We start from the raw sequence: 122,396 nt of genomic DNA on the forward strand, positions 1-122,396 counted from the left end.
AAAAGGAGTTGGGGAGGGTAAGTGAGGACAAAAATTACCTTCTTTAAACCAGCCCTGCTGTAGAATGCCAAACTGCCCTTACAGCAGCAACTGTGGCCCTGTCAACTGTTGTCTAGTGTATAAGACTTGTTGGGAGTAGTTCAATAGTCCAAATGTACTTGTTGACAAAGCAAATGGATTAAAATTGGCTGCTGAACCACAAATTGCTGCTAAAAAGGTTTCATTGGGTTTCTGGAGTTATATTGGCACTCTCACAAACAAATGTATCTTCTAACTATTGGCACTGTAAATTGACCCTTGGCATTCTTTCCCCATGCGATATGGGCAAAGTCAAAGCAGAGCCTAAAAGGACAAGACTTGAAATGACAAATGTTTGCCAAATTATCCATTTGGAACTTCTTCTACGTTCTGCATGTGTTTGGATAAAGTTGCTCACATGTTTACATCTTTGAGAGATCAAGACAACAGAGCTTAAATAGACTGTAAGCTCCTTGGGGCAGGAACCATCTTTTTATTCCATGCTTGTATGGTGCTTAGCATCATAAGGATCTAACCTATGGCTTGGGTTCCTATGATTACAACTAATAGCATGGGTGTAAGCAGACTGGATTGCATGATTTGCCTCATTTGAAAGAGGCAGAGTGAGAAACTGCAAAATTATAAACATGTGGGAAAAGCATGATGTGCATGCCTATTACAGTATGATTGCCTTTTGGAGAAGGTTCATGTTTCTTTTGATTGGGAACTGGGGGTGGGGGGAATGAGCTGAGGACTGGAAGCCAGCTATTCTTAAACTTTGTCACAGGTGGTGACCACAGTCAAATCACTTCACCTATCTCTGCCACAGCTTCCCTGTTGGTAGAGGAGACAATGAAACACTATTGCCACAAACTACAGTTGCTCATGTGTATGCATTTTGTAGGATTTGGGGCCTATGTTTACACATGTATGTGTTGTTGCTTAGAACATGACATATTTGAAGTTTTTACTGGAAACTATAAATATTCAAGGATCATAAGCCAGGCCCCTACAATCATGCAACAGGCCTAAAATTCCTGGGATTATTTTTTAAATGATATGTCATCAGATCCTCGGTGTTTTCTGTTTTAGAGTCACATTTTCAATCTTTCTCTGTGGAGCCATGAAGTCAGAAATATACTTTTTTTTTTTTTAATGAAACCTGCTTCTCACACCTTCAGATGAACCTAAGGAAAAACAAGTATCACAAAATCACATTACAAATGTTGGTTTTCAGAAAAATACCAAATACTGAGAGACATGTGAAAAAGTTGTGAAAGTTTAGTTACCTGAATGGAAAGGAGCAAAGATCCTGAAATATCCCTTAGAACTCACACCAACTCTCAAAGGAAACTTTAGCAAACTGCTACTACACACAAACTTTTCTTTCACGTTGTCCAAAAATGCAAATGAGGGCTGAAATGCTTTCCTTCAAGTTTTTTTATTTCAACCTAGAAGCTTTTTAGTGAAGCTATGTGTAGAGCTAAAAAAGTGCCCAAAATATCAGCTTTATACCTATACTTCACTGAAACAACCTGGTTAAATCCCTCTAGTCCTGCATTCATCCCAGGCAGAAAAATAAGAGTTCCTGCATATTGCTCTGTGGGTACAAAACCTGGATCTGCAAAGGGATGTGTGAGGGTCTGGAAGACACCACAGCACTTAAGGCAAGAGTAGGTGTTTGTCCTGGCACCCTTGTGTCTGGGACCTGTCTGCAATTGGGATATTTTCTCAGCAGTTTTGAACAGGGTTCACAGTGTTGCCAACCTCTGGCAATTTTACCACAGGTCTCACAATATTTGGTGTTTTACTTCAAACCCCTGCTCCTGGAAACAAGTGATGGTGTGAAAAGCTCAGCTTTCATGGAAAAGAAAAATTCCTAGCATTCAGAATTGTGGTGAGGAGGTTGAGAGTATGACCTGACTGTAACCAAAAGGCTCAAGACCAGATGGCAAATAAGAGCTCAGCACTTCTTGTTGTTGTTGGGTTTTTTTGTTGTTTTTAAAAGATCTCGTGATTTTTGGTGCCTGACTCATGATTTGGGAATGCTAGAGGCTGGAGCTACTGGGCTCAAGTTACATTGGCCGCAGCTGTGGTGCAGACCTGGTGCTAAGGTTCTTGGTTGTAGTCAGTGTTGGTAAGGACATAGGCAACAAGGTTCTTTGGATAGATGTGGTATCTTTTATTAGACCAACTAAATAGTTGGGAAAATTGGCAAGCTTTTGGGTACAAACACCCTTCATCAGGCATAGGGAGAGTCTCCCCCCTGCCTCACACCTATTGTCTCCCATTCCCTCAGATCCTCACTGCTACTTATTTGCATTTGCACAGACCTGCATTGTGCATATTGTGCTTCTATTCTACCCAGGAGAGCGCACACAACACCAGCAGACTCGCCCTATGCCTGACAAAGGCTGTTTGTACCCAAAAGCTTGCAAAGAACAATTTTTCCAGCTACTTAGTTAGTCTAACAACAGATATCACATCTAACCACAGAACCTTGTGTGACCTGGGGGTCGGTTTAGGGTCACCTGTCCTATATACACTGAAACCAGTGCACTGTGGGCATGTCAGGAGCCTTAACTTGCCTCGTGCAGGGTACTTACTGCAACTCTAAGCACTGTGAGTGAACCCTTCATGCCAGTTAGAATCATAGAAAATGAGGGTTTGAAGGGACCTCCAGAGGTCATATAGTCCAATGTATTTCATTCTGTGGGTTGCGACCCAAAAGTAGTTCCCAAAAATATATGAAAGGGTTGCGAACAAACTTTAAAAATGGATCAACAAACTTAAAAAATGGATTCTCCTTTAAAGGAGAGAAACGTGGGAAATCATCACTTTTCCCTTGCAAGCTGTCGGCGTTCCAGCCTGCGAGGGGCTCCTCGGGCCTCCTCCTGCCCCACACACTTGGGGGCTGGGACCTGGGGGTAGAGGGCAGCGGGTCTAGAGTGAGGGGCACTGCGTCAGGACTGGCCATCAATGTTTACAAATGGGTCCTGGTACAAAAAAGGTTGAGAATCACTGATCTAATCCAACCCCCTGCTCAAAGCAGGACCATCCTCAACTAAATCATCCCTGCCTGTCTAGGCAGGCCTTAAAAACCTCCAAGGCTGGAGATTGCACCACCTCTCTGGGTAACCTGTTCCAGTGCTTCACCACCCTCCTGGTGAGAGAAGTTTTCCTAATATCCAACTTAAACCTCCCTTGCTGTAACTTGAACAAGGCACCCCTGCAAGCCTCAGACCTCCCCTCTAGCTGCTCCTGGGGTACCACAAAGGTGTGCTTGGAGCTGCATGGGTGGGAGACCCTGAGGGTGGGCAGACACTGTCCGGACCCAGCCCATGAGGCTACCAACAGCAGCCCTGCACTACAGCGGAGGCCACAGCCCTGCCGAGGGCTGACTCCGCCCCTGAAAGCCCGAGCTTGGCGATTCCCTTCCAGCCTAGCGGGTCATCGCAGGCCCGGGAGCTTCCCCCGCCGCGCCTCCAGGGGGCGCTGCGTGGCACCTCCCTCCGTGCCCAATCTCGTGCGACTGCCTCGCCAAATCGGTCCCGAGCGGGCCTCTCTGCGCACGCGCGGCGCTTGCGCATTGCCGGTCGCGGCGTGTGGGCGGAGCCGGCGCTGCCTCACCCTGGTAACCGCCGGCGCGGACAGCGCCCTGCTGCTCGCCCGGGCCTCCGCCCCGCCGGCCGGCCGGCCGCACCATGCAGGGGGAGGACGCCCGATACCTCAAGAGGTGACGCGGCGGGGATGGGGTGGGTGGGGGTCGCGGCAGGGCTGACTCCCCTCGCATCCAGGCCGGGTCCTGCCCTGCGCTTTCACGGGCTTCCCTTGCCCCCCATGTATAAGGATTTGGGGTGGGGGCTGGGGGTATTTTTCTACGTGTGTGGGAGGGTGGAGGCCGGGGGGCAGGTATCCCGCTCCTCTCTTCCACTCCCCACCCCGCGCTCTTGCATCCCCTCTGGCAGCCCCTTGTGTCCTTAGTCCCAGACAGGTGAGTGGGGGCGGGCGCAGGGGATGCCCAGCGCATCCCCGGCTCCCCCATGATTCAGCTGGTGACGCAGGTTGTTGCTGTTGTAGAGGATGGCGTTCTTGCCCGTGTGTGCTTTGTGCTGATTCAGTGAATACAGCCCCCCCACCTCCCTCCACTAATGGATTTAATTCAATGTGCGCCAGTCCCTGAGTTTGGTGTGCGCCAGAGCTCTTCTGTCCCGGCAGGGAGGTTCAGAAGAGAAAGGTTGCACGGGAGCGAGATTCATGTCACTTCCATAACAAAGCAGGTGAACAAAGCACAGAGCGATGTGGGCGTGTGCTGACCACCCAGCATGGCGTTTGTCCTGCAGGCCTGAGCAGCGATCCACATCTGGATGATTTTTAAAGTGGGCGGCTGGCTGCGAAACTTAATCTGCAAGAGGAATTCTTTCCTGGGTGTATTTCCCTTTGCTTCAGTTAATAATTTCCTTTGTGGCACTGGAGGCCCAAATAAGATATTGTTGTAGTGGACGGTGATAATGCTGAGTGCATCTGTAGCCCTGTACAGCTGTCAATTTTGAGTCGCTTTAAAAAGAAAAAAGTTTTTCGAGGCAGGAGCTGAGATGTGAACTGGTGAAAGAGCAAATTCTTTAAACAGGACCTTGCCCTCCTAGCTGGGATAGCATTGGCACTATGCATGGGCGAGGGAAGAAAATGGTTGTCCCAGCCATTAGAGCCTGTAACAGTCCAATAACTAGAGCAGGTTTTGTGACCCATTACATCAGTCCATGGGAGGGGGATAAGGAAGAAAATATAGCATCTCCACAGCAATAATGCCTCCAGTCAAGCTTGCCCACTCTATCCTGTTTGGGGGCAGGGCTCATGGGATGCATAGCACACATTCCTGAGAAGGGAAAAATCTTTGAGGAAGTGCTAGATCTCTGTGCAGAGCAACTCACACTGGCAGATTTCTCCTTCTGTACATTTGTAAATACTTCCTATCCTGTCCCTGAAGAACAGGTGTTGACTCAGCATAGGATGTCAAAGAGAAGTAGTGCTGGGTAGTTTCTCCCATGAGATTAATCCTGAGATAAATGGAAGACAGTGACAGAACTGGTATCTTTTAATTATCTCTCTTTAGGGTCTTGATTCTGGGAACTGTTCCCTTTGGATGAACCCCTCCACCTTGTGGAGACTCCACACAAAAACACATTGCAGAGCCAGGTGCAGACTATCCTATCTGCCCCAAAGAATTCCTAGTGGTGGAAGAAGTTGCTCTACAGAAGAACTACCAAGAGTACTCCTACTTGCTCTATGACAGTGTTTCCGAACCTTTTCCAGCCCAAGCCACGCTTACATTAATAAACACTTTCCATGGCATTTACCTATTAAGGCATTCCCCATCCTCATACCTATTGTAGCTCATTGCCATGACAAAGTTCCGCAGAATGTCTGTTCGTTTCTGATGGTACACTTTTGTGCCACGGTGCACTGGTTGGGAAACACTGCTCTATGAAAAGAAATATCTGAAAGCTTTAGGGCTGGCAACCTTGCTGGATTGCCCATACACCATGCTGACAATGGTCAAAACCGTCTTAAAGGAGACTGATGGGAGAGACAACTTGGAAAAGAACATCATCAGACTGCAGAAGGATCAGAAAGGTTGCTGAGACTTGACACAAATGCTTAATAAGTCTTAGATTAGAGAGAATAAAATTTTCCTCTGTTTGGTGTGGGCTTTATCCCTCGCTAGGCAGGGTTCATCCGTTAGGAAAGGAGATGGTCATGGTATAGATCTAGGCCTGCTGTGAACTGATCTGCGGCTCGCAATCTTTTTCATGCAGCGTTATTTTGTGGTTCTATAGCTTCTTCTGTTGGAGGTTCTCAGTGTCCTCCAACCCCACTTGGGACGCAGCTAAGTTTTATTTGCCCCACTTATAGAATGGGGACATAGAGGCACAGAAGAGAATAAGTAAGTCACCTGATGTGGGTTGATGACAAAACTATGAATTCAGAACCCTGGTAACATACAGCTGTTGCCATCCCTGCAGAGAAGGCCCCTCCTTTACATTGCTGGTCAGTTTTTGTTTATGACCAGTTGGGTTGTGGTTACTACAGTGAGGGGCTATGCGTACTGTTCCAATTTTCCTGCAAGTGTGTCACTCAGTCCTGGGGAAGCTGGATAGCCTTGGGAGAACTTCAGCAGCAAGATGAAGATCAGGGAAAGTGTGGGTCCCTTACTGAATGGAGGAGGCAACCTAGTGACACATGATGGGGAAAAGGCTGAAGTACTCAATGCCTTTTTTACCTTGGTCTTTAAAGGCAAGATCAGCTCCCAGACTACAGTTTGGGGAGGAGGTGAGCAGCCAGCTGTGGCAAAAGAACAGGTTAGGGACTATTTAGAAAAGCTGGGCCTGTAGAAATAATTTGGGCCGGACGCAATGTACCCAAGGGTGCTGAGGGAGTTGGCTAATGTGATTACAGATCAGCTGGCTATTATCTTTGAAAACTTGTGACAATTGGGAGAGGTCCTGGATGATTGGAAGAGGGCAGATCTAATGCCTGTCTTTAAGAAAGGGAAGAAGGAGGATCCAGGAAACTACAGACCAGTCAGCCTCACCTCAGCCTCTGGAAAAATCATGGAGCAGACCCTCAAAGAATCATTCTAAGCACTTAGAGGAGGAGAACGACAGGCAGCATGGATTCAGCAAGGGAAGTCATGCCTGACCAACCTGATTGCCTTCTATGATGAGATGACTGGCTCTGTGGATGTGAGAAAAGAGCGGTAGACATGATATACTTTGACTTTAGCAAGGCTTTTGATATGGTCTCCCATAACGTTCTCGCTAGCAAGCTAAGGAAATATGGGTTGGATGGATGGACTGTAAGGTGGAAAGAAAACTGGCTGTATTGTCTGGCTCAGAGGATAGTAATCAATGGCTCGATGTCTAGCTGGCAGCCAATATCAAGTGGAGTGCCCCAGGGGTTGCTCCTGGGGCCAGTTTTGTTCAGTGTTTTCATCAGTGACTGACCTGGAAGATGGGATGGAGGATACCTTCAGCAAGTTTGCAAATGACACCAAGCTGGGGATGTAGTAGATGCCCTTGAGAGTAGGGCTAGGTTTCAGAGAGATCTTGACAAACTGGAGGATTGGAACATAAGAAATCTCATGAGGTTCAATAAGGAGAAGTGAAAATTCCTACACTTAGGATGGAACAGTCCCATGCACTGGCTGGGGACCAACTGGCTAAACAGCAGCTTTGCAGAAAAGGACCTGGGCATTACAGTGGACAATAAGGGCACGCTGTTGGCTTACATTCAGCTTGTTGCGAAGAAGGCTAATGGCATACTGTGCTGCATTAGTAGAAGCGTTGCCAGTAGATCAAGGGAAGTGATTCTTCCCCTCTGTTCAGTGCTGGTGAGGCCACATATGGAATGCTGTGTCTAGTTTTGGGGCCACTACTATAGAATGGGTGTAGACAGACAAATTGGAGAGAGTCCAGTAGAGGGCAACAAAAATGGTTGGGGGCTGGGGGACATGACTTATGAGGAGAGGCGGAGGGAACTGGATTTATTTAGTCGGGAGAAGAGAAGACCGAGAGGTGATTTAAAAGCAGCCTTCAGCTATCTGAATGGTGGTTCCAAAGAGGATGAAGCTAGACTGTTCTCAGTGGTGGCAGATGACAGAACAAGAAGCAATGTTCTCCAGTTGCAGCAAGGGAAGTTTAGTTTAGATATTAGGAAAAACTGTCTGGAGCAAGTTACCCAGAGAGGTTGTAGAATCTCCATCCTTGGAAGTTTAAGACCCAGCTAAGCAAAGCCTTGGCTGGGATGATATAGTTGGGGATGGTCCTGCTTTGAGCAGGTGGTTGGACTAGATGATGTGAGGTCACTTCTAACCCTTATTTTTATGATTCTGTGATCGTCTGCCCAGAAAAGAGTGAATCACCCTTTATAATAAATGGACCAAAAGAAAATAATTAAAGTAGACATGGGCATCAATTGGAATGTTTACACTGCTTAAATGGCAGAGAATTGGGGGGCGGGGGGGGGGGGGGGAGGAGAGGAACGCTGAGTGCCAGAGGCAGGATACTGAGTGTTGGAAAGTCTTAAGACGCATGGGGTTCTGCTATGGTACAGGCTGTTGTTACCATAGTGGCGACTGCCACCATTTTGATGCCCCCTCTCAATTGGCATTGGGCTGATGCCCTATGTGCCTATCCTTAGTTATGCTACTGATAATACATGTCTTAGAAGCAAGAATCAAAGGCTAAATTCAGATTTGCTAGCACTTGCAGCTCTCTCTGTTGTTAGTGGCTTTCAGTACTGCTCAGTTTCAGGTGAACAGTCTTGACTGATTTGGTATGAAATGTGAATAAATATAAGAATGGAAACAAAGCCATAAGATGCCATTGCATGTATATATAGGTAGGGCATGGAAAATTGTTTAATGTTCTATGTCAGAGTTGTAGAAAGTTGGTCTAGGCCTTTCTACAAATTTTCCCATCCTCCCAACACGGACTCTTGAGCAAAATAGTCCATCAGGTTCCATAAATTGCTCTTCCTCTCCCAAACTCCCTTACATATTAGCCCTAAAACTGTAAAGTGCTGAGCACCCTCAGTTCTCACAGCGTGCAACAGGAGCCAGGTGCGTTTAGCCTGTTGTAATATCAAATCCAGTGCTTTTCTGAAGTATGCTGTACTCCACTTATCAGTGTATTATTTTCTTGATTGTATAACACAATCCCAGTCCTAATTTAAGTGTGCTTACATATAACAAATATTAATTATCTGCATATTGGTTAAGTGATAATTGACGTATGCTTCTAGAAATTCTTTGGCTCTAATATCTACTCTGTGAAGTAATTGTAGTCTGTTTAGTTGAATGATAGGTGAAACTGATTAGGGATGGTCAATGTTGTCACCTAAATCAGCCCTGAATGACTAGGTCCTGTCAATTTCCAGGTTTTTAGAGGCCTGAAGATTATGAGGAACAGGGTAACCAGCCTTAAGGGGGTTTGAAAATCTTAGCACAAGCTGTTTCTGTAGTTGATGAGTTTTGTTTGTGTAAGTACCTAGCCTTTTTTTAGTCCCCAGGCTAGGCATAGGATCCAAGTACAACTGTAATCTCTTGCTACACGTTGCTTAGGGCTGTGCGAAGCTTTGGTAGGCTGATTCAATTTGGCGGAGATTCGGCCTGAATCCTAATCAAATCAGAAGACCCCTTAATCTCTCCAAATCGAATTGGAACCCTCCAAATCAATTCAGAAAGATTAGGAGAAGTTTGATGATTTGGACATAGACACAGCTTTAAAAGTTTTTTCTACATACCTCAAGGTACCAGGTGGCTTGAGTGCTGAGATGCTGGGGCGGATGGAGCATTCCACAGGGGCTGGTGTCCCCAGCGTGTTCAGCAACAGACCTGGAAGTAGACCAGAAGCACTCTGGGTCCATCAGGGAGCATGCGGGTGACCCCCCCCCTCCTCAGTGACTGACCCCTCCTGGGTCTGGGGGGGGAAACCTGGGGTCCCCCTATGGCCAGTCATTGAGCTGGGGGGGGAGGAATGTGAGCGTACTCTTGGCAGCAGACCCAGAAGTGGACCAGAAGTACTTCTGGAGGCAGTACTTCCGGTCCACTTCTGGGTCTGCTTCCGGAAGTACTAGCCGCCCCCCCCCATGCTCCTGTAAGATGCTCCGTCCACCCCACCATTGCAGCATCCATGAACCGTGCCTGGTACCTCAAGGCATGTAGAAAAAACATTTAAAGCTGTGTCTATGGCCGAATCGCTGATTCACCGAATCACGATCAAATCTTCAGATTTGGATTTGTCCGAGTTGAATTGGGACAGCAACCTGAATCAACAAATCAAATCACTATCCCCAATTCGGCCCAAATCCGAATTGAATATGGCCCTTTTTGCACACTCCTAATGTTGCTAAATACAACGAAACAGGTTTGTGACTAGTGAAACATGTTCCCAGTTTCCATTTATTGGTGGTAGTGGTGAATTTTGAAAAAAATGACAAAGCTAACTAAAAAACTTTGAAAATAATCCCAGCATAAAATACGGAAATTTTAGACTCTATTTTCCAGGGTTTTTTTACCAATTTTTTTTCATTTGTACTACAGAGATCTGTGGTCTAACGCAGTGGTTTTCAACTTTTTTTGTACAAGGACCCATTTGTAAACATCAATGGCCAGTCCTGACCTCGTGCCCTTCACTCCTGGCCCCTGCCCCCGCAGTGTGTGGGGCGGGGGGGGGGGGGGGGGGGGGGGGGGGAGGGGCAAAAAGCCCCTTGCAGGCTGGAACTCTGGCAGCCTGCAAGAAAGAAGTCACTGTTTCCCACATTTTTTTTCCTTAAAGGAAAATCCACTTTTAAAGTTTGTTCATGATCCTTTCATAGATTCTTGCGACTCACTTTTGGGTCATGATTTATGGTTTGAGAAATGCTGCCCTAACAAGAGAGATTAGTGAATTCTTACAGGATCATCTTGAAGTTCTTCATTCTCTTATTCTAGTTTGTAGAATTGTGTGAAGTTTTTAATTCCTAAGATGTGGCCAGTCCTACTAACAGGATATCTGGGAAGTGCCTGCGGATACGTACAAAAAGGTAGGTAGCTGGATTAGTCTCAAGTCAAGCAGAAGGCCAGGCAGGGTGGCACTTTCAGCTATGAACAAAGGATGCATTTGTTCTGAGAGCGCGCCTTTTGTCCCAGGATTGCACAGATGTACATGTCCACTGAAGGAAGGTGGGAAGGAACCTCACAGGGTCATATAGTCCAATCCTCTGCTCAAGGCAGGATCATCCCTGACTAAACCACTCCAGCCACGTGTCTTCTATCTAACCTCTTCTGAAAACTCCCCAGGATGGAGATCCCACAACTTCTCTTAGTATCCTTTCCCAATGTTTGGTCTCCCTCATAGTCAGAAAGTTCCTCTTAATTTCCAGCCTAAATTTTCTCTGCTGGAGCTTCAGGCTATTTCTCCTTGTTTCGTCTTATGTCCCCTCTGTGTAGCCACAGAGAAAAATCCATTTCCGTCCTCCCTGTAGAGGAGCAGCTGAATGGGCCTTGGATGTTATAATTCGTGTTGTTTTGTCCAGTGATTTCCTGATCTGTGTTTTATGAGGGGGCACAGCTAGCATCTAGATCTGTAACAAGGTCTGGTGGCTTGGTGAGAATTGGAGCTAGTTAGTCTATTGCTGAAGAAATGTAATTTGAGGTAAGGAGGGCTAGTAAGTCAAAACAGGCTTCTTCCCTAAGGCTACCTTGAGATACATATGAGTAAATTCAGGTTGTTCAATCTCTGGTAAAGCTGGGGATCTAGAAACAAGTCTTTCAAACACAGAGTTACTTAGGATCTTGAACTCATTCTCTGATCTGCTGACTTCTTTGGGGGCATATCTCTCTTTTGTTCAGAGGTCTCCCCTAGCATGCTGTGTCTTTAGTGGAGGCATTCTGTAGGCAGATAGACCTGTAAAACAAAGATAGATCCACCTTCCTAGCCTCTAACACCTATGACTGGGACCTCACAGTCGATTTGGTACATTTGCACATACTAGGTATTATAAACACAAAGGTGCCATTTGTGCTAAGATTCTCTGCAGATAAGATGGAGGAAAGTGCAAATGGAAAAAAAAAGACCCAGGCTGCATTAGTGCACGGTAGGATCAGTGTTTCATAGTGACTTATACACTTGTATGTCTCTTAGGCTTTTGCTTTAACCTTCAATGTGTTTGTTTTTTCTGCCCTTCAGGAAGGTCAAAGGAGGTAACATAGATGTACATCCATCTGAAAAGGCCCTTGTCGTTCATTATGAAGTGGAAGCAACTATTCTTGGTGAGATGGGGGACCCCATGCTGGGGGAACGCAAGGAGTGTCAGAAAATGTAAGTTTCAAGTACATTTTTTTAATTATTTTTGGAAGACAAAAATCTGAGGACTTCTAATTCCGGAGTCTTGAATTATAATATCCTGTTGTTTCTTTTGTGTTACTGGTACTTTATCAGACTTAACACCACCTTAAGGAAGTGTTTGGAATTCTAGAAGTAATCTGTAGATTCATAGATGTTAGGGTTGGAAGGGACCTCAATAGATCATCAAGTCCAACCCCCTGCATAGGCAGGAAAGAGTGCCGGGTCTAGATGACCCCAGCTAGGTGCATATCCAACCTCCTCTTGAAGACGCCCAGGGTAGGGGAGAGTACCACCTCCCTTGGGAGCCCGTTCCAGACCTTGGCCACTCGAACTGTGAAGAAGTTCTTCCTAATGTCCAGTCTAAATATGCTGTCTGCTAGCTTGTGGCCATTATTTCTTGTAACCCCTGGGGGTGCCTTGGTGAATAAAACCTCACCAATTCCCTTCTGTGCCCCCGTGATGAACTTATAGGCAGCCACAAGGTCGCCTCTCAACCTTCTCTTGCGGAGGCTGAAAAGGTCCAGGTTCTCTAGTCTCTCCTTGTAGGGCTTGGTCTGCAAGCCCTTAACCATACGAGTGGCCCTTCTCTGGACCCTCTCCAGGTTATCTGCATCCCTCTTGAAATGCGGTGCCCAGAATTGCACGCAGTACTCCAACTGCGGTCTGACCAGTGCCCGATAGAGGGGAAGTATCACCTCTTTGGATCTATTCGTCATGCATCTGCTGATGCACGATAAAGTGCCATTAGCTTTTCTGATGGCTTCGTCACACTGCCGACTCATGTTCATCTTGGAGTTTACTAGGACTCCAAGATCCCTTTCCACTTCCGTGCCACCCAGCAGGTTATTCCCTAGGCTGTAGGTGTGCTGGACATTTTTCCTCCCTAGGTGCAGCACTTTGCATTTCTCCTTGTTGAACTGCATCCTGTTGTTTTCTGCCCACTTGTCCAACCTATCCAGGTCTGCTTGCAGCTGTTCCCTGCCCTCCGGCGTGTCCACTTCTCCCCATAGCTTTGTGTCATCCGCAAACTTGGACAGAGTACACTTCACTCCCTTGTCTAAGTCGCTGATGAAGACATTAAAGAGTATCGGTCCAAGGACCGAGCCCTACGGGACCCCACTGCCCACACCCTTCCAGGTCGAAACCAACCCATCCACCATGACTCTCTGGGTGCGACCCTCTAGCCAATTCGCCACCCACTGGACTGTGTAGTCATCCAAGTCACAACCTCTTAACATGTTCACCAGTATGGGGTGGGATATCGTAATGAAGGCCTTCCTGAAGTCTAAGTATACGACATCTACTCCTACTCCTGTGTCCAGGCGTTTCGTAACCTGGTCATAAAAAGAGACTAGATTAGTCAGGCATGATCTGCCTGCTATGAACCCGTGCTGGTTTCCCCTCAGCATAATTTGTCCTGCTGGGCTCTCGCAAATGTGAGCCTTGATAATTTTTTCCAAGACTTTGCCAAGGATGGAGGTGAGACTGACTGGCCTATAGTTTCCCGGGTCTTCCTTCCTCCCCTTCTTAAAAATGGGGACCACATTGGCCCTTTTCCAGTCCTCCGGGACTTGGCCCGTGTGCCACGAGCGTTCAAATATTCCCGCCAGTGGCTGTGCAATGACATCGGCCAGTGCCTTCAGTATCCTCGGATGGAGCTCATCCGGGCCTGCTGACTTAAAGGCATCCAGTTCTTCCAAGTGACTCTGCACCATCTCAGGGTCTACGCATGGTAGTCTGGCGCCATGCTGCTGCCTCTCTACAATCCCAATGAGAGCCTTGTCCTGCCCCTCACTTAGGAACACTGAGGCAAAGAACTCGTTGAGGAGTTCAGCCTTGTCCCCCCTGTCCGTCACCAATTGCTTCTGTCCATTTAGTAGGGGTCCTATTCCTCCCTGGGCCTTCCTTTTACTCCCTATATCTCTAAAAAACAATTTCTTGTTGTCCTTTACTTGGGATGCCATCCTCAGCTCTACGGTGACTTTGGCCCGTCTAACTGCCTCCCTACAAGCGCAAGCAGAGGAGGTATACTCCTCTTTGGTGATCTCTCCCTGCTTCCACTTTTTATGTGCCCCCCTTTTGGCCCGTGGGCTGCCCTGGATTTCTCTGGTCAGCCAAGGAAGCCTCCTGGCCCCTTTCCCTCTTTTTCCACGCGTCGGGATTGTCTCCCTTTGTGCGAAGGATCATTTACTTAAGGCACAGCCACCCTACTATGTGCATAGTAATATTAATACTTACCATATTTACTTGAATACAAAATGAGTTTTTCTCTGTCTAATCAGCTGGGGCAGTGGGAATGTCCCTTGTTTTAAATTTGCACACAAGGAATCCTCATTAAGTACATAATCTATCATTAAACTGCTGCCAAAAGCAGCATGTGCTCAGGAATGGAAACTAGCTATGAAGTTGATTTAAATGCAGCCAAAAGTGAGCCTGATGATAAAACACATGGCTCATTATGCAAGGTACTGCAATACCAGGCCATCACTTGGAGAGGCTGAAGCAAGCTCTGACCCCCTCCCCTGGTGCCAAAAATGCTGATTATAACCTTTTTTATTGTCTACCTGCAACAAACCCAAGCTGGCTATCCCTCAGGATGTTGCCTTTGGCCAGTCTGTTAAGAATGACCTCTTTGATAATCTTTTCTAAGACCTTTCCCGGGATAGAGGTCAGGCTGATGGGCCTGTAGTTTGCCGGATCCACTTTCTTGAAGATAGGCACCACGTTGGCCTTTTTCCAGTCTTCGGGCACTTCACCAGAGCGCCAGGAGTTCTCAAAGATCCATGCCAGGGGCTGAGCTATGATGCTTGCCAGCTCCTTGAGTACCCTGGGGTGTAGATTGTCAGGGCCTAGTTTCCCACTGCAGGCTTGGGCTCCCTGCCCTGCTGCCCTCCCCTGGGGGCCTCTGCGACCCAGCAGGTGGGACCTGATGTTGCAGGGCAGAGTGGGGCCAGGCAGGGAAGCTTCTTGCCACTTCTGCGAGCCTCACGACAGCCTGGTGAAGCACTCCCTGCATGCCCAGGAGCAGTGGCATGGAGTTGTGCCCCTCACTGCTGCCAGATGGGTAGGGAGCACCTCATCAAGGCAATGTGGGGCTCGCAGCGGCAGCAAGGAGCTTCTTCACTCAGTCCTGCCACACTGGGTCCCACCGGCTGGGCTGTGGAGACCCCAGGGGCAAGGCAGCAGAGCAGGGAGCCCAAGCCCGCAGTGCGCAGCCTGTCCCTGCTGCCACAGACTTGGCTCTGGCTGTGCCACCCACAGGGGAGGGGCAGCCGGGCTGTGCGCTCTGCTGTGCTGCAGCAGCTACTGCCTCCCATGGGCAGCAGCTTAGGCGATGCTGCGGTGGGGCAGGGGGCTGCAGACCCAGGTCCCTGGCTCTGTAGCCCTGACAGCTGGGGATCCCCTCTAGCAGAGCTGAGGCATAGGGGGCGGGGGGGCAGGGGCGAGGGGCACCAGCAGGGCGGAGGGGCTGTGCATGGGGAATGAGGGGTACCTTGGGGGGGGGGGGGGAGGGCTGTGGGTGGGGAGTGAGGGGCACTGGTGGGCTGGGGGCTGTGGCTTAGGAGTGAGGGGCCTGGGCCTGCGTCCTGTGAACGAAGGGGACAGGGGGATCTCTGATTTTTCCATGATAAAAATCCCAAAATCAAATGCCAAAATTTATAGGTATTTAGAATTTATTTTATTATAGTGATTGAGGCACTGGTAGGCTTCCAAATTGCTTTAAAATTGCAAATATAATTAATAAAACGTGTTCAATTGATACCTCTATATAGTGACATTTCATTTTAATTGTTGATTCTGGGGTTTTTTATCAGAGAATTTGCTAATATATGTTTTATCAGAGAATTTGTGATTTTGAATGGAGAAAACCAGGATCCCTGCTGAGTTTGGAAGGGAAGATACTTGCCCAACAGTAGAGCCACACAGGCTTGAACGCTCAGTCAAATTTGGAACTTGACTATTGGGCTTTGCCCAATTGAATCTGGACCTGATTGGCTGATTTGGCCCTCAGAACGTAATATATTTTTAAAATATTGTACTATATATAGGTGGGTACAAAAGTGCTACTTAAAAGTATATTTATAGAGTACCTGTGCTAAAACTTGCAGCAGTTTTGGAAAAGGTATAATGTGCATTAATTCTGGGTGAACTAAGTCTGCAGATACCATATGCAGATTATTACAGGTTTGTAAAATCACTATTCTCAAATTTGTTCCTTACTTCCTGTGCTCAGGAAGAGCAGGGTCTGAGAATAAGGAGAGGAGGAAGGAACTGCAGGGTGAAGAAGTTGGGGTGGGGAGGGGAAGAGGGCAAAAAACCTGACCCCCAATGGCGAAGGGTTTTGTGGATGTTGAGAGGGATGAAGAGCAGGAATGGCTGAGTGTTGTGTTGAGAATAAGGATCAGGAAAAAACATTTCCCTTATATAAGATAAGTATTATTGCAGAATTTTTGAGTACATTAAACATGTGCCTTTGGTTTACAATGACCTGACTTTATTGCCATCTGAGACTTGGAGTTCCTTCCATTCTACCTTCTCATCTGTCTGCAGATATCTCCTTTGCTCACTGTCTGTTACTCATAAGGTCTATAATTTTGCATGGCTCATAAGGAGAAAAAAAAATCTCTTTAAAGTGGGCAAATACAATGTGAGGACACCTTGAGGCACAGCTGATGCACACTGGAAATTTTATTCATAGGGGTACCTTTTTCTGTGTTGTACTTCGGGAGTGTCGCATTATTAATAGCCATTATGAATGCCATCTCCAGATCACTTGTGATAACTACTATGCCTAAGTTGGATAACAGGCATTTGCTTATATAGCCATATTGCAAAGACTGTGTCTTGGTCAGCTGATAAATACCCCTACCTTATTAAATCAATTTGACAGGCATTTTCTTGTCATTCTGGAGCTCTGAGTGCCACCATTTTTTGACTTTGGTTGTTGCAAACTTCAGTCCAGATATCAGAGGTCTCTGGATTATTTTTGCTTTGAAAAATTAACGAGCATACGAGTTTAAATTGAGTGGTTGAAGTTGGTTTTCTCCCCAGCTGGTGTAAGATTTTTCTGTTTGAACTGTTTTACAGCATTCGGCTGAAGAGTCTCAATGCAAACACAGACATTGCCTCCCTGGCTCGTAAGGTGGTTGAGGAATGTAAGCTCATTCACCCCTCCAGACTAGCCGAGGTAGAACAACTGCTGTACTATCTGCAGAACCGCAGAGATGCCTCATCAGGGAAAGGTAAGTGGTACAAGGATTAGGGTAAAATGTGGAGCTAGTGTATAGTGACACTGGTGATGTTTTGTATTTTGGGTTTTCTAGTTTAGAAACTCCTTTGCTTGCTATGGGGAAATTTGAAGGGTGAAGAGGACAGGAGTAGGGAGGGGTGTTTATAATATACATGAAAAAATTGACAGAAACTTGTGGGAAAAGAGCAGCCATTTTGATGATCCAAGTACATTTTTCTTTTCATTAGTCAAACTTAATGTTGGTGCTTCTCTTTTGCTTTGTCTCTTTCAATTAAAATCTTCTGTTCTAAATTCTGCAATAACTGTTTCAGATGGTGCCAGACAGGTGACCTTAAAGGAATTCTGTCCATTAGACTCTAATATCTTCTCTTTTCCCTTATAGCTGGTTGATAGGATAGATTGTTTCAGATAAGACATGTGAAAGCAGTAGTTCTGTACGTGTTATATTGCAGCGCTAAGAGTTCTTTGTAATACTGAGAACCCTTAATCCATCTACTAAAAGAGAGGTATTATTTCACATTAGCTTTATTTAAGACTCTGCTTAACATTCTATTTAACACTATTCAGCCATGTGCCACATGGAAATGTGGTAATATTAATTAGCCTTTTCAGTTTGGGTGCTCAGTAAGACTTGAGCAAAGAAAAAATTCCTGGGTCAGCTTCCAGGCAAGTCCAGGTTCTCTTTTAAAACTGCTAAGGTGGTGGCCTCTAACACTGGGTTCACAAGCATCATGTTGCCAGTGAGACGACCCTCTGAGGTTGTTTGCAGCCTCAGAAAATTGCAAGGTTAGAACAGAAGTTGACAGGGAGAGAAAAGATTGTCACTGCCTGCAGTCTGTTATTGGCTTGTTATCGTTGCTTGCAGGCCCGTGAAGATTGAGGACCACTGTGTTTAGCCTTTTGAAAACCTTTATGCTAACAAACCCATGATTTGGGGGAGGAAGTATAAATGCCTGTAACCTGAACAATTCCTCTCTGAATTGTATAGATACACTGTTAAGGTTTTATTTAACTGTATTTTCTTCTGTATTCTAAAGTAGATGCTTTCTGTAGTGCTTTGCATAGTTCTTTCTGGAAAAATACAAGTACTGAGCTTGTGCCAATTTACTTGCATTTTTTCCTACGAAGTGTAAGGCAGGTCTGAAATGAAATTGCATCTTTCTGCTTGTTCTGTGTATTAGAAATTTAGCTTTTGCCTCCCTGTTACTTCCAGATCTGTGGGTGGAGATGTAGTATTTTTGTAATTCAGACATGCAAATGAGGTGAGATCTGACAGAGAGGAATTAATTTCTATTCAGATGATTTCAAAATGGTTTTTTCTTTCTTTCTGGTGTCAAGCCCTATGTAACTCATATGTCTAGCAAACAAGAAGAAAAGTTTTCTTTGATAAATATCCAATGCTTCATCTTTTCAACTAACTGTTGAGAGAATGCCCAGTCCTTTTCTCTGGGTCTTCTGACATAGTGCTCCAACGAGAACAACCACTCAAAATTACAGATATTTCTGAAGTAGAAATAAAAGATCAACTCCTTGAAACAAGAAAACTGACCATTCAGGATCTTTTATTTTAAAGAAAGCCAAAACAGTAAGAAGTCCAATATTATATACCCTTTTCAGGTCGTATTTATTGCATTGCTTTTTTTGTAGTTTTCAGAACTTTCCTATAGGTGTTTCCTACTGTAGTAGAATTTCAAGCAAAAGATGGTATTTAAAAAGTGCTTTCTTTGTCCCAAGGATGTCTGTTTTGAACCAGCATGTGACATGTTTGGATGCAATTGGGTCAGTCCATTGAAATGGGTATTCAGCTTTTATACCCTGAGCTTGATGAGAACAAAGTGTTAAACTCAAGGCTTTCCCCACAGGAAATCAGAAGTTCTGATTATTATATTAATAACCGGTGTTTCTGGTCTGTGACTGAAAAACTGGGACTGACATCCCTCTTACTGCATGACAGTCCTAAGTCTCCCTTTTACTGTTACCCTTTTACTGTTATACTCCACAGGTAATAGCTATGGGCTCAGTTCAGCCACTTACTTAAGCAGGGGTATTAAGCCTCAATGAAATTATAAGGACTTCAGTATCTTGGTGAATCAAGGCTTATTTTACAAATTCCTGATTAGCCAAATAACCTAATTAAAGCAGTCATTTCCTACCCCTACATAAAATTTAAGGCCCTCACATCTCTTACTGACCTTCTTCACAAGTGAACATTATACAAGGGGTTGAGTCCTGTTTCACACTGAGGCTACCTAAGATCTTGTGATATTGTAGTATAGACTATATTCCAAAGTGCACGCATATGTGGAACTTGCCTCTCAAATTCCTGACTCCTGTGTTAAAATAGTAGACTTCTAAAGATGCATTAACAGTTTTAGTTTTGAAAAAGTTATATGCAACACCTTAACACCAATGTAACTTAGATTAATTTTGTACACCAGTATAAGTTTCATTAGTGTCTAGAATGGACAGGTGACCAGATCTCCTGAGGTTGCTTCCTGAGTAGGTGCCAGTTTAGGACCTTGCCACTGTGAGTGGAACCAATAGCTACCCAGGGATAGAAGTGGACACATGACACCTGCAATGATGATGTAACTTTAGACCAGTGTAGTTTTACTCCTGATTTTTTCGTTGTGTACCTCTACACTGGATTCTGGTAAGTGACACTCATGTAGATCTATAATTTGTCTGTTCCCTTTTTACACCAGTATATTAGTGAGTTACACCGGTGTCCAGGCCTTGAAAATAAAAATGTCATAGCAGAATTTTTTTTGTCATTCTTCCTCTTCATGGCTACAGAATTGAGCTAAAACAAAGCTTGAACGTTTAGACTTGTACCTCTTTGGGCCAAGAAACCTCTGTTTATTCTGGGTTGGGAGACCTATTCTATCACAGAATCTCCTTGATGCTACCATAGTACAAATTATAATAATATTGAGCATGCTATTGCCTATGAATATTTATAATGTTAATTATAACCATGTCTTTTCTCACTACAGAAAAGAAAGAGAAATCCAATAAACCAAAAGATCCACCCCCCTTTGAAGGAATGGAGGTAGGAATTGGGCGTAGAATTTAAAAGATTTCAAGTATAGACACGTTTCCCTAATGGAAGTATTTTTATTTTAAAAGGAAAATAAAAATGGATGCAATAAGATGAGTGAGATATTGAAGAATTGTTGTTTTTCTTTTTTCTAACCAAAGAGCTTGTTTTAAAAACTCTATAACAATAGAGTGTTAAACATCTCCTTGAAGGCTAAAGTATTTAAGTTGTATGCCTGACTGTAAGTGTAGCATCATGCAGTATAAATAGGAGAAGGGTCTGGAGTATGAGGTTGGAAGCCCCAAACCACTTCTAAGTACCTTTTTATTTTTTGTGATTTAAATTTTCTGTTTTCCTGCCTGCAGTTGCAATGATTCGGTTCATGTTTTTTTACATCCTAAGGCATAGTTATGAAGTCTTTTCTGCTTTGTCTGCAAAGTAACCCAACTCAGTATGAAGCTGAAGTGGTTCCTTCTGTGTGTTTAAAGTCCAAATATGCCTGTGCTTTCAGATTGATGAAGTAGCTAATATTAATGACATGGATGAATACATCGAGTTGTTGTACGAGGATATTCCTGACAAGGTGCGCGGCTCTGCCCTTATCCTACAGCTGGCCCGGAACCCTGATAACCTGGAAGAATTGCTCCTCAATGGTAACTTCCAAATCTTCTCAAAGTTGCATTGTTCTTTTCCATCTCTGTACAGTTCTTTCTTCCTTTGGGAAACATGCATACTGTGTGGGCGTAATGTTAGCTTGTTTCGGAGTAAGATAAAGCCAGCTGTCACAGAGCTGGTAGAACTTCCTGTGAAGAATTCTTACCAGGCTGCTGCATGTTTCCCACTGTGCTGGTCCCATGCTGAATCTCTGTCGTCTTAGGCGCTGCCCACTGGTTTCAGCTCTGGTTTCTCAAATGTACTTCCATGGCACATGCACTGTCTGCTACTTCTCTGTGAAAATTAGTCCTCAGCCCATCTTTCTTAGGCCTCCTTGTTCTGACCCCTGTCCTTTCAGTGCCCCCCCACCCCCCTAGAATCTCCATGCTTTCCCAAAGTTCCTGTCTTGTGCATACTCAGAGTTTACCATGCATCTCTTCAGGGACACACATTTGCAAGGGTTCAAAAAAACTCTATTATTCTTACTTCATCTAGGACATGTAGTATACTGATTTAGACAAAATAATAAATGCTTTCACATATTCCCCTGCTTTCATTGCCTTTATTAATCTTTGGGCATGGGTGAAAATTCTCTAAGGAGTCTAGATTCCTTTTGCCCTCTCTTCAGCATCCAGTTTCCTTCTTCATGCACTCTCTCTCATTAAAAATGACTTGTGAAAAACCCTCTTATAACCTGCAAGCCTTTTTGGCAGTTGACTTCTGATCAGGAGAGGGAAGGGAAGGAAAACAAAGAGAAAAAGAAGAGGGCTTGAAATAGGGTGATGTACATTGTTTGAGGTTACTGAACATGTAGAAAATTGTGGTGTGACACAAGGCCTGAGACCCTGAGAGGTTAGGAGACAGTGGGAGAACACAGTCATAAAGGTGGTAAATTTGTCAGAGTTACCTTAGAGCTTTGACAGAGTCAGCCACTGTCCTTTTTCACCCCTTCTCTGGATTTGTGACTTTTAAAACCAATTGAAATGAAACACTATAGTATTTTAACATAAACCATAGACAGACAGAGACTCTATGAAGAATGTGACATATTAGTATGACAGAGGGCTCTGAAAAATCCCATTACAATAAATAGGCAGGGTATAATGAAAGGTGTGCATTAAGCCCTTTATGGTTTAAGCCGGTGTGAGAGAGAGAGAGAGTGAGAAATTGGTTATAAACCTTATTTAAATCATGTTTAACTTTAGAAACTGCACTGGGTGCATTGGCAAGAGTGCTGAGAGAAGACTGGAAACAAAGTGTGGAACTTGCTACTAACATAATTTATATTTTCTTCTGCTTTTCAAGGTAAGTGAAAGTCATTGTGCACAAATGAGCAGCTTCCTCTTACCAGTTGCCTTGCATTTTCTATTTTCTGTTCTAGTGCTCTTCTGAAATATATATTGAAACACTTTTACTGAAAACCATCAATAGAGGTGCGGAAACTGAGGCACTGATAGTAAACTCACGGTTACACAGTTTTCAGCTGAGCCAGGAATAGCCCTTGTTTTTGAGTTGCAGTTCTGTACTCTGTCCATTGGACTATGCTGACTCCTTTATAATCTCCCAAGTACATTTGCTGACTGAAGAAAACAATATTCAAAACACAGGCAGTTGATTGTAATCTATTAGCGTAGATAATAGTAAAATATCACCATAGCTAGACTACTGATGGAAGGGGAGATGTTAGGTAAGTGGATGGTGACTGATTTATTTGTGTAGAGTCTTTGAACCATTTTATAATGTGACAATTTAGAGCTGGTTAGAAAATGGACTTTCCATTCGAGAGGAAGCTACAACAGTTTGCAGAATATTTTTGTTTCAGTTCTGAAACAAAAAAAAAAATTGACACTTCCTATGAAATGAAAATCCTGAAAAAAATCTATTTGAGACCATTTTGTCAAGGTAGTGTTGAAATGAAATATTCTTATACATTTTAATTCATTTTGCTTAGACTATTAATATAATTAATTGTCAAAATGAATTGAAGTGGAAGGGTCATGTTAAAATGAAATGTCTCTACTTAAAGTTGACTTCTCTGACTCAACAGGAACAGATTCCTATGAAACATTTTAATTTCAGTGAAATGGCATTTGCTGACAAAAGATTTCCATTGAATTGTTTTTGACCAGCTCTAATAAAAACATTTCATATTGTACAGCATTGTAAGATCTTAACGTTTCAGTTGAAAGCACTTTTTTATTATTTATCTTTTTTTCTCCTGTGCAGTTCTTACATGTATATGTATTTTTATGTCTAGTTTTTCTCAGTTTCATGGGCTAATCACGCACTACAAAATTGGAGCTCTGTGTATGAACATAATAGATCATGAGCTGAAGAGACATGAGCTCTGGCAGGAGGAACTCGCCAAAAAGAAGAAAGCTGATATCCTTTTAGTGTATCTGGAAAACTTTGCAGCTTTTGCCTGGTCTTTAGTACTGTTATTAGTTGAAGTGAGATCTATATGCAGCAACTCATGTCAATGCAACAGATTGTAAAAATGTGTGTAACATCTTACTTACAGGATGAAAACAGGTGAAAACAAAAAGCGAGAGAAATGGGCAGGGAAATACTTTGTTGAATGGTTTCAAGTTTAATTTTTATTTGTGATGTCTTGCAGGATGTATTTTATTACTAATAGAATACCTTTCACCAGGTCTTTGTAAATGTCTTTGGAGTGTGGGCCACATTTTATTAAGAAGATAAGCAATTTCATACCTGGTGAGACCACAGTTCTGTTTAACCTAGTATCCTGTCTCTGTCAGTAGCAGAGAGAAGATGCTAAGGGAAATATAGAAGGTAGGGAAGAGTGGCACGTTAGGGCACCTATACACATGCCCAACACCTGCTCAGGCACATTTGAATACATTCTAATTGGAACATTCCAGGAGCCTCGGTGTCATGTGCATTCAGTGTCTCCGTGTTTCAAAATGGCAGTGGGGGCACTTTAAGTAAAGTTCATCAAAAGAATTTTAGTTAAAGCACGCCCACAGCTATTTTGAAGCGCGGGACACTGAATACACACAAGACGCTGCGGGAGTTTTTAATTAGAGCAGCTCCAGAGACCCGCTCTAATTAAAATGCTGTTCCTCCCTCTCCCCCGCCACCCTGGAGCACTTGTAAAGATACCCTTAGAGACTTAACTGGCTCAGAGGCATGAGGCAACAGCCTATAGAGTATTTTTGTAGGTCGTATGCAGTGATCTGTCCAGTGACCCAGTTCCCCCACATCTTCCATGGACAACTTCACCATTTGTTATCATACAGATAGTACCAGTATAATTTCCCACTAGTGATCAAAATATAGAGTATTGATTTCTCTGTGTCCTTTGTATTACAGTCATCCTTAACTCTAGCTATTTACTTGATGAAGATCCTGAGAATCAAACACTGAAAAAGGAGTATGACAAAACCTATAAAAAATACCAGGGGCTGGTTGTCAAACAGGAACAGTTACTGCGAGGTAAGATCTCCTAAAAGATGAACAATAAGCAGGAGAGTACCTGACCTGTGGGTAAGGGGATTGTATTAAATACTTGTTGTAAGATTTAGAGCTAGATTCTGCTGATAATTTTAACTAATAGGAAGAACTTTTATGAATAATTGGGGGGAAAAAAAAGAAAACCCAGTAGACTTAATCTGTATTCTTCAGATTTTGCAATGTGGTAAAGATTGTTTTTGAAGTGATTAGTCAGTCTTGAAGAAAATCCATCAACATGTATGCTCCTGCAGGTGAGCATGTACTGCTGATGGCACTGTTCCTGCCACTGATTGGTGCTTGTGTTTTGCAAGAACCAGATCATCTGGTGTGTGTGTTAGTTCCACTGAAATTGGTGGAGATGCCAATTGATAGCTGAAATCTATCAATACTAGACATGCTAATTGACTGCTTTATTCACTTTCTTAGTATAGAGGCCCAGGATTGAATAAGCCAGGGAGACTGCCTGTCCTCCCCACACCAGCCCCACCATGGGTGAATCCTTTAAATCAAGGCTAAGGATAGCAGAAGGAGCCTGCATTTTACTGTGTATACTGCGTGTGTGTGAATAGTTGCATTTCTAAGGAAGTCAGTCCAAGACTACTGATTTTAATTTACTTTTTAAAAAGTGATTTAATGTCTTTTGTAATACACTTACTGTTAATACAGTTTGAAAAAACAGGCCTGCAGCACTGAGAGGGAAAGCTTGCTTTGGATACTAAGTGTCTGTCAAAACAGGAAGACTCATGCTGAGGAGTTATACCATGCAGCAGCCAGCAACCATGGCAAGTTCTGGCAGGTGCAACTCTGCAAAAATATAGTTGGGGTTAAAAGGAAAAGTAAAATAAAAGGACACTGCCAGAGGAAAAATCCAAAACATTCAGTATGCATTACTACTGATAGTAGTAAAACCTGGAGAAATTTTGCATTGCATGTGAAAGTACTGCCTGATCAGAACGGTAACATTTTATACCCACTGGACATAGGTATGGATGATCATCAGTCATGGGGAAAGTTTATGAAAAATGTAACTAGTTAAAGTGAAAAGTTAGCAGCCTTTAAAACTAACTTGAGTTAAGGTAAATGTTAAGTATTTCCACTTTCAACTAGTTTAAAGGTAAGTTAAAAAGAGAGTAACTAGTTTCAAGTTGTTGATTCATGAGAAATGCGTGAAACACGGTGAATTGTCTCTTAGCATCATTTTTCATTTTCAAATGCAATGAGTGGATTTCTTTTCCATAAACCCACAGAAGCACACTAATTTACCTAGAACTCACCCTGCTTTACCTGAAAACAATGTTATACTTGTCATACAGTTCTCAGAATAACGATTTACCAATACCTATGTAATGTTAAATCCTTCTCACCCTCTCCATGCGAAGTACTTTGTAAAAGTTAATGCATCATACAGGTATACCAGAATAATAGAAAGGAGATATTCATACCCAGGTGACAAATGAAAGCTGTTTCCACAGAAAACCTCTGTTGTTACAATTTTTATTGCTCAAAAGGTATCAAAGGGGTATGAAATACATCTGAATTAGAAAGAATTAAGGTGTCTGAAAATCAAAATTAGACTGAAATGAGAAAATCAGTCTAAATGAGAAAAAAAATGTTCAGTTGCATAGCAGAAACTATTTAAACATGCTTATTGAACTTCAGCAAAAGCTGCATTTCCAAATTTACATCTGACCATTTTCTTCCTCTGTCTTGCAAAACTAAGCCCTCACTCCTGAACAATTGCTCTACATGGGCAGATGAGGGAACGCTTGTTCCCTGTCCTGCAGCCAACTTGCTGCCCTGTTGACTTCTGCAAATGCACAGAAAATGCCAGCATGGATTAAGGCAGACAAGGTTCCTTGGGTGAATTTGATATCTTTTATTAGACCAACCCAAATGGTTGGAGAATAGTTATTAAGCAAGCTTTCGGGTTCAAAAACCCTTCGTCAGGCTAAGGAAGCTTCAGCAGTTGGTGTGCGTTCTTCCTGGATGGACCAACTGCTGAAGCTTCCTTAGCCTGACGAAGGGTTTTTGAACCTGAAAGCTTGCTTAATAACTATTCTCCAACCATTTGGGTTGGTCTAATAAAAGATATCAAATTCACCCAAGGAACCTTGTCTGCCTATGTCCTTAGACCAACAGGGCTACAACCCAAACCCCTGCAGCATGAATTAAGGAACTCTGGGACTTGTAGTTCTTAAGAGACCATATCTCATAGGAAGGCATGCTACTCTCTGTCTCTCAAACAAGAAGTCCTAGAGTTTCAATAAAGAAATATCATTTCAGGTAAGTCCTAGAGAGTGGCTGTGTCAGGAAAAACTCTGGGAAAGCTGTATTTCAGGTTTTTTAAACTTTTAACTTAAACTTTAAAAACAGTTAACCTTTTTTTAAAACTAGTTTTAAAGTTAAAAGTTGACACCTAAAAAAATTAACTAGTTAAAGTTAAAAGTTAGCCATTTCCTTAACTTTTTAGCTAGTTAATTAACTAGTTAATTCCCATAACTGATGATCATACAAGGTACAAAACAGGAGAGAGTTAGATCCTTAACTTCAGCTCACCTTTTATGTTGTTCTTTGGGTGGGGGGCTTTTTACCCTCTTCCCCTGCTGCTCCTCCCCCAAACAATAAGGTGTAATTAATATACATCAGTCTCTAGTCAACTTTAGCATCAGTTCACCACTATGCTGAAATGTTTTCAGTGCAATCACTACAGAGTAATTGTTCTTCCCTCCCCTCCTGCCCTAAATTGTTCCTTTAGAATTTGAAAAAAAAATCACATCAATGTGGTTGTAAATTTTATAGAAGTAGTTTTTGACCACCTATTTTTAATGGAAAATTGCTCTTTTTTATTTTATTATTTTATAGTTCTTCCTATTAGTTAAAATTATCAGATGGGCCAGCTCAGAATTTTTTTTGCAAATCCTATTTTCAGCCATTAATGTACTTGTGAATTGATGCAGTTCCACTGCCTTTAACCTGTTGATATAATTTTATGTTGATGCGTTAGTTGCTCTCTATCTGCTGCTGAACCTTGCTGAGGACACACGCACTGAGCTGAAGATGAGGAACAAGAATATTGTCCATATGCTAGTGAAAGCACTGGATCGAGACAATTTTGAGCTGCTTATTCTGGTTGTGTCTTTCTTGAAGAAACTCAGCATTTTTATGGAGAACAAAAATGACATGGTATGTCTCATAGTAATCCAGTGAAATATGTTGGTTTCTTCACACAAGGGTCCTAGAAACGTCAATGCAAGTGAAATAGAGATGTAGTAACTATTTAAAAAACAAAATCCAAACCGCAGCAGGAATATACAACAAAACATGTATGCAACAAAATATACAATAAAACATTCTACATGTATTAACATGTAGAACCACAGAGTAAGATGTCCTCAACAGAGCAAAATTACCTGTAAATACAATGAAAGGAAGAAATGTAATGATTCAACTTTCCAAGCACTCTTGTTTGGCACTGGCGAGGCCTCACCTGGAGTACTGTGTCCAGTTTTGGGCCCCACACTTAAAGAAAGATGTGCAGAGACACATTTATGAGGAAAGTCTGAAAGGATTAGGATTATTTAATTTGGAGAAGAGAAAACAGAGGGTGGATTTGATAACGATCTTTAAATATCTGAAGGGTGATTATAAAGAAGACGGAGAAAGACTCTTTTCTATGGCTGTAGGGGACAAGACTAGGAGCAATGGCCACAAACTGCTGCAGAGAAAATTTAGGTTGGAGATTAAGAAGAACTTTCTGACTATGTACATGGTTAAGAATTGGAACAGGCTAGGTTAGGCAGTCACTTGACTGGGATGGTTTATGCCAGGGATGATCTCTTCTTGAGCAAGGGGATTCCCTAGGTGACCTCATGAGGTCCCTTCTAGCCCTGCGATCCTATGAGTTTACATGTGTCCTTTCCCAGAAGCAGACAGATCTCCATTTGACAACTTGTTTCAGGGAAACAATTTAAATTAAATTGCACTTGAATTCACTTCGCCACACTCAATTGACAGCACACACCAACTGCTAAAACTTCCTTAGCCTGATGAAGGGTTTTTGAACTCAAAAGCTTGCTTAATAACTATTCTCCAACTATTTGGGTTGGTCTAATAAAAGATATCAAATTCACCCAAGGAACCTTGTCTTTAAAATGCACTTAAATTCAAATGCACAGAAAATGGCCATTACTGAGAGCATAAAGAAAATCCTGTCCAGGGACTTGCTGGAAAGTCAGGGAAAGGTCTCAAATACCTTCTGTATGTTTCTTGTCCTATTTTGGTACCTACCTTTCTTTCTTCTAATGTAGATTGTCTGTATTTCACTTAAAGCCTTTTGATCCTGCAAGTCACTCTTCAGGCAGAACCCTTCTCTAAGCCCCACTTCAGTTTTTACTCTCCTTCTTCCATCAGTTCTTCAGATGCAGCCAAAGTTTAATTCAGACTTTCTTTAGACAAAGTCCGTTTTTGTTGAGAGGAAAATTTAGCTACAAATCTGAAATGTTTGGGAAGTGTAGCTGCTTAGAATGGAAACGTATTGACACGAATAACTCTGGACATTGCTTTCATTTAAAAGTATAGCTTTAAAAAAAAAAAAAAGGCAAAGAAAAGCTGAGTTTGGGCTGATGTATAGACGTGGTAATTTCTCATGCTTTTCACACAGGTTGAAATGGACATTGTAGAAAAACTGGTGAAAATGGTGCCATGTGAACATGAAGACCTGCTGAATATCACCCTCCGGCTTTTGCTAAACCTGTCATTCGACACCGGCTTAAGGAATAAGATGGTACAAGTGGGGCTACTTCCGAAACTCACTGCACTCCTGGGTAATGTTCCCTTTTACCCCACTGCAAGCCTTTCAGTTGTTTTAATGTGGTTGTTTAGCCTTTGACATCACTTTCCCAGGGAAAGATAAAATGTTGGCTATTCCCAAAGAAGCAGTTGTTAGATTTGTCTTTTATCAGAAAATCTTTGCTTGCTACAGGAAATCTTCAACTATTGCTATGCCTCAATCTTTTTGAGTAAAGATTATTTCATAGGCGTAGGGCTCGAAGGGACCTCAGAAGATCTTCAAGTCCAGCCCCCTGCCCCAGGGGCAGGAAGTCAGCAGGGGTCATAGGATCCCAGCAAGATAAACATCCAAATGTCTCTTAAAGGCTTTCAAAGCAGGTGCTTGACCCACCTCCAGCAGCAGTCTATTCCAAACCTTGGGGGCTCAGACAGTAAAGAAGTTCTTCCTTATGTCCAGCCTGAAATGATCATGGGCGGAGTTTGTGACCATTTGATCTTGTCATCCCTTGGGGCACTCTGGTGAACAGACGTTCCCCCAGATTCTGGTGAACACCCCTAATAAACTTATAGGTGACCACCAGATCACCCCTGAGCCTGCACTTTTCCAGGCTAAAGAGTCCCATAGCTCTCAGCCTGTCATCATAAGCTCTGTTTTCCTGACCTTTGATCATGCGTGTGGCTCTCCTCTGGACTCTCTCAAGCTTCTCCACATCCTTTTTGAATTGTGGAGCCCAAAACTGGATGCAGTACAGTAAGTTCTAGCTTATTGAGAAGGTTCTAGCAATTCAGTTCCAATGCAGTCATTTTCTAGGTTCTCTTGAACTCTAGTTGATTTGATTTTATGTCTTGGTGTAATATGGAAGGTGTACTGGTAAGAGGTCATCAATCAAGTATTGATGATCAATAACCAGGTATCTATACTGTCTCTCTTGAATCTATCAGATGTTTTTTAATAGCACTTCCTTTGCTTCTGATTTGCCTGCGGATCTTAGAACCATAGACTGAGTTGTTTTTTAATGATTCTGGGGTTTTTTCCCCTCTAAGTGAATACCACAAGATAATACTGGCAATGACTTCATTGTTCTGATAATTACCTCATGCAGTGTTGAAAGTTTTAAATTAATGGCTGTAGAGGATGCATGGACTGTTATATTAGTTAGTGCCCTGAGTTCATTCAGTTCCTTCAGTCAGTACTGCTTATGTAGTTACAACTTTCTGGTGCCTTAACAGAGGTACATGGAAGAGGATTGATAGCCTGAGAATCAGCTGAGATGACCCTTGGATAATGTGTGTGTAGTACAGTACAGGAATCCCAGATTTGGCCAGCTCCATACATGTCCCTTGTCAGTGGATATACCAACCATCTGTTGCTAAGGCCTGTAGCAGATATGCCTAAAATACCCCAGAATGCTCCCATCTATTGATTTATCAGCTGACCTTTCACTGGCTCCAGGGACTGCATGAGAACTTGAACCAACTCCGTGATCCCTGGAGTCAGCCAGTAATCAGCTGATTGTCAGGCACTTTGCCAGTGCAGGGGGTGCCTGGGAACATGATCCTGGGCTCCTCTTACACTGGCAAGTATGGTGCGATTGGGATCTGATCCCCGATCCCAAAATCACATCTTCTGCCTTGTACATCTGGCATTGGTAGGAGGTATAATTGTTGGGATCACAGATTAGATCCCATGGCGTCTTCAGAAGAATCTTTGTCAGAAGCCCAAGCCTTGCAACTTGGGGTCTTCTTGGATACTAAGCATCAGTGGTTGCCAGGAATGTATTGTATTGTTCACTTTTGAGATGGTTATGCCTATTTGGCTGGGATTATTTAGTTACCTTGCAGGGGATGGTCCTGCTTTGAGCAGGGGGTTGGACTAGATGAACTCCCGAAGTCCCTTCCAATCCTAACTTTCTGTGATTTCTTGTGGTAAGGCTAAACAAGACCACTTACAGAAAACCACACAACTTAGATCAGTTCCACCTCAGGAATGTCTGGACCTCTAGCCATAAATCTGAAATAATTTCCTTGCAGCAATGACAGGTTCAAATCTAGGCAGGGCTGGATTTGACTGTCATCCTCAAGATGGGCTGGTTTGCACCCTATATAAGTGAGGTTTGTTTTTTTTTTACAGAACCTTCAAAGGTGAACTTCTGTTATCGGTGTGTAAAGTATATGGATTGGTTCATTTTCTCAGTGTAGAGACTTGTCTGACTGTCATTTTATGAAATTTCTTATCCAAGCCCTGCCACGTGTCTTTGGGGATGCTGCCATCCAGGGGCTGCTACATTTGCTTTCGGTGGGAGTTGAGCATGTTGGAAAATTTGGGCCACAATTCATTAAATACTCTGGCAGAAAAAGGGCTCTGTGAAATGCTGTTACTTTTAATTGCAACGTCCACATAAGTTGTTTTATGGGGATGTGGTCCAGAAAATGGAACTTGACATTTGATGGATGAACTTTCAGTCCCAACTGTGTTAGGAACACTTCATTTGTTTTTCTCCACTCTCCCACTTCCTGCCTTACCATTGTGTTTAATATTAGTTGATTTTGAAAATGTATACTGGGAGAGTAGTCATGAGCGTAAAATCTACTCCTGTATACCTTGATCCTGGCAGTGAACAACTTTACTGATGCCTAAAAATAATTTCTTTCAAACTTTTTTCCACTTCCCACACCCCAGCTGTGTGTGTTAAATATCACTTTTCTCCAGCTGCGAAACAAAACTAGGAGAGGAAAGTAGGCAGGTTCCATTTAAAGGGTCATGTGACATTTAACAATAAGCCAGGCTGAGGGGTATGATCTGAACAGAAATCGTTTTTAAAAAATCTGATTAAAATCCTGTTGCTTCACATGATATGAACTGTAAGCACTTTGGGGCAAGGACTATCGTTTTGTTTGGTGTTAGTGCAGCATCTTATCTGTGATTGGGGCTCCTATGTGCCACCAGAACCACAAGTAACTATCATGCTTTAAGTCATGAATGCTCAGCCCCCATGCTGCAGGGAAATTTTTAATATGCCCACCTCTCCCCAATGCCAAGTTACGCCAAGCCCTGTGTGGCTCGATTGGGCTTGGGACCCTGCCCTTCTCCCCCAAGCCTACTGAGTTGTTGCCACATGGCCAGATTGGGCCTGGGACACCTTCATGCCCCTGCAGCCAGGTAAGGGCTGGGCTGGGAGAGGTCATTGCTAGATGTGCAGATTTGGTCTGGGCCACCCCTCTGCCCCTGTGTGGCCACATCTGGCCTTGGCCTGCTGGGCCATTGCCTTGTGGCTGTATTGCATTCTCCCTCGCTCCCCCCGATGACCTGATTCGGGTTGGGCCGCTCCCCCCACCCCGCTTGTGGCCAGATCAAAGCTGGAGTGGGCCCAGGCCCTGCCTACCCCATGCACTGGATCGGGCCTACACACCAAATCCAGCCTGAGCACCACCCACTCAGCCTCTTGGGGAAAAAGGGTTGGACCACTGCTCTCAATTATTCTGCAATATCACAAACTGACCCCAGTATCCTGTTGGAGCATGAAGCCTGCCGATGGCCATCGAGTGTGTATCTGCTTTTCACCGTTTTATGTGATGTAGTTATCAAGTTCCTCTTTAACATTATTTTTTATATACGCTTTGAAACCATTAAATGAAATACTATCTCTTATTTTATCTGCTCTTTCAGGATTCAGTAGGATTTCTTTGATACAGTAGCTACAGCTCCTAAATGCAATTTGTGAGTAAGAACTCTGTGAAGCCTATATCTTTAGTGTTAAATACTTACATGCCAAATGTCCCTGTTTATCCCAGTTACTTTGCACATTCAACACACATTGCTCATGTCAGAGCACTTTCAGGTGAGCTGCAAATGTAAACCAAAGTGCTAATGTACCTTAACAGTTGCTGACAAGTTACCAAATAGTTCCTACTGCCATGGGGTCAAACTTGTCAGCTTGGGTTGCTGAACTTTAGCATTTGTGCCTACCATGCCTTTGAGTCTTTAGCACAGGGTTTGAAAGATTAGCACAAATTAAATATAGAAAGTATTTAAGAAAGAAGATGCGATTGTAAATAAATTAAAAGCAAGGCTTTTAGATGCTTGGCTGACAAGAGTTAGGTCTCTCAGGGTAGAGAACCAGCACAGTTTGACCTTGTAAAATAGCAAGTCAGTAGGACTCGGTGTTCTCCAGAGCCGTTTAGCAGCTTGAGAGCAGGAGTGGAGGGATCTCAGTTTAGGTTATGGGAGCTGGGAGATCTACTCATTACCTGCCTCTTACAGCACAGTCCAAAAGCTCCGTCTACACCTGGGATAGCAGCTAGATTAGATATTGATGGAGAAAGGTCATGTTTTCTTTCTCCCCGCTCATTTGCCCCAGATCTTTCTAGCTGCTGCTAGGAAGAGGTTGGGAATCGGGAGAAAGTAAAGGAAATCTTGTTCTTTCTCATCTTCCATTTATGTTTTCCTTCCATTTTTTAATGGCTCCAGTGCCTTCTTCCATTTACAGTTCTGCCAACCAACAGCACAGTCAAACTGAATTTGTCTGTTTTTCACTGGCATGTACATGTTACAAAGCACAATGGTGAAAGTAACAAGACTCTTTGGGCATTTTTACACATGCATGCGCTGCAGTGCCCGGCGCTGTGGCGCATGCATTTGTATAAACGGTGAAATGCACGACAGCACGCAGAAAATGGCAGCAGTTTGCTTTTGAACTAAAACGTATCAAAAGTGTTTTAGTACAAAAGTGCACTGGCTTCCGTTTTTTGCACGTCGGTGCACATTTTGATGTTTGTCAAATGCATGCGAGACAGCGCTGTACGCGTCAGCTTGCATGCTTAATAGAGTCTGCTGTGATGTACTGGATCTCTGGTGTGTCACAGCATGAAAAGGTATGTGTATAAATATCCTTTGAGCCTTTTCTGGTTACTGAAGTTAATCAGCCTTAACTATGCTAAGAATGTTGAATTCTGGATTCTTTGCACATGTAAAGCCTATCACATAGCTTTATATGTTTCCATCCTGAAAGAAATTGAAATGCTCATAATCTTGTGCTAGCATCTCCAAACATGTATCCGTGTGAATAAGAGAATGTTCACTCACTGGGTCTAAAGTTCCACTGCAGCCAGAGATGATTTTAATGGATACAGTGAGCTGATCAGTTCAAATTGGCAGTAAGGTTTGTTTTGCATGTAAATAATGCGATCCTTTGGTTACATACCTGTGTTCTAGAAATGAAAGTTCTGGACACCTTGCATGAACATTAAGTATGAACATTCACATTACTTTTGGAGGTACTCCCAAAAGTACATTAAAGGCATGACCTCTTTCATAGGTCATAATCTGTTTTGTTTTGTTTTTTACTTAATGAGCTGGAGATGGCCTAAGCTGTTCACATAAGGCTACAACTTTCATACCAGTCAAGTTTTTCATCCTTTGCCCATCCTCATTGGTTTTCTTGGCAACATTTGGCAAGTATCTTGCTTTATCCAACCTTTCCTGAAACTTGCACTGCAAAACAAAGAACAAGAAGTCCTGTTTTGTCTCTCTGGTGATCAGCTCTCGGTACCATACACAACTCTGCTGAGTTGTACACTAAGCTTGTTCTCTAATTAACAGAGGGGGAAGGGTTCTTTAAGCATTCTGTTGTTTTTATGAAGGTCTCTTTTAAAAGAGGCTTAACATATTTTTTCCCTTTATTGGTTGGCTTGGCCTATTTGTAATGAACCTTAGTATGGAGCTTCAAACATCTGTTTGAGAAAGGAGCTTCCTATAGGCTACTGCAGTGTTTTTCCAATGTTAATAGGCTTCATTTATCCTATAAAGAAACATATATTTTCCTACCTGATCAAGTGAGCAAACAATAGGGGTCAGATGTGGTAAAGACCCTAACAAAAAGCACATGTCCAGCTGTCAGGGTGAGGTAAAGTCATATCAGGATTGCTTGAAGTTATTAATGGCAGTAAAATTTATGCTTCCTCCTGTTTTCCCAATTAAGTTGAGAAACCTTTTTTCTACGGTGGCTCAGCAGCAGCTGGTTCCAATACTCAGTGTGTGAATATTGCCTGGGGTGTCTCTCTTTCTTTATGGTAGAAGCTGACTGAACCACATTAAGTAATCATTCAAGTAAAGGGACCAGTCTGTTGGAAAACAGTAATTATTAAAGGATTTATTTCAGTTGTGGGTGTTTTATCATTTGGAGTGAGAATAGGCACTTAGCTTTGCAAGCCTGGCCAAAGTTAAACTTTCCACTTGTTAGTTAGACATCTAAATAACTAGCCTAACTTTCAATACTTCTGAGAGGCCAGCATCTCCAGCAGACTTTAGTAGGGTATTGGGTGCTAAGCACATCTAAAATTAGGTTGTTTAATTGGATATGTAAATATGGATCCGCATATGGACCCATAAATATAAATATGCCACAGTCCAGCATCAATTTTTAATATGTTTCTGATTGTATTTGTGTATAAATGATCAAAACGGAGGCTTTGAAATCAAATGAATAATTTATGGCATTGGAGGAAGGAATTTTAAATCCCCCGAGTTCATTTAAACCCCCCCCCCCCCCCCCGATAAAGCTCTTCACCAAGCCCTCACTTCTTGTTTATTATAAATGTAATGAATTGTCAGGAAAGCGTTAATTCAGCTCTTTTCATAGCACAGTCATCTCTTTTTTGTGCTTGTTTACAGTAATCAAAACCAGTTCCTCTTTGGAGCCTATACTGTCTGTCACTTTATATGATTCTTTTAAGTTAATGCTGTCAGAAGTAGTATGTCCAGGGTCAGATTCTATTCCACCTATTAGATAGCTACATGGAATTAGGTGCCTAATTGTAATTCTGTTCCAAACTTTTAAAGTCCTTGAAAATCCATGAATGCATTGACTTTTATGACACACTGGCATCTTACCCTAATGATTAAGTTATAAAAAGCAGCTGGGAGGAGGCAGACTCACCCACTTTTTGCATTATCTGTTTTTCAGGGACTCTACTAGAGAGGAACAGAATTGCTCTAGGCACCTAACTCCATTTACATGCCTAATACATGGAACAGAATATGACCAAAGGTGTTCTTCCAACCTGTACCTATTAGTAATATTTCTAGCATGGAAGTTATAACATTTTATTATTGCATGGGTAATTGAATTATTTTGTAAGTATTGCTACATGTGTCACAAAAGCAAGTTAAAAATATCCATGATGAATCATGAGTGGTGCTGCATGAAATGGTGACATTTTAAACTTTAGATGAAATAACTTGGATGCCAAAACACATTACAAAGGGGGAACATTAAATTTCAGTCTTGATGGAGAAAAGGCAAGGGAACTTTTTGCTGCTAATGCTTCTCCTAACCTAAAGAAGTTCCCAGAGGGAGGGTCTGCATGAGAGGCATGCCTTTTCCAAATTATAGTACAGAGAAGCACTTCCTTGAGCTCAGCTGTGCTTTTCCACAGTGTAACCACTTCAGTTTAGACATACCTTATAAGACATGTGGATGCAGCAATTGCCTCCTAGTAACCTCATACAACCAAATGGAGAAAAGATATCCAAAAGAAAAAAGTGTGGAGGAGAAAGAAGAAAGCCCTGAACTGGAAAGGCCAAGGGTGGGTGGGCTGGGAAACTCTCATGCATTCAAATTTTTAAGGATATTTTGGAAGAAAGCATCTAAAATCTAGACTAGAGAGAGGTCTATGATTTTCGGTGGCAGATGACAGAACAAGGAGCAATGGTCTCAGGTTGCAGCAAGGGAAGTTTAGGTTAGATATTAGGAAAAACTTTCTTGCTAGGAGGATAGTAAAACACTGTAACATGTTACCCAAAGAAATGGTAGAATCTCATTCCTTGGAGGTTTTTAAGACCTGGCTAAACAAATTTTCTCTGATTTCTCCTACAGAGTTCCTCATTCCCCTTGCTCAAGTGTAGGGATGGGGACAGACATTTAGGAAGGTTTAGGGGAGGTTAGACTGCGTTAAAAATGGCCACCTGATCTAACTTAGTGTGCCCACATATGGACCCTTACACTTAGATCCCTAGTTGGGGCAATCTAAGTGCGAGCTATACAGAAGTTCCAGGGAGGTTAGATCAGTCAAAAAATGGCTAACCCGATCTAATTTAACTGTACTTCTTAGGTTCACTGAGTTAGATTGGGTACAGTCAGACTGATCTAACTGAACTTCTGTCTACTTTACAAGTACAGCCTTAGGACTGGGAAAGCCCAGCTGCTGGCCCCAGTCCTGGGGCTGAGCTTTTCTTACCCTGCCCTCCCACCCACAGGCAGACCAGCCAGCCTTCCCATACCTGCAAGCTGTTCTCGATACAAGGAGATAACCTGCACCGAGTGCAAGGTTACACAATAACCTCGGTGCAAGGAGACAACCCCCAAAATAAGTTGGGGTGGGGGAAGTACAAGCAGGACTGATGGGGTATTGGTTTGCTGGGAGGGGGTGTTTGGGGGTGGGAAGAGTCAGGGAGCTAAAATAGCCCCTGGCTGGGGAGAGAATTCCCACCAAACCCCACTTCTCACACAATGCTGCTAGCTCCCCTTGATCCTGCCAGTCCCCCCCCCCCCCCCCCCCCGCAAGTCACTAGCCCCTGCCCCTTGCTCCACCTTTACTTCAGTTGGGCTCCCAGCACAGGTGAATGCTAGTAGAACTGACACAAGCAGTGGTTTGCAGGATCAGGGGCAGTTCAGTGGCATTTGGGGGAGGGGAGCACAGTGGGGGTGCTGGAAAAGTCAATGGGGGTTTGTTGGAATCGGAGAAGGTCTCTAATCCTGCCAGTCCCCCCAAGTCCTCCCTGTGGATCCCACCTGCCCTTTGCCTTCCCCTGATTTACTTTAGCTCAGGCTCCCAACTCTTATCTAATAACTAGGGATCCTAGTTTTCTCTAATGAAAAAAAATCCAAAATTTTCTGATTAAAAAACAAACCCCAAAATCCACATTTTTCCATGATTTAAAACGAAACCTCCTCTGTCTCGTACGTATATGCATAGAGAGAGAGAGTGGCATTTTGTTTTAATCACGGAAAATTGTGGATTTTGTTGAGTTTTATTTTAAATCAGAAAAATATGGATTTTTAAATTAAAAATAAAACAAAACAGGATCCCTGCTAATCACTGAGTTAGGATGGGGTGGGGGACACATTTTTAACCCCATATAACCACTCAAAATTCTCAGAATAACATCTGTATGAAGCCTAGAAGAGCAGCTGCAGTGTCTTCCTTCTCCAGAGCAGTTCTGATGAACAATCCCACCTTCTATATCCCTTCCGTTTCTTCTTTGGAGACTTTGAACTGATCCAGAGGGGAAAAAAATCATGCCAACATCTGAAATAATTAGTATGCTGGTATAGTTTTTGGGTAAGACCTGATGTTAAAGTAGAAGTTTAGTATCTGTTTAGTCTTATAATTTCATAGGATGGGGGCTAAAGCACTTGTATAATTTTATAAGGGAAAAAATCTTTATTTCCTGGGGCTTTGCTTCTTAGCCCCATATTCTGTGAGCACACACGATTTTAGATTCATGTGCAGGAGTAGTCCCACAGAGGTCTTTGGAACTATCCATCTGAAGGATTGAAGCCTTAATAAGTGTTTTGTATTTTAGAAATTATCTTTTCATGATCTGGTAGCCATCTCCCTGTCTCCGTTCACAAGTGATCTTTTCTATTAACAGAATGCCCCATGCTGTTATTTCCTTTGAAATATTATCACGTGGTTTTCTCTTCCAACTTTTTGCCATCAAGGCAGCGAGCACCTTAAAGCTATCAGAAGGAACGTTTGTCGTTTAGCATTACGGTTGGCTACGTTTCTTTGGGAGACCGAAAGACTGTCAGTAGATCCCTTGGCTATTTCACTTTTGGTCTATTCATTAGGTGATTTAAATTTCTTGAGCAGTAATTTTCTGCACAGGTTTCCATTAACTATGTTAAAAGTCCACACTCCGATAGTTTTGTTCCCCATCTTTACTTCCTTCTTCTTTAAACCTTCAAGCTATAATGCTGCAAAAAGTGAGGAAGGTGGTGGAGTGACTCTTTACTGCATCACTTGTGTGGAACTTAGAAGTTCAGCAGCAGAATTTTCTTTCTATGTACTATGAAAATCAGATGCCACAGAAAACTTTGAGCCATTGGAGTCCAAGAAATGCAGTCCCAAAGGGCATTAAATAATGTCAGAAAGGTCTGTAAACTGTCTCAGTAATGGGATACATTGTTGGAGTATAAGAATGAAAAGAATCCAAATGACCAGTATCACAAATCATAGTGTAGACATGTTGAAGTGGATTTATGTAAGTGTGTACTTTCACAAATTTGTATTTTCAATTATATCGTACCTGTGTAGAGATTAACTTGGAATATGTTTTTAGTTTTATAAGATTCGTAATGGATCCCTTGAATAGGAAATGGATTTCCATATAATGTTCTAGTCACCTTTTTGTGAATAAGGCTTTTTAAGAAAGCCCTGCATCCTAATTTTAAAGGCATGTTTATCTTTACAAAATTTCTCCACTCATGTCAAGGCCCGGATTTTCTTTAACTGGGTCTAAGCAAAGAGGGAAACCATTTTTGGCTTACAAAGTTATTCATAAGTGGCGGTAGTCTATTTCACAGATCTTGTTTTGGTTTGTCATCTTGGTCTTGCCCAGAGGACTTTTTGATCCTGTTTATTCTGTGGGTGGGGAAAAAATGTAATGGTATCTTCTACTTCATCTTGCATTTTGTCTCCTTTTAGTCTCTAATGAGCCACTTCCCTGCTCAGTGTTGTGTATTGTGTGCTATAATGATTTGAGAAATCTGAATGGCCAGTAACTGTCTTTTTCCTGCACAGTCTGATTCAATTTATATGGATGAGAAATTCTGAATGGTAAAGATATGATTGTTGCATAGGAAGGGCAAACCTCGGATTAGGGGAAAGGCTGGAGAATCAGAAGTGCTAGGCACATCACTCCCTTGTGTGCTGTTGGCTTCAGAAATAGGTATCCCAATGGGCTGCTAGGCTAGAGAACATCTTTGACCTTTTTTCTATCAAGAGGCATTGCTGACACAGTGACTTTAATTACATCTCCTTTCTTTTGAGTTTTAATAATGTTTGCAATATATTTTTCAGACACTAGATGACTGTGCTTTCTGTGTAATTTAGGGTGGTGTGTTTCATGGTAAACAACGGAGCCAAAGCCAGAATTCCCTTTGTGCTGACACCCACTTTTGTCTGTGGTTGAAGCTGTCAATTTAATAAGTAACTGAAAATTAATGTTTCTGTGAAAAAATTCTACCCAGAGACAAACATGTAGCATATGAAATATCAAGGGATTGACTTTTTTGGATTAAAGTTAGGAGAGTGGGCTTTAAAATTAGTTATGTTGGAAGCTAGCTTCCCATTATAAATCTAAAGTGACATAAGAGCTCGAACTGACTTGTAATTCATAAACAATTTAACATATTGTTGTCTTAGTCTAATCCTTTTTCAGGAAGAACAGGTGCAAACTCTTAGGATTTCTTTTCTTTAAAAAGTTTAATCAGATTAGTACATACTGGATGCATCTACATACGGATTTTAATGTGCAGTAGACTTTTACTGCACATTAGTGTCATGTAAAAAATTGTGACATTACATTAATGTGTGCAGTAAAATAATCTACTGTGCATTAAGCGTTACTAAAAAAGCATGCAAATGCATTACTGTGCATAGCCTAATGTGCATTAATTTAGTACCTCATATTGGAGGTACTAAATTTTAATGTGCATTAGAAAAGGCACATTAATGCAGGTGTAGACATGCTCACTCTATGTAAATTGAGTTGTCATGCATTTAAACCATATACTGATTAACCTGCATCAGAGTTGGTAAAATAACATAACTTCTTACTAGGATTTTTTTACTTTTTATCTAGCCCCTTTTTGTATAATTCTAGGATCATTGCTAATTATGACACAGGGATGGGCTTTAATAGAATAACCTCAAATATGTTGCAGTCTTAAATAAGGGATACCAGTTTAGTCGTACAAGATAATGCATGGATAGGTGGCCACCTTTAAATTTTTGCCCTACTAGAATCCTTATTTTAATTTCCCTAATGTTACTGTATTACTTAAATCTTTGGGCTTTTGATAGTTTTGGGCTTGAAGCTTTAATTTAGAATTGTTATGTCATTTAATATGTATTTGAGAGTTTGCTTTGAGTTGTTCATTTTTTTTCATCATAGAGCATTTAATCTTTTGCACATGGGGTGTGCTGAATATATTTCACTTTAAGTGGTGACATTGTTGATTGCATTAGAGACGAGGGCTACTTGAATTACTGATGCCATTCCATTTGGATAATTCAGTCCATAACTTTTTATTCGTGCTCTGTATTACATTTTATAAAGCTGAATCTGCTGCTGAAATTCATGTTCACTTTCTAGCTCTACTCTGGGCACAATTTTTTTTCTTCATTGCAGAGCTAATGGAGAACCTTAATCATAAGGTCACAAACTTGGCTAAAGTACAGGGCCAGATCCTGAAATTACTTCACTGTTTTAGCATGATCCTTGTTTAGGAACAGTTGCCACTGAAGTCAATGGGTACTTAGCTTTCATAAGAACTTCTTAAGGAATTCAGGCTTTAGTCCGTAAGTACCAGGGCATGAATTCTTGCTTATGCTTGAAGCCTAAAAGTCTGAAGCCATTTTCGAACACAGATCCCATCATGCATTTATTTCCCATTCTAATTTGCAGAAAACTGGTTGTGAAAACAGCCCAAGGGACTTGATATTTTTCCACGCCAGCTGTTCCAGCTAAACTACAGCTGCAAATTAAAAAAAAAATAAAAAAGATTTGTTTCTATAAACTGTTGAGTATATTTTATAACGGCAATAATTCCCACAAAATCAGTTACTGTAGTTAATGACTGGTTTGTTAAGGCATTAACTGCCCTCAGCTGGGAATGACCAATTTCTCTGGAATGGTTGTATAAGTACTAAGGATAATTTAGTAATGCTTTCAAATAATGATTTGGTTAATTAATGGTAAATTCTTGTGGAAATCCTATCAAAGTACTTATGACCTCCACATTTAATATCCAATGAGTTCATCATGATTCATGTTTATTGCCATAAATACTGAAGAAATCCACAATAACTAGGCCATTATTTTCCATGCCTGCCTTTACTGCTTTAGGCAATTTGGCTAATCCACCTTCAGTCATTAAGTGCCCGATTCTCAAAACTACCAGTCTTTGCAAGGCATAACATTGGCACATTACCAAACTTTGGTGATTTTTTTTAATGCACAAATTGTTGGCAGATTTTTTTTCCTAGCTAGGGGAATAATTGATGCCTACTGTACAACTCATAAGGAAGTCTTTAGCAGTGACTGGATTTGCATATGTAGCCTCAGGCTGTGGTCTAAAATAGTAGAAAAGGTACCGCACCCTATTCCTTTATGGCTCCCATACTTAAGAATAGAGCTCTTCTTTGCCTAGGTTCATTGTGGGTTTGGGACTTTTTGCAGCCAAGGTCTGAAATAATGGTTGACTCAGGGTTTAATTTGGCAACAATCAAATGAAAATAATACAACACAGGATGCCCTTGCTCAGCTCAGTCTTTTAAGGTCCTAATAAGACCTTAAGATCCACTACTCACAGTATCCATTTTAAAGAGTCAAAGCCATTCAGACCAGACAGCTGGCTTATCTGTGCATCAAGCATTAGACTAAAGTATAGCATTGAACCTATGCTGGTTGTGTTAATGGATGGACCCCATCCAGTCAAGTTGTTATTCTTAATCCTATTTTCCTGCAGTATTTGACTATTTGAATAATGCACTGTTATTATTCTGCCCTGACATTAGTTGGGGTTCATGATAACCTGGTTAGATGGTCCTGTTTCTTTTTAGCAGCCTACCTCTAGAGTATTGTGACCTCAACACAGCTTTAAAGCCATGGAAACTGAAATATTTTCTTTATTTTTATTTCCCTTCTTTACAAATATAAAGACAGAAATAAAAGGGAAAGTGAATCCAGGAAATTAATTAGAAGGCAAGGTAGAGATGCATCTTTGATTCAGTTAGTATAAAGGTACACTTTTACCTTGCTGTCTGCCTGAATTCAGACTGTCAGGATTTACTACCTCTCTGCCCAGGAAACTAAAGGCATTGTTCTATTCCATGTGCCACATTGCTCTATTAGGACTTCACAAGCCAGGGGATGGAATTGAAATGGCATGATTCTTTCCCTAGTATTTTTATACAGAAAAACACCGTTTCCAAGATGAAAGTGAGGTTATGGTTTGAACTTTGGCTTTTGCAAATGGGTAATCTCTCAGTAGTATGGGAGAGATCAGTTGTGATTATGTTCAGCATGGGAAAGAGCACTTAATTGTCCTTTAGCAAATTGTGAGTTTGTAATGCCAATCCCTGAAAGTGTTCCATGTTCTTTAGGTAAATGAACATTGGGAAGCAACAGCAAAAATAAGTATGTCTGCTTAGGGCTTATATTAAACTGAGGCACAATAGTCTGATTTCATAGAGAAACTGCCACTTTCTGTGATCTTTATGAGGAGGAATAGATCAGTGATGGCTGCCTCAAAGTGTTAGTGTTTTGCCAGCATCTCACTATTTCCAATTTAAATATGGGTGCAAACTATGGTATCACTAGTATTGTGTGGAGTAACTGTGAGTAAGTGTTGATTTGGTGACCTCTATCCTGATCTGGCGCATAACAGTGTCCAGAGAAGTGCATTAATCTCACCTATTGTCAAAAAGCAAAGAACTATGGAAATATAGGGCTGGAAGGAACCTCAGGAGAATATTCTGCCCCGGTAGACTCTTCAATATTATTTTTGTTAAACTAGTTAATTATATTAGCCAGATGTCTATTTATAACCAACAGTGCAATAGACACTAGTGATTTCCTAGCTGGCAATTTCTACAAAGGGTAAGTTTTGGAGTGAGACTGAATTCCCTTTTCAGTACTAGAGAGTAGAACCCTGCAACGGATGGGGAAGCATTAATTTCCAGATGGTTGCTTTGGGGAAACTGGAACTGCCTGTGCCCAGTCTGTCAATGTTCTGGGGATAAAGTCTTTGATTCTCAGAATGATAGTCCAGAACCTTTTGCTAAAATCTCTCACTCTTTTCTTGTTTAAGAAAAACTGTTTTAGTGATGTAGAATTTAAAAGCTATGTTTCTTATAATCTTAAAGAATTGGATTTGAAATCCTGAATTAACAGGAATATACAGTAACTAAAAAGTTAAGTTTTTGTTGCTAACACTGAGTTTTATGTCTTTTTTTCTAGCAAATGAGAGCTACAAGCAAGTAGCAATGTGTATTCTGTATCACATAAGTATGGATGATCGCTTTAAATCAATGTTTGCATACACAGACTGTATACCACAGGTATGTGTTTTTCTTGGTGATGCATTTACAGATGCATTCTCCCCCTCTTTTCCACTCCTTCCCCCTCAACTAAACATAACATTTGTTCCCTTCCCTCTAGCTTGTGGTGACACCTGCAGGTGGTAATGGGAACAAGTGATTCTACCTAAGCAAATTAACAGCTCTTAATTAATAAGATGACTTCACTATACTTGCTAACTTTAAGCAATCCTCCATAAAAGGAAAAGGTCAGCAGATCTTTTTCTACCAGTGTCTGACAAATGAGACGCATCACTTTCTTGGTGGTATGACAACCAGATGAATGCCCAGCAGAAGACTGCAATGGTGAAAGGAGATTAAAATGGGTTCCCTGTATATTTCTGGCATGTCTCTTGGAGAATTTCGCTTCTGTAGGTATAACAGGTGTTCCTTTCCAATTCCATTTAGAATCAAAATGTCAGTGTCTACTGCATTATAGGATATGAAATGGATATCAGCCAAGCAAATGCTGCACCACTACATGGACTGACAATTCCTATTCTGATTGAAGTCATGCAGCATAAGGAAAAGGCAAAAATTGTATAGTAGGGAAATAAACCCTCATTTACTGATCTTTATAGGCTAAAGACTAGTCTTACACCTCTTGCTGTCTCGCCTTGCAGCTCAACTTGGGCACAATAATCAATAAAAACAATTTTTTGTTTAAAAATAAGTTATTGGTGCTCTTAAACAGCTATATAAACTGTTTATTCTGGGCAGTTATTGAGGCTAGAGTTGAGACCAGAGCCTATAATACACAAGTATAGGAAGCCCTCCAGTAGCTTTTTCAGAATTGCACCACAGCATTTTCATTCCTGCCAAACATGTTTTTAACATCAAACGTATCCAGGATGGGAAGTTGCCACGGAAAGTTTTAAGAACATTTCTGGTCATTATTGCATAACAAAAATTGTTATGTTTTTCCAAATTGGGAAGGAGGAGAACAGGGGATGGAGAGGAAGAGTAAGATCTAATGGGAATAGCTAGTGTATATTACAAAATACTCTTGTCGACATCCTGCTGATTGTTTTTGCCACAAGATAGAATTTTATGTTAGGAAGCCTGGGTGATAAAAGGGACCTCTTTCTTTCTGAATTTTTGCCTGCCAAGCCAGAGGTCTTGCTTTGTGGTTTGGGGCTCAGTTGTTATGTACTTACAGGAAGTATTGGCATTGTTCTAGAGTCTCCAGTGCCAAATGTAAAGCATCATGGAAATTCAATAATGTCACACTCTGAGCATTTAAATGATATCCTTGTTCTGATAGGCATTGGCTGTTCAAAGTAATGCTTATAAGGTTTGATCCAAAGCCCAGTGAAGTAAATAGTAAGACGCCCATTGACTTCATTGGGCATCAGATCAGGCCTGTGATGCCTACTAATTTTAAGGAAGTCTGAGACCATTATGAATGTTTACCTCTCTTATTTAAGTATTTCATCAGACTGTCTGGAGACCCTGGTCATCAAAACATATATTTTGATTAGCCAGTTAGTTATTTTAGATGCACATGCATGTACATATTGACAGCAGGTCACAAGTAAAGTTAATAAGCAATACAAAGGTCAGAGACAGAGCTCTGGGGTGATGATGATGAGGGAATGTCCTTTCAAAAGCCTTCGTGACCTTCTGTGAAGAGGTTTATAGGCCTTGCACACCAAAGAAGGAGTTAGACATATTAAGATCCAGCAGCAACCCACATGGCTCAAATAGTCAATTGGGGTCCAAGCCCAGGTGCAGTCAAACAATAAAAGGAGAATGCACGCAGTTAGAAAAGGGGCTGAGAGAAGCTCCAAATATCTAGGCTGGAGGCAACTACCCAAAAAGGGGCATGTGGAATGTTTACACAGAAGAGGTCTAATGGCACTTCCCTTTCCTCACTTTTCTATTTGAGAAAAATCATAAAGTTGAAAATGTCCAAGGGTCCAAATATGAGTATTGTGGAAAGTGAACTGTAACTGGCTCAAACTCCATCTTAGACTGCTACTAGAAGGAACATCCAAGCATTTGGGGAAGAGGAGGAAAGAGAAAGCTGCTAAACAGTTGTGGGAATTAAAATGTTAGAAAATAATAGTAATAGTTATTTATCCTACTAATAAATACTTTTTTTTCCTAATGGAAATCCATGTCCTCTACCCCTCTCCTGTCCCCTCTTCCGCACTAAATTGTTTTTAACTGTGGTTTTTATACAAAATGAAAGCGCGATTCTTCACTAATAATTGGGCATTTTCCATTGTGTTGGAGGGCTGTTGGCATGCTTCTTGGATAGCTATTTCATAAACAGAAGGATGGTACCACAACAGCATTCACCCTGCTGTAGTTTATTGCTGCATTAATATTCCACCTCATTTCCATAAGGATTTGAAATAGATCTGGATCATTCTTCACCTATGCTTCCATTAAAAAAATGTGCTGCCTTTCATTGCAGTTAAACTGCAGCCACTTGGAAAATGCTTGTGTTGAATTGCCCTTTGCAGAAGGGTTGCAGTATTGTGCAGCTGTAATGGTCCAGGGAATATTCAAGAAGCAAGTTCTGTTTGGTAATTTTTATTAGCTTAACTATATAAGTGAGAGAGAAGTTAGACAAGTTTTTGGGGACAATGTGCTATTCCATAGGTCTGGGTAAGAAGCAGAAGCAATGTAAGCTAAATACCAGGTAAAATGGACTGCTGTAGTGACCCATAGGGACAGTGGGTAGGGAAGGTTGGTGACTGAATAGAAAAGGTGTTGCCAGTCTCTTCTGTCCTCAGCCAGACAAATTCCATGTCTGCAGTCCTGGCTGGTACATCTGGCATGTGCAGTGAGTTGGGAACCTGGCTATGTCGTGCTTGCAGACCAATTGCATGAGTCAGTATCCTTCCTTTGAACATGATCTGAAAGGGGCTGCATTATCCCAGGTAAACATCCTTGTGTATTCCAGGAGTTAATGGGTGCTACTCTAGTAACAGTTAAAAGCAAGTATTAACAGTTCATTCTTGTTTAGACCTCAGCAATGCGTGTTTTGTTTAAATAGGTGCAAATGCCATCCAGATGCTTATAAAAGCATTTATTGGTAATAACCTGGCCAATCAAAAGGCATGGTTAGGCAGTGATGTCATGGTGATATTTAATATTTTACCACAAAGCAGTGTATAAGGATCTCTGCAGCGACCCACATGTTTTCCACCACAGTTGTTCCGTTTGGCTCGTCTTTGATCTGCAGGCTTCTTTTTAGCTTAATGCTGGTAAACGTCCTCTCTTGACAGCACCTTTTGCTCCTGTCCGCCATTATCTGCTGAAGTTCAGAAACCAGAGCATCACTTCAAACAGCAGAGTTAGGGAGTAGTGGCTCAGAAGAGATTCCTGAGGCATGCAGCTCTGGCATAATCATTCAAAGATGTTTGAGCTGAGGTTGGGGAGGGGGTTGGACAGAGGTGTATGTGAACAGAGAGCTGTGGGGGTTGGCCTCTGGTCACTGGTAAATAAGTGAAGTCAGGTGCCAGAGAGTCTAGACACAGTGATTTCAGTCCTGGGTCTGTGGTATCTGATACTCAATATGGGACTTGTCTGATTGAACACTACTGCCTCTTCATGGCACATGCTGCAGCCTTTTTACTGCCTTCCTGTTAAATCAGTAAAAGATGACAATGGACATAGTAAAAGCAGAACAAATTTAATTTTAATATTTCCTATTTGGCAGCAATTACTCTTCCTTTTGAAGTGGCACGAGGAGCAATCAAATTAAATGAAGACATAATGGGAAACATGGAACTCATACAAAACTATTAGTTTAAAATTTGAACTGGTTTAATTGAAACTGGAAGGGGTTTTTTCCTTTTTAAAGAAAAGTTGCTTGGTAATGAACAATGTAATCCTGTTATATAAAGCACTCAGTTTACATAGATTTTTGCATCAAGTGTGCTATGCAAATATTTATTTTTAACACACAAATAATTTGAAGAACTTTTTAATTTAAAGTTTCCTGTAATGAGAATTTCTAGGTGAGAATTTCACCCATTTGTTCTATTGCCAGTCTTATGCTGATTAATTTATGTTCATAATAAATAACAGGCTTATACATTTAATAAAGATTTTTATAAGAAGCTCTTAAAACTAACTAGGGAAATATGATTAGGAGGAAATCAGTGTTAGCTTTTAAATCAACCTGTGAAAGTTCCCTGCAAAAAAAAAAAAAAATCATTGCTCTATGACCTAGATATGTTTTTATTTATTTGGCAGTCCCTTTGCAATGACAACCTGATATCTGGCAATGGGTAAACATTTTAAATCACTGCATGAAAATAATACTTTTGGCAAACTTCCTCACATGTCTATGGCACAGTTGCCTCTCAGATGTTGTTCTTTCTCTGAATATATGTAGGTAGCTCCCCATTCCATCTTATGCTTAATTCATAATCATTCAATATGCCATATATATGCTTGTAAGGAGTACTCAGCAAAGATACAGCTAGTTGGCTTGTTACAATGGTTAGTGTTTTCTTTTGTTGTCCCATCCCTGTCATAGTGATGTCCTGTTATTATATTCTGTCTCTTTCCTATTGAAGATCAACATTTTTAAGGTAATTCCAGCCTTGTAGTTGAGCTACTTTGTGTTATGATCCTAACAGGCCTCACAAACTAAGTAGCTTGATTTTTCTCAGGACTCAATTGAATAATCAACCAGTGCACTACAAGCCTGGGCTTGATTTGACGCTCCCTTATGTGGTGCTCTAAGGGTATTGGCAGAGATGAAAACACAGACTGGTATTTTGATATGGATGGTTTTCATGTACTAGATTGTTTGCTGTAATTGTTTTAATCAGAGTGGGTATGTGAGCTATGATGGAGTAGTGAAGACAGGAACAGATTATTTAGATTAGTGGCAAGCTGTAGGCATTTGGGGGGAATTCAGTAGCAGGTACTACAGGTGTCATCGATTTTTCTATCTCTAGCAGCAATGGGAAGATGTATTTTCGGTGGTAAAGGTTAGCGGATGCTGTCTAAGGTAAATGCAGCCTGTGAGTTGCTGCAGAAGGGATCAGTGCCATATAGCAGAGGAATAACGGCTCAGGGCTTAGGTGTCCCTTCCACTAAGTGCCACTGCAGTCTGGTTCCAGTATCTTGTAGGCCAGATTTGGCCTGAGGACCATAAGGTTGTTGTCCCTTATCTTAGAAAGTGCAAAGAACTCATCACAGCCAGTAGACTGGTGTTAATTTATGGATAAGTACTGAGTACACTCAGTCTACTAAAGCAGCAAAAGTGGAATATAGTAAACCAATTATTTGTAGCACCTTTTATAGTCTCTTCCCCACCAAGAATAATACATTTAATACATAAGGACCATATTAAAATACTTGTGGCAGTTTAACCACTCACAATCAATATGTCTTCTCTCACTCACATTTTACCAAACCAAATCCAATTCTTTTAGAAAAAGTGACAGATGATTGCAGTTCTTTAACAAATTTTAACCCTCGCTATCTTCAAATGCTATCTTAGTATTCATGATGATTTATAATGGAGATTAATTTGTAAACAAATGTAAAGAGTATAACTATCTTCAGCTCTTCTCTTTTTCTTATGCTTTGGAAAACGTAATGACTCGTGTGTGTTTGTGTGTCTTTAGTTAATGAAGATGCTCTTTGAGTGCCCTGATGAACGTGTTGACCTGGAGCTCATTTCCTTCTGCATTAACCTTGCTGCTAATAAGAGAAATGTGCAGCTAATCTGTGAAGGTAAGTATCTTGGATTAGAAATTCCCCAGTGCTACTTTTACACAATACCTTTTCAGAGTTAGACCCATTCTTAAAAGATCTTATGTTTTTTCTCCAGCCTGTGGCTTTGTTACACATTACTCTGTGCTAGCTTGAGTTTAGAGCAGTCATGTGTAGGTCAGCAGTGTCCTGGAAGACTGAAAGGTAAGAATTCCCCTGTCCCTGGGACTCCCCCATACCCAGCTTATTGTGGCTGCCCGCACTGTCTTCTTGAGAGAACAGGCAGGGAAGAGTTAATCTGACTTCCCAGTCCCTGCCGCTGCCAACCTGCTGCTCTTCTCCAGGCTGAGCCCAGCCTAGAGAGCAGCCGTGGCTGTGGTTGAGCAGGTAGGGTAACACTTCTCTGCCTGCCCCCCCCCCCCCCCCCAACACAGACAATGGTGGCAGGCCCAAGTAAGTATGGGAGGGGACAGGGAGCGGGAACTTGAGATATTGGTGAGGGCAGGTGAAGGCAGTGTGCCCAATCTGGGACAGCGGAGGAGGGGTGGGTGGGGTGTTTACACTAACATGTAGCCTAGAGTGGCAACACATTAGTATAATATAAGATGGGTAACCAATCAGAGAGAAATCTTGGCTTCAGTGTCATAACTTTAAGCTGCCTAAAGAGTGCTTGAAACTAGTTTCAGATGTTAATGTGTGGACAATCCAGCAGTTAAGAGCTCCAGGAGCTGCCTAAAATTGATGTGTAGCAAGACCCTTAGATTCCACTTTATCTTTGTCATGTTTTTCTTTCTTACTTGGATCATTTTTGTGAAAACAGGATTTCTTATACTTCACCACTTTACCTGGTCTTCAGTGTTGGAGCTAATTTTGTCTTGTACATTTTGTAGAGTTGTTTATACATTGTGTAACCTGAGGCCTGATTCCTTTGTTGGTGCTTTCAGCTACATAAAGTACTCGCTACACACACACACACACACACACACACACACACACACACACAGACTATACGAAGCGTGATTCCTGTGTTGGTACTCCCTATATATATATATATAGGGAGTACCAACACAGGACTCACGCTTCGTATAGTTTGTGTGTGTATACTATAAGAATAAAACTGTTAACATTATTAGAGAGCCCAGGCAGTCTGCAGGATTTGGCCTTTGCTCTCAGATGTTTGAGTCTAGTGGCAAGAACATTATTTCTTTAGTGTCCAAAGCTTGTTAGGCACATGGTAGCCCCTGGCATGCATTCATTTTAATGGCAGGATAGGATCTGCTCCCTGATCTCAAAAACTGCACATTCTGCCATGCCATGTGCATGATACAATGTGTGATTTTTTTTTTTTTTTGTGTGAGGGGGGGATCCAGGAGTCGAATCCAACTGGTACCATTACTACTTGCCAATGCAGGGGGGAGTCTGAGATTGTGTGCTTCCCCTCCACTGGCAAGTTGAAAGCCGTGTGCTTGTAGCCCGGCTGAACCTGAGCGATCCCAAGGCCATGACGGGCAAACATTTGATTGTTGTTCCCAGTCCTGGGACTGCACCAGAGCCAGTTCCAGATTCCCATGTAGTCTCAAGGCTGGGGCTGACAGTCAGCTGGTTGTTGGTCCCAGCCCCAGGATGCCACTGGATTGGGTTTCAAATTCCTGTATACTCCTGTGGCTAGAACCAACAGTCGCACTAAATTTAAACTGCAATGGAAACCAGCCACAAAAAATGTTACATACTGTATTTACCCAAATATAAAACAAGGGGTTTTTTTCCCCCAATCAGCATTGGGGGAGGGGGAAGCTCATATCTTATATTTGCATACGAAGCAGAGTGGGGAGCAGGTGGCTGCTGCATCTCTGACACTCCCTCAGCCGAGGTTGGGGCCAGAGTCAGACCCAATGCAGTCTCCTGCCCCTCCCCCCCCCTTCCCCTTCCCCTCTGCAGCTTCTGCCCACTGCCTGCCCTCCCCTCCCCCTTAATATCAGGAACAACTTGGCTCCAGATAAAACTGGAGTTTCTCCCAGGCACAGAGAACATGGAAACTCTTTTTCCTGCCGAGGCAATTAGAAGTGTTGACACTGCTGTATTGTCTGCCTGGTCAATCAGTAGCACTGACAGTGCTGCATGGACAGGCAAGGGCTGAGTTGCCATGTGCTGTGCTCTGTGACAGCAGCCTGAGCAGCATCTGACAGGGAGGGGGGAGGGAAGAGGCAGAGACTAGGGCAAGTTGGGGGGCAGAGGCTGTTGGGAGCTGGGGACTGGGGAGGCGGGTGCGGGGGGGGGGCAGGAAGGTTGCAGAGGGAAGAAGTAGGCAGGGCACAGGGCAAGAGGGCTATCTGAAGCCCCCTCCCCCCACCACTACTTTCCTTGCTGTAGCAGTTGGGGATGGGGGGGGGTTCAAAACAACCCTCTAGTACTTGGATTCTATACCTGGAAGTTTATGTATTTTCCATATCTAGAATCTAATAATTGGAGGGTTGTCTTATATTGAGGTAATTGCAGTATCTTTTGTGGCACGTTTTTTTTTGTGGTGGACTTCCCATTTTGTTGCACCATTCATTCCTTGAACATGTAGCAGGGTTATTATTTATGGTGCAATTAACAGGTTAATAGCGTCTTAATTGTAACGCCTGCTGGGAGCCTAAGAGTACATTGTGCCTATTAGGTTCTCTTGAGCAGCATGGTTACAAGTGTTTGATGTTTATAAATACCACTGCAAGAAATGTATTAACATATATGTTTCTTCTTCGCCAATATGAGGATGAGGAGAGATAGGTAAGGTTTGGGAAATGTACATGAAATAGTGGTAATTAGGCAAAAATAGAGTCTATGGTTATTGAATTCTTCTTTCAGCCTTAGGGTTGATAACTGAAGGATTCGGCCGTTTATCTAGCTTTCTGTGTTGATAGGTCCAAATATCTCTTAAAATTGGCTATTATGCATCTGTCTTGTATTCTCTTGGAGCTTATGCAGGTGAAGCTTGTCCCATTTAATTAAGACCTGGACCAAAAAAATATTTTCTGCTTTTTATTTATCTTTGTTGTTTAATCATTATTAATTGTTTCTTGTTGTCCCATTAAAACTAGAATTGGGGATTTTAATTTAATTTGATCTGGGAGACTTGACATGCTCTTTTCCATTTCAGGAAATGGATTGAAGATGTTAATGAAGAGGGCTCTGAAGTTCAAGGATCCGCTGCTGATGAAAATGATCAGGAACATTTCACAACATGATGGGCCAACCAAAAATCTGTTTATTGTAAGTTGCATTTATATCTTATTAGTGACCTCCATGCCTTCACATTGGAAAGGGCTTTAGTTTTAGGCTAGTGCTGCATTTTAAAGGATAAATTTGCTTCTGCTTTAACAAATAGTCTGTTTCATTCTCTTGAGTTTTCTGGATTATTTTTTCACACACTTTTTTTTTTTTTTTTTTTTTTTTTTAAAGTAAGGTTAGTATTTTAATTGCCTACTTTTTAGGTCAGTAGTTCAAAAACAAGGAATCACACATTTATAATCATTGCCAAAGTTAGTCGTAATCTTTAAACCCTGTTCTCAGCAGAGAAAAAGACAACAAAATAAAGTATCTTCTCAGTATTGCAGATGGTTCCTGTAGGGCAGGGGTTGGCAACCCCTGGAACACGTTCCAAGCATGGCACACGAGGCCATTTTGCTCGGCACACCACAGCCAGCCCTGGCTCTGGGTAGCTGCTGCCAGCGACAGCCCGGGCTGCTCTCAGCAGGGCTGGCAGCATCCCAGCTGCCTGCTGGCAGCAGCCTGGGCCTCCTGACTGGCAGGAGCTACCCAGATCGGGGGCCGGCTGTAGCCAAGAGGCTCCAAATGACTGTTCCAGGCTCCGGCATTAGCTCCCTACTGGCGCATACACCCATGCGTCGGAGTGGGTGGTGGGGGAGGGGCCTGAGGCAATGCAGCCCCGGTCTCTCCCCGGCTCCCGGCACAGAGCTGGTGACTGGGTTCTGGAGCCCGGCTCAGCTGTTTGCAGCCAGCCTGGGCTCTGGGCAGCTGCAGCAAGCAGCAGGCAGGCTGCAAACAGCTGTGCCGGGCTCCACAGCTCTGGCATCAGCTCCATGCTGGTGGTGACTGCATGGGCACCTCGAGGCGGGCTGTGCTGCCCCGCTGTCCGCCCTGAGGTGCCCATGCAGTTGCTGCCAGCACAGAGCTGATGATGGAGCTGTGGAGCCCGGTGTAGCTGTTTGCAGTCTGTCCACTGCTTGCTGCAGCTCCCCAGAGCCCAGACTGGCTGCAAACAGCTGCGCCAAGCTCCAGAACCCTGTCATCTCGCCAGAAGCGGGGGAGAGACTGGGGCTGCACTGCCTCAGGCGCCTCCCCCACCGCCCGCTCCAATGCATGGGTGCACTCACTGGTAGGGAGCTGATGCTGGAGCCCAGCACAGCTGTTTGGAGCCTCCCAGGTGCAGCCAGCCCCTGCTCTGGGTAGCTGCTGCCAGCTGAGAGCCTGGGCTGCTCCCAGAAGGCAGCTGGGATGCTGCAAGCCTGGCTGGGAGCAGCCTAGGCTCCAGCAACTACCCAGAGCCAGGGTAGCTGCTGGCAGCCACAGAGCCTAGGGCGGGGGGCACGGGGCAGCAGGGCTAGGGGGAAGGGGCTTTGGGTGGGGGACATGGGGGACAAGCAGGGCATCCTGCCATATACCCCTTTCCCTCATTTTGTTTTTCTGGCATGCCAGCACTCCAGCACCTTCCAAGGTAGGCATTGTGGTGTTTTTCAGCACTCCGGCCAAAAAACCTTGCCTACCCCTGCTGTAGGGAAAGATCCAAGTATAAGGAATGTCTCTTGCTGTTGCTTCTTACACTGCGTTTGTTCTGTAAGTTGAGGGCTGTGATCCTCTGGGACTGCCTGTCCAATACTCTCATTAGCATTGAATTCACAGACAGAAAAGAGTTGGTGTTTGGTTATATTAAAAAATGTGGTAAATAATGAGAGAATTTGATTTGCAGATCTCTTAATAAAGTTGATACTGAATAGTATTAAGTCTTTTAACACCACTATACAGCTAGTAAGTAGAATTAATGGAAATTTCATGTTCGTTCATAAGGCTCTGGGAGAGTGACAGCTTTGGTAACTATGGCTGTATAACATTTTCCATCCTAATCTCCTTTTTTTTTAGTCTTTTGGTAGCTTTCTAAAACTTCTACCCTTTGGGACTGAATTTCTGTGCATGCATTTTCTGTCCATAATAAAGTTTAGGAAAGTTTGAATAAAATGTTTTATGTTATTTTGAGAATTAAAGGAGTGGGGAAATTTGATACTTAAAAATTGTAGTGTAGTTTAGTTTATAGGGTCTCAATTAAAATATTGAAAGTTTTAAATTTGACTTAAAAATAGCCTTCATTTCAGAGACAAACCCTGTTCAGCATTCGGGTGTGAGCTGTTTTGGATTTGACCAAGTTACGAATCTTTTAGCATCATAAGCTGTACATGGACAGTACTTTTACTAATTAGCTCTGATATATTTTGTTTAGGATTATGTTGGTGATTTAGCAGCTCAAATTTCAAATGACGAAGAAGAGGAATTTGCGATAGAATGTCTGGGAACATTGGCAAATCTGACCTTACCTGACCTGGACTGGGAACTTGTGCTGAAAGAATACAAACTAGTTCCATACCTCAAAGATAAACTAAAGCCAGGTCTGTATTAAAAGTGGTTAGTCTTCCAAAATGGTCTGTTTTCCTCTAGTGTCTTTTGGATGTATGAATTAACATAAATCCTGAAAACCAAAAGAACAAACACAGCCAAAGATTCAGCAAAGGGCGTTCTTACACACACACAGCTATCTGCTGTTTAATTTACCAGGTTCTGCAGAGGATGACCTTGTTTTAGAAGTAGTAATAATGATTGGAACTGTGTCCATGGATGACTCCTGTGCTGCTCTTCTAGCCAAATCTGGAATCATTCCAGCACTCATTGAACTTCTAAATGGTATGTTATCCAGTTCCTTCTGGGACTATTTTTTTCAAAGGTACTTCCCAGTTGACCTAGATGCCACCTCCAAGTGTAACTTAGGAGAAGCTACAGATGTCCTTTATGTGAGTGTGGTGATGCAATTCTATCACTGGCAGAGACTGTGCTGAACAAAGGTCCAGGAGCATAACTATGGATGGGCAACAGGGACATGACTGGGTGTCAGTGTGGTGGGGGTCGAAGAACTGTGCTGCCACTAGTGCCAACCTAACTGCTACTGCCTTTGCTGCTGCTGCTGCCCAGGATTCAGAACCTTGTTTATGCCTCTGCAAAGGTCTAGTCAGCTTGCTTTTTCCACACCATTCCAGTTCTTACCAAAGTCAATTGGAGTCTTGAGGCTGACTGGAAGTTGGGTGAAGCTCTGAAAGCTTTGTGTTTGTGGGTGGGAATGATTATTAAAAATTGCAATCAATATGTTGTCTGCACCCTCCAGTTTACCTAAGAGCTTGACACAGCGCTTGTTAATATATAGTAGTAGCCTACTCTGTTTCAGTGACTTGAAGAAATGCTTTTCTCTTTTCTTCAAGCTCAACAGGAAGATGATGAGTTTGTCTGCCAAATCATTTATGTCTTTTACCAGATGGTCTTTCACCAGGCCACTAGAGATGTCATCATCAAGGAGACTCGTATCCTTTTTAAATGTGAAACCTTTAGAATTACAGTGCTTTTAATCTGCTGCTGTTTCTACATATGCTTCTCATGTGATGGAAATCATTCACTGTAATTTTGTAAACTAAAGGTAAGATTGATTTGGTATCATTTCAATCAAAATAATGTCCAAATATTTTAGGTATAAGATACAAGGATCTTTAGAAGATATTATGCAGATGGCTTGCATATGGTAGTTAAAATGAGCATTGATAACTTTTTGTATCACACCATGTTATCAATGTTGTATGTATGTTGTGTACTCTACAGAAAGAGTAATATGAAATATTTGGGTATGACCGTTTCTTATACCCTTTTCCTTGTAAAGCCATGTACGTTAGAGATCATAATTTCAGCTTTAACAGGCTCAGAGGGAAAAGTAAAATTGAGTCAACTTTTAACACTCCTGCCATTTCTCATCTCTCCTCCTGCTCCTCTCTTTTCTTCAAAGCAACTGTCATCTAGGTTTTTGGGTTTTTTTTTTTACTTCCTACCCCAAGAGTTCCTGTTGTGTGTATTGCTCTCACAAACCATTCCTATCCTTCTGCTCTCTCTTTGATTTCAGTTCCTTGCTTTCTTTCTTTTAGTCTGTTTCTGTGCTAATGGCCATTCTGTTTCTGTTCATTTTTGCTTCAGTTCGTTGACTTGCTCAATTTGAAAGAACTTAAGTAGAACTCCAGTTCTCCATTTATCACTTCCTCTTGCTATCTTTCCTGTTTTGAAATATGATTTAAATTGGGGCCCAGTCTAGACCCACTGAAGTCAGTTGAAGGGCACGTTTACTACAGTGGGCTTTTTGAATCGGGTCTCAGATTTGTATGCTTTTCATGTCAAATCATGTTTGCCTTGCATTCTGTGAAATGTCTAGCACACTGTAGGTAGTACATAAGCAATGAGTAATAGTAATGATTCCAAAGCCACCTAAAATATCTTCCAGATACAAGAATATAATGCAGTCTATGGTCTGATATTTTTGGTCTTTACTGAACTAAGAATATATTCTGTGTGGAAACCTGGGAGATCTTGGGTATAATATTGTAGAATACCTTCTAGTTCTAAAAGGTCACAAGATATCAAATCTCAAGTCTGGTCACTTAATAGCCAAATGTGCCCATCATGTCCCTCTCCCACTCTTATAATAAGTAAGTAGTAGTTCTTAAGAGTGCTTTTTTTCTTTAAGCCCAGATTCTCTTGCTCTTTTCCCCATAGGAGCTTGCTTACAATCTTTGTTTAATCAGGCTAGAAGGTTTTGAGAGATCCTGGGACTTACTGGAAGGAGTTGCATGTTTTAGTAGTGTTGCACCAATTCTGCTATAGATTTACCATATTTAGTCAAATATAAGACAAGTTGTGTCTGTCCCCCCAGTCAACATCAGGGGGAGCCCCTTGTCTTAGATTAATATACAAAGGGGTGAGGGGCAGGCAGCTGCTGTGGCTCTGACTTTGGCCCTGACCTTGGTCAGGGCCAGTGTCAGACAGACAGCAGTCTCCTGTCTATAGTAGTCAGCAGTCTCTGTATATTTTTTTTATATATAGCAGTCTATATATATAAAATTTACCTGTGCTCACTGCAATTATCATCATGTGAAACTGTTAGGTCCCTGGCACATGTTACAATTAAGGTGTGATTAACATGTAAATTCTGTCATAAATAGTAGCAATGCTACATGTACAGCTGATTTATGGAGCCATAAAGTGACAGACAAGCCACAAAGATGTTCCATAAAATATGTGGACCATCCTTTTGGCCATAATTTGCACAAATAACATGCCCATGCTGATGCTGACCATCAGCTGATTGTTGGTATTGGGATGGGAGTCAGCAATGGGATGGGGACAGTTCCAGTCTTGATGCCAAAAATGGGCTGCCAGGGGAACAGGTTGTAAGGTTTCCTGGCAGGGCAGACAGTCAAGGGATTTCCTTCTATGGGAACTTAGCAGCCCCTGTGCCTGGCAGCCTCCCCTGCCTTGTTCTACACCCCCTGTAGGGATGTGGGGCAGGGCACTTTAAAACAATGGATCTTGGGGAGCTAACAGTAGTATACAACTCTTCTTGACTGCCTTTACTCCTCAGGTCCCAGAGCAGCTGAGCTTCACACATGCTTTGTAAAAGTCTCAGCAAACAGGGACTTAGGGACTGGGGAGATGCTTCTTGATCCTGGGGTCCCAGCAGGGAGTCTGTGTTTGAGTGCCAGGCATGAGGAGTCAGTCAGTTGATTTCCACCTCACCCCCCTGCACCCTTCCCATCCTGCACTTGCAAACCCATGCCTTGGGCTCCCTGCTGGCAGTGGCCCCAACCCCAACAATAGTACCTCCTGCCATGCACGTGGCATGATTGTGCCATTAAGTGAATGTCTGCTCACCCTCTAATTCCAGGTAATGAATGCACTCTCCAGATCTAACAGTAGCCAATCTTTCCTTTGTTTTCTCCAGCAAGGCCTTGAAGGTACTATATGATTTATACTGAAGTACTTCAGTATCTTGCACCAACATCCATTTCTTCCATTTCCTATAGTCTTCCTGACTATAATACCTCCATTCTTGGTTGTTTTTAATTGCGGGGAGGGGCATCTGTTTTTACTTCTGTATAGTCACATAGTCAACAACAGCAACAAAAATGCAGTTTGAGTAACATCTCACTCATCTAGCCAAGATCAGACCTGTAGAAGTATATTCCAGGTTTCCCTACACGTATGCTTTAAATGTTATTGTTATGTGGGACAAATAATTTGGAAATCAGTCTTTAACTTTTTTTTTTTATTGCCTTTAAGGTTTAAAAAGAGCCTAATCTATTTCACAGAAATGCTAAATATTGAATAAAATGTAAACCCTGTAGCACAGTGTTCATATGTAGACTTCTCAGTAAGAGGAATGTATATCTCCTTCAGGAGTTTTATATGACTATTTAGCTGACTTAGCACATGAAGCTCATGACTCTCATGTGTTGCAGAATGTTCCCCAGTGTGATTCCTAATAAATCCTTCCAGTTAGAAGAATCCATGACTGTGGTAAAATCAACTTTACATCCTTAACCATTGCTTCCCAGAGGCTCCAGCATATCTTATAGACCTGATGCATGATAAGAATGCTGAGATCCGCAAAGTCTGTGACAACACTCTGGATATTATAGCAGTAGGTTGATTTCCTTTGTCTAGCTAAAGAATCTATGTGATTAGAACCTGCCCATTTTCTGGAAGAGGAACAATATGCATTAGCACATTGTCTGAAAATATTTTCAACATAATCTTGACTTTTTTTCCTGTAAAATGAGTTGCAGAGTTGCATTTTTGTTGAAAAAAAATACATACACTTTTAAAAATCCAGTAATAGTTAAATTACATATTGTAAACATTTTGAAATGCTTTACTTCTCTTACTTTTCACAATTTGGAATGTCTGAACCACATTTGATGAGGACTGTAAGCTTTCTGTGTTTTTTGTGGTTACCTAACAGCTTTTTTCATTCACTTGGATCTGTTTTGTTCAGTGATCTTTTCTCTAATGTTTAATGTGAATATTATTTATTTAAAAAGGAAAGTGCATGGGATAATATTAGAAAACCAATGTTCTGTACCATTCAATGATCAGAACAGTGTCTTTGGATAACTAACTTGTCCGTCCTATGGTTTTAACTTGGTTCCCGGTGCAATGGTCTGCTCTTAAATGCATAGTGCAGAGGCCTGCAGTCCTACTGCCTTGTCTAATATCACAAGCTGAGCTATACTGCATCTGGTTAGTGTTGAAATGGGGCACTTTACCCCCAGTACAACATTATTGGACACTATGCTATTGGAAGTTCTGTTTCTCTGGTGAAATATTCCATAGAAATCCTTGCTACTCTTGACCATGAAAATTTGCACAACACTTCTTAGAGATTATATTCTTATTTAGGCAATCTCATATCACTTTCCTAAATTCCTGTTGGTGAATTCTGGTAGATGCACTTCTCTGGTAAATTAAGGAGTTAAGGCAGATAGTATAGGTATAGCTTTGGGGATCCATTGGATCAACAGTATTTGAACATATGCCAGCTGAAGCACTGTAGCCAAACAGAACCTTGTCATAAATTTGGAGATTACTGAAACATTGCTATAACTTTATTCTTGTGGCTTTGTGTGTGTCGTACTTCTTTCTCTGTTTCTTCCCTGTCTTCATTTAAACTGTTAAGTTTTTGTAGAGCTATGGTTTTAGCTCCCAGTGTATGCCATAGTAGTATTGTATTTCTTGGCTTATTTTACGTTTACAATTAGTTATAAAAGTACATTACATTACAGTTAGTAATGGCAAATGGCTAAAATTTGCCTAAAAGTACAAAATATTAATATAGGCAATTTTGTACTTCCTTGTGATGTTTTATCTATCAGTCAAGCTTTACTCGCACTTTATGTAGAGGTGTGGCATGAAACCCAAGTCAGTGGGAGTTTTGCCATTGACTTCAGTGAAGCCAGTGTTTCACTTGGGATGAATTCACACTTACTGCCAGAATTCTGATGTGTGTCCTGCTCATGAGTCAGTCCACCAAGAGGAAAAAATAGTCTTGGGGGGCAGAACCCATTCCTGTTTTGTGGGGGAAGATGGTTTTGTCTGGTAAGGAGGGTCCTATAGTATTAAAGTAATATTTCTAGTCTTGCATATCTGAAGACTGTCTAACTGAAAAGAGTGGAGGAAATGTGAGAAATCTGCATGTAAGTTGTTTAAAGTAAGACTGTTAGAATTCTGTTGCTTGTGCTTGTTAATCAGTCTACATGGCTTGGAATATATAATTACCTTGGAATTCCAGGCCATTTGTTAGTATCCCAGGCCAATCTGATAAAAGCCTTATTGATACAAATGAAGCCATGAGAAATCATTCCTGGGGAAGAACTATTGGGGTAAATTAATCAGGGATGAAGAGTAAAAAATGTTCTTTGGGAACAGTGCAACTTTGAAAGTGACGATAGTCTGATCCCAAAAACAAAGTTATCACACTGGAAAAGTCATATGGGTACATTTGTAGCCATTCTTGTGCTTTCTGTTTACTTGTACAATACAAGTTGCACTTTCAAAACTCTGGTGAAGATGTGAAGGCTTCCATGTCAACCCCCCAATCCCCCCCCCCCCCCCCCCAAGCAAAAGAGTCTGAGTTCAATTTGCACCCTGTGTCAATTACTAGGTTATTTCCATCTCTGACCTCCTGCAAGTCCCTTGTGTAGTATAAATCCCTTGTCCCTTTTCAGGCCACTGCTCACGTGAATCCTGTACTCTTAAACTGGACCCTGAGTTTCAGTCTCCTATGAATCAGTTATGATTACCTAAGCAAGTGTGACTTAAGCTAAAAACCTCCAGGAGCAATGATAAGGATACCCAGTGACAAGATGTCCTTTTTTTAAAGCAACAGGTTATTTACTGGAAGTAAAGGATTTTAGAGGAAAAAAAAGATTTAAAGGAACAAAACACGTATGTAGCTTGCTGGATATTTAACCATAAATCTACATGGGTCTACCTATCCTAGACACCCTGTCCATGAGATCTCTGTAGCTTGGCTGGCATAGTTTGTTCCCTTTACTGCAAACCATTTCTCTTCCAGCTTTGGGTTGAGAGAGGGGGGAAAAGGAAGAGGTTTTTCTCAAAGCTCTTCATCCATTTGATCAGCTCTTCCTATCCCCTTTTTTTTTTTTGAGGCCAAGTTATTTTTTCACCATTTATAGTCCTGTGATCTGTTAGTTTCCAGCGTTGGGAGCATGAGGTTTGCAGCTTATTGGAGGCTGTATACAAGACTCTGCAAACTGGAAGTTTTATCCATTTTCTTTCAAGTGTGTGTTTAGCTGTCATTATCTGGGGCTGTTCTCTCTTCTTCTCTCCGCTCCCTCATGCTTCGATTGTTATTTCTCCCACTCCCTATTAAATTAGATTTATGCATTCATGTAGATAAAACATATATTCAGTATACAGTAACTTCTGTCATTGACAGGTCCTTATGCAGTGTTCATGACATGGGCAGATCCTGGTACACTCTATTTTACTATGTAGCAGCCCACTCTATATTAATATTCTGGGGCTATGGACAAACATGAATTTTAATCATTTTAAAAGGGGAGAGAGGGAGCTTTCACTCAGCAGTATGCATCAGCTATTTCACTATAACTCTTAAGTCTGCATGCTCCTGTAATGATAAAGGTGTGCTAAGTCATAGTAACTTTACCCTGAATTGAAACAGGGTTAAAATTGCAAAGGGTTTGCTGTACTTGTATTGGTACAGGAGCATACAGATGGAACTGTTACATTGTAACACCTTATATTAGTATAATTTGATATTGATTAAGGCTGTGTGAAGCTTCAGTAACTGATTTGGTTTGGAGGAGATTCAGGGATCGGATCTCTGAATCTGAATTGAATCGGGAGACCAAGTAAAAGCTCCGAATTGATTTGAAGCATCCGAATTGATTCAGAAAAGTTTTAGCCGATTCAGCCATAGACTAAACAGGCAGCTGACAGCTGCCTCCAGCTGGTAAGTCTGTTGGGGTTGGGAGAGGGGGGAAGGAAGAAGCATGGGGGAGGGAGGGATTGGGACAAGCTGTCCAACCAGGGAGGGGTGCAGGGGGGCATGGGGAAAAAAGTCCCACACTCACAGGCTCTGGCAGCAGGGATTGGGGACTCATTGCAGAGTCCTCCCACGCAGCGCAGGGCAGTGGAGGGCAGCGGGGATTGCCCCCCTGCCTGGCATCCGCACAGCAGCTGCACCGTGGCGCAGGTGCAGCATGACTTGGCAAGGCACCGTGTGCTGTCTGGGAGCTGGGACAGGTCCACGGGTCAGCCGGCCCCCAGCACCACTCAGCCCCAGTGGCCCCAGCTCCCAGGCAGCATGTGGTGCCCTGCTGAGTTGTGCTGCACTCGCGCCATGAGGCAGCTTCTGCACAGGTGCCAGGCAGAGGGAGGGGTAATCCCTGCTGCCCCACACTGTGTGGGGGGAGGCAGGGGAGGGGGCTCTGCCATGAGCCCTCAGTCCCTGATCCCCATTGCTGCAGCTGGTGAGTGCAGGGCTTTTTTTTTAAAAAAATTGCCAGACTGCTGGGACCAGGGGAGCAGGGATCGGGGAGCAGGAGACCACAGAGCCCCCAAAGCTCCTGCTACAGCCAGTGAGTGCGAGGCTTTTTGAAGTGCCAGGACTAGGCTTGGGCCAGGCAGGGGATGGGGCCATGCAGGCCAGCCATAGGAGCTTCTCCTACTACAGCTGCCCCTGCCCAGGGAGAGGCAAGCACAGCCAGAGGAACCACCTGGCTGTGCCTGCCTCTCCTTGGCTGATCCAAATCGCTCCTAATCGGCGCCAAATCTTCTGAAGTTGATTCGGCTGAATCGATTCAGGACAGTGATCTGAATCAAATTACTGTCCTCTGAATCAGCTGAATCCGAATCGAATACTTCCCTATTTGCACAGGCCTAATATTGATACAGTGTTACTACATTTGCCTGTATTCCGACTCAGCAAAGCTCATTTGATATATTTAGGGACCTACTGAATTAGCGGTGGAAGTGGGCTGTGCGGCAGCTCCTTTAATCTTACAGGTTCCCCTGTGCACACACCCCCCCCCCCCCCGATTGGCAGAGGGGCCATGCCACTTGCTCCTGATTTGGCAGGGAGGCAAAGTTTACGTTTTAAATATGATGCCACTTTTACCTCCCAGCTGCTCAGAACCAAGCAGCAAGGCTGTCGGGGCCCCTTGGCTAATCAACAGCAGGGGGGGCATGCAGGGGAACCTGCAAGATTAAAGGAGCCACCACACATCCCATTTCCACCACAAATTTGGTAGGTCCCTAGATATATTTTAGAAGTCTTGGCACTGACTGTCCACTAAACTATTTCAGTTAGTTCAAGTTGAGATATTATTTCTAGACAACTAGTCTGATTTGTTTATTCATCAACCAGTAGACAGGACCAGAATGTTCTGCAGGCACATTTGTATTTTGTCTTCTGCCAAATAATGTTGTCAACATTTCCAGAATCTTTTCCTAAGTATCAGTGCCTATATCATGACTCCCTATGTCAAGGAATTGCTTAAAGCAGTACAGGAAAGGATAATTTAAAATAGTGGCTTAAAATTAAGAAAAACCAAGGCTGACTGAAAAAGGGAAATTTTCCACTGATAAGATTTTTCCTCAGTCTAAAAGATCTCCCAGTGGAAGCAAAAGGAGCCATGTCACCTGAGACATTCAGAATGAAACTAAGAATATGGACAAAAGATACTTTTTAATTGTTTTAAAAGGGGAGGTAGGGCTGCCTCTCAGGAGTATGCATCAGCCCATTATAATACAACTGTTACCTCTACAAAAAGTACAATACAAGTGAGCTGTATGTGGAGAGGAAACATGTTGAGAGAATAGGTGGTAGTGTGCCTCATTGTGCATGCTAGCAGGTCTGAATGAGGCTTTGGAGCTGGAGAACAAGCAACAATGGGAAGATATATTGGTACTCATGTTGTTTGGGGGACCACTGTAGCCCAGGAAGTGTTTGGGCGCTGCAGAGTTTTTCACTAGCTCTCCTTTCTGGCTGGTCTCAGAAGTTTGCTGTTATGGGAGTGAATTGATCTGACTGTTCTAATACAAAGGCTCCCTAACCCCCTTCTCAAACAGTTGGTACTTTCCCATTTAAATGTAATGTTAGATCTCTCACTGATAGAATTCTGTATGGAGAAAATGAAAAAAAAATCCTATTTTCTTTAATAAATCTGCTGAAGAGAAGACTGAAAGGAGATCTGATAGCAGCCCTTAACTATCTGAAGGGTGGTTCCAGTGAGGATGGAGCTGGACTGTTCTCAGTGGTGACAGATGACAGAACAAGGAGCAATGGGCTCAAGTTGCAGCAAGGGAGGTTTAGGTTGGATGTTAGGAAAAAAAAAATCACTAGGAGGGTGGTGAAACACTGGAATAGGTTACCTAGAGAGGTGGTACAATCTCCATCCTCAGAGGTTTTTAAGGCCCAGCTAGACAAAGCCCTGACTGGGATGATCTAGTTGGGGATGGTCTGCTTTGAGCAGGGGGTGGGACTAGCTGGACCTCCTTAGGGCCTTTCCAACTCTGTTTTTTATGATTCTGTGATCTAAATGCTACTTGCAGGTTTAAATGTAGATCTGTAAGAGGTCCTTTGTTTTTCTGGCATGGATTTTAGATCCTATTTTGACCTGCATGACTAGAGTTGTTCTGAAGGGATTGGTTAGGGCCACTTACGTTCTGTGTTGACCCTGTTTCACCTTTTGAGGCTATGTACCAGTAATTCTGTGCAAGTCTATGGAGTAATATCATAATGAAGTGTATGTGGCCTACAGAGTATTTGAGCCTTTTTAGGATGAGTCTAATCATACAAGTGGAAATAGGATCTGAAATCTATGTAAGTGGCACAAAATACCATTTATACATCCACATTTTGATATTTAGGTAGCGCTTTTATACATCATAGGTCAGGGGTGCTCAACCTCTGGACCACAGGCTAAATGCAGACCACAGAGCCATAGGTATTGGCGGAGAAATTATTCGCTTAAGGTCCCAACCTGGTAAGGGAACACTTGCGAATACTTCCGACCCCAACGGGGCTCATTTCCCAGCTGAGACTCAAATAAGCAGGAGACGAGGGTGTGGTCTTTCCAGTTTATTTGGCCGAAGGTCCCTTGACCTTAGGAAGGCAGAGGGGCCCCAGTTGTACTCTCACACACGTATTTATATTCTCTGGTTACATGAGATTTTCACATGCGCAAAGCTTTAGCAGAAAATTACTAGTATTGCATGACTCTTCTTCAGCCTGCGGGGTAAGCTCCAGTCACAATACAATTTTAAATAATTTTACCAAATAAGGCACAAGCCTGCCGTTAAGCTTGTTTATCATGCTTAGTTACTATGGGGGAAGTTGTGGGCACCTGAAGGTGCAGGCTGTGCTTCCTGTGTTGCTAGAGAAGGAAACCCCCTTCTCTGCGCACAATTACTAACAGTATCCAGCCTGTGGGGCTCCCCACAGATTGGAAATGTGGTGGCAGGAGAGCAATGGCAATAAATATGGCCACCCTCCCATGCTGCCAAATTCCCAAGTCCCACTCAGCAGGTTAGAACCCTGTCACACCCTCAGTCCCCACCCTTGTGGCTGGATGAGGTTGGGTCACACTCCCCGCCTACCTGCTGCTGGGCTGAGGCAAGCCCCCTCCCACCCCAATGGGGCTGGGTTGAGGCTGGCCCCTGCCCCTTCCCTCCCCCCCCATGCCCCTTTCTTGCACAGGGCTGGGCCACATCCCCTCTTTCCTCCCCCTGCTCCCCCCTCACAGGGACAGGTTGGAGCCAGGATGCCCCGTGGCCCCCTTGGTGCAGCTGGATTGTGCCCTGCTGTGACCTTCCCTGCTCCCCCACCCCCCATGCCAAATCAGGGCCACCAGCTGGATCCAACCCAAAGAAGGCCTGGGCATTGCCCATCCAGCCTGCTGGCCAAAAGAGGTTGAGCCACCACTATTTTAGGTAAAATAGGATCTGGGTCAGTATGCTCTTATCTTAATTAGGAGGTTACCCAAGGGATAGGAGGAAACCACAGAGCACTTGCTTCATGGTTGTATTGTAATCTGGGACTACTCTCTATTCCAAACTAGAGATTTCTCCCGAAGCCAAAAGTCCTGATCATCCAAGTGAGATCGAACTACATCTTAGATTGGTGAGGGAAGACTGGCTGTAATGAGGATGAAAGTGCTACAACCTAAGAGGTCCGCATGAGGGATGTATTTCCCAGATCAGAGACCCTCATGGCACAGTCCATAAGGTTATTCTGGTTCTGACAGTTGCTTGACTTGCTAATGTCTTTGCTGCGTCTGTGTAGTGGATAATAGAGGATTTCAGTCTCTAGGACTGTCGGGACTGATCGTCAGCAGTAAATTCACAGGGGAAAAAAAATGAATGAAAAGAAAAGTCAAGTTGTAGTCTTGTTGCCAACATGTATGGAACCTTACTAGTTGCTATGACAATGGAAGTCAAAAAATAATTGTGGGGAAAGATTTCTAACACTTTAAACCTAATTTCTTTTTAAGGAGACACACACCTTTTTCACTCATCAAGAAGCAGCACATAGGGTGATTGAAATAACACTGAGGAAAATTAGATGCCTTGCAGGCCTTGGGGGAAGTATGCTTTTTGCAGTAAAGTAATTGTCACAGAAATTATGGAAATGTTATACTAGTGATGATTTGTTTAATATAACTTGGCTGGTTTCCGCCATTGATGAATTGAAACAGATGTGTTGCTTCAGTACAGTATGTACTGTGGAGTCATGCATACAGTATGCACTGGTGGATGCGAGGGACCTCTTTCATCAACAGCAAATGTGGTCGCTGGATGTTCTTGCATGCTCCAATTTTCTGGATGTGGTGCTGAGTCCTGGTATCGGACAGCTAATTTATGAAGTCATTACACATAATCGGGACACATTAACTGTCTCAGAAGTATATAGAGTGCATTCCCTCAGATGCAGACAGATACAAAATAGACCTTAGTTTTCCACTGAGTGCTGACCATTTTTGATTTGCTGCTTTTGGGAGCTTGTGCATTCCTGACACTTGCACTGAAAGCCTGTGGAAAGCAGTGGCATTTGGCTCCCTGTTAGCCTCTAGGGACACTTTTATATGTGTTCCTGGAGTGGGGTGGGGAGCAGTGCTTCGTTTAGAGTGGCTCCGAGAGCTGCTCTAATTAAAGCACCGCAGCATCTCATGTATCAGCATCCCTGCACTTCAAAATGGCAGAGAGGGTGCTTGAACTGAACCCCGTTCTGTGAGCTTTACAAGTGCCCCTGCCACCACTTTGAAGCATGGGGATGCTGATACATGAGACATGGGAGACTGCTGGAGCGTGGTACTGTAATTGCCACCCTTCAGCAGACTCAATCAAGTCTGCTCTGACACACTGTAATTACAACGCGTCAGGGCAACCTCTATACTAGTTAGATCCAGGTTAGGTAGGGAACAGTGGGGCTCAGCCCCCTTTCCATTCCTTGTCTACCACTAAAGATGGAAGATCCTCAACACCCACATTCCTCATGCAATTCTTTTTCTAGCCGTATTTGTTGCTTTTTAACTATGGTTTAGTCTTTGATTATCTTTTGTTTTTTTATTTTAGATCAAAGTTAAGTTAAAGCTCCATATTGTGATTTCATAACTCTTCCACCTTCCCTGCCCTCTGCAGCACATTATCAGGTCAGCATGCTGTACGGATTTGTTTGAGCCCAGGTCCCATCTGCTATGTCAGATCCTGAATGGTCTAGATTTGAGTCCTGTCCTTTTTGCAGCAACAGAATGTCTGAAGGCCAATCATTTAGTGCAGCTTGCTGCTTCTCTGAAGGGGCCGCTTGCCAATGGTATGTTACAGCCTTGCAGCTTTCGTCCCAAGGGTGCACGAGGAGTTGGAGACCATTAAAGCTCACTGTATACGTCCTGATAACTTGCCATGTTTCTCTGTATCTAACTGAAGTGCCAAGGCTATTTGATGCCCTCTGTTTTGAAAATGTTGAGGTTTTAAACAAAAGGTGGAAAACTGATAAGGCAGTGTTTCTAGGAATTCCCAAGAATGATGCCAAAGTTCTTTGGGATCTGGAATCAGGGCAGCACAGAAGAAGAAAAATAAATTCTCCAGCTCTTACCTGAAACCAAGGAAGTGCATATTATAGGGATCTATGGACAACTTTGCTTGGAGAGGCAGCTCACTCTGAATGCAAACTAGCTTACCACTAGCTGCTTTGGTTCCAACTTTGTTTTCTCCTTTAGTGCAGAGTGCTATGTTGCATCTGACTGGGAAGTTTCTATGGTCTGTTTATTTCCTTTTGTGTCCAGAAGACAGAAAAATGGAGTGACAAGCAGCTGGGACAGTTTACAGAGTGAAGCCAAGTGCTACACTGGTGAAACTAGCACTTTCTGGCCCACTGTGAGGAGATGTAACAGAACTGAGTGGGAACACTAAAAAGGGATAGGGATGTCCTAACCTCCTCATTTAATTCCTGTTCGTCTCCTAGCAAGCCTTCCTTGCCACAGCTAGTTTTTCATATTCTTTGTCATCCATATTTTCCGAGGCACAACTAATAATCCAGGCCAGGCCACCTACAACTTCCACCAAACCCATGCTTCTCTGTCTTCATCTAGCCATTTAAACTATGGCTGCCTCTCTTGATTGCAGTAATTTTCCGTAATGAAAACAGGGCAAAATATAACCAAAATGAAGTAGGTGCAACATTCTTCCCTCTAAGCTGTTGCACATCAATTTAGGATTTTTTTCCCTCATTCAACTCTCTGTTACTAGTGCACTCTCTTTGAGACTTTGCCCATTGCTTTGAACACATACCTGTGATCCTGGTTGTGGTTTTATACGGTGGAGGCCCATATTACAGGATCATTTAGAGAGCGTTGTAGAGCACATAAAGGAATGAAAAGGTTGTGATCAAATTTAAAGTGGGTGCATCCCCTCCTCAGAGTCTGATAGATATTTGCTATACATTGTTGATTTCACATGACATTTCACATGGTATAGCTAAAGCTAGGTTTATTTGTCTTAATAGTATTTTAACTTAACAAGCATAGTTATACTGTTAATCACATTAGTACAATCCCATGGAAATCATCACAGGTTACAGAGACATAAATGAAGGCAGGAATTTGGCCCATTATATTCTGGAGGCAACATACTTTAATAGCATTTCTGCCCAGTTCCCAACCAAGAGAACATAATTCTTTTGGGCAGTTACTGATAGGTGGTTAATCTAACTATTCTTGTAGTATGTGTATCTTGTTGCAGAAATTGTACATTTAGGTAACAATGCAATGTATCATTTTACCAACTATAACTCTAACCTTAATGAGCAATTTAACTTACTGTATGGCAGCTTTAATTTAGTATGAGCAGTTGCATTAAATGAACCATATTACAGACCCAGTTAGACAGCAACCACATTAAAGTGAAAAAGTAAATCTGTTTTCCATCAGCAGTGATAGAACGCAAAGCAGATCTGTGTAGCTCTATGTTATCCTATAGTGTGTTAATCAGATACAAGGTGTGACGGAAACCAGTGACAAAGGGGACCCCTGATAGGGAACAGACACGGTCTGATAATAGGCCAATTAACGCTTCATAATGTTTCAGTGGTTCAGCAGTAAACAAAGTTGGATGTAGAACTTCAAAAAGGATGGCGCATTCCGTGCAGAATCAAACCATACATCTTCCATGACGCTTGGGGATTTATGGGAACAGAATGCTTAAAACAGTGATGTCAGAAGGTTCCAAGGAGAATAAAATCAACCTCCAAGTATTCTTCCCTTTTATATAACAGCATATAAAATGCTCAGCTCCTTATAGCATGTAGAAAAAAATTAGAAAGACCAACTCCACCCATGCTCCCACACCTACTTCACCAGTGGTCTAACATTTGAAAGGTCTGATGGACTTGGCCATTGTTAGTGTGTGCCATAATCTTACTAGTCTTCATATTTCATTTCTTGAAAAATGGTATCTTCAAGTGAAGAAGGCTTTTAATGGTTCTGAATTTAAGTCCTGCAAAACGTTTTTAGAAATTTAACAAGTTTTTAGGGGTTCTTGGGAGTTGCTTTGATCTTAACTTATTTGTTTTAGTTTCCCTGAACCTTCACCTCTAGTCATATGACCCTGGATTTTTTCTTTTGCACCAAACTCTTGAAGTTTTTCCATAATGTCACATTTTCCTGTGGAGAATATACAGAAATTATGGCCTTCGTGCAGCAGCAATAGGATGAGATTCTCAGCTCTGTTACGTAGGATGTCAGACTGCATGATTATAACTAGATTCTTCAAGCTTTAAAATCTATGATCACTGCCATAGATAGAATCCTGGACAAAATGGACCATTGTTCATATCCGGTATGGCAGTTCTTTTTATTCCTAAAACCCAGAAGCCTTACTTTGAACATTTTAGAAAAGCACCAAAATTTACCTGAGATGATAAATGTGGTGTTACCTTAAAAACCACATGTATACCAAAGAGACAGTTGGCTCCATGCCAGCGTAATTCACCAGTCCTCTGCCAACTTTTGACTCTGAGATTTAAAGAGAAGATATAATAAGTCTTTTGTGTTCAGCTGTTATATCTGACAAGCAGCTTTTATAATGCTGTGAAGCTGAACTGCTTGTGCAAATGAGATCAAGATCAAAATTCAGGAAAGGATGAAGATATTTGTATGTGCCATTTGTTAAATGTAAAACTAGGAATGAAGCCATCATCAGTGTTCCTGTTGGGGACCTTTTAAAGTAAACAAGCCAGTGCGAAAACTATTTAATTTTTTTACAAATTAATCTAATTTGCTATTTGTTTATTTTTTTTCCTCCTTGTAATCATCGTTTCTGGGAATGGTTTTCTTGGGATTACAGAACAGCTGCTGGCAGTTACAAGGTGTTTCTCTAAAGCTTAAAAGGAGCTTAAGACTGCTGAGGGTTGACATAATAGATAGCCCACAGTTTAACTCTGGCAGACACAGATACAGCAAAGGAAATGTTTCCAAGATGCTGATCAGATGTCATCACCAAAAGTTGCACCCTTTCATTTTTCACATATCACTTTATAAATCTTCCTGGAGATGAACTTACCTTTTTTGAGGATTTTTTTTTTTTTACTTTGTGCTGCTAGTTCTAGATTTTTCTTTCATTAAAAATGAATTACAGCAAGAAGGAAGTGTAGGACCCATCTATTCTTCTTCTTCTTTATCTTAAGCATGTTGCGGTTATATATGGATAACAAGAATTCACATTGGCTTCAAGCATGGAAGACAAACACTGCATTGAGGGCTCTGAAAGCCTGGTGATCCAGTGTTTTGTGTACATAAAGCCATGGAGCAGACAATGGTTTGAATCACAGCCTCTTGTGCTCCAGGATGGCAGGAGAATGAAAATCCCAGTGGCCTAGTGACCAATGTATAAATAGGATAAGAAATAAAATCTAAGATACTTTTTCAAAAGTTTAAATCTGTGCCACAGATGTGTTTGTGGAAACCAACCTCTGAAGGTGTGTGCATTGATGAGATTTCAAAATGGGAAATCCATATCCTGCCTTGTGCCCAAAGAAACAAGGCTGCTTTACTCCCATTAAAACAGAATTCTAAAATCCATTAGTAATGGAAAAGCATTTCTGATGTTGCACAATGCAGTATGGTTCCCTGTGAAGTCTTAGAAGCTCAAAATGGAAGCTCAAATGTTCCTCCAGATGGGGAAATGAACCAGGCTTGTCTCTTAGGCAGGGTTTGAGTTACAGGGGAGCTGTGGTGGAGAGGGTTGAGCCCTCCCCATAAGAAATTGGAACAGCCCCCCTTCAGAAATGAGAACCACCCTGCAGGCCAGTCAACAATCCTTTCCCCCCCACACCTGCCGCCACAACAGCCCGGAGCCCATGTGCCAGCACGCAGAACCTTGGGCCCACCCCGCACCTTTCTAAGCGACCCAGGTGGTGGGGGCTTCTTCTGGCTGCCACTGCTGCTAGCCCCAGCCCTGCGGTACTGGTGGGGACCTGTGTGCACAGCCCTGACCCCGGCCAACTTGTTTTTGCAGGACACCCCCTCTTCCCCCCCGAGTCGAATTGTAATTTGAATCCTGCTCTTAGGGACTGACCCAGTAACTACTGAGCATAGTGAATCAGGCCCAGAAAGTGAGAGCTAACCTAGGTTAATACCAGTGCATGTGAAATAATTTGGAGATTAGGTTGGTTTAATACCTTGCTTGAATTCAATTTTAGGGGCAACCAGATGTTTAACTTAAGGTCATTTGAGTTAGTGTCTCATTTCACCACTGTTTTATCCTGAGTTAGCCAAATTCATTTAACAAACTTTTTTTTTCTTAGTACTGTAGGCATACCAGTAGGATGTGGAGAAGGCCTCTTGGAACTTGTTTCTCCATTTGGAAAAAAATGGCATTGTGTAATATTTTATTTTCTATTGGCAAATCTGTGCTCCAGTTTACAGTCCCCAAGAAGATGGATATTAACAACTGCTTATCATTTACTCCATGTTTTGTATCTGCGCACAGATGTGGTAGTTGGCTTTGGTAATGCCCAGAGGTGTTTCCTGAGGCTAGAAGCTTGAACCCTCTTTTTCTGTTGGCATTAGGAAGATTAAACGTGGCTCACCACTGAAAAGTGACCACAAACACATTGATATTCAAAATGCATTGTAAACTTTGTATTTTACTATAGGGAAAGATTTATACAGCTTTGTACCAGCTTGGAGTCTGCATCAAATCTGTCTCATAGTTATGCCACTTCTTTCTGATGCCATTATAGATCCAGTTCTGGAAATTATAGAAGAAGTGAGAAATTGAGCTTTTCTGTTTTCTGTTCTGTAATCCAGAGATAGGTCTCTCTCCAAACTTTGAAAGAGTTTTGGTTGATTCCAGATTTCATCCCTGCCCTTCATTTCCATAAATGGCTAAACCAAAATCCTAGATATAGATTCATCCAAAACACTCAATAAGTTTGCTTTTGGACCCATATTTTGTGTCTTGGGTTTATCTTCTAGTGTCACATTGCATTTCATGGTGCTAACTATAGGAAGTGATTGTACAAAGAGACCATACAATGCAAATTGAAGTTTTGAACTGGAGTTGCATCTCCTCAGAGTCTAACCAAACCATCATTTGATGAAGTTTTGTGGAGCAAAATAAATATTGGTAAATTTTATCTCAGTCTTTTGAGCCTTTCTGTTTCTTAGTACAGTAACTGGCTCCAGTCACCATTGTAGTTACTGACCAAATACTGTATTTCCTCGAATCATCAAAGACAAGGTTTCCCACCATATTCAGTATGGAGGTGGGGAAAGCCTCTTCTCTTAGATTTAAGTACAAGGCAGGAGTGGTGGCTGCAACTGAGCCACAGCCACTGCCCCTGCCCTGCCCCTGTCTGCTCCCCACCTACCCTTCCCCTGCTGTTGTCATTTGCCTTCCCCTTGTAGCTCCAGCTCCAGTCAGGGCCCTGCTCTGGCTGGGGGGAGGAAGCACAGAGCAATGGTGGGGACAAATTTAAGACAACCCACAAAAAATTAGATTCTAGACTTGGAAAATGATAACAAATGTATAAATTTTCCATGTTTTTATATATATATATATATATATATATATATATATATATATATATATATATATGACTTGCAAAATTCCATTTAAGATGAGCGGTAATTGGCTGTCTGTTGACGTGTCCATTAAGGCTGGAAATGGAACACTCTCCCTCCACCCTAGTGTTCAGGAGCCATGAGGTAAACTTCTGTTATTGGGTAAATAAAATAATACTGTTCAATCCTTGCAACATATTTTACCTGTTCAAAGCACTGTATAATGAAATAGAGGATTTTGGTCTTTGAGGCCATCAAACTTGCATCTTTCCCCAGCCAAAGATTCTTTCATTTATCCACAAAAACCAAATAGATTTCCTGTGTCTAACCTCAAAATCTTGATGGTATTTTTAACAGGAATATGATGAAGAATGGGCTAAGAAGATTCAGAGTGAAAAATTCCGATGGCACAACTCTCAGTGGCTAGAGATGGTAGAGAGTCGGCAGATGGATGAGAGTGAGCAGTACTTGTATGGGGATGACCGTATTGAGCCCTACATCCATGAAGGGGATATTTTAGAAAGACCTGACCTTTACTACAATGCAGGTGAGATAATAGTATGTATTCACTAACTACCCAGCACTGTAATACTGGTATGTGAGAGCAAATCCTCAGCCGATCCTTGACTGAAACTATGCTAATTACAAGTAGGGATCTGTCTCCCTAGCACAGTGATTCTCACAAGGTGCCGCAGCACCCTAGGCTGCTTTGAGATTGTTTCAAGCAATGTTAGCATTGTTAGCTATGCAAACATGAGTCACAAGATAAACCCAGAGATTCCAAATACACATCCATAACATTAAAAACATTTTGACTCGTCTTTCTTGAGTTCTTCGCAACAGAAAAAAATCTGTATCATTTTTCCATGGTGGAAAAACAAGTGAATACTAAGACCTGGCATTTTTGAGGAATGCCTTGTGTCTAAATGAAGGGTGCCTTGAGTCTAAAAAGGTTGAGAATCGCTGCTCTAGTATTATATTATGTTAATGAGAGACTGCAGTGCACCCTTCACTTTAAAAATGTTCTAGAGCTCATGGAAATTCAATAGATCCTTAAAGAAATATCAATCTACTTTAGCTGGATCATAAATGCTGCATAAAATTATCTTGTTCTTATGCTTCATACTTGCTTTTTTGTCTATATTTTGCTTGCTTTACAAGTGAAAACCAAACCTGTTTTCTATCCCTATGAGCCTTTCATAGTAATACAGCTAAGGGAGTTGAAGCTGGATTTTCTTGCGCCTTGTGTGTCTGTTAAGTTCCAAGTCTGGAATACTTATTACAAAAGGTGATGTAAGACACGGAACCCTGCTGGACTTGCAAACTGCTAATGGAGTCTGCTTTACTGCCAGCTAGAAACATCAGCTTATGACTTAGTATGAAAGCCATAGACAGAGAATAGTTATCTAGGCAGCCTTGTGATAGCCCTGTTGAGAGTTTCTTCTCTAGCGCCTCACTTGAAAGATATCTTTTTAACTTTGGAACCTCCTTTTCTTCACACAGCTAAACCATTTATGAAAAAGTGACACCATATTACTTAGACTTTGGTGTCTGTGTGTATTTGGAGTCAGAGTGTCTACACATGTAGTCTCTGTTTTTACTCATATTAGTGATACATAGCAATGGGGTATTGGGAGATGGATTCTGTTCTGTCTCATGCATTGTTCCAGATGTTGCTATCACAGTTTAGTTAGGAACGTGGGACCTGCCATATTGGATGAATGCTGAATCCAGTCCAGTATCTTTTCTCCAATGCTGGTTCTTGCCAGCAACTTTAATTGAAGGTACGATATACCCTTCAGGAGGCAATTATAGAACAACTTGCCTACAGGATAAATTTCTTTAACACACATTGAGAGGCTGAATTTATGCTCTGAGGCTTGACAGTTTATATATTTTCCAAAACTCTTGGTGGAGTATGTGTATGCATGGTTTTCCTAATCTTTAATGTTGGGTCTGGTTATATTCTTATTTTCCATATAAATATCCAGTCTTTTGTTAACAATGTATGAGTCAGAAAGCTCAATTTCAGAACACAAGAAAAATTTGAAAGAATTGTGGTATAACCACCCCTCCAACCTTTTATACTGTTAACTGGTCAACATTATCATGAGTCACTGAGAGAATAAACATGAAGCTCCCAATGCCCATGTTATAGTTACTCTGCAAAGTATATCGACACTTAAGTGTCCTTATTTACAGATGTGCTATTGTGCGTCAGCCACAGCAATAGTCATACTTGGATATACTTTCTTCTTCTGGACTCTTTCTATTTGATTGTACTAAGCTTACAAGACTAACACCTTCAGCAGTTCAAATGTAGCACAGGGTTCTTTTTTGGAGTAGAGCTTTTTTGTACTTTGAGTAAAAAAAAAAAATATGAAAAGGTTCCTGTTGTACTCTCTTCTTTCCAGAGTTTCCTTGTTTCTCTGAACCACTTCTTTTTCCAAGTAGTGTGGGTTAGGGATAGAGTGTGTCACCAGTACCTTTGAATTTTACTGTCTTTTAATCAGTAGTGTTACAGACTTAACATTATTTGGACAAAGATTTTTGTGTTGGAATTGATATTTGACCAGGGAAGGAGGGGCAGATTCCCAGTGATATATTCTACAGATGTCTGAGAAGTCTTTCTGTTTTTAAAAGGTATAAAAGTCAGTGATTTATATTTAAAGTACAGATTCACTTTTCAGTTTTCTTCTACCAAGTGCCAGCATTAGTGTGTTCTTGGGCTCCGTTAGATTTATACTTTTGAAATGTGACCAGTGGGGACGTGCTATAGCTTTGAAAAAACTATGGATTATTATACCAACTAGAATCTTTTTTTTTTTTTTTGGTCATTTGGATTCCTTCAGGACAGGCCATTATTTATTCTTAGGCACAAAAGTACATTTCATCCAGTCAGAAACCCTTTTATTTATGCAAGTACAGTATACTTTTTCAGGGTGACCTGCTCCCTGATTGGTAGAAGTTCAATACAGATCTTTTTTCTTGACTAGTAAGAATTCTTCAGTTCACTAATGGCATGATGGGTTACTATTACTGTGCTACCCCAGGCTGCTTCACACAAAATGATTAAAACTAAATCAATAGATTGGCAGAATCTAAAGAATTTTTCATGAGCTCTAGGTCATCTCTATGTTGGAAATACACATCCCCAATTTATCAACAGATGCCTATTAACTGCAATAGTATTCTATGTGACTGACGCTTTCCATGTGCTTTTATTTTCCTATAAAAGTCATGGGTTTGTTGGCCAGAACTCTGAGCTTTATGGTTTGAATGTTAGTACAGTTGATTCAGGTTACTCCAGCTTCAGAGTTAAAAATATAATGCTTTTCCATTAGTTGTGATAGTTTACCATCCCTGTTTTCAGATAAAAACATTATATAAAATTAAGTGTTTAAAAAATTAAACTACTTAATTTGCCTGTTTTCAGTGAAATTATTTTCTGATTTAAAGATGCTTGTTTTCCATTTCAAGTTTTGCTTAAACAATAGTTCAGATGGCAAAACAGGAAGATATTACTACAGTTCATTAAAAATTTTGTTTTCCTTTTTAGTTGTCCTGTCCTAGCACATTTTTCCCCTGGCTGAACAATGCTGAAAGGATTATATATTTATGTTGGAATATTTGCTTATCAGATGCTATTTTCTTGCACGCTGTACACACATGTGTACAATTAGCTGTACACCCTATGCTTTTTCTTACACCTAAAATATATGTCTGATCATGGCTAGTACTTTTCATTTACAATCTGTTATACTGTATTCCGTCACTTTCCCATGAGCTGTTTTCTCCTAAATGAATCTCTGTAGCACCTCATCAAACGTCTCTTGGAAATCTAGATGTATCAGTTCTATTCCTTTTATCATTTGTCACTATATTATCTTCAAAACAACATCAGGTAAATTTGTAAGAAAAGGAGAGATTTGTTTGAATGCCCCAGTTGTCATCTTTAAGCCTCTGTGTCTGTAAGTTACTTTCCACTGCTTCCTGCACAGGCAGCTTTAGTAGTTCTGAAACCACAGAGGTTAAGCTAAGTGGCCTGTGATACTCTGAATCTTATCTCACTTTCTTTAAAGTGGAATGGCATTTGTTACTTCCTAGTCATTATGAATCTCTTTCTATCTTCTGTTAAACTATTAAAGTATCTGTCAGAAGGCATCTGTTCTGCCCTTTTTTTTTTAATTGGTATATTCGCTCCTCTAGAAACCAAGGAGGACTTCAAGACATTTTTTTAGTTAGGTTTTATTACTACATAGTTTAGTATAGGTAGCATTATTTTATCTAATAAAACCTGGCAATTTTTCCCAAGTCAGTTGTTCCCTTATTAACAACTAATATGCCATGAATATACGAATACAGATGGAGCTAAACTGTGCTGTCATTTTACACTGAAATAAATCTGGAGTTTAGGTCCTTTCTTCAGTGGAGTTGCTTTAGATTTACATTGGTATAACACAGAGGAGAGTTAAGCTCATGAATTCCTGATCTCTCCTGTTAACCAAATAAGACCATAATTCCTTTAAGGGATCCTGGTAACTTTACAGACATGCACCTACTTATGTGAGTGGTGAATGTAAAAGGAACAAAGGAAAATTAGTTTAAGCTAAATTACTGTGTCCATTTCCTCAAGCTGCCCATGAGCCTATCATAAAAACTATTTTCTATCTAGGCTAACCTTACAAGATGTTAAACTACCAGGAAGATTGGGAAAACAAGATTGTGAAGTTGCCTTCTCTTTTGGTTTAATTAGCTTAAGACAGTGGTAACAGTGTACAGGCTGAAGAATCAAGTCTTTTTGTTGCTGTTTCATTTTATTCCACCAACTTGGAGGTTAATGGTTCCCTCTTTTAGTTGCTTTGGTTTTGGTGCTGTAATGGAGTGAAAAGGAATGGGATCAGGCCTTGTCTGTCACTTTTTTCTCCTGCTGACAAAGGTGTGAGAAACTTGGCTCATATTTGTGACTCATTACAGAGGAGGGGTATTGGGCTATAAATTGATGAGTCTGATGAGGGCTTCAGCAAGCCTCTATTTCTTTCTGAAGGTGGCCTTGTCATTGATCCCTATACTAATGCAGAGCACTACATGGAGAATGCCTAAGATAAAACAGCACCTGTCACCCACTTTTCTCTTACCTCTAAAACACATCTTTCTGTTAACTTCAGTGTCTGTGTTCTCTTTCTAGATGGCCTGGTGCCCCCTGATGGAGCAGTGAGTCCAGATTTTTTCAGTGATTATCATCTTCAGAATGGAGATCTAGTTGGGCAACATCCCTTCTCCAGCGGGTAAATTACTTTTTGAAAATTGTTTACATAATCAGAATGTTGCTAATTCTGTTTTTTTGTTGCTGCTTAATTTACGTTTTTCAACTCTAATAATCTTTTTTTCTGCTATAAGCTTTAATAGGCTTACATTCTAAAAGTATACTTGGGTAAGTGATTTATATTGAGAAATATGATTTCCATAAAACTGCTATAAAAATTCATGGTGTTTCTTCACACTGGAAAATCCAGTCAAATGCCATTTGAACTAGACTTGTCTTTTAACACATTAACATACACAGAATGTTTTTGATAGCATTCCAAAGGCAATAAAATAGAACAGAAAACTAGAACACACAACTAATTGCATGTTAAGACAATTATTCAAACATTATTCAGGCATCATTGTTTGGAAATGTCTAAGGAGAAACTTGAGATTTTGATTAACTAGCAGAATTATTTCCAATATTCTTACATTGTTAAAATATATGTTTCTCAGCTGCCAATATTATTTCCTGATTTTATTTTATTATTTAAAAAAAATCTTCCCAGCAAACTCCCAGCTTGAGTACTGATGGTATTTGCTTTGAAAATCTGGATAAGGAGTGAAATATGTCTGCTTTTTGGCTTGATTGGGTGATTTCTGGATGTATGGGAGATGTTTCCTTTAATTGACCTTCTAATCAACAACCTCTCTTCCTCTGAATTTTAGCAAGCTGTTCCAGCTTGCATCTCTGGACTGACTTCTCTCCCAAGGTCAAATTGGAATGCTCCCATTTCAGAGAACAGGATCCCATTTCTATCGTCTACGGCTTTTGTAGAGCTTAAGAAATGCTGTATTGTGTGTGGGATACATATGCCTAATTATGATAGATGGGTATGGATGGTGTGTCTCCAATAAAAGTAAAGATTTCACATGCTAAATGATCAACTTACAGAATTCACTTCCATTAGAAATTACCGAAATGTGCCCAGCACTGTGGTTGAATTAATTCTTCAAAGGAACAGGATTGTTTCAACTATTAATAGCTATAGTAATATATATATAAAGTGTGAATAGCTCCCAACAACTTTATATAAGGGTCAGAAAAAGAGTTCTTTCCTCCCCCATCTTTTCATAGTTGGCTTGATACATACCTAAAATGAATCAGAAGATAAGATAGTATGTTGGACAGGGAAGTGGTCTAATTTTGTTTCTCTAAAATCATGCACTAAGAAGCAAAAGAGAATTGCTAAGTGATTCCTTAGAGAAAAAGCAGAACCTTTTAGAAAGCTTGTTCTCTTCAATTTCCTTCAGTCTGCTGTATAACTTCACACCTGAAGTTTTGCATGCCAGGGAGGCTGATGCTGCTCTTTAAGGAGCATCACATTTCTGTCAACCTCTTCTTTACATTCTGACAGGACAGGTATTCCCAGTATAGATTGAAACTTAAACAGCTTCTGAAGCATGACCCTTCTAAGATTAGTTTGCATAATTGCTTTTAATAATGGGTGCCATCTTTAAAAATGTATTTAAAAAAAAATGAAATTACTTCTAATAGACCATCTGATGTCATGTTGCTTATTTACTTCTAAATACATAGTTTGCTTATTGAAGCACACTTGTGTTGGAGAAGTGGAAGGAGAGGTAGGTGAGTTAAATGCAGCTCTTTGGAACTGTAATGTGTGGCTTGCAGCTGCCCTTCACTTTTAATATAAAGGTGTAGTTAATAGGGTTGACAGGTTTCAGCATGCACTAATCTTGATCAGCCAGGATCTAGATGGAACATTATAGGGATACATAGTCCCCAGTGGCTGTACAGTTCTGCTAAAGAAGCGGGTTGCAGTCTGCATTGTTTTCAGTAAAATAGGAGTAGCCCCAACAAGATACTGTTGGTTTGCCAATGAGGCCCTCAGGGAAAGTTTGGCCATCCTTGAGCTAAACTATGGTAGACTGCCAAACATTGAATTTCAAGCTCATCTTTAAAGATATGTATTTGTAAGATTTTCTAAAATCTGATTTTCCTCCAGCTAAAATGAATGGTAAAATACATTGAGTATGTTTTTAAAATAAAAACATATATTTGTAGAACTTCCTTGTAACCAACTGCAAGGCATTTAAGCTTAGAGGCCCACTTAGATGAAAAGGGCAAATACAAATAGCAAAACTTAGTACCTAACCTTGTGCAGAGCCCAGGTAAATAAGTTGAGATTTCCATTTAGAATTCTGTTTCTGGGAGTGCTTTTTTGCTATGATCGCCATGGAATTATCTGTGATACAAGGAGACAACCTAATTGGAAACAGCATGTACTGTTGCAACTGTTCCGTCGCATTTGCAACACAGAGAGATTGGATTGTTTGATAGAATAGACACCGGCAGTTGGACAGTGAATCCCAGTTTTCAGACGTGTATCATTATCGTTTTGAACTTCTTGGCGCCAGAAGCCAGGATTTCCTGATGCTTAGAGCTAATGTAAAATGCATTAGTGCTCCAAGGCATGAGCAACGGAATTGCCAGTCCCATGAGTTTGGAGATTCAAGCCCTTCTACCTCTCCAATTCTGAACTGGTGTTGGAAGGTAAAGCCGTTCTTGCTAGAGAAGCTAATTAAAAATAATAGCAGAGAGTCGGGGTTCTTTTTATGTATTATAGTGTAGATTTCATCCATACCAAAATATAATTCCGAGGGTATTTTTATGCTTACATTTTAAAGCTAACAAGAACCTTATGGGAAGGATTATTTTTAAGCCAGTCCCAGCTTTTAATAAATTAGGAGTTTTGTTATAAAACTGGTTTGGTTTTCTATTATTAATTAGATGAAGTTTGCACAAGCTAATTTAAAAAAAAAGAAGAATTGGACCATCATCATTTCCCATATAACTTATTAGCTAGTAGATAATGTTTGTTACTAGAACAAGGAATGGCTGACTGCTGAGTTGGTGCATATTTCTGTGTGCTTGGAGTCTGTTTGCCTCCAGTATTTTTCTATTTTTATGCTACCTTCTCTTGGTTTGGGCTTTTACATTTGGCTTAAAATGTTCTGTAATAGGAACAAGTGTTTAATTGGCTGTGGGGTTCTGAGATAAGTTTGTCTATGAAAACTGAGAGCATCTTTTGAAAGTTGAAACAAGGGGACTGCCTTAATGTTGAGTTGCTGCCATTTGGCTTGGAAGAATTCAGTCATCTGTTCTTCTTTCTGTTGCAGTATGAGAGAAAATATTGATATGCATAGAGTTTTCATTTTACCTGAGGTGTTTCCTGCCATAGCCAAAAAGAGAAGGAACTTGCAGTCTATATACATTATTCAGGCAGACCAAAAAGGACCTCCCTTTTTCCCCCAAAGATTTTTTCAATATAAGTTAGGTAGTTGCATGAGAGTAGTAGATCCAATTGGTTTGGATATTTGCGAAGGAAAAAAAAATACTTTTGGTGTTACATGAGTCATGATTGCCCATAGTTTCACTAGATGGGTAGGAGTTTTTGTCAACGAAATGGACGCAACTGGGCTCAAGCTGCTTCAAGTTTCCATTGTAAGTTGCTCCAGATAAAGCCTGCATCAAGAGACCCAGCCAGCACCAGCTTCCTTATATTAAATCATTACAGTTATCATACTGCATGGAGCAAACAGAGACAAATAGGCATACATTTAACTAAGAGATAAGGGCATATTCTACTTCTGGAATATCATCCATGTTTTCACCAGTGTAGTATAGGAAAACAGAAACGGGACCCTCCAGTCAAAGCTGGGTTCAAGGCTGCAGCTGTCCCAGCCTCAGTGAAGCCTTTGGGACTGTTGAATATGTACAACCCGATAGAAAAACAGCTACAATAAAAGAAAAGTGACTTCCCTCCCAGTGCTTATCTCCTGTGGTCTGGGCCTTGTCCCGGTCAGCACAAAGGCTGCAGAGCTGGAGCCATTGTGGAGTCTGATTCAAGTAGGGAGGTCAGTAATTCAGGCCAGCAACTTAGCAGGAGTCCAAAATGGTTAGACATTTATAGGACAGACATTGCTTTTTTGACCATTGCTCCAAGTAATAATATGAAGAATAGCAAGATCTGCAGTTCCAGTGGGCTGGAAAAAGAAATTTAAGGGATGTAAAGTCATATTTCAAGGACATAACCTGTCCATTATGAGGCTTTTTTTGTTTCTTACTCTTAAGTACCTGGTACTGACCACTGTCAGAGACAAAAATACTGGGCTAGGTAGCCCAACTTCTATGTGCAAAGTATAAAATACTGGGAAGGACACCATAGGGGCTTGTGGGCTTAAACATCACAGCACTGCTTCAGCTGCCTGATGGTTTGTTCACAGTGCTACCTTGTTCATCACTTCATCCAGAAGTTTCAGTAAACAGAACCATTGTTGATGTCAGTGCCCATCTGGTTGAAGGAAAAAGAGGTGGAACAAAAAGACAGAACCGTATTTGTTATACTCATGTCACCATAGCAAAGAAATGTTATACAATACTTGCATTCACACAACAGGTTACTCAGCAAAGAAGCAGATAATCATCTTGGCAAATGTTATGGCCTTCATTGTAGTGAACCATGATACTTTAGTCAGAATAGCCTACAAATAAACATGAGACATGTCAGGTGAGTTTGTGAATTGTTGACCTCGGGTTAAAGATCTATCTTGTTTTCCAAACTCTAAACAGGCATTTTTTTTAATTGGATTTATGTCATTGTGCATAGTATATTAAGGAAAGTTTTTCTTTAATATGCTATTCAGTGAAAGGGTGATAAAACTATTGATACTGTATATTCATTTTCCAGAAAGTTCAGTGAGACTGACTTGCATACTGCTTCAAAAAACCTGAGGGAGTTTTTGACAACTTGTATTCAGGCTTCTTCATTGCCTAGAAATAGATTTTTCTGATTAGATTTCCAGCTTTAAGGCCCTTACAGCATCTTATAGAAGCAAATGAGTATTAGGCACAGATTTGAAATTAATTATTAAAATCCAAATTCATGACTCCTGGTTCCTGATACCTTTTAATACCTAATGAAAGTTTTACTTCTGCAGTAAACAAATTCCTACCTTTGGTTAGCATGGTAACAAAGCAGTGTCTGAGTTACACAGGGAGAGATCAGCTAGAAGATTTCTTTAGGAATATTTATTAATCAAATTTTAATGACTGTCTAAAGATTGATTACTTTCTGCTTTCTAAAACACAGCAGGCGAAATTTGTGATGGCTGGGCATCTCATAATGGATATATTCATAGAAGGCTTCTTTTCCTGCAGGAGAGACAGTTTTTTAATCTGTCCTGACTATTCCTAAGTAATGGCATGAACTTGGTTTTTAGTAAGTGCCAATTTTCTTGTAAACAGAGAAAATTTGGGAGCTCTGACTAAGCTATCTGTAACGTTAGAAAGATGAATAAGTAGGAATGCTGGAGCTACACCAAGTTCTCAATTTCTCTTGCAAAAGAACATTTTGGAATGTCCTTTTCTCCAGTACAACCTCCTGTAACTCATTTATAGCAAGGTAGCAAGTTGCCATTGCACAACTTTCTTAATTTTCACTGAGACAAGGGTTTCTGTATGTTGTGTTCCAGTATATGCATTAGCATATCCTTTGAACAGAGGTTTAATTGAAGCATCTTTCCTTAGAAAAGTGAGGTTTGGCACATCAAACAAATACAGTTTTATAGTGTGGCTGTTTGTCTTAATCCATGGCTGGACATCTTTGCTATTGACTAATTTTAAAGTCAGTGAACTGTAGATGGATTTTTTTTTTGATTGGGTGGATCATTGTGATCTGTTGAGATTGATATGTGTTGAAAAGAGACTGGGGAGCCAGAACCACCTCCACTCTGCAGTGTCTTTGTTCAGACTGTCTCTCTACAGCTGCTGGGAAGTGTGACTCCAGCACATGTAGGCACACCTGAGTTAGTCTTAATATAGTCATCTTGGGCACCAGTAGCAGTGAGGCTGTAGGAGCAATGGCTTTAGCCAACACCTGCATGTGCCTGAATAACGCATGCTGTTGATATGTCTGTATAGCTTTATTGGTACCCAAGCTAGATGACAGCTAGCTTGGATTTGTGTACCTCGACAGGTAATTGTGGTGTGGATATACACTCAGCCTCTCTGCCTCCCTTTTCTAAGGAGCGTATTGAAGATTCACTTAAAGTTTATAGGGGCAGTTCCAAAGGGGTTGCAGTGGTGAGGATGTACTGCCATTTTGGATTGGACCTCACTACAGGAGCCTCCAGGGATTTTTAAGTCCATAAAGCAGGTGAAAATGGCACCCCCCTTCCTGCTTAGAGGCATGTCCTGTTCTCCGTTCCCCACCTGCCTCTGCTGCTTTCCCTGCTGTTCCAGGGATGGGGAAAGCACCAGAGCCACTCCTGCCCACCCCAGCTGGGCTGCACAGGGGCTGAGTTCAGCTGGGTCAAGGACTGTGGCAGCAAGAAAAGGGGTTCTCTTTCCCCATACTTGTTTCCCCTAGGGGGACTAGTCAAGGAGGGTGGGGGGAATTACTCTCCTGCTGCACTGTTAAAATTGTCCCTGTTCCTACATGAGCCCATCCTGCACACAGCCTGTCTGGCTCTGGTATTTCCCCACCACCAGGACTGTAAGAAATGCAGAAGCAGCAGGTGTGGTAGATAGGGTAGAGGAGTGAAAGAGATGTGCCTCTAAGCACAAAAGGGAAGGGAGGTGGGGATTTTCACTTGCTTTGGAAACTTAAAAGTCCCTGGAGGCTCCTGCAGTATAATCTCCCTGCACTGACTGGGGCAGAGGAGACTGGGATAGTGGGGTGCAACCACTAGGAAATCCTGGTTCCACCTCTGCTTGTAGTTGGCCTCAACAAAGTTGTCCTGCTTCAGTCTGTGAATCCTTCAGAATCTGTTTTTGAAGCAGGAGAATCCACAGTTGCAGGAGTTTGAGTGAGAATAATCTTTTTTTAAGGTGGTCTTGTATTCTGTTTGTATAGCTCATCTTCTGAGGCACTGACTCTTCAGTTGTGCTTTCTTTTGTGACTGGTTCATTTTTGTTTCTTTAAAAAAACTTTGGCCCTTTACTTCCTACCTATGCAGCATCTGGATGGAAGGTGCAGATCACTTCTGAAAGTGAAGGCCATGTATGGATTTAATATGGGCAAGCAAAACAAATTACCTCTAGTGGATTTTCCTGTATACTTGCAGACCTGCCTGGCTGTGCATCCTAAAAGAGAATATCCCTAAGATTAACAAGTGCATGTTCTCACTTGTGGTCCATACTGGATCTAAATCCAGGGCTAGAGTAGTGGAAGTCTAATGTACCCTGTTCATCATTGCATATTAGGAATAACAGAGGCCATAACTGTGGGTGGATTTGAACTCAAGGAGATGTTCTAAAGATCAGGAATGCACTTTTTTAGGTGGGGAGCAGGGGAAAGAGAGGGGCAAGGTGGTTCAGAAATTACTGAGTGAAGCACTTTGGTCTTTTATGCAGGATCTGATAGTCTCTGATAGGTGATCTGATGGTCTCTTTTGGCCTTAAGGATCTATTAAATTATTCCACAGGAGATTTTAAGTGACATTTTCAGAAGTGCTATGCCCTGACCTCCATCTGCTCCCATTGAAATCACTGATAAAAGTGTCACTGACTTCACTGGGAGCAGTGTGAGCCAACACTAAGCACATAAGGACATCCCAACCTGAATTTCTGAGCAAGATTGTGTCAAATTGCTAAAAGTATTGACGTAGAAAACAAATATAAAAATTACCTCTGTCTTTGCACTGATGCTTTTGATTTTGAGGGATCTTGTATTTTAGACTGGTTATGTCATTAATCAAAGCTTCCTTTAGCACATGGAAGAGAGGGGGGTCTGTAGCTGTAAAATGGGAAGGGGATGATCCTATGATTAAGATTGGGATCAGGGCCAGGAAGTATAGCAGAACCAGGATGAGAACATTGAGGACCTTAACAATTCACAAAAGTTTTCTGTGCCTTTATTTTCCCACCTGTAAAATGGGGCAGAACATATTTATTAGGCTTAGGGGTGAGATTTGAGGCTATTTGTTTAATGTTTTAAAAATCTCTTTTAACTATCGATAGAAAAACTGAGGGTTGTATGTTGTTGTTGCTACCTGATTTTACACTGATAGAATACCATTATGATGTTTCTTAGATTTCCAGTAGTTTCATTTTCTTCTCTCCTTTTTTTTTTTTTTTCATTTTCTTTTTCTCTTTTTCTTTTAACTTTTTGCATCGTTTAAACTTTGTAAAAAAGTGACACTTTTATTTTTTGTCCTTGAAAAGTATTCAGGGGGGAGAGATTGTGTTTCTGCTATTTGGACACTATTCATTTTGCATTTCCCAAGGAGAATTGAATTAGGTTTTATTAGTATATTGAGCCTATAACTTTGTAACCAGGTTTTATTAGTTTATCACACATCAGTATTAACAAATTGTAAATTCCACTGAAATAAACAAGAAAAAGGGCTTAGGAGCTATGAAGTTTCTGAAAGAAAAAGGTTTTAATCTAAAAAAAAAAAAAAAAATGCTCTACTGCTACAAAATTAAAATATACTCAATCTCTTTAATTCTTTGTTACCATCTACAGGTTTCATTTTTTTTAAATGTAGCTGTGTGGGGTCAGGAGGCTTCACAAAGTTTATGATCCAATTTTATATTCCCTGAGGTCTGAGTGGGTATTGTAAATGCACGTAATGTTACAGTTTACCTTGTGCCTAGAAAGTGCCAACAACAGACTAGAACCTGGCTCACTGTCAGGGTTCAGATTATAGTTCCTGAAAAGCTGATAGAAAGTTTCTTTGATTTCTTTTGAACAGTGAATCATGCCAGAATGACAAGACTCAGAACACTTTCATTTGTATGTGGGATCTTTTAGTTGTGGGATTCAGTTATTGCTGAATTTATTGCTGTTGTAGTGCTGGATACAGGTTTTAGGGCTTGTTTACAAAGCCACATGTAAAATCAAACTGTTATAACACAATCAGGGCACTATTATCAGTTTCTGTACAAGTGTAGATTGGACCAAACCACCATGTTATGCTGTTGAACCTTGTTACTGCCTTTTAAATACTAGGGTCCTGAACCTTCAAGGATCCTTGTGTACTTGTGTGCCCTGGGACTTCCCCAGGGTAAGGGTGGGGTGTGCCTGTGCTGTGCCCAAGGTCTCACCACTGACTGGTTTGGTACTGTCTAGACAAAAAGAACATTTTTTCATGGCATCATGGCCTCATGCAGTAGGGTTCCTATGTAGAGAAGCCCTGTGTATATGTATTGGTATTATAGTAACATGAGTTCATAGACACTTAGGGCATCTTTTGGAAGTCTCTCTATTTAAAGAGCCGGCAACATTTCATATATTCAGCATCTTGCACTTCAAAACGGCAGCAGGGGTGCTTTAACTAAAGGCCATTCAATGAGCTTTAGTTCAGGTGCCCCTGCTGCCATTTTGAAGCGTGGGGACACTGAATACACGTGATGCCAAGGCTGCTGGAGCATGCTAATTAGCACACACCAACAGACTCAATAGAGTCTGCTCTGATGTGTTCTAATTGGATTGAGATGGAGCAAGTGTTGGGCATGTGTATAGGTGCCATAAGTTCACAATGCACTATCCGATCAACTAATCCAGGGGTGGCCAGCCTATGACACGTGCCACATGTGGCCTCTGTGTGGCACGCAAGAGACCAAGGAGGAGACAGGCAGTGCAACAGTAGATAAGGCAAGGAGCAGAAAGCAGTGTAGAAGATCAGGTAGGGAGCACAGGGCAGGGAACAAAAAGCAGAGCAGCAGATTGAGCAGAAAAAAGGATCTGAATGGCACTTGGGGGGGGGGGAGGGTGCAGGGCTAATTTATAGCACACCTGCCAAGAAGGTGAGCCCCCACTGATCTAATCCAACCTCTAACCCGCAAGGACTGCACTTTTTTACTGTGGGGATGTAAAGGTGCAGTAGGGCAGTTCTTGTGCCTTTGTCCAGCCTGCGGCTGGTCCCTCTGTCCCACCTGGCCCGGGCACTGTCCAGCCCATGGTGCATCCCGCTGTCCCTGAGTTCGCAGTAGGGCTGAGGCAGCTCTGCAGCCAGGCTCCCATTTCCTGGCAGCCCCAATGGTGCCAGCTCCTTCTGGCTGCCACTGCTGACCCTGGCCCCATGCAGACCAGCCAGGATCCATGCCTGTAGGGCCCAAGCCCTGGGCTGAGTGCACAGCTGCAGCCCAGCCCACTGTGCCCCGTGTGGGAGTTGGGGTCCCTGCAGCACCTGCTCTGGACCTGCCTGCCCCAGCCATGATGAGCCACAACAGTGGTGACCGGGCAGAAGCTGCTGCTGAGGGTGGGGAAAGAGTGAGACTCGACTACCTCTCCCTCGCCACTCCTGGGTCCTCCTTGCTGCAGCTGCCCAGAGTCTGTGCCAAGGCTGCCCTGCAGTTTTCTCTCCACTATCGTCACTCCCTCCAGCACTGCCTCTGGGCTGCCCTGGGCCCCTGCACCTGGCAGGGAGGGGTTGCAGGACAGTGGCAGCAAGAAGGGCCCAGCAGCAGCAAGGGAGAGGCAGCAAGGTCCTGCTTTTTCCCCTACCCCCAGCAGCAACTTCTGCTCAGCTGCCACCACCACCACTCTATCTCTGGAGCAGGTGCTGCAGGGATCCCAACCCTACATTGTGGGGAGGAGGAGGCAGGGGGAGCTGGAGCAGGGGCCGGGCCTGTGCATTCAGCCCAGGGCTGGGCAGAAGCTGCTGCTGGGTGCTAGGCAAAAGTGAGACCTAGTGGCAGGTGCAGTTGCCTCCCGCCTCACTGCTGCAGGGACCTACTTGCTGCTGCAGCTGCCTGGAACCTGTACTGGGGCTGCCCTGTGGCTCCTCCCTGCCAGACATGGGGCCCCAAAATGGCCCAGAGGCAGCATTGGTGGTGGCAGGGGCCCCAGCTGAGCTGCCCCTGCTGAAGCTGGCACCTGCCCACGTTCACGTCAGCTTTCTGCCTGCCTGTGGGCCTATCCTATGTAGGTTTCATCCCTCTGAATAATTAGAGTAGCAGTCTAATAAATGAAATCACATATTCTATAACATTTTCATTTGTAATCTTTTCAATAAACTGCAGATTCCATTTGGGAAGAGACTAGGAAATTGAGCTTTCAGTCCATTTCCTCTTTGCAAGGCCATTTTTGATTCCTGATGGCTCTTTACAGTTTTCAGTTGCTGCATATTCCACTGTATTGCACCTGCATTCAAGCCAATTTAACCAATAAGCTTTAGATGTATATTAATAATTAAAACATATGCCAAAATACTGCTCCAGTTAGATTAAGTCCCTTGGAAGTCCTACAAAAATTGTCCAAATCTGGGTCTGTCTCTTTTGAAATGTAATGTTAATTAATTCCCACATTCTGTCTGCTGCTCATAGCCCCTCCAGATGTGCTACTAGGAATAGACTGGCTCCTAGGTTACAAGCCATCTGGGCTCTGTAAACTGATTTGCACTTATATTAAGCAATAAGTGAACAGAATGCAGAAGAGTTATTAAAGCAAATGTACATTGCCTATAAATCTCAAAGTAAAATATTAAAACATAGTAAATGAGAATGGAATGTGTAAATGAAGACTTGCCTATTTTTAATGAGTTTAGCTGTGACTGTCTCCTTTCCAACTAAAGGAGAAGAATTTTTTTTTTTTTTTTTAATTTTAGAGGGGGGAAAAAGAAACTATAAAACTGCTTACAGAAGTATCCAAGACAAAAACAAGGAAATATAATGTTCTAAACTTGACTGGTCCAAACCACTTGAGCTGCTGTGACAGCTCATAAAACTGAGAGTAGTTTTTAACTGGACTCTGTTTTACATTGCCAGAGTGAATTTTCCTTGCAGGAAGTAGCCTGAAGGTTTATTTAGTTTCCAGACTGCTGCTTTGATCTCTCTGCTCTGTCACTTCTCAGGTTACATAGCTCTTTTTCACTGCAGTAAATCTCCAACAGTTAATGAGAATAAAATTTCCTCCTTCTCACTGATCGCATGCTGTTAAATGCCAAACCACAGCCAGCAGCATACTTGCAGAATTCAGCTGCACTGTACAAAAACAGCACAATCGGTTTAATCTTGTTGTTTTTGTAATTCATTTTATTGAGCTTTCCTTTTTTAAGTGACCTATTTTATCAAGACAAGTGGTTGCAAGGCCAGGCCTGGAAGAAAGATTTAAAACTGTAATAAACTGAAGTGGGAGGGGCAGGGGTATGTATAAGCATGCTCATAGGATTCAAAATTAAAACTACTTTGAGTGGTCTTAAAAGGCCTTATAGGTTAGTGGGAAATTCCTTCAGGGTTATAGTGTGTGTGTGCTTGGGCTGTGAACTAGCCCTTACTATATAAATTAATTTAAACAATTAGTATATAAATTAATTTAACATGTCAAATTAGTTGCCTGGCATAACTGAAATATAATTAGAATTCTGTTGGCTTTTAAAATTTGACTTTCAGAATGTCTGTATTACCATCCTCAGGTATTCAGGTATTACAAGTCAGGAATCATGATACTAGTTTTAAAAGAACACACATTTTTTTTTAAAAATGGAACTCAGTAAGTTTATGAACTGGCTTATATGACATAAAGCCTGGGACAGTAGTGAGCTGTATGTGAGGACCCTGGAGAGCCCTTCCAGTCTTCTGTTCCTGTGTACCTTTTAAGATTCACGGCTTCAATGTCTTTTCTGCACGAAGGCTGGAAACCTTTTTTTTTTTTTTAATTAAGGTGAAGATTCTTGCATAACAATATGACTCTGGGATCTGGAGGTTTAAGAAAAAAGTCCCAATATACATTTATACCCGGTACATTCCATAAGATGCAGTGGCATAGGGAGTTCATTGAGCACCCAGGGCGAGGGTATGCCAACGACAGGTGGGGGGGAAGCAGAGTGGGTGAGAGGAAGGGAAGTCTTACCTTCCCAGGTGATGGCTGCTGCTGCCACAGCTCAGCATCAGCAGCATCAGCTCTCCTGTGGCCAAGCTTCCTTTGGAGTGGATCCTAGTGCCCTGTTCTTTCCTCCCTGCTAGACATACATATGGGGAGCAGAGCTGTGCCAGCTCTGGCAAAGGCTCCAGGGGGAAGGGGGAAGAGCACTATTCTGTCTGTTCCACTTGCTCCCCTGATGCATTGTTTGGTGTAGTGCTGCACTGCCCAGCTCCTGTGGCTGGGCAGGGGAAATGCAGATCTGGTGCTGCAGCAGACACTCCCAGCAGGATGGATCTTGGCACCCCCTCATAGTTGGTGCCCAGGGTGGGTGTCTCCCTTGCCTTACCCTAGTTACACTACTTTTAAGATGTGTACTCCAAACTTAGAGTAGGTAGAAAGGTTGTATAGGAAGATTTGGAGATGTAGTCCTCTTTTAAAGTACTCTAAAGTCTTTGTTGCATCGGGGCCAGATGTTACTCAGACTTCACTGTGGCCTGCACTGGTGTGCAACCAGCCAGAATTTTATCTGTGTTTTGTGTGGCAAAATAATCACAAGTTTGCTAATCAATAATTAACATTCTCTCCATTTTTGTTATGTGCATGGTCTATTGAATGTCACAGATCCCCTAGTAATGCTAACTTGCAGAAAGCAGTTTTAAAGCTTTTATTGGCTTCTGCTGTAAGTCAAATCAAAACAGACTTTTTTCCCCAGCATTTTTTCTGGGCTTTTGATTGTGGTCCGACCTTTCGTTACATATTTTGTCATGGTGTATGTAGCTGGGCACATGGGATGTGTGCTACTAACTGTCATGTACTTATTAGCTAGCAAAGCAGTCCCTAGCACAAGGCTTTATCTGTTCCTTGGTACTGATGGCAGGGGCCAACACTGCCATTAGCCAGTGACTCTCTGGCTAAACACAGACGGTCAAAAAGCTCAAGGCTGAATCGATTCAATCTTTGCAGGTTAGTCTAAGCTGCGTAGATTGAATGATAAGGTTGTGAACAGACATTCACTTTTGATTTCAGAAATGCAGCCACATACCTGCAGTGGCCTAGACCAGAAGCTGGGGGGTGCTAGAGCATGCCTCCCTGCTGGCTGAATCAGACAGCTTGGGCCAAAGCTAGCCTGCTGACCCTGTGGGGGGGCGGGGAGGAGGCTTGCTGGAGAGGTGCAAAGCATCCTGGGATGCTGAGGGATTGTGAGTTAACTTGAATCTGGATGGGATCTGGGACAGAAGTTCAATAAACCTATTTAACCTAAATCAGTTAAGTCTGATACTACATCCATCCAGCTTTATCTTAAACCAGTTTTGGCCATTATGAAAGTGGTTTACATGCACTGGACTTCTGTTGTGTTATAGATCTGAACTGGCTTCTGATCACTTATACCAGTTTGTGTGTAATTTCTGTCCCTAGTCTCTATGGGAGTCGCTTATAAAATGTTGAGGAGAGTGGAGAGTTGACTTTTTTTTTTGTTTGATTTTTCACCATTGTCACACCATAAGGAGCTGGAGTAAATATTAAAAGGAGATGGGAATTTGGAGTGCAGTAGTTAGGAAGCTTCTCTGGCTTTATAAGAGAGCCTGAGAACTGCATTTTTAGTTTCAGGGCACACTTCTAACAGCACTTCTTGCTCATTGCCCCAAATGTACTCTCACCCAGCAGATATGGTAAGAAGCAATTCTCCCATGGAAGACATCAGGGCTATTAAAAAATGTTAGCCCTAAAGATTTGAGGCCAGATCCTAAGCCCAAAGACAATCTTACCCAGTTTTCTTGGCCATTTTCAGGATCATCTTCATTGCCTTTTATTGCCTGACTCTTTTATGTTGTTGTCCCAATGTTTTGCTGTTAGTTTCAGAAATCAGTACATCTTATTGATGGGTTTGCTTCACTTGGAGTAACCCAAAAAGGGATTTGTTTTTGTTTTCTCTGGGATAAACTCAGAATTGAAAAATAGAGTTAAACACCTGCTTTCTCCTTCTTCCTCCACACCACAATTAAGCCCCAATAATGTTCAGGACACTTCTCCAGAAAGCAGGAGATCTAGGTGTTAGGCTCCCCCAAGCCTCACCCAGAGAGGGTTTGAACCTGCATTTCTCTGGCTTAGCATAGATCTTTAATCATCAAACCACAGGTAAGACGTTATAGTCTGTCCCTCTCCAGTGTTCCTTTTGAAGCTGAACCAGTGTTCCTAATATTTAATAGTCATAAAACAGATAGGGAGAAGGGCAGGCTAAAAGAGAAGTGGATCAGATGAGGCCTGACCTATGGCGTGGTAGTTAGTTATAGCACTATGCTGGGAAATCATAGGCATACAAGTTTAAACCCCCTCTGGTGTCCTAACCACTTGTCTATGGGACTAAAACATGGGAGAATTATTATCTTCCATCTCCCATTTCTGGCTAGCTCTGTTTTCATGACTTTGGCATGCTGTATGTCCACAGTGGACATATAGCTGCATACATGCTCAGCAAGTGCATAGCTGCTTTAGCATGCTCAGTCTGTGTAGGCACACTTACGTGTCTACAGTGTAGGGTTAAGAACACTGCAACCTGTATGCAAGTGCCAAAACATCCACTTACACTGCTAGAAAACTGTTTTTTGTACACACAAAGGGAAACAGAATTTCACCCTGTAGTCAGACATCAAGTTAGTGAGGAAGCATGAAAGTGAACTGAGGTTCTCTCCACGCCCAGGCTACACTCGAATCAGTTGACTGCACTCCTTCATTGAACTGAGTTGGCAGGTTCTTGGATGACAAGCCTGCTTTTCAGCAAGACTTTGTAAATGGTGTCAGTTTGAACTGGTGCTACTCAGCCGAGTTTTGTTCTAAGAAATGTTTCACAACTGGATGGTAACAATCACTCCTCAGTAGTGTACTTAAGAGCTCTTTTCCCTTTATACCTAGCTGGACTCTCGCATAGAAAGCACAGTGCTCATTCCTCCCCAGTTGTCAAATTTTGCTGCTGGTCTGTAATTGAGAGCAACAATAGGATTTTGTTAAAACATTTTTATGCTTAGTGCCAAATGGCACCATAAAACTTGGAAACTTTTGTGTACCACTTAATCCAGGGTTGAGACTGATTGACATCTGGATAACAAGAGGGTTAAGCTATTTTAATGAATGACTGAAAGATACAAGTTTGACAGGGTTTTTTGGTGCATAATCTCCTTTCAAAAGGAAGTAGGCTAAATCAATGTTGTTGTATCTCCCACGCAGCCCTATTAAAGTCAGTTGTTTTAGTTAGGATGTAAAATAACCCCTTAATTTGGGCCAGTACATGAAACTCAGCCTTGTGCTTTCCAAAGAGCACCAAGATATGTCAGAGATTCTGTCACGTGTTAAATAGCTTGGTGAGGTATTGGTTTTGGGTTCTAGCTGGTTATTTTATACAGAGTTGTTTTCTTTTGGCCAATTAACAATTAAAGGTGACAGTAGTAACTATGTTTAAAGAGAGCTTATACGTTAGCTCTTTTAAATCCTCTGGTTTTAGCCTCTTGAGTTTGGTTATATTTGTAAACCCTTCTCCCATTACTTTGTACCCTGCAATGCAGACCTGAAAAAGGGGTTTTTTACAGTTACAAAATACATGTTGCAATTCATCCTTTTCCAAGATGAAATAAATTTTCTGCCTGGTAAGTCATCCTTTTATGTGATCTCCTAAAGCCAGTTTATAGAGGGCTTTTCCAGGAAAGAATACAACCCTTTCTGTAATTAAAATGGTTCTTCCAGTGTCATTGGCTAGGGACAGACATTACACACAAACCAGTATAAGTGATGAGAAACTAGTTTAAACCTGTAATAGAACAAATGTTCAATGCACATAAACCAGTTTGAAAATGGCTGAAACCAGTTTGAGAGAAACCTGGTTGAATGTAGTATCAGACTTAACTGATCTGGCTCAAACCGGTTTATGCAATGTCTGTCCCAGACCTCTTGCTGGTTTAAGTTAAACCAGACACCCCACTGCTACCTGGCTGCAGCTCGGCAGAGACTGCTGGCTGTTCCACCCCCCTCGCCACTCTGTGCTAAGCAGGAATTCCCCCTTCCCCTCTGCTTTGCTGAGAGGTGTCTGTGTATTAGCTAGCAGACCACATGCTGGCTACAGTCCCTGCTGTGGCAGAGGACAAAGGCAGAATCAACAGGTAGCTGGTAATATCCCTCCGTTTTCTTAATGGGGTGATAAACACTGTTATCAATTCCCTGCTGAGCTAATCAGAGTGCCCCCCCCCCCATTCAGAACTGTGGAAGGGAAGGGAGGGCTGCTACAGTGGCCCCCCGCTTCTAGCCTGAGCTACTGCAGGCATGTGCTTGCATGTCTGGGATGTCTGTACGATTACAAACTGGTTTAGCCTAGTCAGGTTAGACTAACCTGCAACAATTGAATCAATTCAGGCTCAGGCTTTTTGGATGTCTGTCCCTAGCCACTGTGAAAACTGCCCTGTCATTCAGGGAATTGTTGCAGTTCTGAGGCCACAGGTCTGCACTCCTTCACTGGCAGTGCAGGCATGATCTAATTAGGATTTGTAGCAGCTTTTCTAAGAGAAAAGGGGAGAGAAACTAGCAGGCTGTAATGTTTGAATTTAGAGTAAGTCTGTGTCTGTCAGGGAGTTGTATTAGGATTGCAGTACCACTGGTGAGAGCTAATAAAACATTTCAGTTTGATGTCCTGTTCATTTATTTCTTCCAACTGAGACTTCCCAACGATGTTTGACAGTTTGGCACAAGACTTCCATATCAGCATCTTGCTAATACTTTCTGAATAGGATGCATTTTCATGGAATTGCTACAACTGTTAACATTAGCACTGCCTTAATAGCCTGTTTAATATTCTGTATTGTATCCAAAAAAAGATCTTTGATCTGGAACTGTGATGAACCACATGTTTAACCTGTTGAACTCCAGGCTGTCCATATCATCCAGCTGTGACATTAAACAGAAGTGCTATTTAGGTGGTATCAGTACAGAAAAATAATGTTAGTTGAACTTTTGGTCAGTTATGCAAGCAGGTGGTAGTAGGGCCAATATTTAAAAGAAAAAGAAATCTTGTCCTCACAACTTTAATGGGTAACATCCAAGTAGTCTGGTGTATGTTTAGTCTTAGCTCACCCTGTCACCTATGAGAGAGATTTCACTCAGGAGCCTTATCTAGTCCTAAAGTTATCTGCATAGAGAGAGGATTCATCTCAAACCAGTTGGACAGGTGTGGTTTTTGGGGTTGTTTGGAGTGTATATGATAGATCCCATATTTATTGGGGCCCTCAAGACTCCTAGCTTACTACTTCCTCAGGATCTCTAGTGCCATTGGTTACCTGCCTGTGTACTACCTCCTGAGTATTTTCCTGAGGAGAGGACAAAGAGGGGCCAATAAGTGGTATGCCATTGACATGGCTAGCATTATGCCAGCATAAAAATGGTAGTACATGTAAAGCTTGAATGCAGCTGAAAAATCTGCAGTTGACCACATTAACTTCAGTGAGGAATGCCACAAGTGGGTGGGAATGGTGGGCCAACCTTACCCCCATGCAGCCAGGCCCTTGGGATCAGTAAAGGTTAAACCATACACAGTCTATGTGGAGAGAACTTTTTCCTCTGCTCCATTCCATTGTAATTCACAGACATGGAGAAGAAGAGGGGAGATAATGGGATCCTTCAGTAGAACAGGCTGGTAGCACTCTTTGTTAAAGTTGTCCAGTGCTTTGTGTTTTAAGATCCTGATTTCAGTGGCTTATAACTTTACCAAATATCAGTTTTCTGTTATAGGCTGGTAAAAACAGTTCAGCCATTTTTGAGACCAAGTTTGAATAAAAGTATTTTGCTTTACCTATATTTTAAGCAAAAGTCTGGTGTTTTGTTTTGGGTTTTTTTCCGCCCTTTTTTATTTTGACAAAATTCTAGTGCTCTTGTCCTTTGGAGCAGAGACTTGTAGTCTGGTAAGAAGGTAGCCCTTGTGCCTAGAGGTGCACCGATACATCTGATATTGGATTGGCACCAATATGAAGATAATTGATTTCACTGGAAATTGGTTTGATGTGGCCTATAATTTGGCTGAGAAATGCCCATGCATGGGTGCAGCTACAGTGCAGCATACAGGCAGCAAGGAGCACAGCCTGGCAGCTTGGAGCGCTTCATGCAGCTGGTAAGTCTGTTATGGTGGATGGAGAGGGGGGAGGGAAGGGGTGTGGGGGGCAGATCAGTGTCTCCACGTTGAGGGAAGGAGTGGGGCAGGGGATGCCCAGCTAGGGTTGAGATGGGTGCAGGACCCTGGGAGGCATGGGGGGAGGGTGCCCCCCAAATCTGTGCAGGGTGGAGTGCTGCTGCATGCACCGCAGGGGGGGGGGGGGGGCATCTGCTCCCGGATCTGTGCAGGGTAGGGTGGGATGGGCTGCAGCTGTGGGCTGGGGCTGCGCTCGGGGTGGGTGGTGGCAGCACTGGGAGGGGCGACTATGGTGGGGGCTACAGCGAAATCTGGGGTGGCTGCAGCTTTCCCACACCACCCTCCCAGCACTGCCACCACCCTCCCTGAGTGCAGCTCTGGCTCAGCCACCCCCTTCCACTCCCCATGCGCTGGGAAGAGCCTGGCGCAGCATTGGCCTCAGCCTGCAGCTGCAGCCTGCCCCACCCTGCCTTGCAGAGGTCCAGGGCCACACAGCGGGATGTGCAAAGCAGCAGGAGCCTCCCTCTTTTGCCCTGCACCCCCCAGACAAGCCGTGGCTCCATTCCATGCCTGCTCTACCCCGGCTGGGCAGCCTCAGCCCCACTCCCTCCATCACCACAAGGGCCTTGATCTGCCCTCCCCCACAGTGCCCCTTCCCTCCCCTTCCGCCACAACAGACTTACCAGCTGCAGATAACTGTATCGGAAATCGGATCGGTATCTGCCGATATGCCTCCTTAAAAATTGGCTCTCGGTATCAGCCCCCAAAATCTCTATTGGTGCTCCCCTACTTGTGTCCAAAAGATTTGGTTGTCCCTATGAAAATCTCCCTAACTTTGTCCATCTTGTAATTCTTTGGAAAATTGCCATGCATTCATAGATTTCATAGACATTAGGGCTGGAAGGGACCTCGGAAGATCATCGAATCCAGCCCCCCACCCGAGGGGCAGGAAGTCAGCTGGGGTCATAGCATCCAGTTTTCTCTTGAAGGTGTTCAATGTAGGTGCTTGAACCACCTCCGATGGCAGGCTATTCCAGCCCTTGGGGGCTCAGACAGTAAAGAAATTCTTCCTTATGTCCAGCCTGAAACGGTCTTGCAGTAGTTTATAACCATTCGACCTCGTCATCCCTTGGGGCGCTCTGGTGAACAAACATTACCCCAGATCCTGGTGGTCACCCCTGATAAACTTATAGGTGGCCATCAGATCACCCCTGAGCCTGCGCTTTTCCAGGCTAAAGAGCCCCATGGCTCTCAGCCTGTTGTCATAAGGTCTGTTTTCCTGACCTCTGATCATGTGCGTGGCTCTTCTCTGGACTCTCTCAAGCTTCTCCACATCCTTTTTGAATTGTGGGGCCCAAAACTGGACACAGTACTCCAGCTGCAGCCTCACCAAGGCCGAGTACAAGGGGAGAATGACGTCCTGGGATTTGCTTGAAAAGCATCTATGGATGCAAGCCAGCATTTTGCTCGCTTTACTAGCTGAAGCATCACATTGAAGGCTCATGTTCATCTTGTGGTCAATGATGACCACCTAAGTCTTTGTTTTCCATAGTGCTAGCCCGCATAGTGCTGCCGAGCCTGTAAGGATGCTGCAGGTTTTTCCTCCCAAGGTGGAGAACCTTGCATTTTTCAGTGTTAAACACCATCAGGTTCTCGTCTGCCCATTTGCTGAGCCTGTCCAGGTCAGCCTGGATCACCCTCCTGTCTTCATGCTTACTAAAGAGTTCTTAAATTTTAGCAACTATATTACCCAGTGATGTTGTCCATGCTGAGCAGCTCGTAAGCTGTTCAGGATTTTCCTAGGTCCTGATCCCACCACCTGAACTAAGAGCAGCAAGCTTTCTTGTGCTGTTAGTGAGTTTGACTACAGTGCCTCTTCACTCCTGAGAGTGCCGCTCTCAGGTAGCTTACCCACTGCCACTATACATACCTCAAACCCAGAAATGATGTGCCCAGAAACAGATCTTGAGACCAACAGCTGAGCAACCCAGAGTTTCCATATTTGGAACAGAAGCAGGTGATTGGGTCAGGCCCAAGAATGGCATCTCTAGGTGTCCCAGGGAAGTGGTGTAGACATATCACAACTACTCCTAGGCCCAGGCACCATGGTAGAGGAGGCTATGTGATTTTTAAGGGACAGGAGTAGGCAGAAGACTGAAATAAGGGGCCCAGGATAGAACCTAAGATTCCTGAATTGTATCATTCCTCTGCTGTCAGCAAATAGCTGCAAAGTCCAACAGCAAAGTGTCTCATGCCCCTTTTAATGTTGGTCTACAAAGACTTTGGCAATCAATCCACTACCATTTTCTATTATCCTGTTAGCTCAAGTGGCAGAGTTCTGTGCAAGAGATCAAACCATGACAGTTTGTCAAAGGATAGAATTATTTTATTTTTAAAATTTAGAAATTACACCAAAAACAAACAACATCCCCCTCCCTCAGGTGTGTACTAATGATATACACCATCAATTACATGATCCTAGGTATGTTTGTCTGTAGGACCCTTGCCTCAGTCAGTGCACAGGGTGGTGAGACAATCCTGGCTAATAAAGGAGATAGTTGTGTAAAACAACTGCTTAATTTGTTTCAGGAGTGGTGAGGTCTGTGGGAAATGATTGCAGGAAGAGAAAGGAGGGTCTCATGGGTAAGAGGGTAGAACACTGCCTTTGTAGACTTGGATGCCCTCCCACTGTATGCCAGTCTGTACCACAGGGTTCCTATATAATGCTGCTCAAACCAAACTTCCTACAGATGGCCAGCAGATTTGCACTTCTCATTTTCTGAGTGCCTAGCCAAAGGCTCTGCATCTAATTTACAGACCTGATGAGGACTTAGAGCTACAAGTGAAGCCAAGGGAAGTTATGCTTTTTAATGCTAGCTACTATGAGAAATCAGGTCTAACATGTTTCAAAGGGGGTACCTAAAATAAGTGGATACTTGCATCAACCTTTCTGTACATCAGCTTCACTTCTTTAAAGATAAATGAATCCACAAGAGTGTTTTGAACATTCATTAATATAGCTGTCTATTAAGAGAGTACAGCTCATAATGTGCATGGAATGAAGCCGGGAGGATAGGGGGGCAAGGGCATGTGATTGTATAATTTAGAATCTGCAATAAAATGTATTAACAAGGGTCATACAGGCAGCCTCACTTCAAGTATTCTAAATTCTGAGTGTGTGGCTTTGCAGTCTTAATTACATGTGTAAATATATTTAAACACTGATAATTATGTACAGAAAAACCGCATGTAAAGAATATTAACATTAGGCACCAGCACATGGCTATATGTATCATTTTATATACTTAATACAGGCACATTCCCTATCCCAAAGCTTTTATCCAAGCTGAGGTTGAGAGAGAGAAAGTATGGGAAAATAAACATCAAATAGGGAAAAGGAAGGTGGGGCCCTGTAACTCAGAACTGAAAATAGTTGTGGTTTATACTTTAACGTCATGACCAGTAATGGTAGAGTCTACGGTTACAGGACATGTTATTACATATAGAAACCTCTAACTTTTTCAGGGCTTCTCAGTTTCTATATTGCTTCCTGATATCCCCAAATTTGCTCTCTTATTCTAAGGGATGGAGAGAATTCATGAACAGTTGAGCAAAAAGAGAGGAGAGCTGGCTCAGTAGACTAAGTACATGGTCTGTGGGACCTGACTTCTTTCTGATCACTAGAGCCCAGACTAGGAGCAAAGTGACCAGGACTGGCTACCATCCAAAGGTTGCTCAATGGTACTCTCGTGCTGTTACTTTGCAAGTAGGCATTCATATCACAAAATTATCATCTCTGGCACTTTTTTGACCAGACTCAGCAGAAAGCCCAATGAACTAATGGGCTGTGGCTACTGAACGGTCCTCCCAACTGAAGACAGCCATTGCCTCCAAATCTGGGTGAAAGTATGTCATAAAAGTGGGTCTGAGGCGCAGCCGGCACTGTGTAGGCTGTAATTTATCTGCAAATAGAGACCATTAGTCTTATAGTCTTTCAATCTAGTATCTTTCTTTAGCACTTAAAAAGGAAAGCCACTGGGAAAAGAGGAAAAAACACTACCATAAATGGTGATAAATTCCTGGGTCTCTAGTTGGGCCTCGTGTATTTATAAATAATAACCTGCACCTAAGTTATACATATTTTAATGTAGTGCTTATGTCTCAAGGTTATGGAGACTATTGCTTTGCTTTCATGGCTTTGGTACCCCTGAGGGAAAAAAAGCCTTCCAGCATTCACTTGAACATAATTTATTCTCTCTTGTTATCCACAGGAACTTGATACAGCGTTATAAATTACAAGGTTTTATGGCATTGGGTTTTAGAGTGGGATGGCTAAAATGGTAACCATACCATATGTTATCAACCATACATACTGTCATAGAGGTAACAGATTGTTTTTCAAAATGTGATTGGTAGAACTCTAAGGATAGGCTTATTCTAAATTCTGAATACCTGTTGTGTGGCAGTAGGGGAAACACTTGCATCTTTAAAGCTGTCATCTTAAAAAAAGAACAGCTATGCAGAACACTGGCAAGAGAGAAAGCATGCTAAGAGCTGGCAGAGAGGAAGTATTTGCATGGGGAGTACACAGGTCAGGGTTTCAAAGGACCCTGCATGCTCAAAACCCCATAGGCCTAGTCCTAATTCCATTGAAATTGATGGGGGATTTGCCAAGCCAATAGTGAGAGCAGCCCCGTGTGTATGCACAGGCAGCATATTTAGACATGCAAATAAAGCCCAATCAGCAAAGTGCTTAAATGCCTGGGTAACATTAAGCAAGTGACGAGTCCCATAGAGGTCAACAAGGCCACTCCAGGAGTATCCAGGTCTGTACACACCTTAGCTGTTTGCTGGATTGAAGTACAGCCCCTTGTAAGTGTGCATATATTTTAATACCATCATAAATGGAGATCCTTTGAAAACCTATCCACATTGAATGGTGCCCTGCCCCTGAGTGCAGGAGGGGCTTAGGGACTAAATTAAAGGTGGGGTGTCGGGTCTCTAAGGCAGGACTAATATTTGAGAAACACAACTGCAGTTCTGACCGACACTGTATGAACCAGGACAAACCATTGAAGTTCCCTTTAAAAAAAATATATATATATATATTTATTTATTTATTAATTAATCCAACTTATAACAAATTTAGCATTGAAAAATGCATCCAATCCCCTAAAACATACATAATAGAGCTTTATCTTCCTTCAACAGTGCTTTCTTAACCCAAGTCAGTGTTCACAGGAGTCTTTGTTTTATTTTTCTTCTCTTCTTTCAGTCTCTGACAATTCATTTTTGTTTCAATCAATGTTAGACTTTTTATGTTCCTGCATCTGTGTATAATAATTTGCTCTCTCTCTTCCCTCAGAACTTTACATAATACAAATCTTCTCATCTTCTACTTGTCTCTGTTTATACATTTTGAATTTACTCCAAATTTGTTCTTAATCATTAGCTCATAGAACTTGCATTTGCCTTCCATATTCAAAAACATTTCTCAAACTTTCAATTTGGAGGCACGGGAAGATTCTTTTTTAAATCGAATGCCAAGAATTTCCATCAAATTTCTAAGTAAACATCTTTTTTCTTTCTCCCCTGTAGAACACTAGCTTGATAGGACAACTTTTCCACTACTAAAACTTCCTAAACTTTTTTAAACCAGTCAGTGATTTTAGGGGTGTCACTTTTTTTTTCCAGGTTTTTGTTACTGTAATTCTTGCAGCCATTGGAAGATGAGTGATCAATTCCTTATGACTTTTATATGTCACAGAGCTCTCAAAGGTTCAATAAGAGCTCCAAGGAGTTGTCTGATAGCTGGCATCCTGTTATTTCCCTCACCTGGGTTCCCATTTTCAGCGGGCAGTAATTTTTGATGCCTCACTTCTTAGTTTTCTCACTTTGAATAGACGCCAAAAAATTCAAATGTGGGTTCGTAGGCTTGTAAACCCATCTTCAGACTCCTCAATAAAAGCCCCTTGTTGCCTGCTTTTGGGGCAGGAGGTCATAGCCTTTCCTTTTCGATATTGACCTTGCCACATTCCTCCATACCTTTGTCGCCTCAGAGTTTGATTCCTGTTGCGAGTGCTGCATGAGGCCATACAGTATATAAAATCCATTAAGAGAGCAAAGCTTGTGCAGCGTGCAGCTGCACGCTGCCTCTTACGTAGTATTTCCAGCAGGGAGCACGTCGTATCCATAGTAGAGGATCTGTACTATGTTAGCTACCTGTGGATTTCCAGATGGACTTCAGAGGTTTAATGTTGACCCATAAAGTCCCAAATGGCCTTGCCTACCTGATAGGACTTGCCTATCTGAGACGCTGATTATGCTAAAAGAATTAGTACTTGTATTGGAGCAAATTGTCATTGCAGCAGTAGTAATGGTATAAGCACTAGTGTAGACAGAGCTCAGGTCTGTACCACTGCATTGTGGAAATCTACAGAAAGTGGCTTTGCACCATGGCTGGCTGTTTGGGCAGTACAGGTGCTAATTTTTCCCCGTGTAGACTAATCGCAGAGAGCCTTGCACTCCCCCTTATCATACAGCTGTGACTGGTAGAGGCACCTGAGCTCAAACCCAACCGAGAGCTTTCAGCAGGGCTTCCTCCCTTGCCCCATGGTCTGGAATAGCCAGGTCTTCCAGACCTACTACAAAGCCTACCTTTTCTTCTCAGGCTGTGGGTGCAGGAGGGTCCAGTCACAGTCAATATTTAGGAGGATATTGTGGGGCATTTCCTGTTTTGGGGTAATGGAAAGACTGCTAGTTTTATTATTTTGATTTGATTTTAAATTATGATTCCAAGTCACCTAAAACTCTGGATAAGAATATTATTTTGGACGTTATGAATCAAAGTAAATATCAATAAATAAAGCTGTTAAGAAATCTTTCTTCACTCATGCACATTAGGAACATTTTCCTCTTTGGCATGTGTTCTTCAGTTCCCCGGCAGTACAAGCAAATTGGAAAGTTCAGCTGTCATTCTGGGAAGGTCATAGATCACACTAGCAGCCTGAGTAATCCAAGAGGTTTTAAGTATCATAGCATTTAGTTTAAAGTGAAATTTGCTCTGACAGGGGCTGGCAGACCAATAGGAAAAAGAAATATTTGGGCTCAGAGAAGTGCATGTGTAGAGACCGCGAATATAACTGATGGCTGGAAGTGATTTCAGTCTAAAAAAAACAAATCATTAAGAGAGTGCATAGGGGTAAAATACACAGTTCATATTTTAAGGGTCTCAAAATGAACCAGCAACTGAGGTTAACATTACATAGTAATTAGCTGCACTGTTCACTGTTTAACTCCATAAGTCCCAGGAACTACAGTAGACAAGCCACACAAACAGCATTGCCTTACTTGTGTTGTGCAGACAGCACCAGCTTCTACCTATCGATTAAAATAATTAAAAAAAAAAACCTAAAGATATCTTGCACGGTTTGCAGACTAAGGCAGTTTCTGAAACATTCTTGTCCCAGGTATTTAATAATGTTCTGTTGCTTTCTATGCAGTCCTATGTAAAGCTCCCATCAGTTATCAATCTAAATAGTGAGTGACTGGGTAGCGGGAGGGAAAGACCACTGCATTTTTGGAGAAGGGGTGTGGATGGCAGCATTACTTTTCTTGATTTCATTAAGAAAAGCCCCTGTTGTTTTGGGAGGATGGTGGTGATCTTTTGTCTGTAAAGCACCCCGCACCTTCTAAGCACTATTTAAGTGTTTCTGTAACAAGCATTAGCTAAGAGTAAGCTTTGGATTTAATAGCTAATGTTGAAATAAGAACACGAGGGGCAAGTTATGATCTCAGTCTGGTCACTAGCGGGCAGGTGTTCACTTTCTAAACTCCATCATCACAATTGACTCCTTTATTGCCATCCTTAGCTGAGGTGCCACAGGCACAGTGAAAAGTAGATCCTGAGCTCATTTCTTCACATTCAAAGTGACTTTTTCAGGTCTGGGTGGAGGCATGATGCAGGCCTGAGGTACACATGCACTGTCATAATTTTGGTCTGCCTGCACCCAGCCAGACTTCAGTCTGCAATTATGTCTCTCCACCACCATCCTGGTCAATTCATGTTTTGTCCCCAGGACTGAAGGGGGTGGACCTTTGCTTCTAGCCCATCAGTCCTAGTCAAATAGTGAGGGTAATACTTTTCAAGAGCAGTACCTTCATGTGAAAGCAAAGCTAATCTTTTTCCAAGCACAGACAGCTACTCATTTACCTATGAAAATATTTACACAGTGGGCCATTTTCTGGAGAATGGTGATCTAATCAAGGTGTTCAAATACAATTTTATGTTCCCCTTTTTTAATTCAGTGTCTGAAGTAATCAGATGATCCATCTCTTACAGGTTTTGTCAGGACACTAAAGTATGTCTTAACTATTTGTAAACAACTAATACTCCTCTAAATTTAGACTCTAGGAATCTGCACCTAATTACTTACACATCTATACAAATTTTAAAAAATGATTTGTTGAGAATGTAATTGAAACCATGTTTTCCCCCATTCCTGTTATCAGCTTAAATACATGCAAATTGTTTGAATAAGGATTACTCAATTGGAATAGCTGGAAATGTTTGGCCACAGTGATGGGGAAATAGTGCCACCTCATGGTACAGTGAGAGATTACAGTACTTCTGACCAGAACAATATTTCACTATTTTTTGTAGAGAGAGGTAGCTAGCTGTGTTAGTCCAAAGTCAGGCAGAAAAAAGGGCAGGAGAGCACCTTAGAAATTAACAATTCAGAGCAGCATGCCTCTGAACAAATCAGTCTCAGACGTGCCACTGCGCCCTGCCTTATTTTTTAGTACCACATACAGGGATGACTGAAATGTGGACCTCAACCCAGAGACAGCCCCTAAAATGATGTCACATAAGGTGCAGCCACCTTCATAATTAATAGGGTGGTTCTCCCTCTAGAGTCTTCAGGAGGAAATGCTTTATCTTGAACCAAGCAGCCACATGTGACTTGTGTCTTTCATTCCCCGTTCTACTACATCAACATGAAAGATGGCAACAGTTGGCTCTGTTTTAAGTCACAGGTATGAGGTCTGGGTGTATGTCTATATGCCAGTGAAGCATTCAGGTGGCCAAAATATATGGCTCTTTGTGGTATGAGTGAGTAACAAACAAGACGAGTTCCTGAGTGCTACCACAATACGAATAATAAAAAACTGTCCAACAGTGATGTCACTGCAAATTCAGATAAGTCACTGCAAAATGAATGAGATCTAGAATCACATTTTCTGAAAACAATACTTGTTTATAAACTGACTCTGTGGCCTAACCTAGATGCAGAAACCCTGGACCGCTGCCATTACTCCAGCTTTGTGCTTCTACACTGCCATGGACATCCATGCACTTAAGTTAGCAAAACAAAATGAAGAATATGGTTCCTGATGTTCAAAACGCAGGATATTAGTAACTCCTGAGATAATTTCTTCTGATCAGTATACTTCACTTTTCATCATTTATTGTTTGTTTTTTTCTTTACTTGAAAACAGGGTGGTCCATTTCACCCATGGTTTAATTCTTTGCAAAAGCTCTGTGGCCTGCATGCAGAAAATAATATCTCATAACAGCTCATCCAAGGCCTATTTGTCCAGGCTCTCTGTGTATCTCTAATGCCAGTCACAGTAGAAATTAGGTGGTGTTGGGGATTGGTTGGAATCCAGATAGTAAGCCAGGAAGGGAAGTTTGTTCTCTGACTTTCTGGTGTAATCATAGGTTCATTCCCAGTGCAGGGTCTGGTTCTTTGAGGGGTGGAAGAAAAGAAGTACATCTCAGACCGTGAAGATAGGACCCTTCCTGATCTCTTTTTGGAAAAGCCCTTTTGGGCCTTAAACCTGTTGTTGAAAAAGTTCTACCCCTTATTGCCTAATAGCCTGCTAGTTGACTGCAGCTGCTGAGGAGGGAACTGGAAAGAGAAGCCAACTCAAAAGATTACAAGCCATTCTTTTCCAGTTGTTTGTCTCATAGGGAATTACCTTCTTTACAGTTTTGCTTACCAGCCACACACTATTCCTTTGTAGGATGGGAGAAGCTTTTACTGAACCAGCCCTCAAAAGTCTCTCACTTTCTGAACTGCTGGGGCTTCCCTCAGGCAGACAGATTTTCTGATTAGATAATCACCAATGGCTCTTTTCTATACCCTAGACACTTGCATATTTCTAGAAACAGCGTCTTGGTGATGATGATAAAGTGCTGGAACAAGGTCCTTCCCACTTCTGGTCAACACCCGTTTAGCCCAAGCACTTAAGCATGTGACTAAGTGCTTCATCAAATCAGGACCTAGAATATTACCATTGTGTGTGTTCTTGATTGTATTATTCTTTTACATGTTTATGCTGTTGCAGCTTAAGTTAACTTTGTTTAGTGTGTTCAGCATACTAGCAGCAGTAATAAACTTCAGCTTTTCCCCATTCTAACTTTTTAAACTACTTTGGATGAGAAACCCCGCTCCTTTTGACCTGTCACTAGTCAGACAATAAATTTAGAGATATTTCTGCCTGTCTGTTTAGGTGGAAGTTTTAAAGATAACCTAATCATTAATTCAGTATCCTGGGAAACATTTACTTTTCTGTCTCTGCCTCCTCCGTGAAAGCTATTGGTGAGCGTGGGATATCTGCTACTTCTGCCTGCAGAATGCTTGCGCCACCAGTATCTGATTCATTGCTTTGGGACATTAGAGTATGAAAAGTGATACTGTATATGAAGACCAAATTATCATCTGTCTTGCTAAGACAGAGGTGTTTAGTACATGATAAATTCTCTCCATCCTTTGGCTGTCAGTCTGACATCCCCTCTGAAACCGCATTGCGTACTCTGCTTACAAGGCCAAAAACGAGCCGTTTCAGATTTCCAGCTGGCATTTTCCCAGTGACTTTGGGATGCTCTCTCCATCATTCAGAAAGAAACTTGGCTGTTTGGTTGTGCTAACGATCAGCTTTGCATCAACAGCCATTTTCTAGCAAATTTATTTAAAATACCCTGTGAGACGAGCCTCTATTTACCCCTGTTTTATAGATAGACACATGGAGTCACACAAGTGAAGGGCAGTCTGCACCCAAAAGTTTATCTGACAACTCTCCCAGTTATATAGTTGCCCCAATAAAAAATGTATCATGAAGAAGCTATGCCTCACCACAACATTCACAGTACAGCAGAGAACAGGTTCCAAGAGTCCTATCACCCTTGTCTTCCACACTGCATCAGAAAGTGTGGCCCACAAATTTGGCTAGTTACATACTACAGGCTGTCCAGTTCCCAGCTTGCTACATTTAATTAAAGTGAGCCAACAAGTCCATTAAAAACGTCTTATTTCTATTTCTACCTAAGGGGTCATATTAGTTTCTATAGAGAGATTACATGATCACAAATAGAAGGAGATATCTGAACAAGCTAGAACAGGAGAGAGGTACCTCACAAGATACTCTCTTAAAATGTGGTCTACCCTGTGGAGAAAGGTGAAGACTCCCAACCTAAGAGCAGATCCTAGAGCCAGTCTCCTGTATTTGTGAGACAAGCCAGATCATCAGTTTGTTTCTTCTTTCTTTTCATAGCATTGGAGTGGATGGATATGGTCAGCCAACTGGTATTCCTAGCCGCCCTGTGACTGCCTATGGATATCGCCCAGATGAACCTTACTACTATGGCTATGGAGCTCGATAAAGCAACTTGCTGCATACTCCGGAGTGTTCTCCCTCCTGCTCCACTAGGAACCAGTGTTCATAGCTAGCTGGCTTTAGATCATTCCTTGGAAATGCATGATTATACTGTGACAAGTCTGTGTGATTATGTATCCTTTAGTATGCGAACCTCCAGATAAGCCTGGGCCTTGCTGGCTCTAACATTTTAGTGACTGTGTTCACTCCTCAGTTCTCAATTTATAATTTTTGTACAGTATTTGTCATGTGACTTGAAAGCAAGTATTGAAAAGCTACTAGACTGGAAAGTAAACATTACACTGTGTATATTAAACAATTAATTTAATTTCTATTAAATACAAAAACTACATGGTCAGTGCAGTGATATTAAGTGATTTTTTTTTTTTTTTGGTTCACTGAATTTTTTTTGATGTCTCCTGTGGCAGATGTCAAGTGGAATATTCTTAAGTAAGCCTCCTACTGGGAACATTGCTAATCTCTTGTATCCAGTGGCACTGTTTGGAAACGTTGGCCATGTCCACGCTGATAGTTAAGGTCCGTCTTAAGAATGCTGTAAAGCACAAATTCATGGCCTAACTACAGGACAAACCCTAAACTTAACACTCAGTAGCAGTCCAGTCTGACCCTGGAAGCTATGCTGCTCTTTTAGGTTCAAGAATTTTTTTGGGCCATATTCACCTGCTAGTCCATCCCAATTCTGTGGTATGTTCAGAACTGGAATCTACCCAGGTGTGCAGGCTTGAAGTCCACTTGCCAGCCCACTCAGCAATCCTGCAATGCCTGGGTATAATACAAGCCTGCTTGCTCACCTGCTCCTTGGAAAAGGAAGGGTGCTGAGGTTCCTATATAAGATGTTGCCCTCTAAATCTTTCTTTTAGTGGTTCTATCTTAATCTCTGGTCAGGGGCTTTTGAGTGCTATCATAATATATATAATAATGTAAAAAGTTTTGAAGCTCCCAAATGTCTCTGGCTGCTAGAAAAGAAGAGCATTCTCTCTAGCTTTCTCCTTAAATCATCTTGCCTGTTGTCAAAAGGGAAGCAATATCTAACTGATTAATAATCATCCCTTTGCCACTATCTGAATTTGGGCCCTAGTCTTTAGCAAATACCTCCAGCAGCAGTAAGCTCACATGATCCTGGTTCAGTGGCAATGTGTACGGGGTGCACATGCACCCCTTGAGCACTAGTGCACCCCCCAACAGGCAGCATTCCCTGCTTAGGTGACAGGTGGGGGGGCAGGCAGGAGTGCTGGTGCTCCCCCCCCCCCAAGAGTGCTGGCTGGGGTGTGGGGGCACCAGGAGAAGCGTTGCTGGCACTTCTAGGTTGGTGCGATCAGCTGTGGGGGACCCTGACACACCCCCCTGCCCCCGGTTGCTGCCTCTCCTAACTCAGGAGGTACCAGTTGCCCATGTCCTGGTTAGTTTTCACAGATGAAGTCTGAGAGAGATCTGAGTAAGAGAAGAGGCATTGGAAGACAGGACTGCATGGCCTTGCTCTCAGTTCATGTATGGAAGGTTATGCTTACAGCCATTCAAATAGAAAGTTATATAAATGAAAACTTCACTGCTGATTAAATTAGTACCCGAATTCAGAAATGTTGCCAATCCTATCTGTTTAGGGTCATAGAAAAAGACTTGGGTGAAAACATAAAAAGAAGAAATGGAACAAATTACTCCAAGAACAAGCTCCCCAGCCACAAAACAGCCATCAGAGGAACAACACCAACACCTTACAACATTCCAACCTCAGACTTGATAAAACTGAAAGCAGCAACCAACCCACAAATATTATCAATCTCTCCACACACATGCTTACCAAAACTGAAAAATCTGTCCTTTCTAAAGGCCTAAATTTCTGTCCAGAAAAATACCCTAATAAAATATTTCAATGTGGAGAACTAGAAGAATTCTTCCGACGCCTGGACCTCAAAGAATATTTCCACGACCAAACTGAACCCACTCCCAACAACAACTCATCCTCTGACAACATTCAGAAAAGGATCAATGCCAAAAAGCCCAAAAAAACATCAGGTTGGACCTCACAGTGGACAAAACCCTAACCTTGACCGCTACATTGACTGCTTCAGGGAAAGAATGAACAATGAAATAATCAGCAACACATGCCACCACAACAACCTCTCTCTACCAGAGAAAAAGGCCATAGAATCTCTAAGATCTAACCACTAAATAGTAATAAAACCATCAGATAAAGGAGCCATAGTCATCCTAAACCATGAGGATTACATAAAGGAAGCCAAGAGACAGCTCTCTGACACCACCTACTACAAAGAACTACAAGAAGATCCTACTCCCCTTTTCACCAAAAAACTCAACAATACCATCAAATCATTTCCATCAAGACTACAAGAAAAACTACAGACCTTGATCCCCCCCGCTACCTAACCCGGGGACTTTTTACATGCTCCCTAAAATCCACAAACAAGGGAACCCTGGCAGACCTATCATATCCAACCATGGGACCCTAACTGAGGAAATATCAGGTTTCGTTGAATCAATCCTAAAACCACTTGTCACCCACAGAGCAAGTTTTGTACAAGACACTACAGACTTTCTACGGAAAGTTAAAAACATAGACCACCTTCCCAGCAACACACTCCTAGCCACCATGGACCTTAACAGCCAACATCCCACACCAGGATGGCATCCAAGCCTGCCTTACGTATCTACAGGAACAAGATTACAACTCAGAATACAGGCCCAAAGATATTACTGACCTTATACACTTCATCCTCACACACAACAATTTCACTTTTAATAATCAACACTTCCTCCAGATGATGGGAACAGCTGTGGGCACTAAAATGGCCCCACAGTATGCCAACCTTTTTATGAGCCACCTGGAAGAAGACTTCCTCAAGAACTGCACCATCAAACCCTTGCTATACTTAAGATACATCGATGACATCTTCATCATTTGGACTGAAAACCTACAATCTCTGATTGAGTTCCATCAGAAATTCAACAGTCACCATCCCTCCATCCGACTTTCTTTAGAATACTCCAGCACCAACATCTCCTTTTTAGACGCAATGATCAGTATCCAGAAGGGTAAAATACAGACCACGGTATACAAGAAACCCACAGACCAACATACATATCTGCACAGAACCAGCAATCACCCAAAACACACCAGAAAAGCTGTGATATATAGCCAAGCCCTCAGATACCACCGCATCTGTACTGAAGAGAACACCCGGGATTGCCACCTCACCAATCTTAAAAAGGCTTTCACCCAACAAGGACACTCTTCCAGAGAGGTAGATCGCATGTTTGAAAGAGCCACCCGGATACCACGTGAAGAACTGCTGCAGTACAGAAGAAACCCCCCCACAAATTGCGCACTGCTGGTTATGACGTATCACCCCTCCCTTGAACCTGTACAGAAAATCGTCAAAAAATTGCAACCCATACTAGAAAGAGACCCTATTCTTAAAAAGATCTTCCCAGAGCCACCCATCCTAGCCTTCAAACAAGCACTGAACCTCGCCAACCTCATCACCAGAAGCAAACTTCCTCAAGCCCAGAACACACCAAAAGGATCCAGACCATGCCATGACAAGAAATGCAAAACCTGCTAACACATCTCCACCACCCCCACAATTACTACACCCCACAACAGAGCCATCAGCATCCCTGGATCTTACAGCTGCACCTCCAGAAATGTAATATAGCTCATCCAATGCACCAAATGCCCTGATGGAAAATACGTAGGAGAGCCCAAACAACAACTGCGCACCAGAATGAACGCATACTGGAAATCCATCAAAGACAGAAATACCCAATTACCGGTGGGGGCACATTTCTCACAGGAGGGCCACTCTCTTTCCAATCTCTCAGTCCTGATCCTCAAGGGAAATTTACACAACACTTCCCAGAGAGGAGCCTTTGAGCTCCATTTCATCAACCTCCTGGATACTAGAGATCATGGACTAAATATAGACATTGGATTTTTGATACATTATAATCTGCCTGGCAACTGACTCCCCAGCCCAGCCCAGCCCCTGGCTTCCTTACTTTTCATTCCATCCAGGAAGAGCACGCACCAACTGCTGAAACTTCCTTAGCCTGATGAAGGGTTTTTGAACTCAAAAGCTTGCTTAATAACTATTCTCCAACTATTTGGGTTGGTCTAATAAAAGATATCAAATTCACCCAAGGTACCTTGTCTGCCTGGGTGAAAACAAATTATTTGAGGGCTATAGAAGCAACCACAGCAGGGAAAATCTACCAATAAATAACTAAAGCATATGAGATGATCAAGCACCTATCAATGGTGGAACAGATAGAATACAGTCGCATCAGCCACAGTTCAGGCAGGTATTGCAGCACTTAGAATAAGAGGCAAAATAGGGCCTAACCAGGGCAACTCCTTCCCATTGCCACAGGCCTAAAGCTTCATAGGACAAGTCTCCCACTGAGGACACCAGGACCCACTCAGCATGTCTTCTCCCTGCAGCCATGCAGGCCTCAAAGAGGGAACTGTAGGCTGGAAAAAGCCAGGCAGCCTCTGAAACAGTAGGGCATAGCTATAGCAGGAACCAGTGGATGTTGATGATACCATTAAACTTCTTTCTGCAGTTTTCACTTTGAACATCCACTCCCCTGTGCTAGTTGGAAGTTTGTATCAATTCCTCTCACCCATCCTGCTCAGGCTTCATTACATTGGACAAATCCAAAGATCCATCCAATTATAAACCTGTTGGACTAGCATGAGTTTTGTAGCCAATGGTACACAAGGGAACCAGGTAATTTAGCATTATATCCAGCTACCTTTGACTCCCAGTCTGAATGACCAAATACCCACTGACAGCTGGGTCAATCCAGGCTGGCCTTCAGCACCAGCCTAAACTGAGGTTTAAATTCATGCCTCTGAAGCCTTAGAGAGCTGCCTAAATTGCTCCACCAATATGCCGATACATATGCTAAAACTACCTTTAAATCCTAGTCTAGACAAGGCCAAAGGATTGGTGTGCTGGTGCATGCTGTTGGTTCTATATTTTAGGTTCAAAGTGACTGAGTAAACCACATCCTTATGTCCCAGCACTCTGTGGAACTGAAATAATATCAGAGAGATGAAAAAGTGTGTGAATAACCCAGACCTCCCACCGTGCCATGGTAATTCCTTTCAACATTCATTCTGCTATCCAAAATACTTGCACAAAATCACTCCCCTGAGTCACTTTACTATGCAACACAGAGGGCAATTAGTTTTAATGGTATTAAATATATCTCCTTATGATGCACAAGTTACACCATGAAAGCAAATTCAGGCTGTTGGGGAGGGAAAAACCTTTAATATATGGACCACCTGCCTTGCGTATGTAATTTTCACCCAGTCACCCGCACTCTGTTTAGACTAGTCTAGCAGCCCGTCCTAAACTCCCTGCTACTCTTCAATGCATGTGTGGGAGGCTGAACACAAAAGTCCCTGAGAGAGAAACTGGGGGAGGAAATTACTTCAATAAAGGCAGTTCGAGGAAGGTTGTACATATGCTTAGCACAGGAGGCACCTACTCCTCAAGCCCTTGAGAGCCCTAAATCACAAGTAGAATTAGTTTTTACAGCAGACTGAGGGGAACTGAGGCCAGAGGGCCTCTTCTGCTCCTGACTCTCAAGATTCACAGAGCTGCAGAAAAGCAAATAAAGGAAATGAATTATCAGGGGGAAGTTTGTACTCCAGCTCAGTCATCAACAGTATGAGGTCTGGTTTGGTTAGAAGTCCTGGGCAGGAGGCTGCGGGAAATGTATGTTACATGTAAGTTGCCTTCCCTTGGCTACAGCTCAAACCACAGCTGTGAATTTCCAATTCCCCTGAGTTGTATCAGACTGAACAAAACTAAGATCACAAAAATTTAATTATGGGCTATAGGTATCCTTGTGGGGAGAACATGGCTGATAATCAGGAACTCCTGAATCTTGCAAAAGCTAAAAAAGATCCAGTGACCAGAAGCTGAGGCTAGACAAATTCAAATGGGAAGTGAGGTCTGGATTTTGAACAGTAAGGAAAATGACACATTGGAACAACTTGCCTGAGGAAGTGGCAGATTCTCCACCACTCGCAATCTTGAAACTAAGACTGGTTTTCTTCCCCAAGCCAACACTTTGGAGACTGAGTACACATTCTGGAACTTGCTGCAGGAGTCACCAGGTGAAAATCATTCCTATGTCTGATTAAGGTTATATCTTGTAAGGGTTTCCCAATGCTGATGAGTTTACATCCCACTGTAATAAAGACAGCCACTTGCATCTCTGCCCTCTACTTCCCCTGCTGCTGATTCCCTTCACTACCTTTGCTGATGCCCCCTGTTATTGATTGGCCCTGTCCTATTTTCATGCTTCCTCCACTTTCAGGCCCTAGCAGGACGCATGCCCTACACTTTGGGAAACAGTACTGGGTTATTTAATGGCCCCTCCTGGCTTGAAAATAAGGGGAGAAATGGTCTTATTAATCTTGTAAACTGCTGCCTATGAGGCAACCTTAGCCATTTTAAGGTCTATATCCAGATAAGACCAATTGTGCAAACTAACAAAACAAGAGAAATGGAAGCAGGAGGTACTTTTTATACCAGTGTCTGAGGGAGTGCAAGGAAATGCGACTGCTTCAGCCTGGGACAAGTGGTAAAAGATGTGGAACTAACCTGCCATCCCATCAAAATGGACCCTGCTGACATATGGATGTGGAGAACTGAACCCCAAACAGAATTTGTAGTACTGGGCAGCTTCTTCTTTTGTCTGACAGATATGTGAAGAAGACATCCCTTTTTACATTTTAGCACCCGGGTTAAGCTTGTCAGACCCATATAGGGTCACTGAACTGACAAAATCCACTGTGCTGTCGTATAATTAAGGGTTGCATTCTAGCAATCAAGCTTAGATTGTAGATCATAGCAGTAAATGGAAACTTTGTCAAACGGTCAGGCTGCAGGATGTGTCTTTTGTATACACTGGGCATGTCTACACAGGAACTTAAGTGGGCTTAAATTTAATGTGCATTAAGCATTTTTTGGCAGGTATCTACACATGGTGGGACTTGGGACTAACTTTAGTCCCAGGTCAGTCCAGCCCTGCTATGTGCCCTGTGGCCACCAGGGGGAGCTCCAGCCTTCAGCCATATGGCTGCCAGCGCTTGGCAGCCATCTTGAAAGCACACCCTCCATGCTGTGACCCTTGGGATGATATTTCCTGTGTCAGAGCAGCAGCATGGCAGAGACACAGGCAGCACATGCCTGCTCTGCTCCTGCCACAGCTGCACTCCCCAGCTCTGGCTGCCCCAGCTCCTGGCCCTGGCAGCCAGGGACAGGGCCTGCTGCTCCTCAGGGCTGCCGCAGCTGTCCTACTTACCTGCTGGTGTTCCAAGCACCTGTTGCTCAGCCACCTTGAGCCACCTGACTGCGCCACTCGCTTCTCCCACCTGCTCCGGCCACCTCCTGGACAACTGGTATGTGGCCTTTTGGAGCTGCTGTGCAGCCGCTCCCACCAGCTCTGGCAACCACGGGCTCCAGGACACCACCACCGGGACTGCCGTCGCCCTCCCATCCCACCAGCCCTGCTGCCTCTGGACCCACTGCACCAGCAAGCACAGGTGGCAGTGTGTCATGCTGCAGCAATGAGACAATAACCAACGGATCAACATGTTCTGGATGACTTGGGCCACCTTTGAAGACCTGCTGCGTCAGCTCTGGCCCCACCTGGAGCGCCAAGATACAGAGAAGCACCTGGCTGTCCCTGCCAACACCCGCCTGCCCTGCCACCCACACCCCTCCCTATTTACCCCCAAGCACCACTTCAGGACACATGCGTTTGTAATGAAAACCTTTATTCCCCTCACAACCCCCACCCCCATCCCCCTACCCTCTCCCCTCAACCAACAGGCTAGTCATAGCCACCTAGTGTGCCTGGAAGACCTTAGCCTTCACATGACGTTGCACCATCCAGGAGTGGCCTTGTGCATGCATCCCAGCTGAAATGGTCTCATAAATGTGGGCATTCAAGCATGCGCCCCACACAAACTGCCTCTGGACGTTGGCCCTACCCCAGAGCACCACAAGGTCACACACCTCTTCCTGGGTCCAGTTGGGGCCCTGGGCACTTGGAATGGGCATAGGCACACAGGTGGGGCCAGGGCTCGATGGGGACGATGTACTAGACGTGCTCCCCACACTGGCTCTGTGGGTCCCTGCATGGCTGTCCCTGCGATGCCAGCCCTGGAGGTTGTTGGCTTAGAAACTGGTATTTAAAGGTTTGTTTTGGGGAATTTGCTTATATATATCTATATATCTGGGCCACTTAGCCACATCCCCTACAGGCCCAGGGCTTATGCTCCCCCAGTCATTACTGCCAGATACCCAGTCTTATGACATGCCACAGTCTTTCTTCTGAAACTGGCCAAGTTTGCAATTGACACCAAGTTATGGGGAAGCGTGGTCACACTGGAAGATAAGCTACAGTTACATGCAAACCTAGACAGGCTGGCAAATTGGGCAGATCAGAACCTGATGAAGTTCAATGCTGAGAAATGTAAAGTGCTCCACCTCGGGATGAGCAACCCCCAACATGTCTGCAGGCTTGGCGGCACCAAACTGACCAGTACCACGAATGAAAGGGACCTGGGGTAATAATAGACCACAATATGAATGAGCCAGCAGTGCGATGCTGTAGCTAGTAGGGCAAATAATACTCTGGCATTCATCAATTGATGCATCTCCAGCAAAGCCAAGGAGGTGATTCTTCCACTCTACTCAGCACTGGTGAGACCACAGCTGGAGTACTGCACTTTAACAAGGACGTGGACAAGCTTGAGAGAGTCCAAAGTAGTGCCACCTGCATGATCAGTCTTAAAGGGCAAGTCATACGAGGAAAGGCTGTGGGATCTGGGACTCTTCAGCCTAGGGAAAAGGAAAGCTGCGAGGGGACCTAGTAGCAGCTTACCACTACACTAGGGGAGTACATCAAGGACTCGGTGAGCAACTGTTCACCAGGGCCCCCGAGGGGAAAACCAGAAGTAATGGCCACAAACTCCTGGAAGATGGAGTCAAGCTCAACATTAGGAAAAACTTCAGTCAGGGTGTGCAGACTGTGGAATAAACTTCCTCCAGAGGTGGTGCAATCGCCTACCCTGGAAATCTTCAAGAGGAGACTAGACAGTCACCTTGCTGAGGTCACCTGACCCCAGTTATCTTTCCTGCTTGGTGCAGGGGCCTGGACCTGATGATCTTCTGAGGTTCCTTCCGGCCTTGCTATCTATGAAACATTTTTGGGCTCCAGACCCTCTGAACTGTTTGCCCCTGCCACACCCCAGTGGCCTCCAGTCCTCCGGTTTAAACATAAAAGCATGACCATCTGCTCCCAAAATATGAAGTTCATCAAAGCACAAGGCATCCCTGTTGGGGTTAACCTCACCCCACAGTAACACCAATATACAGGTTAGAATTACTTAACTCTCATTGCTCCAGGTGGAGGGTTCCTTCCGCCCTTCTGAGGTGCAGTCCTTCCACTGTAAGCAGCCTGGGCAGGCGCTTCCCTGGAGCTCTGCCTTCTCTGGCTCCTGCGGCTGGACTGCCCCTCCTGGGCCTGGGTTTTTGAGTAGGGACCTACTTAAATTGCAGCAGGACAAAGGGTTTTTCATGGCAGCCCCACCCCTCGGTGCTGGTTGGCAGAGAGGCCCCGGGAGGAGGAGGAATGACAGGGTGGCCCTCATCTTGAGTGCTGGATGCCCTTTGTGCCACCCCACCCATTAGCACTGATTAGCAGAGAGGCCCTAGTGGTGGGGCAGGGAGGGAAAGGGGGCAGCCACTATCTTGTCTGCTGCCCCACCAGCTGCCACCTTCCTCTCCGGGCAGTGAGGACTGCTGGTTCCCACGGGGGAGCCAGCTTTTTGTTGATGTTGTTGATTTTGTAGATAATCCCTGATTTTGCAGTTTCCATAAAATTCACAAAACTGTGAATTAAGTAGGTCCCTACTTATGAGCCTCTCCTTGAGTCACCTGACCCTTTATCTCTGCCCCAAGCCTGCCAATCATTACTCACACCTGGGGCAGGTTGCCATTTTATTTAAGCCTCTCTGCCATTATGAGTCCGTTCAGAGGGGCTGGGCTGGCTGGGGGACCCTGGGCTTCTTCCCCCTCTCAGTAATGGGGCAGGGGACCCACTACAGATGCCCAGAGCAACAGGATTTCAATGCCAACTAAACTCTTTTGTGTCCATCGTAACAGGAATATATACATAACCAGTCACAGGGTGGCCATTATAGAGGACAGTCCAGTTGTTCTCTGTCCTCTATTGATATGAAACTGGACACCTTTATGTTCTCAATTTTTTTTCTTGAAGAGAAAAATAGAGGACATAAAGCCGCTGGGTTTCGTGTCAACAGAGGACAGAGTAGCAGGAAACCAGAATGTCCTCTATGATGGCCACTCTAGCCACAGTACACATACAACTGATTTCTTACAAATAAGCTCTCACACAGTCTGATCTGTAGCCTCAGGCAGCCAAATCTTCCGTACCTACTTATAAAATTGGGGATTCATTGACAAAATGGTATCTGGGGGGTGAATTCTGTGCGTCACAAAGTCCTAGTTCAGGTCCTAATGCTGTCCCGGGTACATCTGCTGGGCTCGTGCACTGTTGGCAGCTACGTACCAGATCTATGTATTTTGTATTTGTAACGTTCCACTTTCTGCTGAGTTTGTTTCGGGGCTTGCTGCTATTTCCAGTGCCTGAGTAAGGGGGTACATGTACAACCAGGACACCTGCATTTGGACGATTGGACCTCAGAGAATGAATGACTCTGTGGCTGGACTGTTAGCTTGGAAGATCCAGGTTCAATTCCCTGCTCTGCCATAAGCTTCCTGGGAAAGTCTGTTATGGGCAGATTTGCAAGGGGGACTTAAGTACCTAGGTCTGATCTTTAAGGGAATATCCATTGGCAGGCCTCTGGCCTAACTTTCTATGGGCCTGTCCTCCCTCAGTATCGATGTTTCCATGGATCACAGTACAAAGGTCCCTAAGTTTCTGCTGCTTCCCCAGGCTTTGAAGTCCTAGCAGCACTGAGCTGCTTCACCACACCTGACCTCCCCATGCCTTGAATGACAAAGTGGGCATGCCTTACTCTCCCCTCTTGGTGCCCTAATTAAGAGGCTGAAAGCCAGTGGATCTAAACCCCATTGGACTGGAAACACTCCTTCCCCTATTCAACACGTGGCATCCCTCCATACCTTTTGTGAACTGGGTGGGTACCCCATTTCAAAACCTAACATATGCTTGCAGAGGAGCTGGGCAGTGGCCGTGGGAGATCAGCCAGGTAAAGCCTGGGCCCCGGCTTCTCTCAGTCCTCAAACCTCTCGGGTTCAAGTTTCCCCTCACAAAGTGCCAGCTTTTGGTTTTCACCCTGGTTTTTTGACTCCATAAAAAAAGTAACAGAGCAACATGTGTGCTGCAGAGAGCTCAGGAAGCCCGTGCCGGGGCGCAGCGCTCGTTTGAGACCTCCAGGCTTATCGCGTTTGCCC

At 42.6% G+C, this 122,396-nt stretch overlaps 1 protein-coding gene across 1 annotated transcript; it reads left to right on the forward strand.

Annotated features, from left to right (window-relative positions):
- Positions 1-3,624: 3,624 nt before the first annotated feature.
- Positions 3,625-111,226, forward strand: KIFAP3 (kinesin associated protein 3). Its single transcript, XM_006276127.3, has 20 exons — positions 3,625-3,754; positions 11,748-11,879; positions 16,995-17,149; positions 20,154-20,209; positions 20,709-20,850; positions 22,057-22,156; positions 23,109-23,233; positions 24,212-24,310; positions 27,333-27,511; positions 28,989-29,151; positions 44,364-44,464; positions 50,083-50,191; positions 53,310-53,422; positions 55,665-55,830; positions 55,997-56,122; positions 56,692-56,790; positions 59,860-59,945; positions 75,268-75,457; positions 80,099-80,198; positions 110,767-111,226. The coding sequence occupies exons 1-20, from the start codon at positions 3,723-3,725 to the stop codon at positions 110,873-110,875; spliced, it is 2,382 nt and encodes a 793-aa protein (XP_006276189.1). The 5' UTR covers positions 3,625-3,722; the 3' UTR covers positions 110,876-111,226.
- The last annotated feature ends 11,170 nt before the right edge of the window (positions 111,227-122,396 follow it).

The sequence above is a fragment of the Alligator mississippiensis genome, chromosome 5 (assembly GCF_030867095.1).
Source record: "Alligator mississippiensis isolate rAllMis1 chromosome 5, rAllMis1, whole genome shotgun sequence".
Lineage (NCBI taxonomy): Eukaryota > Metazoa > Chordata > Crocodylia > Alligatoridae > Alligator > Alligator mississippiensis.

Bases quoted from the DNA above. Each gene is read 5' to 3' on its own strand.
- KIFAP3 (XM_006276127.3), top strand. From the start codon at position 3,723: ATGCAGGGGGAGGACGCCCGATACCTCAAGAG. The intron at 22,157-23,108 runs GTAAGTGAAAGT...TTTTATGTCTAG, and splicing joins ATTTTCTTCTGCTTTTCAAG to TTTTTCTCAGTTTCATGGGC. The intron at 75,458-80,098 runs GTGAGATAATAG...TTCTCTTTCTAG, and splicing joins TGACCTTTACTACAATGCAG to ATGGCCTGGTGCCCCCTGAT.